This window comes from Oncorhynchus mykiss, chromosome 2 (genome assembly GCF_013265735.2).
Source record: "Oncorhynchus mykiss isolate Arlee chromosome 2, USDA_OmykA_1.1, whole genome shotgun sequence".
Lineage (NCBI taxonomy): Eukaryota > Metazoa > Chordata > Actinopteri > Salmoniformes > Salmonidae > Oncorhynchus > Oncorhynchus mykiss.
Genome location: NC_048566.1, coordinates 60,754,315 through 60,898,493, shown reverse-complemented (window position 1 = coordinate 60,898,493; position 144,179 = coordinate 60,754,315). Strand labels below are relative to the sequence as shown.

At 41.8% G+C, this 144,179-nt stretch overlaps 5 protein-coding genes and 1 long non-coding RNA gene across 18 annotated transcripts in view; 3 read left to right on the top strand and 3 right to left on the bottom strand.

Moving 5' to 3' along the window:
• Nucleotides 1–9,701, top strand: part of zgc:172145 (ferritin, heavy subunit) — a 10,728-nt gene extending 1,027 nt beyond the window's left edge. Inside the window, exons 3-4 of the mRNA XM_021567393.2 lie at nt 1–83; nt 8,666–9,701. The exon at nt 1–83 is cut by the window's left edge and continues 64 nt beyond it. Of these exons, the coding sequence (XP_021423068.1) occupies nt 1–83; nt 8,666–8,968 (386 nt within the window). The 3' untranslated portion in view covers nt 8,969–9,701. The remainder of the gene's footprint in view (nt 84–8,665) is intronic.
• Nucleotides 9,702–15,251: 5,550 nt separating this feature from the next.
• On the top strand, nt 15,252–17,098 carry LOC110493125 (myoblast determination protein 1 homolog 2-like). The gene is made up of 3 exons (XM_021567392.2): nt 15,252–15,836; nt 16,095–16,173; nt 16,374–17,098. Exons 1-3 carry the CDS (start codon nt 15,324–15,326, stop codon nt 16,598–16,600), a joined length of 819 nt encoding a protein of 272 aa, XP_021423067.1. The 5' UTR covers nt 15,252–15,323; the 3' UTR covers nt 16,601–17,098.
• A 5,958-nt stretch (nt 17,099–23,056) lies between these two features.
• On the bottom strand, nt 23,057–25,269 carry LOC118937285. The gene is made up of 2 exons (XR_005034528.1): nt 25,065–25,269; nt 23,057–24,880 (listed from the first exon to the last, which is right to left on the bottom strand). It is a non-coding gene; the product is annotated as an uncharacterized LOC118937285 (long non-coding RNA).
• A 6,779-nt stretch (nt 25,270–32,048) lies between these two features.
• Nucleotides 32,049–47,077, bottom strand: LOC110493059 (troponin T type 3a (skeletal, fast)). Of its 6 annotated transcripts, XM_021567386.2 has the most exons (15): nt 46,897–47,057; nt 44,748–44,787; nt 44,614–44,618; nt 43,809–43,820; nt 43,030–43,194; nt 39,359–39,376; nt 38,429–38,447; nt 37,857–37,896; nt 37,623–37,739; nt 37,250–37,327; nt 37,015–37,128; nt 36,716–36,828; nt 36,357–36,447; nt 35,748–35,788; nt 32,049–32,353 (listed from the first exon to the last, which is right to left on the bottom strand). In XM_021567386.2, exons 2-15 carry the CDS (start codon nt 44,765–44,767, stop codon nt 32,320–32,322), a joined length of 867 nt encoding a protein of 288 aa, XP_021423061.1. In that variant the 5' UTR covers nt 44,768–44,787; nt 46,897–47,057; the 3' UTR covers nt 32,049–32,319. The 6 variants fall into 6 exon arrangements, with proteins under 6 accessions (XP_021423061.1, XP_021423062.1, XP_021423063.1 ...); XM_021567387.2 differs by lacking the exon at nt 43,809–43,820 and having other exon boundaries at nt 46,897–47,076; XM_021567388.2 differs by lacking the exon at nt 39,359–39,376.
• Nucleotides 47,078–47,930: 853 nt separating this feature from the next.
• LOC110493006 (mucin-2) lies at nt 47,931–63,337 on the top strand. 2 transcript variants are annotated; one of them, XM_021567381.2, is made up of 3 exons: nt 47,931–48,234; nt 48,654–48,702; nt 58,292–63,337. In XM_021567381.2, exon 3 carries the CDS (start codon nt 58,307–58,309, stop codon nt 61,826–61,828), a length of 3,522 nt encoding a protein of 1,173 aa, XP_021423056.2. In that variant the 5' UTR covers nt 47,931–48,234; nt 48,654–48,702; nt 58,292–58,306; the 3' UTR covers nt 61,829–63,337. The 2 variants fall into 2 exon arrangements, with proteins under 2 accessions (XP_021423056.2, XP_021423057.2); XM_021567382.2 differs by lacking the exon at nt 48,654–48,702 and having other exon boundaries at nt 47,993–48,234.
• On the bottom strand, nt 51,519–116,779 carry LOC110493043 (non-muscle caldesmon). Of its 7 annotated transcripts, XM_036952224.1 has the most exons (15): nt 116,419–116,779; nt 101,465–101,617; nt 92,006–92,453; nt 91,720–91,871; nt 85,167–85,419; nt 82,945–83,082; nt 78,638–78,679; nt 77,955–77,998; nt 75,554–75,635; nt 71,220–71,357; nt 64,719–64,817; nt 63,665–63,748; nt 63,434–63,545; nt 52,871–52,932; nt 51,519–52,666 (listed from the first exon to the last, which is right to left on the bottom strand). In XM_036952224.1, exons 1-14 carry the CDS (start codon nt 116,475–116,477, stop codon nt 52,910–52,912), a joined length of 1,827 nt encoding a protein of 608 aa, XP_036808119.1. In that variant the 5' UTR covers nt 116,478–116,779; the 3' UTR covers nt 51,519–52,666; nt 52,871–52,909. The 7 variants fall into 7 exon arrangements, with proteins under 7 accessions (XP_036808119.1, XP_036808129.1, XP_036808124.1 ...); XM_036952234.1 differs by lacking the exon at nt 71,220–71,357 and having other exon boundaries at nt 51,519–52,932; XM_036952229.1 differs by lacking the exon at nt 64,719–64,817 and having other exon boundaries at nt 51,519–52,932; nt 116,419–116,778.
• Nucleotides 116,780–144,179: the final 27,400 nt, after the last annotated feature.

The following is a 144,179-nucleotide window of genomic DNA, read 5'->3' as shown; positions in this document are numbered from 1 at the left end:
CTGTGAACGAGCAGGCGAAGGCTGAGGCCATGCTAGACTACCTGTCAGACAGAGGGGGACAGTACTGCAGTAAAGACATCCAGGTAAAGCTGCCCACTCATAGAAATAGAATGAACCTCCAGTACACCCATTATGGCATAGTTGACCCGAATGGAGATGCCCATTCTACATATTCTAATTCTGTGTGCCCACTGCCAGCGGAGAGGGGATGGGCTCCTAACTCTAGGCACTAAAGCAGGGTTTCCACTAGTTTCCCCAGCCACAAAGTCAAAATTATATTGGAAAAAAAATAAGCTTTTTGGTCTCAATTTAAGGTTGGGCATAAGTTTAGCAATGTGGTGAGAGTTGAGGTTAGGGTGGAGAATCAGATTTTAAGAATAAAATGGTAGAAATAGGCAGGGTTTATGACTTTGTGTCTGTGGGAACTAGGGATGACCCTAAAGCAGGGCATGGAAAGGGAAATGGTGATACCTAGTCAGTTGTACAACTGAATGCATTCAACTGAGATGTCTTCCACATTTAACCCAACCCCTCTGAATCATTTTTGAATTTCATCTAGTAGAATTCGCTGCACAATATTGGGGAAGAGAGTCCGCTTCAGATCCATGTGTGTTTGACAGCAACTGGTAATCAGCTGATTTTTGAAGTTCAACATGTAGCCTAGATGTAGTGGGCTCACATGAACTAGCTAGCTAGCTAACTTGGCTGGTTCATTGTTGCCCATGTGAGGAAGTTAGACTAGCAAGACTTTTAGCTAGCTAGCCTAGTATAGGACATTGCTGTGAAGTAGCAGAGAGAACACTATGACTTGGGTGGCTGGACCCTTTGACAATTTTTAGGGCCTTCCTCTGGTCCCGCCTTGTATAGAGGTCCTGGATGACAGTGAGCTCGGCCCCAGTGATGTACTGGGCCGTAGGCACTAGCCTCTGTAGTGCCTTGCGGTCGGATGCCAAGCAGGTGCCATACCAATCGCTGATGCAGCCAGTAAAGATGCTCTCAATGGTGCAGCTGTAGAACTTTTTGAGGATCTGAAGGCCCATGCCAAATATTTTCATGGGGAGTTGTCGTGCCCCCTTCACGACTGTGTTGGCGTGTTTGGACCATGATAGAACGTTAGTGATGTGGACACCAAGGAACTTGCTAAATTAGCTGGTTCATTATTGCCCATGAAAGGAAGTTAGGCTAGCAAGCATTTTAGCCAGCTAGCTTAGTCTAGGACATCAAAAACTACAAGCTTGTGTACTACTGTATGACAGTCATAGACTGTTTTGCCAACATGAATTAGAGATGGATGGCATTCATCTACTCTACAAGTAGGGTCAAAAACATGTTTTTCTAATTGCGCACGCACACAGAAATCAGGACCATGGAGAGCCACATGATATGTATTTAATGTTGATTGGACTGAATTGTTTTTGCTATCTTTTAAGTTTGTTTTCACTGTATTAGACAAAGCATATACGGTATAATCTAGTTGATTTGAGGATGTTTAAGTTGAACTAGTGCTGGAATAGCAGAGGCAGTGCTCCTGTTTCTTTGTGCTGACTTGCTGTGGTTCTAAATCAGTAGTTGCTTAGTAAACTGTCAAACATTAACTTCATTGTGCATGTTGTAAACAATGGGTGAACATTTTTGTTACATACAATATTTGTTTTGTCTACTTCACCGGATGTTGCTTCCGTTTTTGTGATGAATCATAACACCTATGTGAGAATGCTGATCACTGACTACAGCTCCATGTTCAACACCATAGTGCCTTCAAAGCTCATCACTAAGCTAAGGACCCTGGGACTTAACACCTCGCTCTGCAACTGGATTCTGGACTTGCTGACGGGCCGGGCCGCCCCCAGGTGGTAAGGGCAGGCAACAACACATCTGCCACGCTGATAATCAACACGGGGCCCCTCAGGGGTACGTGCTTAGTCCCCTCCTGTACTCCCTGTTCACCCATGACTGCATGGCCAAGCACGACTCCAACACCATCATTAAGTTTGCTGACGACACTACGGTGGTAGACCTGATCACCGACAACGATGAGATAGCCTATAGGGAGGAAGTCAGAGACTTGGCAGTATGGTGCCAGGACAACAACCTCTCCCTCAATGTGATCAAGACAAAGGAAGGATGATCGTGGACTACAGGAAAAGGAGGACCGAGCACGCCCCATTCTCATCAACAGGGCTGTAGTGGAACAGGTTGAGAGCTTCAAGTTCCTTGGTGTCCACATCACCAACAAACTATCATGGTCCAAACACTCCAAGACAGAAGTGAAGAGGGCACTACAATGCCTTTTCCCCCTCAGGAGACTGAAAAGATTTAGCCTGGGTCCTCAGATCCTCAAAAAGTTCTCCAGCTGCACCATCAAGGAGCATCCTGACTGGTTGCATCACTGCCTGGTATGGCAATTGCGCAGCCTCTGACCACAAGACACTACAGAGGGTAGTGCGTAGGGCCCAGTACATCACTGGGGTTAAGTTGCCTGCCATCCAGGACTTCTACACCAGGCGGTGTCAGAGAATGGCCCTAAAAATGGTCAAAGACCCCAGCCGCCCCAGTCATAGACTGTTCTCTCTACTACCGCATTTCAAGCAGTACACAAGTGCTAAGTCTAGGACAAAATGGCTCCTCAACAGTTTTTACCCCCAAGCCATAAGACTCCTGAACAGGTAATCAAATGGCTACCCGGACTATTTACATTGTGTGCCCCACCCCACCCCCCCTTTTACGCTGCTGCTGCTCTGTTTATCATACATGCATAGTCACTATATAACTATAGTAGTATAGTATAGTAACTATACATTCCTGTACATACTACCTCAATTGGCCCGACCAACCAGTGCTCCTGCACATTGGCTAACTGGACTATCTGCATTGTGTCCCACCACCCGCCAGCCTGACTAACCAGTGTCTGTAAGTAGCCTCGCTACTTCTATAGCCTCAATACTGTATATAGCCTCAGTACTGTTATTTGTCACTGTCTTTTTACCATTTTATTTCTTTACTTACCTATTGTTCACCTAATAAATTTTTTGCACTATTGGTTAGAGCCTGTAAGTAAGCATTTCACTGTAAGGTGTATTGTATTGTTGTATTCGGCGAGCGTGACAAATAAACTTTGATTTGATTTGAGATGTTACCCCACTCTTCCACCAAGGCACCTGCAAGTTCCCGGACATTTCTGGGGGGAATGGCCCTAGCCTTCACCCTCCGATCCAACAGGTCCCAGACGTGCTCAATGGGATTGAGATACCGGCTCTTCGCTGGCCATGGCAGAACAGACATTCCTGTCTTGCTGGAAATCACGCACAGAATGAGCAGTATGGCTGGTGGCATTGTCATGCTGGAGGGACATGTCAGGATGAGCCTGCAGAAAGGGTACCACATGAGGGAGAAGGATGTCTTCCCTGTAATGCACAGCGTTGAGATTGCCTGCAATGACAACAAGCTCTGTCTGCTCTGTTCCTGGTGTAACTCGGCAGTGGCTGGTACCATCCTGTACCTGTCCCGCAGGTGTGATGTTCGGTTGTACCAATCCAGTGCAGTTGTTGTTACATGTTTTTTGCCACTGCAAGCACGATCAGCTGTCCGTCCTGTCTCCCTGTAGCGCTGTCTTAGGCGTCTCACAGTAAGGACATTGCAATTTATTGCCCTGGACACATCTGCAGTCCTCATGCCTCCTTGCAGCATGCTTAAGGCACATTCACGCAGATGAGCAGGGACCCTGGGCATCTTTCTTTTGTTTTTTTCAGAGTCAGTAGAAAGGCCTAACTGTGACCTTAATTGCCTACCGTCTGTAAGCTGTTAGTGTCTTAACAACCGTTCCACAGGTGCATGTTCATTAATTGTTTATGGTTCATTGAACAAGCATGGGAAACAGTGTTTAAACCCTTTAAAATGAAGATCTGTAAAGTTATCTGGATTTTTACAAATTATCTTTGAAAGACAGGGTCCTGAAAAAGGAATGTTATTTTGTTGTTGCTGAGTTTATGAACTAGGGCTGAGTTTATGAACTAATTTCTGTGCATACATTTTTTCGTGAATAATCACATTGCTTGAAAGCATTAAAAATACAGAAAATATCCAAAATACATCATATATTGTGCTTCATCAATCTACCTGATTTTGATGACTGTTGGACAAAATGAAGATGTTAATTTTCTTGTAATGCTTTTTGTATAAAAAAAATCTTAATTTACAGCTCAATTTTAGCCAATTCTAAATTTGCGATTAATCATGACAAATCCTGTGATTAACTCAATGTTTTTATCATTTGACAGCCCTAGTATGAACATGATATCACAAATAAGTGTGATACAATTACTGTAGTAACTCTGAGAAAATACATAGATCAGGATCTGCAAGTCCTTACTCTGCACTAATGCTACATGCAACTATACAGTATATTAATGGTATAAAGCATCAGACACACCAAGGATACTGTTCTTAGCAGCTCTGCCGAAAGTGTCTGCAGTCAACTTTTTGTTGTTCACATAGCACAGCTCAACTCCAGAACACAAGTTGGCAGTCCCTTTCTTAAGATATGTTTGGCTTGTGCCTGTTGTAGATAACTACGGTTAGGTAGCTAGCAAGCTCATTTCCAATGTGAACAAATGAGTCATAGTGGGCAAAACAAGCAAGTAGGGGGGGCAGAGCCAACCATGAGCTAGCAAGAGCCTATTGGTGCGTTCTGGCATGTATTTTGCCTGTTTCCTTTAGGGAACGCCTACTCAAGGAATTGCAAGTGTGCAGTAACTCAATTTGCCTGTGCACTACTTCTAAACAACGCCATTTTTGTCAATTTCAGCAAATAGTAAAGTTTACAAAACTTAGTCCACTCTGTTCGTAACATATTCTAGTTTTGGGAACTGAAAACTGTATTGAGAACATTTGCAAGTGTTTTTGCAAGAGAAGGAACGGCCTACTATTGTGCAATGTACCTATCGGCCGTCAGTTTTCTCAGTGTGTCTGACCTCTAACAATTAATGGCACGCTGCCTGTCAAGATTAACGGCAACCTTAACGTAAACTCACTCACTTTTGTACATCGCCTTGGTCCGTACAATTGACCATATTTTTGCGCCCAAAAAACGTAATACTTCCAGATCAACTGTAATATCAATACCAATGTAAAGCACAATTTCTCCCCTTTCCAACAAAATTAATGACGAAACCTTCATGATGTCCATCTTTGCATAATTCAAGAAGGCAATGAGCTCCTTTGCTTCCCACCTGACATTTTTTTTAAAGACCCGAAGGCTACGAAATGATCTTGAAAGAGGGAAATATGTTGTGAAGAAACAGGTTTTTTCACCCGATTTGTCCAACTAATCAACTTTAAAATGTAAATAAAACAGAGTTTATGCAATACCTCTTTGAAGGTTTGTGTCAAATTTGAAGAGGGATTTAGGGCTGCGCTAACGTTAGCCTCACAAGTGAACTGCAGCTGTGCTGGCTTTTGAGTGTCATGATGGCTTGCAGTAATGACGCGCAAAAAAAATGCAATTGGCACCCTAGTCATGAAATATTAGTTTAATATTAGCAATAATTATATTAATTTAGACAAAAAATAATGAATAATGAAGTTGTCTTACACGTGTATATGGTTAAGCATGATTTTAATCTGTGAGAGAAGGGCTACCCCTGATGGAAAGAGGCTGTATGGCACAAAATTAGTTGCAAATGTGATGATCACGATGTAACGTACAGCGTCAGAGGGGTCAGCTTTTTCAAAATCTTTTCTCCAATACTGTTAGTATTACCATGTCAATCAACACTGACTCGAAACGTAGTTCACACCCTGAATTTTGATGCCAACACATCTTTTACAGTCCCATTCGTTTTCATTGCAGTCTCGTTTGAATGTCGCGGTTATGCACATTTGTACGGAGTGGGGTGAGTTTACGTTAATTATTCCTAAAGTCCTTGTGTTGCAACGTAATACCTATAGGATCTGCTACATACCTTTCAGAGATGGTGTTTTGGTTGGTGTTGGGGCTCCTTGGGGCTAGAAATAAGGGGTTGTGAGTGGACTGGACAGGTTAGGGAAATCTGAGGCCAAGGGGGATGGGGGGGTTAAACCCTAACCTTGGGGCTTTGCCTGGGGCTCAGGCCTAATGCCTGCCAGGGTGTACATTTCCCCTGAGTTCCGGAAAATTGGGGAGATTAATGCGCAGGCGGAAGGACAGTGGATTAATTGTGTTTCCAGATGTACGGGGTGACGTTGCCACTTTAGTTTTTCTTTCTGCCTCCTCTAGTTTTACGAGTCATGTAAAATAGAACCTGTGTGGGACTGCTAAGGGGTCCATCATCAGCAATTTGGGACACCTTGTTATCCATTTGATCAGTGAGGGCAAATGATATGTCCTGAACAAGTCTATTTGTCAGTTCTAATACTATTAAGATGTGTATTCAATTCTGCAATAATAGATGACTTTGGTTGAAGTTTGGAAAAAAACTTGTCACTAAGGCCATTTTTGGCCCGCTTTTATTTGTTAATTTTTTTTTACAGTTTGGACAGATTCATTTTCATAAAGATTATAGCTAAAATAGGAGGGATGTAGTGTTTTCAGATTTTAAGAAACAATTAAATTAGGCGACCCGACCAAATTCACATAAAAATGTGAGTTATACAGTTGCTTGCGAAAGTATTCACCCCCCTTGGAATTTTTCCTATTTTTTTGCCTTACAACCTGGAATTAAAATAGATTTTTAGGGGGTTTGTATAATTTGATTTACACAACATGCATACCACTTTAAAGATGCAAAATGTTTTTTTTATTGTGAAACAAACAAGAAATAAGACAAAAAAAACAGAACTTGAGCGTGCATAACTATTCACCCCCCTAAAGTCAATACTTTGCAGATCCACATTTTGCAGCAATTACATCTAGCCACTGGGATGTTTGCCCATTCTTCAAGGCAAAACTGCTCCAGGTCCTTCAAGTTGGTTCTGCTGGTGTACAGCAATCTATAAGTCATACCACAGATTCTCAATTGGATTGAGGTCTGGGATTTGACTAGGCCATTCCAAGACATTTTAAATATTTCCCCTTAAACCCCTCGAGTGTAGCTTTAGCAGTATGCTTAGGGTCATTGTCCTGCTGGAAGGTGAACCTCTGTCACAGTCTAAAATCTCTGGAAGACAAACAGATTTCCCTCAAGAATTTCCCTGTATTTAGCGACATCCATCGTTCCTTCAATTCTGGCCAGTTTCTCAGTTCCTGCTGATGGAAAAACATCCCCCCGCAGCATGATGCTGCCACCACCATGCTTCACTGTGGAGATGGTATTCTCGGGGTGATAAGAGGTGTTGGGTTTGCGCCAGACATGGCGTTTTCCTTGATGGCCAAAAAGCAACATTTTTGTCTCATCTGACCAGAGTACCGTCTTCCTTATGTTTGGGGAGTCTCCCACATACCTTTTGGCGAACACCAAACGTGTTTGCTTATTTTTTTCTTTAAGCAATGTTTTTTTTCTGGCCACTCTTCTGTAAAGCCCAGCTCTGTGGAGTGTACGGCTTAAAGTGGTCCTATGGACAGATACTCCAATCTCCGCTGTGGAGCTTTGCAGCTCCTTCAGGGTTATCTTTGGTCTCTTTGTTGCCTCCCTGATTAATGCCCTCCTTGCCTGGTCCATGAGTTTTGGTGGGCGGCCCTCTCTTGGCAGGTTTGTTGTGTTGCCATATTCTTTCCATTTTTTAATAATGGATTTAATGGTGCTCATGGGATGTTCAAAGTTTCAGATTTTTTTATTTTTGTAACCCAACCCTGATCTGTACTTCTGCACAACTTTGTCCCTGACCTATGTGGAGAGCTCCTTGGTCTTCATGGTGTCGTTTGCTTGGTGGTGCTGCTTGCTTGGTGGTGTTGCAGACTCTGGGGCCTTTCAGAACAGGTGTATATATACTGAGATCATGTGACAGATCATGTGACACTTAGATTGCACACAGGTGGACTTTATTTAACTAATTATTTTTGAAGGTAATTGGTTGCACCAGATCTTATTTAGGGGCTTTATAGCAAAGGAGGTGAATACATATGCACGCACCAATTTTCTTTTTTGTAGATTTCTTTTTAAACAAGTACATTTTTTTCACTTCACCAAATTGGACTATTTTGTGTATGTCCAATATATGAAATCCAAATAAACATAAATTTAAATTACAGGTTGTAATGCAACAAAATAGGAAAAATGCCAAGGGGATTAATACTTTTGCAAGGCACTGTACATCTGTCATTCTCATTAAAAGCAAGCCTGAGAAACAGTAGATCTGTTCAAAGTTCTCTATTTCTATGCTTACCGTTCATAAGTTTAGTTTTTGCATCTTTTACTTTCAGTTTTGTACACCAGCTTCAAACAACTGAAAATACAATATTTGTTGTTATTTAAATATATTTCACAGCGGTTTAGATGGTAAAATTATTATCTACACTGGGCATTGCTTGTTTTGTCACAAACTGAAATTAGGCAAACTATTAGAATTTTAGGAAATGGTGGAATGATTTTAAAGTACTATTACAAGTAAAAAAAAATAGTTATCCTTCAAGTTATCCTTCAATGCGGTCTATGTAACATTTAGGTTATTTAGCAGACGTTTTATCCAGAGTGACTTAGTCAGTGCATTCTAATGGCGGTCTTTGTGTGTGTGTGCTGTCTTTCTCACCCAGAGGCCAGGCTGTGAGGAGGTGTATGCTGTGATCCCAGCCCTGGAGCTGATGCTGGGCCATTGGAAGGAGGAGATGGCCGTGATGGTGGAGCTCAGCCAGTTGTCCAAGGAGCACAGCGACCCGCACTCCGCCAGTGTGATCAAGAGCCGCTTCCTGGGGCCATTGGTGCCCCGTGTCAAACTGCTGGGAGACCTGCTGACCAACGCACGTAGGGTGGGCTGCACCAGCGACCGCTCGGGGGGCTTCGGGGAGTACCTCATCGACCAGCTGCAGGAGGAGTTGACCAACGTCTCCAGTAGATAAATCACTCAGTAGTTTATATTAAAGAAAACTACTTTGCGAGTTCGACTCTCAAAACAAGCCTCTCCTGTCAGTGTTTTATGGCCACCTATATTGTATTATAGCTTGTCTGTAAGGCCAATGTATTGTAGAAGACACTCCCTATTCCTACATAACTTGCTGGCTCCTCAATAGAAATGATTGAAACTGAAAAAACAAGGGGAATAATTTGAGGTGTATGGCTTAGTTACAACTAGGTTTATTCGGAACCAAGCTGTAGCACTTCTTCTTAATTCCTGTTTGCATTTCAAAAATAATGAATACATATATTATGCACTAGATTTGGGCATTTAAAAGGACACAGCCTCATTGTATCATGTTCAGTGCCTTTGGAAATTATTCAGACCCCTTTACTTTTTCAACATTTTGTTAGGTTACAGCCTTATTCTAAAATGTATTAAATCGTTTTTTCCCTCAATCTACACACAATACACGATAATGACAAAGCAAAAAGTTTTTTTTAATGTTTGCTAATTTATTAAAAATAAAAAACAGATATCACATTTACATAAGTATTCAGACCCTTTACTCAGTACTTTGTTTAAGCACATTTGGCAATGATTTCAGCCTCGACTCTTCTTGGGTATGACGCTAAAAGCTTAGCACAGCTATATTTGGGTAGTTTCTCCATTTCTTCTCTGACGATCCTCTCAAGCTCTATCAGGTTGCATGGGGAGCTTTGCTGCACAGCTATTTTCAGTTCTCTCCAGAGATGTTCGATCGGGTTCAAGTCCTGGCTCTGGCTGGGCCACTCAAGGACATTCAGAGACTTGTGCTGAAGCAACTCCTGCATTGTCTTGGCTGATTGCTTAGGGTCACTGTCCTGTTGGAAGGTGAACCTTCACCCCAGTCTGAGGTCCTGAGCACTCTGGAGCAGGTTTTCATGAAGGATTCCTCTGTACTTTGCTCTCTTCATCTTTGCCTAGATCCTGACTAGTCTCCCAGACCCTCTTGCTGAAAAACATCCCCAAAGCATGATGCTGCCACCACCAGGCTTCACAATAGGGATGGTTCCAGGTTTCCTCCAGATGTGACACTTGGCATTCAGGTCAAAGAGTTAAATCTTGGTTTCATCAGACCAGAGAATCTTGTTTCTCTTCTGATCTGAGAGTCTTTAGGTGCCTTTTTGGCAAACTCCAAGCGGGCTGTCATGTGCCTTTTACTGAGGAGTGGCTTCCGTCTGGTCACTCTACCATAAAGGCCTGATTGGTGGAGTGCTGCAGAGATGGTTGTCCTTCTGGAAGGTTCTCCCATCCCCATAGAGGATCTCTAGAGCTCTGTCAGAGTGACCATCGGGTTCTTAGTCACCTCCCTAACCAAAACCCTTATCCTCAGATTTCTCAGTTTGGCCGGGCGGCCAGCTCTAGGAAGAGTCTTGGTGGTTCTAAACGTCTTACATTTAAGAATTATGGAGGCCACTGTGTTATTGGGGACCTTCAATGCTGCAGAAATGTTTTGGTACTCTTCCCCAGATCTGTGCCTCGACACAATCCTGTCCCGGATCTACGGACAATTCCTTCGACGTCATGGTTTGGTTTTTGCTCTGACATGGACGGTCAACCGTGGGACCTCATATAGAAATCATGTCCAATCAGTTGAATTTACCACAGGTGGACTTCAATCAAGTTGTAGAAACATCTCAAGGATGATCAATAGAAACAGGATGCACCTGAGCTCAATTTTGAGTCACATAGCAAAGGGTCTGAATACTTATTTAAAAATATGTTTTTTAGTGGAATAAATTTGAAAACATTTCTAAAAACCTGTGTTCGCTCTGTCATTATGTCGTGTTTTGTGTAGATGCTGAGGAAATATTTGTATTTAATCAATTTTAGAGTAAGGCTGTGAAATGACAAAATGTGGAAAAAGTCAAGGGGTCTGAATTCTTCCCGAAGGCACTGTATGTATTCCATGAGCGAAGTTGAGCCATGTTGTCATAATGTGGTGTTGCATGAATTGAGAGATAACAATGTGACAATCAAAGCTGAAGGCAAAGTACTTGAAATACTGTTCATATCTGGATTGACACACCTCGCTATGTTATATGGCTTATAATGGTATTTTTGTATTCAGTATTTTACAAAGAGGTCACTCTCATAAGAAATTATGGGTTGATGTATAATGGGATATTGTTTGGGATTGGTCTCATCTGTACACTTTATGTTTCTACAAAACCTATTGCCTTTACCTACTATACAGATCAAATATACACTGTCCCTCTTCATCACATACAGTACAATGTTACAACAATATATCTACCTTTCAAAATAAAGTTTTCGATACATTTCTGAACAGTCTCTTTTTCTCTATGGTGTATGATTTAACACTTTCAAGTAATATTTGTGTTCATAGTGACTTCAGTGTCCTGATTTGTCAAAAGATTCTTATTGATTCGCTGATCCTCAACACAGGGGCCCCACAAGGGTGGGTGCTCAGCCCCCTCCAGTACTCCCTGTTCACCCAGGACTGCGTGGCCACGCACAACTCCAACTCGATCATCAAGTTTGTAGACGACACAACAGTAGTAGGCCTGATTACCAATAATGACAAGACAGCATACGGGGAGGAGGTGAGGGCCCTGGGAGAGTGGTGCCAGGAAAATAATCTATCACTCGAAGGAGATGATCGTGGACTTCAGGAAACAGCAGAGGGAGCATTCCCCTATCCACATCGATGTTACCGCAGTGGAGAAGGTGGAAAGCTTCAAGGTCTTCGGTATACACATCACTGACAATCTGAAATTGTTAATCAAGGACGTCAGCCACCTGAGCTGTGGCCTATTCACCCCTCTATCATCCAGAAGGCGAGGTCAGTACAAGTGCATCAAAGCTGGGACCGAGAGACTGAAAAATAGCTTCTATCTTAAGGGCTATCAGACTGTTAAATTACCATCACTAGCCTGGCTTCCACCCGGTTACGCTACCCTGCACCTTAGAGGCTGCTGCCCTATATACATAGACTTGCAATCACTGGCCACTTTAATAATGGAACACGAGTCACTTTAGTAATGTTTGAATAATGTTTACATACTTCTTTACTCATCTCATATGTACAGTTGAAGTCGGAAGTTTACATACACTTAGGTTGGAGTCATTAAAACTCGTTTTTCAACCAATCCATACATTTCTTGTTAATGATCTATAGTTTTGGCAAGTCGGTTAGGAGATCTACTTTGTGCATAATACAAGTAATTTTTCCAACAATTGTTTACAGACAGATTATTTCACTTATAATTCACTGTATCACAACTCCAATGAGTCAGTAGTTTACATACACTAAGTTGACTGTGCCGTTAAACAGCTTGGAAAATTCCAGAAAATGATGTCATGACTTTAGAAGCTTCTGATAGGCTAATTGACATAATTTGAGTCAATTGAAGGTGTACCTGTGGATGTATTTCAAGGCCTACCTTCAAACTCAGTGCCTCTTTGCTTGACATAATGGGAAAATCAAAAGAAATCATCCAAGTCCTCAGAATAAAAATTGTAGACCTCCACAAGTCTGGTTCATCGTTGGGAGCAATTTCCAAATGCCTGAAGGTACCACGTTCATCTGTACAAACAATAGTACGCAAGTAAAAACACCATGGGACCACGCAGCAATCATACCGCTCAGGAAGCAGAAGCGTTCTGTCGCCTAGAGATGTAGTACTTTGTGTGAAAAGTGTAAATCAATCCCAGAACAACAGCAAAGGATCTTGTGAAGATGCTGGAGGAAACAGGTACAAAAGTATCTATATCCACAGTAAAACGAGTCCTATCTCGACATAATCTGAAAGGCTGCTCAGCAAGGAAGAAGCCACTGCTCTAAAACCGCAATGAAAAGCCAGACTCCGGTTTGCAACTTCACTATGGGGACAAATATCGTACTTTTTGGAGAAATGTCCTCTGGTCTGATGAAACAAAAACAGAACTGTTTGGCCACAATGACCATCGTTATGTTTGGAGGAAAAAGGGGGATGCTTGCAATCCGAAGAACACCATCCTAACAGTGAAGCACGGGGGTGGCAGCATCATGTTGTGGTGGTGCTTTGCTGCAGGAGGGACTGGTACTTCACAAAATAGATGGCGTCATGAGGCAGGAAAATTATTATGTGGATATATTGAAGCAACATCTCAAGACATCAGTTAAATCTTGGTCACAAATGGGTCTTGCAAATGGACAATGACCCCAAGCATACTTCCAAAGTTGTTGCAAATTGGCTTAAGGACAACAACGTCAAGGTATTAGAGTGGCCATCACAATGCCCTGACCTCAATCCCATAGAAAATTTGTGGGCAGAACTGAAAAAGTGTGTGCGAGCAAGGAGGCCTACAAACTTGACTCAGTTACACCAGCTCTGTCAGGAGGAACGGGCCAAAATTCACCCAACCTATTGTGGGAAGCTGGTGGTGGAAGGCTACCTGAAACGTTTGACAATTTAAAGGCAATGCTACCAAATAATAATTAAGTGTATGTAAACTTCTGACCCACTGGGAATGTGATGATTGAAATAAAAGCTGAAATAAATAATTCTCTCTCCTATTATTCTGACATTTCACATTCTTAAAATAAATTGGTGATCCTAACTGACCTCAGACAGGGAATTTTTCCTAGGATTATATGTCAGGAATTGTGAAAAACTGAGTTTAAATATATTTGGCTAAAGTGTATGTAAACTCCCGACTTCAACTGAATATACTGTATTCTATTCTACTGTATTTTAGTCAATGCCACTCCAACATTGCTTGATCTAATTGATATATTTTATATGTTTTTATATATTTCTTAATTCTATTATTTTACTTTTAGATGTGTCTGTATTGTTGTGAATCATTTTTAGATACTACTGCACTTTTGGAGCTAGGAACATAAGCATTTCACTACACCCGCAATAACATTTGCTAAATAGGTGTATGTAACCAATACAATTTGATTTGATTTGATATTTGGAGAAGTTTTGCATGGGATGCCAACACTGCTTTAGTCATCTCACTATCGCCATCTAGTGATTCTCACCTATAACATAATATTGTCAGGTTTTCAAGAAGTAGGCGTATAGTGGCCTCATATTCTCCAATAGACCTGTCTAAAAAAATATTCACTTTAGGTAGCAGCAGAATTTACAGCCAAGAGAGCATTTTGTATTTAGAAAAGTACATTGTGTTTAAAACAAACTGGTCTGCCTGATTAATTCTAAAGCAGCATGCACATTGGATAATTAATATATCTGGGGGCTATAGATTAGAATAATAATTTGGTGGATGCTTATATTTGTCCTGTTTCACACCTGAATTAAAAAATATATCTAATATCCCAACTCCCCCTGAGACACCCTTGGATAGTGGGGTCACGACCAGGGTCAGCCATTATCAACAGCAGCCCTGGAGCTATTAGGGTTAAGTCCCTTGCTCAAGGGCACATCAACATATGTATTTATTTATTTTTTGGCTTGGGTATTCGAACTATCAACATTTTGGCTACTTGCCTAATGCTGCAACCGCTATAGGCTAACTGCCACTGCCGAAAGTAATAGTGTGTGCAAGAGAATAAGTGCTGATATCATTAGGCCAACATGTGTTCAGAAACTCTTAGAAACAAGTTGTTGTAACATCCGTTTGAGCAAATAGGCTATAGGGACATTAGAGAAACTTGTGCATAACAGAATGATATATTTAGACAGGTTATGGCTATATGAAAGGGAATAGAATAGAATAGAATTAGCATATTTTATTTATTCAAGAAGGAACTTCTGCAACAGCATAACATTCTAGTAATAGGACTAGATAGAATCATACCAATAATACAACTAAGCACCAAAATATAAAAATGTAATCTGTAAATTATATTTATGAAAAACGAATGAAAAGTGAATTGATTGCTGTGATTTATTTTTCTCTAGTATCAGAGCTTTTCAAAAAATCAGTATGACTGTTTTCAAACGAATAATAGGCCTCGATTTCTATGTTATTATAGGGACAGTTATGAGAAATTGTTCACTAATTAGCGTGAAGTTGTAAACCCCTCCCTATGCACCCATTCCGCGCGATCATTGGCCAATCCAGGGAGCTGTCAGAAATGCAGAGCACGCCCCTAACTCTAACGCCAAGGATAAAAGCTTGTTCGATCCACAGCATCAGCAACAGTTTGCAGGGTGCATTAGGATAGAGGTTGGGGAAAGTTATTAACCACATTCCTACACTAAAACCTAACCATAATTTTAAGGATACTTTTACTTTTTTGCCCAAAGTTTCTGGTAACCTAGAACGTTTGTAACAAATACAGAGCCAGGAGAACAACAGTTACAAAGTTGGTCTTGGCATTTGACACTGAGATAGAGATGGAGTTGTCGGATATTTCGTTCCCTATCACCTCCGCTGATGACTTTTATGACGACCCGTGCTTCAACACCAGCGACATGCATTTTTTCGAAGACATGGACCCCCGGTTAGTCCATGTTGGTCTCCTCAAGCCCGACGACCATCATCATAACGAAGACGAGCACATCAGGGCCCCAAGCGGGCACCACCAAGCCGGTAGGTGCCTCCTCTGGGCATGCAAAGCCTGCAAGAGGAAAACCACCAACACCGACCGGAGGAAGGCTGCTACCATGCGGGAGAGGAGGAGACTGGGCAAGGTCAACGACGCCTTCGAGAACCTGAAGAGATGTACGTCGAACAACCCCAATCAGAGGCTTCCAAAGGTGGAGATCCTGAGAAATGCCATCAGCTACATCGAGTCTCTGCAGTCTCTGCTCAGGGGCCAGGACGGCGAAAACTACTACCCTTCGCTGGAGCACTACAACGGGGACTCTGACGCATCCAGCCCACGGTCCAACTGCTCTGATGGAATGGTGAGTTGGTGCATCTTGACCTCAGTGTCTATGGGCATGTCCACTGGATTTCGATCGTTCTTTATTACATAAAATGTATACATACATTTAGTAGACCTATTCCATTTTATTTGTATATATTATTTTGGATTGAGGTCTATAATATGATATGTTGATTTATAGGTCTTTGGTTTGACATATCATTCCAAAAGTTGACAGAACACAAAATGTGATATTGTATTGCTCGAATTCTTAATAATGTCATCTTTTTTTTTCCAGATGGACTATAATGCCCCGACGTGCACGTCCGCAAGACGAAGCAGCTATGAAAGCTCTTATTTTGCGGAGACTCCAAATGGTAAGTTTCCATTTAGTTTTATATTATTGTGACTTGTTATTGTGACCTTTATTATACGGTTTTAAAATAACGTTTTATTCAGCAGCAGCTCTTCTTCTGTAGCCCAAAGTTCAAGACTCAAGACAGACAGCATTTGACATTTAGACAATGCTACTAGTTCATTGTTGTCTCTGATGTTTTCTTCACCTTTGTTACTACAGCTGATGCCAGAAGCAAAAAGAACGCAGTCATCTCCAGCTTGGATTGTCTATCCAGCATCGTGGAGAGAATCTCAACAGACACGTCCGCGTGCACTATGTTATCAGTTCAGGAGGGTAGCCCCTGCTCTCCCCAAGAGGGATCTATCCTGAGCGAGACAGGGGCAACCGTGCCGTCGCCGACCAAGTGCCCACAGCCCTCCCATGACCCCATCTACCAAGTGCTATGAAAAGACAGTGATAGTAAATGGCTACATTCATGAAAATGAATCCATTCATGTAAATGAAGAAAACAACGAACGGACAGGGTTGCAGAATGTGGCTGTACTATAAGAATATGATGGCAAAGTTGCCTTTCCTTCCTTTAATAGAACGTTTTAAATTCTTTGAAATTCAATCATTGGCATCCCATGGGTCACGTTTTATAAGAAATAATTTACCGATTTATTTATGTACATGTAATCGTATATGAAATATTTGACCACTTTCTTTCCCTTGCCATTTTAATTGTTTATGACAATAGAGGACCATTTTTGTATAGGTCTATGTGTAAATAAGAGGTGAAACGAAAAAAAGGTTTTTAATGTATTTAATGTTGCCTGTTTATATTCAGGTGCGCGTGGTTGGTTTGTTGTGAGAAATGTTTAACTTTATATTTATACATCTTAAAATTTGTGAAAGTCGTTCGATGTTATTATAAATAAATGACTATGGCTATTTATACAAAACATGATTCATCATTTACTCTATTGCTTTGCCAAGATAACTTAATGTGTTTTGCCTGGCATATTTAACCTGAGGAACAAAGATTATAATGACATATTGAAATTCTAAAATATCTTCAAAATGCTGAAGCATATTATACTGTATTAAGCACATTAAATTATAATATTAGGCCTATTGTACATTTGATAATTTCTCGCGATTTATACTGGATCCACATAATTAAAAAAATAATAAATAATTCACATCCATTTGATTGCAAAATAAAAACGAAATAGAGGACACAATAGCATATGATCAGACATAGATTATTTTGTATACTTACTCAATGTCATAGGCCTATCATATGTAACGTCTCAACGCATTAACTATGCTGGAAAGATTATAGTTTCTAAAGTATTCATGTTTCTCCCAAGCAGAAGACAACTGCATTGGAGCAGATTTATTTTAAAAAATCCCTGTCGGCCTATATATTAAGAAACACCTAACTTTACAAGACACACACTACTCCTTTCCACAACAGCAGCAATTACACATTCCAAGGGTACATCTTGAGGTTGGAGTAAAGATCTTTCAGATACAAAGGCCTATCTGGGCTCCCGAGTGGCGCAGAGGTCTAAGGCACTGCATCTCAGTGCTAGAGGCGTCACTACAGACACCACAGGCTTTATCACAACCGGCGGTGATTGGGAGTCCCATAGGGCGGTGCACAATTGGCTCAGCGTCGTCCGCGTTTGGCCAGTGTAGGCGGTCATTGTAAATAATAATTTGTTCTTAACTGACTTGCCTAGCTACATACCAAAACAAATGTAAAAACTGACTGGAACAATTTACCTATAGAAATCAGGGCATTACACAGTGCATTTAACTAATACAAACATCGGCATGTGAAGATGTATATATATATTATAGGTACTTCCTTTTATTAGTTGTATTAGTAGATGTAGCAGTAGTTTTTATTGGTAGGACTAGTAGTAATTGTAAAACTTTGTTTTATGCTGTTAATGTAGGTTTTTATTATTATTGTTGTTATTATTTCAATGTTATTATTTATTGTTATTTTTTATTCGGATACTTGAAAACGAGATGGTGCATCTCAAGAGATTTGATACTGCATAAATAAATACATAAAATGATAGGCTATGGCCTAAATGAAACACATCTAATGACCAAAATTACTTACCAATAAGACATGAACTGTTGCTATAAAATAATCTGTCTAAAACCTTATTTATATAAAAGAGGTTAATTTAAGCGATATTAGGCCTATCAACTCAGGGCTGAATACTTACTAGCGTATGTGCAACTCCAACGGTAGCATGTTTCATTAAAACAACATTGTGTATTGCAGTAACACACCATTTGTAATTATCACAAGGGGTTTCACTTTTGCAATTCACAAAAATAAATAGACAAACACTATATGCCTAGTCTATAGCCTAAAAAAAACTATTTTAACACATGCATGTTTTTCTGTGTCTGACATTTAACTTTACAAATATAAATCAGTCCACAAAGCAAAAACAACATTGGGCCCGATATGGTCTATATTTCTAACACTATAGCCAATTAGGATAAATATAATTTGATGGAAAAGTATTATGAGCTGTGTGAACATAGTTGTTTTTGCCTTGTTGTCTTGTTCAAAAGTGAACGAGAGTAAACATCCTGAACAGAAGTGAAAGGGACAGTGAGTCTCTTTTTTAGCTGACAAGTGTGCAAAGTGAGTTGCTACCAATACTATTATTATTAGTAATTATATTTCTATGAGTACAGTAGATCCACCGTCAGGACCGAAAATATCCCTTGAACATTGAGAGAGAAACAGCGTCATCACGAGTTCACATTGTGTACTGCAGTTGCAGAAGCCCGGAATTTTTGAAGCTACAGAAATGAATTTATTATCGTCTACATTCGTTTTTGTCACATGTATTATATTACAGACACATGAATGCATACTTTTAAATGATATTAGGTGAGCTAAAGATCAAATAAAAATAAGTAAAGCATTTTCTTTAAAGTACATTCCTAAAGAAAATAACGTGCTTTTTACTCCATACATTTTCCCTCACACCCAAAAGTGCTCATTACATTTTGAATGCTTGGCAGGACAGGAAAAGGTTCCAATTCACGCACTTACCACGAGAACAACCCTAGTACTGCCTCTGATATTTACTTTTAATATTTAAGTATATTTTAGCAATTACATTTACTTTGGATTCTTTAGTATATTTGAAACCAAATGCCCTTATATTTTACTCAATTATTACTTTACTGGGTGACTTTCACTTTTACTTCAGTCATTTTCTATTAAGGTATCTTTACTTTTACTCAAGTATGACAATTGGATACTTTTTCCACCACTGCTCAATGGCCAATAAATAGTAACATCAGCAATGCAGGCTTTAAACCATTGGATGTAACGTAATCGAGCATGGGCTGGAAGGTATTGGCTGTCTAAGCCAAGCCCCTTCGACATGTGGCGGTGAGTAGGCACTTGCAGTTGTGTAGAGTAATCTCTACCTAAAAGGTCTGTATTTAAATACAAATTATGTTAAAATCTCTGTTTGTAAGCCAGGCAACACTGAATGCACCACAATGTTGCCCAAACCACAGGGATAGGTTACTGGACCAGGGCAAGGGGTTCACAAACTTTTTCGGCCCACGAACTCATTTTGATATTTGAAAATTCTCGCAACCTCAACCATGTGAAAAAACATATGTAGCCCAATGAACAGCCAATGCTCACTTTTGTATTTGCCGCTATGGCAGTCAGTTGAAAAACATTCTAACAGTTTGTGATTGTCTTCTTAACTCACCATCACATACTTTTAATGTGGCATAATGTATCTTATCTTACCACCACTAATGAGATGGGTGTGCTTGACGCATGTCGGGTAGCTTCTCAACAGTGGTCGACAGTGCGCACCTCACCTCTGCTGTCACATCCAACCTGGATCGATATTTGGTTTTAATGCAGACAAGAGCACTGAATCCAGCTTCACACAGATATGGGTTGGCGAAGGGTACCATGAGTTGTATGGTGCTTTCAAGACAACAGGGAAGTGGTGTAAAGTACTTAAGTAAAGTACTTAAGTCGGTTTTGGGGATATGTGTACTTTAGTTCCCTATTTATAGTTTTTTTTATACTTTTTCTTCGCTACGTTCTTAAGGAAAATAATGTTATTTTTTACTCCATACATTTTCCCCGACACCCAAAAGTATTCGCCACTTTTTGAATGCTTAGCACGACAGGAAACTTGTCAAATTCTCTTATCAAGAGAGAACATCCCTGGTCATCCCGACTGCCTCTGATTTGTTGGACTAACTAAACACAAATGCTTCCTTTGTAAATTATGTCTGAGTGTTGGAGTGTGCCCCTGGCTATCCTTACATTTAAAAAACAAGAAAATTGTGCCATCGGGTTTGCTTAATATAAGGAATGTGAAAATACTTTTACTTTGATACTTAAGTATTTAGCAATGACATTTACTTTTGATACTTAAGTATATGTAAAACAAAATACTTTTAGATTTTTAATCAAGTCATATTTTACTGGGTTACTTTCCCTTTTATTTGAGTAATTTTCTATTAAAATATCTTTATTCCAGTATGACAATGTAATACTTTTTTCACCACTGCAACTGGGAACTAGGAAAAATATGAGGTCAAATCATGACGTCAAGGATCTTCAGATCGGAAAGTCGGAGCTCTAGAAAGAGGCCCGAGTCCCTGAGTTTGAATTCCGAGTTGGATGACTGTTCAAAACGATTTTCCCAGTCGGAGCTTGTTTTTTTCTCTGAGTTCCCAGTTGTCTTGGACGCGACATTAATGCTCAGAGGAAAATGGCAGGATATTCTATGGAACGCCGTTTGGTTCTTAAAGAACGTGGTCAAACGCAATCTTTTTAATGCTACGTGTGTAAAGTAAACAGGTGCATGCGTTAAATTAACTTGTGCACGAGTCAAATAAGCGCGTGCAAATGTGCGTGCAGGCGGTCCAACATGTGCTAAATAAACGGCTACAAGTGGTCCTGCACACGTCAAATTAATGCCAACAGCGGCTAAATATACACATACACAAGCGAATTTAACGCATTCTTTAATATGCTAATTTTACTAGCCAATTTTCCTAGCTCCTCCTTTCAACCAGATTTCACAGTTTGAAGGAATTTCCTTTCCCACTGCATTGCAAGCAGATTATGAACACCTTTACAAGGTAACGGTTTTGTCTTTGAAAATTGTTGTTACTGAATCATAAAGTTTATCAGCTAGTTTACAGAGGAATGATCTGTTTCTCATCACTGGCTATAAAATTCAGCTAACATTAATCCAGCAACAGGATCAGCAGTGCTTAGTGTAATGGATGTGAAACGGCTTGCTTAGTTAGCGGTGCGCGCTAATTAGCGTTTCAATTGGTGATGTCACTTTCTGTGAGACCTTGAAGTAGCGGTTCCCCTTGCTCTGCAAGGGCCGCTGCTTTTGTGGAGAGATGGGTAACGATGCTTCGTGGGTGACTGTTGTTGATGTGTGCAGAGTGTCCCTGGTTCGCGACCGGGTGTGGGCGAGGGGACGGTCTAAAGTTTTACTGTTACATTAGCGCAAGCTAAATCAGATACTTGATAGATAATAACCCCGGCCATATTATATCATATAGTCAGCCTCAAACTGCCCGGTCATACTGCTAGCCGCAGTGAACGGCGCCGTCTTGTGTTTTATTAAAAGCCTTGCTGAAAAAACATGTCAACTATAACAGCCACGGAAACACATTTAACTATGTTAATACTATCAAGGTAAATTACATACTAGCAAGATTGTTGCTTGAATGCAGGGTTAGGCATACATAGATTAGACAACTGAGATGTTCAACATCCTGGTAGTTCTCGATTTTTGGACTATTGTCTTTATTTTGCTTTATCATTGACTAAAGGAAGACAAGCTACCTAAATGTGACTTATCGGCTAGTACTGAAGCAGGCCCAAAACCTTGTATTTAAGCGAAACAACAGCTGAAGGTAGGCAACTTCTACAGCTTGACTGGCTGTCATTTCCATGCTAGCGTTAACCGAGGTAGCTCGCGATTAGCATGAAGACACTGAAAAGCTCACATGAAGCAAATTTGGCTAGTGACAACCTTGTAAAACCCTTGCAAACATCTACATGTCAGCTTTCGAACAGAGTAGACTTTAATGTGCACTTTCACTTCGTTTTTTGAACATTTATATTCCATCAAAGCTTATTAGGGTAAAATAACTTCAGGCATTTTCCCAGTACTATATAGTACTGCTTCAAAAGAATAGGGTTCCCATTCCTTTCGCTTTATTTTCACACAATTGTGTCTTGCAAAGTGAACCATGAAGAAGAGCTTGGAGTGGACAAGGGGGAGGCTGATAAAACAGCAGAGAAGACCTGATTCATCAAGTATCAATTAATTCTGGTGATTCTCACCTGGTTGGCATGCACAACACAAGGTATGCAACATTAAGCCCAATCAAATATACATTGTTTTTAAAACATGTATCCCAATTTACGGTCAAGCAATGTTTGTCAGTTGTGTTAATGTTATGAACTACAAACAATCTATGGTTCTTGGAGTCAATGAATCAATTGAAAGTGACTGCAAATATACATTTTAAAACTGTGCCAATAAAGATGACAAAAAAAAGTAATCTGCTCTTATGGTTAATTTGTCAGACACTTCAATCTGACACTCTTGTCAATCTGACACTCTTGTTAATGCAGCCCTGTCGATATCGATTTTAAAAACTGGAACAACGGATATCGTGTTGCACATAGTAGCAGAAATCTCACTGGAACAACTCCAGTTTGCCTATTGTCCCAACAAATGTCAATTATACATGTTCACATACGTCAGAGTGCATCTTCTTTCATAGCTCTGCTTTCAACGCCATCCTGACCCACAAACCGGTTAGCAGACTCAGGGTTCTGGGTGTAAATCCTGTAATTACATTATCACAAGAATGTGTATCCCCAGAATGGACACGACACTACCATGGCACACCTGATCACCAGTGATCATGAGTACATGAAGGAGCTGTGGGACCTGACATAATGGTGATAGGACAACAGTCTCAGCGTAAGCAAAAAAAAGTCGATGGTGATACTTGACCATTCTCCCATCTACTGTACATGGAGATTATCAGCAGCTTCAAGTTCCTGGGCACCCTGATATCCTTTTCTGCCCTCAGTTACTTTACTCAAAAAGTCCCACTTGTGCTTCTCCACTACCCTCAAACTTGCTGCACCATGACCTATGTACCAACTACGGTTTTTATTGCCATAACACATGTAAATGAAATGTGGTCCATATTTACTGTAAGATTTATTTATGGTAACATTGCACATAGGAAACGTATGATCTCTTGTAACATAGTCCCTTGACATACATGCCTTAACTACTTTGCATAATGCTCAGTTTACCCACTCTACTAAGAAATCATACATTTTTTCAAATATTAAAGCTGCATTATGTATTACTGGGTTCAATTGATTCTGGTTGGTTGTAATGCTTTTGAAAACTTTCACTACACAACTTTTTTTTGCTGACGGACAATCCTTTCGGAAACTTTCATAATATCAATTCTTATAGGACACATCACCAATTAACATTGGCTGCAGTATTCCCAACTTACTAGGTAGTCATGTGATAAACATGTTGGATATTTCCCCTTAAATTAATTATCTTTAAATCAAATTGTATTTGTCACATGCGCCAAATACAACAGGTGTAGGTAGACCTTACAGTGAAATTCTTACTTACAAGCCCTTAACCAACAATGCAGTTTTTTTTAAACGACAAAGAAAGAAAGAAAATAGTTAATATAAACATGTAGGTAGAGATACTAACGTGACTATGCATAGATAGAGTAGCAGCAAATAGTCTGGGTAGGCATTTGATTAGATGTTCAGGAGTCTTATGGCTTGGGGGTAGAATCTGTTTAGAAGCCTCTTGGACCTAGACTTGGCGTGGTAGCAGATAGAACTGTAGCCTGTAGCTGTGGCTCCACTGGCAATCCCAGCCTAGGAATGTTGAAGCCCCCAAAGTGAAAATTAATACCTTCTCCATGGTTAAAGGGTGTGTTCTCCCCTGAAAAAATTGAAGGGGGTGACATTAAAGTCCATAAGTAATGCTTATTGGAGAACACAATACTCTAAGTGAAAGTAGTTTGGGATTTAATTGATCTATTACATTCTTAGGGGGCCTATGGAAGAATAAGGCTATAAACTGCTGTCCCACAGTTGTGAGAGTGAATAAGTGATATTTTACTGATGTGGGCTGTATTACTTCAATGATCATGGTTTTGCATCTAACCTTCCACCTCCAGATGCCAGTCCCTCCAGAAACATGACTCTTCTCTCATTGCTCTTTGACTGGTACCAGGTGGGGAGCACTCTGCTTTGAAGAGAGAAGCTATGTCTGTGGCAAAAATAGTTTTCTCAGCATAGATGGAAACCTCTCTGAAGAGGCTTGAGTGTCTATTCATGGAAGGCAGGAGACCTAGACACTCCAGACCCTCTTTGAATTTATAAAGTCAAAAATGTAAATTTATTTTCCCTGAAGAATTTAACTAAACTTGAGATACCTTAGATATATGGAAACTCACTGCTCAAGAGCATCCCGTATCCTGCTTTCTAAGTAGAACTTTGTGGCTGACTCCACCAGGGCATCCCTCTCCAATGTACGAATGTATCGCACTGGACCCAACATGACCGCTTCCTGTGCCTCGTCAACAGTTTGTGCTAACTGGATCTTAGAATGTTTATTGTACTGTGTTTTGGGAAAAATTAGCAAAACAATAAACTGATTATCACTACCCTTAAAAAAGATTGACTGCCAACAAAAGGAAACCAAATCCACGTGGAAAAGTATTCATGAACTACAACCCAAATTGTTTTCAAACTTGGTGCAAATTAACAGTAACTTAACATCCATCACAGTAAAAAGTACTTACCTTCTCCAACTTCTCTCTGAAGTCATATTCCGCAATTTCTTTCAGTTCTGGCACAGGAGATTGTAGGCCACACACTTGCCTGTATAGCCTCTGAAAAAATGTGTCTCTACAACCCCATGTACTAGACAGACAGCAATCATGCGGCCCACCTGCTTCTTTACACCATCATAGAGTGCTGTCACACAGAAGACAAACAGTAAATAAAGGACACATTACATTCAAAAATTAAATGTCTTACTCAAGTCATATACAGTGGGGAGAACAAGTATTTGATACACTGCCGATTTTGCAGGTTTTCCTAATGACAAAGCATGTAGAGGTCTGTAATTTTTTATCATAGGGACACTTCAACTGTGAGAGACGGAATCTAAAACAAACATCCAGAAAATCACATTGTATGATTTTTAAGTAATTCATGTGCATTTTATTGCATGACATAAGTATTTGATACATCAGAAAAGCAGAACTTAATATTTGGTACGGAAACCTTTGTTTGCAATTACAGAGATCATACGTTTCCTGTAGTTCTTGACCAGGTTTGCACACACTGCAGCAGGGATTTTGGCCCACTCCTCCATACAGACCTTTCGGGGCTGTCGCTGGGCAATACGGACTTTCAGTTTCCTCCAAAGATTTTCTATTGGGTTTAGGTCTGGAGACTGGCTAGGCCACTCCAGGACCTTGAGATGCTTCTTACGGAACCACTCCTTAGTTGCCCTGGCTGTGTGTTTCGGGTCATTGTCATGCTGGAAGACCCAGCCACGACCCATCTTCAATGCTCTTACTGAGGGAAGGAGGTTGTTGGTCAAGATTTAGCGACACATGGCCCCATCCATCCTCCCCTCAATACGGTGCAGTCATCCTATCCCCTTTGCAGAAAAGCATCCCCAAAGAATGATGTTTCCACCTCCATGTTTCACGTTTGGGATGGTGTTCTTGGGGTTGTACTCATCCTTCTACTTCCTCCAAACACGACGAGTGGAGTTTAGACCAAAAAGCTTTATTTTTGTCTCATCAGACCACATGACCTTCTCCCATTCCTCCTCTTGATCATCCAGATGGTCATTGGCAAACTTCAGACGGGCCTGGACATGCGCTGGCTTGAGCATTGGGACCTTGCGTGCGCTGCAGGATTTTAATCCATGATGGCGTAGTGTGTTTGCATGGAGCCCCAGACCGAGGGTGATTGACCATCATCTTGAACTTCTTCCATTTTCTAATAATTGCGCCAACAGTTGTTGCCTTTTCACCAAGCTGCTTGCCTATTGTCCTGTAGCCCATCCCAGCCTTGTGCAGGTCTACAATTTTATCCCCGATGTCCTTACACAGCTCTCTGGTCTTGGCCATTGTGGAGAGGTTGGAGTCTGTTTGATTGAGTGTGTGGACAGGTGTCTTTTATACAGGTAACGAGTTCAAACAGGTGCAGTTAATACAGGTAATGAGTGGAGAACAGGAGGGCTTCTTAAAGAAAAACGAACAGGTCTGTGAGAGCCGGAATTCTTACAGGTTGGTAGGTGATCAAATACTTACTGTATGTCATGCAATAAAATGCACATTAATTACTTAAAAAACATACAATGTGATTTTCGAGATTTTTGTTTTAGATTCCTGCAAAATCGGCAGTGTATCAAATACTTGTTCTCCCCACTGTATATTGCCATAAACAAACGTGTCTTTGTTGGTGTAAAAGTGTAACTCGCCTTGAGAGTTGCAAGAAAGGCATTTTTGCCAAACAGGTCCCTCAAATATTGCAGAGGAATGGATGGCACTCATTAACAGCCTGATAAATTCTCTTGAGGGGTCCACCCTCATCAGCTGCCCCTTTTCCGTCAGCGTCCCTAAAAACCATGTCTATTTTTGCCTCCGTATTAAAGCGGGCTCTCTTAAAGCCTGTCATTGCACAATCATAAACATTGTCCCTCATCACGTTAATTTGGTTGGCATCTCTTTAACTTCAGCAGTGTTTGGAGGTCAACATTAAAAAAAGAAACATTCAAAATAACAAAGCTCAGATACTTCCCACAATTCATCTGTAATAACAAGACATTTAATTATTTACAGGGATGACTTGCTCATTGTCATCACCAACATCAACAGAAGAGTCTGGTGAAGGTGGACGATAAGCCTCAGGGAATGGTGGATGGGAGGCCACAGGAAGTGGTATAGGTGGAGGGGGGCCACAAGAAGTTGTGCAGAAGATGGGGGACCACAGGAATAGGGGCTGCCACAAGTGTAGCCTCGTTTGTAGAAGTAGTCTGTAAAAGGTCATTTAAAGACTTATACATTTCAAAAACATGGAGAAGGCAAAAAAGCTGTCCAACATAATGTGACTGCGTTCTGAAAATAATTAACAGAAAAAAAACACCAGGTTGTATCTGAGAGGGAGACGAGTGGAAGACAGCGTTCAGTACGAACTCAGGGCATTATGAGTACCTCTTCATGCCGTACGGGTTGATCAAATCTAAATCAAATCAAATTTATTTATATAGCCCTTTGTACATCAGCTGATATCTAAAAGTGCTGTACAGAAACCCAGCCTAAAACCCCAAACAGCAAGCAATGCAGCTGTTAAAGCACGTTGGCTAGGAAAAACTCCCTAGAAAGGCAAAACCTAGGAAGAAACCTAGAGAGGAACCAGGCTATGAGGGGTGGCCAGTCGTCATCTGGCTGTGCCGGGTGGAGATTATAACAGAACATGGCCAAGATGTTCAAATGTTCATAAATGACCAGCATGGTCAAATAATAGGTCTGGGACAGGTAGCACATCCGGTGAACAGGTCAGGATTCCATAGCCGCAGGTAGAACAGTTGAAACTGGAGCAAGTTTGCTGGCTGGTCCGCTCCTGGAGTCTGAGGTGCGGGAGGTTCCTCGATGGACATAGAGGGGGTCCCGGCGTACGCCGTTTGCTCCATACTGGATTTGAGGCGTCGGGCAAGGGGCCGTCAGTACCTTGTGGAGTTGGTGGTACTGGAGGAGAGATGCTGGGTTCCGGTGGAGGACGTGTTGGACCCTTCTTCTTCACAAAAAATAAAATTGACGAGGTGGGTGAAGTGTAGGACCGAATGTACCCCTGACGCAGGGATTCGGAGACATATGTTTCCATAGCCGCTGTCGCCACCTGTGACAGGGGATACACGTGACTCCTGGGAAGTGCGGCGTCTACCAGGAGATTTATCCTCCCGTCGATGGGTTGGTAAAAGCTCTGTCGATAAAATTCCCAGCTGCGTCCGAATCGACAAGCTCCTTATGCTGGGAATGCGGGAAAAACTCAGGAAAGTAAACATGCACAAACAGGTGTACAATAGAGGGCTCTGGATGAAAGTGGTGCAGGCTCACCTGGGGCGACGCCAGAGTGCCCTGCCTGCTGCCTCGTCCCCTAGAGGAACCAACCCGGCACCGACCAGCAGTGTGACCTCTGCTGCCACAGATGGTGCATGTGAAGGCCCCTCCTCCGGCCTCCCTAAGCGCAGCACCTCCCAGCTCCATAGGCACCGGAATGGTGGTGCTGGGAGGGGGAATCCACAGAGCCCTCTCTGAATGTCCGATGTTGACCAGCAGGTTATCCAGCCGAATGGACAGGTCCACCAGCTGGTCGAAGGTGAGGGTGGTATCCCTGCAGGCCAACTCCCAACGGACATCCTCGCACAGGCTGCAGCGGTAGTGGTCGATAAGGGCCCTGTCGTTCCATCCCCCACCCAGAAAGTCAACTAAGTCTGTTTTTTTTACATCCATTGTGAATGACAACAGTTCCTTTCTCAACGTGAAAAATCTCTCCAACACTCCCGCTCCACAACCACCAAGCCTCGGTGTCAAATATAACTTCATGCTCTGATCCCATATTCTCCAGATTGTATTGTGAAAAGCGTGCGCGCAGTGGATGTGGTTTGATGTAGTTTACAATCAAAGTTACCTGTTGCAGTATGTCTCAGAGTTCTGTGCTCAGCTCTTTTGTCGCCAGTTGCTCTCAGTGTATCATACAATGCGTCCATATGCCAGAGGAGGACACATTCATAACTAGAGTGCAGAGGCCTGCTCGCCATCCCGCCATAGATATAGCCACGCAGCACACTGAACATCCTTGTGCCGTTTCATGCTCGTGAATCGGGAGACAGAACAATTTGTCTCCGTGAATAGCGTCTCTCTACATGTATAGCCAACCTGGTCTCAGAGCATTTCATATTATTCTGTACGTAAATCTGAGACACTCCATATAGTTTGGATATGTTACGTTTGTTATGGTTAAATAAGACAGATGGTTACTTAAGGCAAAAACGAAAGCGGAGTGGTTGGTCGTGGTGGATGGGTTGGTGTATAACACTAATGTCTAGCAACCCAAAGGTTGCGAGTTAAAAATCATCATACCAAGGGAGTGTCTCATACAGAATAATAGGAAATGCTCAGAGACCAGGTTGCAGCCACAAACAAAAGTCAATGCATGGGCATCTGGGCCCTCACAGCTAATGTCCATTTGGAGAGCATAAGCTGAGGAGTTTAAGATGTTCAGTCAGTTTCCTCTTGATTGCTAGCAATAGCATAAATTATTTGTTTAACAGTGTTATCTGACAAAGGTATTGATGTGAGTTTCTGTGCCTCCCCACACATTGTTTTCACCAAATCAATTGTGGCTGGGAATATCTAAGTCTCTGTAATAGTGTGTGGTTTCATAGCATAGCAGGCCTAGCCATTCATCATGGGAATGATTCAAGTGCAACGGTCCTGTGTGGCCTTTTCCCATTATACAGGAAGCTCTCTGGTTGAATTGTAGCTTTCAGATTTAAAAAATGTTAATTTGGATTTTTAAGGTTAACCTCACAACAATGATTTTGAGATACAAGACGTTTATATATATATATATATATATATATATATATATATATATATCGTTTTATCTTCAGGAGTTAGAAATTCTCCCGTGACCCCATTTTCATATCAGGCAAACCCCACATGAGGTCACAACCCCTAGTTTGGGAACCACTGGCCTACTTAAAAAGAAAATATATAAACATATATTATTTAACCAGGTAGGCCAGTTTAGAACAAGTTCTCATTTACAACTGCAACCTAGCTAAGATAAAGCAAAGCAGTGCGACAAAAACAACAACACAGAGTTACACATAAACAAACGTACAGTCAAATAACAAATTGGAAAATCTATGTACAGTGTCTGCAAATGTAGAACAGTAGGGAGGTAGGCAATAACTCCATTGACACTGGAGTGATAGATGTGCAGATGATGATGTGCAAGTAGAGATACTGGGGTGCAAAAGAGCAAGAGGGTAAGTAATAATATGGGGATGAGGTCGTTGGGTGTGCTATTTACAGATTGGCTGTGTACAGGTACAATGATCGGTAAGCTGCTCTGACAGCTGATGCTTAAAGTTAGAGAGAGAGATATAAGACTCCAGCTTCAGTGATTTTTGCAATTCCTTCCAATCATTGAAATAACACATAACAGAAAATGATGATAATGTCCTTTTCACCATAAGCGGGCGTGCGGAGAAAGCAGAGCAAGGCTGGTGTAAAGGATGGATCAGGCCAAGTAGCGACTGTATGTTAGCAGGATAGTCCATATCTCCAATCATCTTTGCTTTTAGCCATGTTGTGTTTCCATAAGATCTAATTTAGCATGCAAATGAGCTAGAAAAAAAGTGAATAATGAAATGTTTTTATTGTTTTGTGTGACTACATCCCCAGCAAAAAAAATTGCAAAAATAGAGACATTCTAATTGAGCTATGCCAAAGCGGACAACCCCCCCACCCCTGGCTTCAGTTGGGTCATTATAATTCAAAACAATGCATTCTAAAATAAATCACAAACACCTCACACACTCGCCTTTGGTGAGTTTAGGCCATAAAAGCTGTTTGAAAAACTTATGCTGGCATTTCAGCCTGTTCAGGTCGGATGGAATTTTTGGCCCACATCATGACGTCACAATGTGATTAGATTACAATAGACCAATGACTGTTCATCTGAGTAAGGGTGTGTACTCTAGACCATCCTATCAGCTAATTAGGGCTGTTTATTACATCAATATCTTCACATTTGTTTCCTAACGCCCACATGATCAGACTGAACATTACAAGGGCGATAGGAGGCTAAGGAAAATAAATGATACATTTTTTTTTAACTTCTTTTAAAAATAAAATTACAAAGACTGCATGTGCCTTAAAAATATTATGCCATTCTACAAATTGGAAGAACCAACGCTGACGATGAGAAGCAGGTACGGAGAGTTGAACATTTAATTTAGCACAGACATGGAACAGGACAGGAACATCGTCAGAACCGGGTAATACAAAGACATATTAAAGCTGAAGCGGGGAATAGAGCTTGGGAACAGACAGATATAGGGGAGGAAATAACATAAGTGATTGAGTCCAGGTGAGTGCAATGAGTCGCTGATGTGCGTGACGAGGGAAGCAGGTGTGCATAATGATGGTGGCAGGAGTACGTGAGGCTGGGCAGCCTGGCACCCTCGAGTGCCAGGGAGAGAGAGCAGGAGCAGGCGTGGCACAAATGGTGGTCCTAGATATTTTGATAGTGATTTGGTTGTCCTCCGCAACGGAAAAGGTTTGGAACGGCTGTGCTACGCTACTGTAGTGAACCACTTACGTTACTGTCTGTTACACACCAGAACATTTCAGTCTAGGTTACAATCTAACTCAATCTAATTGTGATTACATTTTACATTTTTCCTCAAAATGGGACAGAACACCTCATTTGGATGACTCTGATATTCAGTGTTTGTGATGGAATGGTATGTTGAAGAAACCTTAATTATAATGCAATAATGATTCTGCTCTAACATAGGCATACATCATTCCACAAGCTAATCTTGGTCTATTTTTGCAAACACAACAACATTATGCCTCTTATTAGAGTGGATATAATTATTAATATGAACAAATTGCTTTAAAATTACACTGCAAAAAAATATATATTTTTTGAGGGTTAATTGGTTAATAACAAATCTACAGACAAGGTTGAAGAGTCACACTTTATTTACAAAAATACTGAGAACCAAACAGTCCAGGGAGAGATAGCGTGAGGGATAATTCCTACAACAGCAGCTAATGGCTCCGTTCTACGTCTGTAGACCGTAGCACATCTTTTGTGAATATGCAAACATTAAGACATAGTGTTAGTCATGTCCGAGCCATGATCTTAGCGTAAGTGTGTGTTGTTGTTGCTGCATTATGCTCGTGTCCGGTAGTACGGTGGCAGTCTGGGCTCCAAGCAGCAGAACGGTACCGTTTACTTTCTGCGGACCGTTTTACCCTTCTTGGAGCTGTAAAACGTCACAAAGACAGAGAAACAGAGTGAGACATCCCATGAAGAGACAATCAATGCACATGTTCATCTATAAATAAAGACTTACATTGACTTTAAGTTACTGAATTTACTTCCAAATTACTTTAGATATGGATGCAAATGTGTGAGTTATGCTGTTCTAATGTTAATATTGGTCTAACTAACAATCATCAATCACAAAAGACCACTCAAAACAAGTTGTCATGCTTATCCTTTTCGACGCACCATGCAGCACTTACCATGGAATGGAGGTGATGATGGAATGAATGAAAGCAAAGGAAATATAACATGATTCTCTCACTGACCCGGGTGTTCTATCCCACTGTGCTCGTGAGGATTCATGGAGTATTTTCTGTCCTTATGGAGGAAATGATCTCTTTTCGCATCCTATGGATATCAGGCTAACAGCCGGTCCTTGGTGGCAGTAAAACACATGATAGCTTCGAGAAATTAGAATGGGGCACTGAGAGAGCAAAGAAACTGCAGTCCAAAGCTCAACGTTGAAAGCACACTATTTAGTAATTGGACAGGCATTTCATTGACTTCACAATGAAGAAATGTAAAGTTACCTCAGGATCAGATTTGATGCTTTCATATATTTTCTTTGCTTTTGAAACATTTGACAATGTGACAATACCCACAACGTAAACACATGAATTAAAGAGAACCAGAGTCTTATACAGTACATTTGGAAATTATTCCGATCCCTTGACTATTTCCACATTTTGTTACTTTACAGCCTTATTTGAAAATGTATTAAATACATGTTTTCCTCATCAAGCTACACACAATACCCCATAATGACAAAGCAAAAATCTATACAAAATCTAAAACAGAAATACCTCATTCACATAAGTATTCAGACTCTTTGCTATGAGACTCTAAATTGAGCTCTGGTGCATCCTGTTACCATTGATCATCCTAGAGATGTTTCTACAACTTGAATGGAGTCCACCTGTGGTAAATTCAATTGATTGGACATGATTTGGAAAGGCCCGCACCGGTCTACATAAGGTCCCAAAGTTGACCGTGCATGTCAGAGCAAAAACCAAGCCATGTGGTCGAAGGAATTGTCCGTAGAGCTCCGAGACAGGATTGTGTCGAGTCACAGATCTAGGGAAGGGTACCAATAAATATATATCTGCAGCATTGAAGATCCCCAAGAACAGTGGCCTCCATCATTCTTAAATGGAAGAAGTTTAGAACCACCAAGACTCTTCCTAGAGCTGGCCGCCCGGGCAAACAGAGGAATAGGGGTTAGAAGGGCCTTGGTCAGGGAGGTGACCAAGAACCTGATGGTCTCTTTAACAGAACCCAGAGTTCCTCTGTGGAGATGGGAGAACCTTCCAGAAGGACAACCATCTCTGCAGCACTCCACCAATCAGGCCTTTATGGTAGAGTGGCCAGACTGGAGCCACTACTCAGTAAAAGGTACATGACAGCCCGCTCGGAGTTTGCCAAAAGGCACCTAAAGACTCTCAGATCATGAGTAACAAGATTTTCTGTTCTAATGAAACCAAGATTTAACTATTTGGCCTGAATGTTTCTGGAGGAAACCTGGCACCATCCCTATGGTGAAGCACTGTGGTGGCAGCATCATGCTGTGGGGATGTTTTTCAGCGGCAGGGACTGGGAGACTAGTCAGGATCGAACGGAGAACAGTACAGAGAGATCCTTGATGAAAACTTGCTCTAGAGCACTCAGGACCTCAGACTGGGGTGAAGGTTTATCTTCCAACAGGACAATGACACTAAGCACACAGCCCAGACAATGCAGGAGTGGCTTCGGGACAAGTCTCTGAATGTCCTTGAGTGGCCCAGCCAGAGCCCGGACTTGAACCCGATCGAACATCTCTGGAGAGACCTAAAAGTAGCTGTGCAGCGATGCTCGTCATCCAACCTGACAGAGCTTGAGACAATCTGCAGAGAAGAATGGGAGAAACTCCCAAAATACAAGTGTGCCAAGCTTGTAGCGTCATTAATAAGAATTTGTTCTTAACTGACTTGCCTAGTTAAATAAAGGTAAAATAAAAAAAAATAAAAAAAATACCCAAGAAGACTCGAGTCTGTAATCGCTGCCAGCGGTGCTTCAACCTAGTAAAAAGGGTCTGAGTACTTATGTAAATGCAATATTTCAGTGTTTTATTCTTAATAAAAAACGTGTTTTTTTCTTTGCCATTATGGGATATTGTGTAAACTATTTAATCAATTTTAGAATAAGGCTGTAACCTAACAAAATGGTGAAAAAGTCAAGGGGTCTGAATAGATTTCAAATGCTCTGTATATTCCAAAAAATAAGGTTTGAGACTTACATTACTTACATTACAGCTCAGGAACGTGATGCACGAGAACTTGGCTTTCTTTGTTGAACCTGGTTGTAGGTCTACATCCTTTGTTATTTGGATTGTCAGTGTCTACTGTATATGTGTTTTGCCAAAGGTATAAGAGTTTTATGTCCAAAAGGCCAAGAGTACTAAATAAGTAATGTCATAGCAAATTCAGAATGAATGGCTGGCTATGTTTGCCAATACAGTAACATGAATGTCAATCTTGTTCTATAGCAAACTGGTTTCTTCTGTCAGATAGTGAAGGGAGGAGATTAACTCAATAGCATTTAATCTCATTGGTGGATTCTAAACTGTAATGTTTTCAGCCATAAACTGACATAAACTGTCCTGAACAGTTTTGGCAGAAAGATATAGGGGTGGAAGCTACATTACTTACTGTTTCTGTAACACGTCAATGCGGTTCCTGGGAGTGATGACCTGGAAATGACTAATTTAACAGCGCATTTTACAGGAGACAGACTGACTGACTGACTGCGTGTGTGTGTCAGTATTGACTCCCCAAATTGCCAAGGATAGAGAGTTGAGGGGAGGAGGACATGTTAGAAACGATTAGCCAGACACTACCAATACTGAGTTTCAGTCACTTTCTTTCAGTGGGAATGAAATCCAGACAGAATCACTTACCTGTGAATCACACCATTTCTTCAGAATTGACTAGTGACTGGCTTTTAGCTCAGCAGTTCCCTATGGGTCTATGATTGGGTCTCAATCTATTGTGCTTGCACATAGACACACTCTAATACCTCTGGAATGTTTCGGAATGACATGGTACAGTATGCCATGTGTCATAACCTGTCTGTAACATGGCGTGTTCAACCCGAATGAGTGGAATATATTCAATATTCATTCAGATTTAATTTGGTGTCTTCTCTTGTCTTCTCGACCCACCGTGGAACCGTCTGCTCTGTTTCAGTCGCCTCTGTGTTACGTTTCACATGCAACTTTCTCATTAAGTTTCAGACCATGCACCGCAGTGGCGCGGCAGAGCCCCCCTGAGCTGTGACCACTGTCCAGCTCTACTTACAATTTACTCAGCTCCTCCACTCTCTTACGCAGGGTTGTGACCTGGAGGAGATATCAAAGCAGAGTTGTGTTCATATCTGAGAGGCCGTGTGGCTGAGGCCACCAAGCGGATGGTAAAACTTGGTGGCCCGCTGTCACTCTTGATTTTACTCGGGTAAGACTTGGAATTTTCCAGGGTATCTAAAAAATATATTGTATGTCTGTAAAAACCTAAGGAAAAAACTGATCATGTGGTGACTGAGCTAGACGTTTTTATCAGATCACGGTCAATAACAGTACCGTCCATAATGCCACGGGGGAATGCGGTCGTGTACAAAGGCATATGCTCTAAGAACGGAGCCAGTCATATTATCAGCTGAGCTCTTGATTAGAGTGAGTAAAATTAAAAGATTACGTCATTTAATTTAATGTGTCTTTAAAATATATCATAACTTCAACAGTCCACAATTCTTTCAGATGTGCATATTGCTGTATGTATGTATGTATGTATGTATGTATGTATGTATGTATGTATGTATGTATGTATGTATGTATGTATGTATGTATGGTGGATTCTGGGATAACTTATAGTATATTTCTCTTTTCTTTAACCAGGACATCGGATACATACCTCATACTTCTGCCTCTTCAGCCTCTCGATGTGGTCAAACTTCTCAGACTCCAGTGTCTGCATCCATTCATGCAGCTCCTTTGCCTTCTCCCTAGAGCAGAGCAAGCAAGATGACTCTGTGAGTTCAAACTCTCTGTGGAGATTCCATATTTACACCATGAGGTTGAATACTTGATTCTGATTGGCTGAAGGTTGTTCTTAAAGTGCATTCATTTTAGATAACGAGAGACAGTTGCAAAAGCTATTGTACTTGTACCTGACTTTTCCTGCTGTAGGCCTGATTCTCCTCGCCAAAACAAACCACCACACACACCGTACTGTACATAAAGCCCAAGTCTGTTACTTGAACTGCTTCTTACTTCAGTTTCTCTTCATTCAGATGGTCGATGTTCAGGGCCTTGCGTCTGCCTGCCAGGATCTTCTTCTTCTTCTCTCTCTCAGTTTCCTTCTTCCCACCTCTCTTTGAGTCAGCCTGTTACAAGTGAATGGCAGTGGTTACAAGGGGCAAGTCCATCGGTCACACATGTAAACACACAACTCATCGTTTCGTTTTTCTGTTGTTTTTTCCTTCTGAATTACATGTTGTATACAAGTAAGTGATATTTTTTTCTATTCATAACATTATGGGTCTGTGAAGACTGGCTGGTCGCTAGGTCACCTTCTGCAGATGGCTGCTGTAGTTGGAGCCCATGCTGGACAGGGCAGACTTCTTCTTTGCGTCCTCATCAGCCTTCTTCTTGGCATCTGCCTCCTCCCTCTTCAGCCTCTCCTCCTGTATTAGAGATCACAGCACAGAGTCAGTGTGTTGTAGTTGTCGGTCCCACGTTGACAGAACGCCGATCGTTGAAGAAAGCCCGGAGGGGTCGATGGTGGAACTGGCAGAGGACACAAACCTCACGCCTCGCCGCGCGCTCCTTCTCCTTCTCGCTACGGATCCTGTTCTGCTCGGCCCTCTCAGCCCTACGCTTCTCCTGCAGACGGACACACAGATACACATGGTTGGTTGTATTACCTTTGGTCACCAGTGGGCACTGCAGTGTCTTATCATTTTGTCATGGTTGTATTACCTTTGGTCACCAGTGGGCATTGCAGTGTCTTATCATTTTGTCATGGTTGTATTCACCAGGAACTAAATGTAAGCAAGCAGGAGTGAACTGCCTGAACTTGTCCAATAAGAAAACCTTGATTTTATTTACGACCTTGTATTCATTTTCAAATTTGACCCATGTGTATGCAGAGTGATGTAATTTACTCATTCTTACTCACAATTCTTTCTTTGAGGGCGATGAGCTCTTCCTCCTCCTTCTTTCTGTGCTCAAAGTGAGCATCTATCAGGGCCTGCAGCTCAACAAGATCCTTGTTCTGACGCTTTTTCTGAATGTCCTGTAAGGTTAGGAAGTAGAGCCATGTGTTAAGTACATCTCGTCAACTCTGACATTAGCCCTGGTATTATCCGGCCAGCTGTCTCCAGATGGTCATGATGTGTGCAGGGCTACTTACGTCAAAGTCCACTTTATCGCCATCAGGTATCTTTGGTACCCTGAGAAGTGTCAATATAAAAATACAGTGAATCTATGGGTAGTAAAATAATAAAAAATAAAAAAACGTTTATTTTTTTACGCACGTAATAAAAAATGTATAATGTTAGGGGTAATGCAACACTGTAAGACAGCAGAGAACTGAAATTGAATTTCAGTTATTTAGTTTTATTTTTTTTTACTGTCACTGTTTTGTTTTCTGTTGCTTTTGTTATGTTTTATGTCATCTTGTTTGTAATGAAATATATCTACATGTTTACAAATTGATGTGATGTTGACCTGAAATAAGGACAATGAAATAATAACAAAATATATATCTAAAAAAAAGAAAGAAAAAATCACATTTGGTGCGTTAGGCCTATATAGAATAAGGCAGCTGAAGGTTTTGACTACCACAGTTAAGAATGTAGTATTTTGTTTTATGAGAGATTGAAATGGAAATGGAAATATGAAGGCAGCCATTTCTGTGTAGTAATCATACACATCTAGAAATGTGTACAAACAAATGAGGGGTTACATGAAATGATGACTTACTTGAACTGTGGCTTTTGGGCTGTATATTAAGAAATGAAGAGGAGGACAAGTACATGTTATTGGGTTAGATATGTACAAATCAGCATAAAGCAAATGAGTAATTATCAGGCAAAAAAAGATTCAGGCATTACTTGAATGAATATTTGATTTGTTTCGACATTAAATGGAGAGAAAAAAAATCTGCGGTAGATATCCCCAAAATGCCTGGCTTTCAATTTGAGGTGGTGGATGTTTGTTAGTGCTATGAAAATCAGCAGAGAAATAACCACCAAAAGAATAATCCAAATCTCAGATATGACATAAACAGCTTTGCACACACATTGAAGAATGTGGACATGTGTTATGTGTGCTTGATTTATTTCTAAAGCGTGATCTTATTTTAGAATAATTGACGTCTACTTATATTACAGGAAAATATTCGAATGAAAAATATTACTGCTGAAAGACAAGCAAAGTGTTTAACTTTAAAAGAGAAACGTTCTAACTGTGTCATGTTTATCGTTTGACCCGCACACCATTTTCACAAGCAAGACAACACAGATTTCGTTGTTAGAAGAGCATGTTCTTTCTCTTGTTATGGGTTTGGTACATGCCGTGCTAATCGTGAGTGGGCATAGCAGGGAGGGTTGAACAGTGGGGTCACTGCGCGGTTAAGCAAATGTTAGCATTTCATATTCTTCCATCCTTTTACTTATTTCTTTCCCAAAATACACCATTTAAAAAATTGATTTGATTAACTGATGTGTAGTTTTTCTTTGTCCTACCAGTCAGCCAATTTCACAGTAATTCTAGATCTGACAAACAGTTATGACAGAGCAGACATTCCCCCAATACAGCGAGACCTCAGACCTGGGACATGGACAATATATAGATACGCATTCCTATATACCAACCAGCGTGACACAGATAATTCATCTTTAATCAACATACCTTCCTCTTCAACGACCTCTGCATGCAGCAAGCAATGAAAATGAAAGCAAAATAAACAGCGTTAGCAATGGCAACAAGGGCTGACTAATAAGCCATAGGCTGCATACTCTACCCAAGCTTCGGCATTTGCGTCATCTCATTTTAATATTTCAAATGGAAATGATACTTTTGTTGGGCTAAGCACTACGATTTACTTGTGCGTGACACTTCAGCAGTTTGTGGAAGTACAATAATGAATTTGTAAATGTGTCTCACACAAAAGCGCCTCAAAGTATCGTTCATTTTAAAACTAGAATCCTTAGTCGAAACTAAAACAAAGCGGCACCCTGCCTCTGTTTCGGTAAAAGCTGAGGGATGGCCCTGGAGAAATGTAACCACTCTCAGATTCAGAGACAGCGCTATTGATGCAACGACTGACCATCCATGGTATAACAATGACAGTTTTAACCATGTTTTGAAGCTATACCGTCTCTTTACATGTACATTGTTTACACACATTGGAGTAAAACAAGCGAATATTTTGGGTTCTGATGAGGTACAACAGTCGAACTAAGCTCACGAGGCATTTATGAGTTATATTCTTCAAGAATCAATGGATATACACTGAGTATACAAAAAATAAGGAACACATTTTGACATGTCGTCAAAAGCGTTCCACAGGGATGCTGGCCCATGTTGATTCCAATGCTGGCCCATGTTGATTCCAATGCTTCCCACAGTTGTGTCAAGTTGGCTGGATGTCCTTTGGGTGGTGGACCATTCTTGATATACATGGGAAAGTGGTGAGAGTGAAAAACCCAGCAGCCTTGCAGTTCTTGACACAAACCGGTGCGTCTGGCACCTACTACCATACCCCTTTCAAAGGCACTTAAATATTCTCTCTTGCCCATTCACCCTCTGAATGGCACCATACACAATCCATGTCTCAATTGTCTCAAGGCTTAGAAATCCTTCTTTAACCTGTCTCCTCCCTTTTATCTACACAAATTGAAGTGGATTTAACAAGTGACATCAATAAGAGACCATAGCTTTCACCTGGATTCACCTGGTCAGTCTGTAATGGAAAGAGCAGGTGTTCTTAATGTTTTGTACACTCAGTGTATATAATTAATTTATACCTCCAAAGAATGTAGCAACTAAGGATTCTAACTTTAAGAAGGGACTGTCACAACAAACACATGTTCAGAGTGCATCTACAGTGTAATCAGGATTATGCATTTTCAGGCTCATAGTAGAAGCACAGAGGTATTTTTGCTCCTTTTAGAGTAATGGGAATAAAGAGTGCAGGATATCCACTATATTTTGATACACTGATGTTGACTTATTATAGCTTATAGTTGGAAGTCTAATGCATATATATATATATATATATATATATATATATATATATATATATATATATATATATATATATATAGACAATAATTGTATTCTATATACTCAAAAAATGCTGGGTTGTTTGGTTGATCCAACTGCATGGTTGCAGGCATTTGGTCACTTAGTTTTGCTGTTTTCTTTAAAAAGAGCAAGGTTGGATTGTTGTTTCTGAGTTATTGGTGCTGGGTTATTGAGAGACAATGCCTTCAGAAAGTATTCAAACCCTGTGACTTATTCCACCATTTGTGTTACAGCCTGAATTCAAAATGAATTAACTTGATGTTAATTCAGAAACATTCACTGTCTTCTTGGAAAAACAACTCCATTGTAGATTTGACCTTGTGTTTTAGTTTATTGTCCTGCTGAATTAATCTTCCAGTGTCTGGTGGAAAGCAGACTGAACCAGGTTTTCATCTAGGATTTTGCCTGTGCTTTGCTCCGTTCCGTTTCTTTTTATCCTGAGAAACTCCTCAGTCCTTAACGATTATAAGCATACCCAAAACATGATGCAGCTACAACTATGCTTGAAAATGTGGATAGTGGTACTCGGTAATGGGTTGTATTGGATTTGTCCCAAACAAATAACTTTGCATTCAGGGCAAAAAAGTTAATTGCTTTGCTACATATTTTGCAGTATTAATTTAGTGCAAACTGTATACCTGTTTTGGAAAACATTTATTCTGTACTGGCTTCCTTCTTTTCACTCTGTCAATTAGGTTAGTATTGTGGAGTAACTACAATGTTGTTGATCCATCCTCAGTCTTCTCCTATCACAGCCATTAAACTCTGTAACTATTTTAGTTATCATTGACCTCATGGTGAAATCCCTGAAAGGTTTCCTTCCTCTCCGGCAACTGAAATAGCAAGGACGTCTTTATCTTTGTAGTGGCTGAGTGTATTGATACACCATCGAAAGTATAATTAACCTCTTCACCATGCTCAAAAGGATATCCAATGTCTGCTTTTTTTTTATACCCATTTACCAATAGGTACCCTTCTTTGCAAGCCATTGGAAAACCTCCTTGGTCTTTGTAGTTGAATCTGTGTTTGAAAACCACTGCTTGACTGAGGGACCTTACAGATAATTGTATGTGTGGGGTACAGAGATGAGGTAGTCACTCAAAAATAATGTTAAACACTATTAATGCACACAGAGTGAGTCCATATTATGCGACTTGCAAATTGTTACTCCTGAACTTATTTAGGCTTGCCCTAACAAAGGGGTTGAATACTAATTAACATTTCAGCTTTTCATTTTTTATTACTTTAGAATTGTTTTGAAAAACACAATTACACTTTGAATTATGGGGTATTGTGTCTAGGCCAGTGACAAAAAAATCTCAATTTAGTCCATTTTAAATTCAGGCAGTAACACAACAAAATCTGGAAAAAGTTGAGTGGTGTGTATACTTTCTGAAGGCACTGTATATGACCCAGTGGATCAGAAGTGTTTAGAAGCATACTTCAGTAGGGGCGTGGTTTACAGCTTTTTTTTGCCAACCATGAGAGTAAAAGTAATTCCTGTTAATCTGTTCTGTTGTATAGTTATCACATGTTAAGGTTGAACATTGACATGATGAACAGGAATGAGATTTACTCTCACGGGTGGCCAATAAGAGCTGTCTGAATATTCACGGCCATAATAAGCCACACATCCTGAAAATAATTTAAGGATTACATACAATAAGACACAGCTGCTAGGTCACCCCAGCGTGAAAGTTTTAAAAAAATACCCAACTGATGGTTAAATTAACCCTTGTTTGAATAACCACAACCCAACATGTTGGGTTATTCACGCAACCCAACTGGCTCGGGTCAAAATAACCCATTGTGTGTTCTGTCCAATATTTACCCAGCGCTGGTTCTTAGGTTGTTTTTAATCCAGCATTTTTTGTGTAGCAATGAGGAAGCAATTTGTCCTAGGCCTAAAAGCAGCGGGAACGGAACAGGGAAATGGGCATATTTATTAGCACATTCTAAATGAGAACATATAGCTAATAACATACAACTAATAATACAGTGCATGCATCCATTGTCTTGGCCAGCTATGAAGGGAAGGTACTACATTCAAGTAAATGTAGAACAATAAAGTACACTAGGGATATGTATCCCATTATCGACACTAGCATACCACTTATAATAAAACATGTCCAATGTATTGGATTCTAAGGGGTATGCTACTATGGACATTGGAACACATCCCTAGCTATATTAGTCATAGGTCTGTCTGGCTGTAACAGGTGGAGCGCACTGCTGCATCTCAAAGGATGATAGAATACCCCATGCCAACATACCTTCCGCCTCTGGTTCTGGCTCAGGCTCTGCCTCTGGCTCGGGCTCTGGCTCAGGCTCTGCCTCTGGTTCTGGGGCTGCCTCTGGGGCCACTTCTACCTCTTCCTCTACCACTTCTTCTTCTACTACCTCTTCAACTACCTCTTCAACTACTTCTTCTGCTATGGCTACACAACATGCAGTGAGTAACCAGGGAGAGGAAGGTGAATGGAGAGGTTAATGAATGGAAGCATGAGAAAGATGGTGAGTTATTTAGAACAGAAGAGAGATATGGAGGTTAAAAGAGGAGATGAGTCCATGGGCGTAACCACCGGGTGGCGCTATATGAGGCAGAGAAAATAGCAAGCAGGAGAAAGAGTTCAGGGTTCAATGAATAGATCTATAGAGGCAATATTGGACAATGTGTTGATGTTTCCTACATACAGGGACCTGAAATTGACCTTGCTACTTTTCTACTATACAAACACTTCTGCCAATTACGAAGGTTTGTTTGCCGACGAGGTATCTTCTAATTTGGTATATCTAGTCTGACATGAGCCTGTAGTTTCTTACTCTGTAGATAAATATTTTCCGCAATGACCATATTGTATGTTCAAGTTAAAGTCTGATGAAGTGAGGTGAAGTGGAAGCATTAGCAGTATCCAACATGCTATGAGCTACATGAAGATCGAATGAGTTGAACACACATCCTCAAGCACACTGAGGATCAAGAGCGACACAGCTGACAAATTAGTATAGATGACATGAACATTTTCATTGTCTGCGCGTCATTGTTTTTTACCTTCTCCCTCGCCTCCACGGATATAAACATTAATTTCGGAGAAAGAAAGGAGTAAAACAATAGTGTTACCAAAAGAATCCGTCTGCATCCAATATATCAGTATATAATATAATATTTACTATATATATTATACACTGTAAATATGGGTACAGTAGGGATCAGTTGTATGCATACACAATACAGTCCTCCATAGCTGATCAATTGGCAGTTCACAAAGTGCTGTTAAATCAGGTCTCTCGGGAAGACTTTTGAGCAGACAAAAGATTTCAAGGCCTGATAGTTTAATAGGATTGATTTATAGCCCTCCATAAAGAGGAGATATGCATTTTTACTCAGACAGAATGTGTACAAACTAGGAGGACAGTATAACTGTAAAAGGTCTAGAGAGTTGCAGGGACCTGTTGCTAACAGACGAGTGGATGGATGTGCTCTGACATTTAGAAAATAATTTAAAGGAATGCGTTAATTCATTTAAATGCATCATGCTCAATTTAGTCAATGGCCTGTTATCAACATTGGCCCCTGAAACCATTCATCAATAAGTCATGACTAAGTCATGGCTTTCTCTACATGTTGTGCTACAGAGGGCAGTTTTGAACACAACTTGAAACCTAAGGAGTCCAGCCAGGTTTCTCCATTGTGTTTAACTATTCTACATTGAGGATTGAAATCAGTTAGGCATTGGTTAACAAAACATACAGAATGTTTCAGCATACGATTGAACAATTACCCATTTAAAATGACGATGATCATGGAAAGATACAATAATGATACAGGGCAATAACATAGTAATAATGTAACTTACCCTCGCTGTGAAAGGATAGAAAAAGGATAGAAAAAGATATTGCAAGTTTAGTCAGGCAGTCAAAAACAACTCACCAAAATGAAATCTGGATCAGGTAATCATGAGGATGCAGAAATAATGCTGCAAATACTTACACTTCCTCTGTGTCAGACATGGTGACAGTGGACTTTGCACCTGAGGTACAAGGGAAGAAAGAGAGACACTTTCACTAAGACGCCAAGGAGGCAACACTCAAGTCACTAGCATTATTTATAGCATGGGGTTATGATCGATGCCAGACTGTAAAATGTCTTCTCCCATTACCAGAACCCAACCCTAATGGGGGAACATTTTACCGACATTTTTGAATAATTTGTAGTACAGAAAAATTAGCTGAATTTGTAAAGGGATTGCTTTTGAATCTACCAAGCTCTAAATCTGCATATTTAGGAAAATATACTGAAATTCAACACGCTGCCAATTCTGCTTCTCAGACAATAAACGAGAAGGTACCCATGCAAATATTCATGGCCTTTTTCTTTTTACCTCCCCCCCTCCCTCCCTCCCCCCCCCCCCCCCCCCCCCCCCCCCTTCCCATGTTCCATGAGACCACAGGTCAATGTGAAGGTCAAAATCTAAGGTCTTCAAGTTAACTTAATATCTTGGTCAAATTCCATGCCTCAACATAGGTGCTAGAATACATGCATCTTTAGAAACATGACGATCTAACTCTTTATCAACATTTTAAAGGGATTCGGTCCCTTCTAGACCAATTTAGTGAGCCATGGCTAGCCTTTTGCATCTGATTTAGTTTGTTTTGCAACTTAATGTTATCTTGTCAGACAATGTGTCATTATCTGATAAATCCCCAAAGTTACACATTTTGAACTGATTAGCATGCATTACAAGGATGTTCACAAAACACTTCACCTTTGCATTTGTAAAGCACAACTTCTATAACTGGGCCACCCTAGAGGCATACTCACACATTACAACTATTCCTAAACAGACAGCTGCAAATGTCTTTAAGAAATGGGTCCAGGATCCGATTTCCAAAGCACAGATCAGGTTCTTTCTCTTGGAATAGTGTCAGTAATTCCCATTTAATTTCCTTATGTGGACATCACCCTCTCATAGGCATTTCAGCCACTTTTCCATGATTCCATTATGTCGTATTAACTTGTTAAAGATAAAAAATAAAAACGGGGTCATAGGGAATAATGAAAGAACATGAAACTGTTTGACAATGCGAAAGACTGAAAGTCAAAGGTTGATTCTTGAAATTGCAATCATATTATCATAGCTATAGATTTCTGGGTTGATTTCACAAATCAGGCTATTGCTCAATGGGCCCTGTAACATTAATAGAGTGTCTATGTGTTTAGCCTATAAGTATGGAAGGTTCAACGTGCCACCACGTTCCCCTAGTTTACAGGTCTCCAGAATAACAGAATGTCACACCTTTCTCTCTATTAAACTATCACTGACTTTGCTGTGACGTACAACACGCAAACATTTCTGTCCACTAGATATGTGCCCAGCTATCTGTTAACCACATCACAAAAGACCAGTATAGTGCTAACAAGACTGTTCTCAAATCCTAACATTGAGGTAACATGGATCATATCTCTAAGATTCCCTCATCTTAGCCTCCATTTTGATTTAAACCATTGGATCAGCTCCACAACATAGCTACATGTCTTCGAGGACCATTTTTAAATCCCAGGCTTGCGACAGCCTGTTGGAGCCAGGCCCCACCCCCAGAAACCTTGTAGCACCCAAGTCACTTTTAGCGCTTAATCTAACAAGAACAACAAGAACAGACTTTCACACATATACCAGCATTTCTTGACACAAAATGTTGACACTTCATTTTACATGCCAAGTGGCTTTCAAGAATTATATTCTTGCACAAAGAGACACCCACAATCTTGATCAAGTTAAGCTAGAAGCTTATGTAGAAACCTGTATGTTCCCTTCACCTGTCACTATCCCCTTGGTGGGTCCTTTCACCCTTGACCTCAACATTACTATGGAGCAGCCGACTGCTTTAAAGCCTGAGTGTTCCAACACAGTGGCAGTGGTTTTGCACGTGTGGATTCAGCTGTTCTTGAAAGGAGACAGCTAGGGGGGCCCTGAGCTCTTAATGGTGCACTTGATCTGAAGCTCTTTATCAATCTATCTATCTATCTCACTCACTCACTCACTCACTCACTCACTCACTCACTCACTCACTCACTCACTCTTTCTCTTGTTCCACTCACTCTCTGTTCCTTCCAACCACTCTCACTCTCTCTGTCTTACCTCAGAATAGCGGAAAGAAGAAGTGAGCTCCCTGGTGGCCGAGACTGGCTGTAAGGTTCTGCAGAATTACAACCCTGATTATGTCCTTCTGTTATAGTGACACTTGATCCAAGGAAGGTCCCTATTGGACAAGGAAGCGTCGGAGGCGAGGCCCCAATGGGGATGTCTTGACGTCTTACACCCGGCACTTAATAAGGAAATGGATAAATTGTGGGGTAGGGAGGGAGGCTCAAGTTTGGAGAGGGACAGCCAACGCCCCTGTTGCTATATTTGCCATCACATTAGGCAAGCAAAATTAACCCAAGAGGAACGTCAGTCGAGGCAATCAGATGGTAGACTTGTTCCTTTCCCACAGGAGTGGGAGATCAGATTGATACTGTACATAAACATAATGTATGTCAATGGCCCGGTCAAATGAGGACAGGATCTGTGGACAGTCTGTACTTTTTCAACACTTTACATTATTTGCTGAATCAACTTTCAGGGTCTTCAGCAGCTTTAAAATAGTATTTGGACTGACCAGTGGGTCTAATTCACGCAAATACAAGACACAGCCATAGTAATCTTCCCATTATAGCCTATTTATGAAGTATTCTATAATGGGAAGATTTCTGTGGCTGTATCTTGTATTTGTGTGCATTAGAGTCTCACCAGCGCCCGTATCCACAAAGTGTCTCAGAGTAGGAGAGATGATCTAGGATCAGGTCCCCACCTGTCCATATAATCTTATTTATTATGATATGAAACTGATCCTAGATCAGCACTCATACCCTGAGAGGTTTTGTGGATACGGGCCCAGGGCTCTAAGAACTAACTGACATACTGAGAATGTTTCTCATTTTTCTAGCTTCATTAAGACCCTTACAGATATGCGATATCATGAATTTCCCTCTTTAACTGTGTTATGGGTGCCTGATTGGACTGATTTATTAGGCGGACCATGCTGTGCCCTGGCTGGAGCTGTGATTGGTTAACATTTCGGTCGAATTGGCAGACAAAAGCTTCTTGAGCTGAGCTGGCTCATGCTTTCCTGCAGGGGGCGCCACTCTGAAAGAGTATTTTTCAGAGAGGAGGATCTGGTCTCCGCAGCGAGGGGTGGTGATATCTAAGGTGCTATGGCCACCCCCTGACTGGCTGACGGTCGCAGTTAGCGCGCTGTAACGACGGAGCACATTCTGAGCTTAGGGCTCAGATTTTATTTTTGGACTGCCATGGAGACTGGCCCTTCCATTTGTAGGAAGGGGGTACAGTTGCGCTCAACATGAGCCTTCCGCTCTGACACTCCGGGCTGGGACAAGCAGGCAGCAGCCGGCCGACCCCCAAGCAGCAGTCACACAGGTAAATACACTACAATTTCTTTTCGACAGCTCGTAGTAATGTGTTTATGCTATTGGCTGGGTGGTAGAGCACTGAGACAGGTGTTAGAGCCCCCAGGAGGCTGTACTGTATACTGTAGCCCCATTATGGCTAAAACTATTTGACATGTCTTCAAAGAGCAAAGGGATTTTCGATGCAATGTTAAAGCTTTGTATTTCGGGTGTTGCATTCCAGGAGTCATAACTGGAACGAGATAGCATCATGGTTAAAACAATAATGGTTTATGTTCTGATACTCCTACGCGATACTCCTACACTACTTGCATATGTTAACCTATGAACATACAACACACAGGGTGGTAGAATGTGTATTGTTGAAGTACAAGCTGGTACAGTGTTTTAAGTTGAATCTGTAAATGTTTTTGCTTTTTCAAATGTAAGGGGACTCCCCTGTCCGGGCGTGTTTGTCAGCTGTAGTAAGCATTACCTGGTAAGCTCAATGCTGTTATATTTTTTCTTAGAGCTTTACTGATCATGTGCTCATAAACTAAATGCATGTGCATGTTTTTAGGGGTAGGGGTTGGGAGATTTTTCTTCCCACCTAAGGTGGACACCCAAAAGCCATTGTATGATGCATGGCTATTATTACCCTTTCCTCTTTTGAACTTGCATCTTGGAGGTGCTCCAAAAGCCTAACCTACCAGAGCCTTAAAAGGATGACCTCCTCTCATGTATCAGGAGGCAGGTCCAGTCTCTGTTACTGTAGCAGAGTGGCCCCTTTAAAACATGATCAGAAGTGGCCTACATTTGAGTTTGACTACTAGCAGACGCCTCAAACAGCCATATTCAACTGGTGGACCGCGGTCCGGATCCGGAACATGGACCACGTGTACTGGGCTTTCAACTTAATGCTGCTGAAAGTTGTAGTAGTGGAATGCACACGGTGCAATTTTGAAATTTGGTAGTGCATAATCAGTTTTCCTCTTGTCATGTCATTCACTGACAGACCATAGAGAGCTATTTCTAACATGTCAAAAATATAGAGTTGATCAATTATTAGCCCATGTTAGCTAGGTAGGTAAGTTAGGCTAACCAGCTAGGCTAACCAGCTATCTAAATCTTGTAGTTATCATGGCCATATTATGTGCCCAGGGGCCTCGACATGTCAAGATGTGTAGAATTGCAGGAAATGTGCTTTAAAACTGCACACTTTTCTCTCCGCCCCATGGCAAAATAGGTAGAATTGCAGCAAATGAGCTTTAAAAAACTAGTTAGGGATAGGCGGGACTCAAATGTCTCAACTGGCCAATTGCCAGGGAAAATGCAGAGCGCCAGATTCAAATTAAATACTATAAAATTCAAAATGTCATTAAATCACATATGTAAGATACTCAATTAAAGCTACACTCGTTGTGAATCCAGCCAACATGTCAGACTTTAAAAATGCTTTTCGGCGAAAGCATAAGAAGCTATTATCTGATAGCCTGCACCATCTGCACCAGCAGTAAACAAAGGAGTTAGCATATTTCAACCTTGCAGGCGCTACACAAAACGCTGAAATAAAATATAAAACATGCATTACCTTTGACAAGCTTCTTTTGTTGGCACTCCAATATGTCCCATAAACATCACAAAAGGTCCTTTTGTTCAATTAATTCCGTCCATATATATCCAAAATGTCAAGCGCGCTTAAAAGCGCTTCTAAAGCGCGTTTGATCCAGAAAAAAACTGCTTACAAAAAACGCAACGTCACTACAAAATATTTCAAAAGTTGCCTATAAACTTTGCCAAAATATTTCAAACTACTTTTGTAATACAACTTTAGGTATTTTTAAACATTCAATACAGGAATGAAAACAAACCAGCGCCACTTTTCACATCTTGCGCAACTCACAAAAGTGTACCCAGTTCCTAGTTGGCCTACTTCTTCATTGCACAAAGGAATAACCTCAACCAAATTCCAAAGAATGGTGACATCCAGTGGAAGCGGTAGGAACTGAAAACAGGTTCCTAAGAAATATCCCTTGGCAACAACAAGATTCAAACAGTTTTAGAAACTTCAGAGTGTTTTCTATCAAAATCTATGAATAATATGCATATATTATATTCTTGGCATGAGTAGCAGGAAGTTGAAATTGGGCATGCTATTTATCCAAAAGTGAAAATTCTGACCCCTAGCCCCAAGAATGGCAAACATTTTGTCTATGAACAACGAGAGGGGTGTAAACAGTTTTAACAGTTTGGTGTCACATGGGTTGCGAGCAGTTATTTTTCTCAATACACCAATAATAGACAATATCCATCCGGACCTTTGCCACCTAGGACATTTGTGTGACCGTACCTTCTCAAATAGTAGTTTAGTGTCCCTGGCCTAAATCATACAAACCTACATAAAAAAAAAGATTTAAGTAAAAAGGTATTTGATGTGCCATTATACATGCAATTTCCATTATTAAACAAGACAGAAGGTTGTGAGAGATAAATATGATATCCTGAATTGCTTTTCAATCTAAATACAGCTATCAAGGTCTGAACTTTAAAAGGTTTACAGCCATCAAGGTTTAAAAAAGATACGGGTCAAGATCTTCCAATTATATCATTTGTTTACTGTGCATAAAAAAAACTCTGACCTACTCAAATGGCCATGACCACAAGTGACATCACGGGGGTCAAATGCTCAACATTCACTTTCACTCTCAATCAATACTTGGACCTGTAGGTTGCAGGCCAAGTATGGCTGCCAGTCAGACCTCACACTGTCACAGTAACAGTATCTAACTGCCCAGACCTCATAGTGTCACAGTAATACAGAATATAAAAACATGTAATATACCAGCAACATAGTTTTTTGGTATATTTGATCTTTATTGGTCATTTGTACAGTAAACCCACAGGCACAAGTGTCAGTGTCTTCACACATTACTTTGCCTTGTTGTTATGCACAGTACAGTAATTAGACCAATATATGCTCTTAGGTTCTATCTGATATGCATAAGCAGCCACTCAGGTATTTTCTCGGCCATTGATTTACTGTCCTCGTCGAGTGAAAGTGATGCTCCCTGCCTGTACAGGACATGACTGAGCATCTATAGAAGGGAGCAGGTGATCAGCTGCCCTCCTCTCTACTCTCTGCCTAAAATTAGGCCAAGGAACCTTCCAGTATCAGCTGTGAGGCCTTAATTGCAGGGAGTGTTAAACTTGACTGCCCTCCTTCACTTTCCACTCACTACGCCTCTTTATCCTCTGCAAATGGCAGTTGTCTAGCTGCGTAAAATGTACTGAACAAAATGCTACGAACCAAATACATACATCATCGTATAAAATGCTTTATTTCATGTCAGAAACAAATAGGTTTAAGGTAAAGAAAGTTGTAACACAAAAAAAGCAGTAATCACAATATTGTCACATTAGTAGCATAAGTAAGGATGTGAAAAACCCCAGTGTGCATCACTGGAAACAGAATCATGGTTAAATGGCAGGATGAAATGTTAGTGTGTGTGAAATAAAGTGGAAATAATACGACAGACAAGCAATGTTCTCTTACCAGGTTATCCAGTTACCTCAAAACTATTTGGCATTTCAATGCAGAATTTTATGCATGAAAAAAAAAAAGAGATGAATCGCTTAAAAGCCAGTGTAGCCTAGTGTTTAACACCTTATTCAGGCTGATGTCTGGATAATCTCTGTGCTCAAATAAATGCCAGAAGAAAAACACATTTTTTAAAACATGATATTACAAATAACGGGCTCAGTGACTAAACTTCCCAAACCTGGAAATATGACAAAGAGTTACCATTTAATATTCTAAGCTTGGGTTTTATGTTCCTTTCTGCATAATTTCCAACATACATGTAAATGCATTCACCTAATACTTTTCAATGGCATAAACAAAGAAGAGAAACAACCATTGAGTAAAAAACAAACATTCATACTGTATATACATAAACATATGTGGCATATACTTTTGACAAGAAACCAAATATAGACCGAGTGTACAAAACATTAAGGACACCTTCCTAATATTAATCCCTCTCCACACACACACTTTTGCCCTCAGAACTTTCTCAATTTGTCAGGGCATGGACTCTATAAGGTGTCAAAAGCGTTCCACAGGGATGCTGGCCCATGTTGACTCCAATGCTGCCCACAGTTGTGTCAAGTTGGCTGGATGTCCTTTGGGTGGTGGACCATTCTTGATACACACCAGAAACTGTTGAGCGTGAAAAACACAGGAACGTTGCAGTTCTTGACACTCACCGGTGCGTGAATGGCACACACACAATACATGTCTAAATTGTCTTAAGGCTTAAAAATCCTTCTTTAATGTGTCTCCTCCCCTTAATCTACACCCATGGAAGTGGCTTAAACAAGTGACATCAATAAGGGGTCATAGCTTTCACCTGGATTCATCTGGTCAGTCTATGTCACGGAAACAGCAGATGTTCTGTACATGTCTGGAGATGAAATGGAATTGGGGAGTTCTCATTGCTTTGTACAAACTGAATATACAGACACACAAAACAAAGCAACGGCTAACCATTTTTAAAACATTTCTAAAGTTACCTACTTAAGGTGGTAGGAAAGGTATAAAGGTATGCTACTTCAGGATATCATCACAGGGTTGGCTGACAAGCAAACGGTGTTGTTGAAGTTCATACCGTCTTGAGAAGAAAGTCTTTGCCACCAACACATGTTTTTCAATATTCACCATGGGGTAGGTCTGAAAAAGAAATAAAAAAAGTATTCAGATGTTTGTTTACCAATGGTGTGTCGATTGTGTTTTTGATGGTCAATGAATAGGTCAGCCACTGATCTACACTCTTAGAAAAAAAAGGGTTCCAAAAGGGTTATTTGCAGAGGGACCAGGGTTTGGAAGATGAAGGTTCTTTGGAAGGCAAGGTTCGACATAGAACCCTTCTGAATTTGAATAAGCTTTTAATGTATTTTTCTTTCTTTCCTTAGTGACTTGAGCGTTAGTGTTTACCTCAGTGTTTAAACCTGAACCCTGTAGAGTTTAAAAAAATGTTTTAAACTGTACCTACAATGCCTTCGGAAAGTATTCAGACCCCTTGACTTTTTCCACATTTTGTTACGTTACAGCCTTATTCTAAAATGGATTACATTATTTCCCCCCCTCATCAATCACCACACAATACCCCATAATGACAAAGCAAAAACAGGGTTTTAGAAATGTTTGCTAATTCAATAAAATAAACAGAAATGCCTTATTTACATAAGTATTCAGACTCGAAATTGAGCTCAGGTGCATCCTGTTTCCATTGATCACCCTTTAGATGTTTCTGCAACGTTATTGGAGTCCACCTGTGTTAAATTCAATTGAACGGACATGATTTGGAAAGGCACACACCTGTCTATATAAGGTCCCACAGTTGATAGTGCATGTCAGAGAAAAAAACAAGCCATGAGGTTGAAGGAAATATCCGTAGAGCTCAGAGACAGGGTTGTGTCGAGGCACAGATCTGGGGGAGGGTAACAAAATAAATCTGCAGTATTAAAGGTCCCCAAGAACACAGTGGCCTCCATCATTCTTAATTGGAAGAAGTTTGGAACCACCCAGACTCTTCCTGAGGCCTCCCGAGTGGCACAGTGGTCTAAGGCACTACATCGCAGTGCTAGAGGCGTCACTGCAGATTCGGGTTTGATCCCGGGCTGTGTCGCAGCCGGCCGATATGCAGCATTTACGGTGAATGCAGTCTCCTCTAAAGCGGGAACATTGCCTTTAAATATCAATATGCTGAACTTCCGCAACGCAGATTTAATAGAGCCCTAATTCTGTAAAGAGGTAAATTAACACTCAGTGATGTAAAATAACCCCATGTGTTGTTGTGTTGGAGTGTGATTGTGTTATTTTTACTCTGTGCTGAGTAAAACACTCAAAACCATGCCCATTATTATCATATTTTCCAGCATGCTCTGCAGCAGGTCGATTTTCAGAATTGTTTGCCTAACTATCTGTGTTATTGCATGTACAATTATTGACTGATCTTATACCACATAAAGATAAATAACATAGGTTTTTCTAAACTAATCCAATCTGTTAGTAGCAAGAATTATTGCACTCGTTACTGAGATGGTTGTTCCAGTTTAGATGGTTTAGGTAGTCTCATATATACATTTTCCCTACCCTGGCAGTCATTCTGAAAGCAGGTTGCAAGTGATTAAAAACAACTCTGGTCGATGTCCGCACCCGTGGAAATCGAATTAGCATAATAAAAAAATCCCCATAAAAATCTGTCAGTTTAATAAGCTAGAGATATCGCAATCCACCGCATCCGACTATGTCGCACTTCTGCATCTGCGGTGAAAGGTGACAGAGCTAGAGTGGTGTTTTGTCAGACCATGACAAAACACCACGAGACCCGAAAATGGTTTTTCTCACAAAATCATCTGTAGTTTCCAAACGGTTTGGTCTACAAACTATACTGAACAAAAATATAAACTCAACATGCAAACTATACTGAACAAAAATATAAACGCAACATGCAATAATTTCAAAAATTTTACCGAGTTACATTTCAGTTCAGGAAATCAGTCAATTGAAATAATTTCATTAGGCCCTAATCTATGGATTTCATATGACTGTGCAGGGGCGCAACCATGGGTGGGCCTAGGAGGGCATAGGGTCACCCACTTGGGAGCTAGGTCCACCCACAGGGTAGCCAGGCCCAGCCAATCAGAATGAGTTTTTCCCCATGAAAGGGATTTATTACAGACAGAAATGTTCTTGTTTCTTCAGTTGTCTGGTCTCAGACAGTCCTGCAGGGGAAGAAGCTGGATGTGGAAGTCCTGGGCTGGCGTGGTTACAATTGGCCTGCGTGAGGCCGGTTGGATGGACAGCCAAATTTTCTAAAACAACATTGGAGGTGGCTTATCGTAGAGAAATTAACATTAAAATCTCTGCCAACAGCTCTGGGACATTCCTGCAGTCAGCATGCCAATTGCACTCTTCACTAAAGCTTGAGACATCTGTGGCATTGTGTTGTGTGACAAAACTGCATATTTTAGAGTGGCCTTTTATTGTCCCCAGCAGAAGGTGCACCTGTGTAATGATCATGCTGTTTAATCAGTTCCTTGATATGCCACACCTGTCAGATGGATGGATTATCTTGGCAAAGGAGAAATTCTCACTAACAGAAATGTAAACTCATTTGTGCCAAAAAATTTGACAAATAATTTTTGGGATATTTTATTTCAGCTCATGAAACATGGGACCAACACATTACATATTGCGTTTATATTTTTGTTCAGTATATTATGACCACTCTATGGAACATGATGGTGTTCTCCGTTTTGCTCTATGACTCGGTTTTGCCCACAAGCGTCTTGGGACTTGTCTGAAGTTGGTACAGTTGATCTGCCAACTTCTGTCTGTAGCATCTGAACAGTATGGGCTACACACTACTATGTGCAAAGGTGAGACTCTCACAAACATGTACATGTTGGGTGTTTAGTGCCAAAAACAGGGGGTTAAAAACATGTTTAAAAAATATATAACAAATGTTTCCTGATCTTTTTTACAGTGCCATACGAAAGTATTCACTCCCCTCCGCATTTCTCCTATTTTGTTGCCTTAAAACCTGGAATTAAAATATATATATATTTTTTTATCATTTGATTTGCACAACATGCCTACCATTTTGAAGATGCAAAATGAAAAAAAAATGTGTGAAACAAACAAGAAATAAGCCAAAAAAAACAGAAAACTTGAGCGTGCATAACTATTCACCCCCCCAAAGTCAATACTTTGTAGGGCCACATTTTGCAGAAATAACAACTGCAAGTCTCTTGGGATATGTCGCTATAAGCTTGGCACATCTAGCCACTGGGATTTCTGCCCATTCTTCAAGGCAAAACTGCCCCAACTCCTTCAAGTTGGAAGGGTTCCTGCTGGTGTACAGCAATCTATAAGTCATACCAAAGATTCTCAATTGGATTGAGGTCTGGGCTTTGACGAGGCCATTCCAAAACATTTAAATGTTTCCCCTTAAACCACTCGAGTGTTGCTTTAGCAGTATGCTTAGGATCATTGTCCTGCTGGAAGGTGAACCACCGTCCCAGTCTCAAATCTCTGGAAGACTGAAACGGGTTTCCCCCAATAATTTCCCTGGATATTGGGCGCCATCCATCAATCCTTCAAATCTGAGCAGTTTCCCAGTCCCTGCCGAAGACAAGAATCCCCACAGCATGGTGCTGCCACCACCATGCTTCACTGTGGGCATGCTTTTCTTGGGGTGATGAGAGGTGTTGGGTTTGTGCCAGACATAGCGTTTTTCTTGATTGCCAAAAAGCTCAATTTTAGTCTCATCTGAACAGTGTACCTTCTTCCATATGTTTGGGGAGTCTCCCACATGCCTTTTGGCGAACACCAAACGTGTTTGCTTATTTTTTTCTTTAAGCAATGGCTTTTTTTCTGGCCACTCTTCCGTCAAGCCCAGCTCTGTGGAGTGTACGGCATAAAGTGGTCCTATGGAAAGGTACTCCAATCTCCGCTGTGGAGCTTTGCAGCTCCTTCAGGGTTATCTGTGGTCTCTTTGTTGCCTCTCTGATTAATGCCCTCCTTGCCTGGTCCATGAGTTTTGGTGGGCGGCTCTCTCTTGGCAAGTTTGCTGTGGTGCCATATTCTTTCCATTTTTGAATAATGAATTTAATGGTGCTCTGAGGGATGTTCAAAGTTTCTGATATTTTTTTAGAACCCAACCCTGATCTGTATTACTTTGTCCCTGACCTGTGTGGAGAGCTTCTTGGTCTCCTTGGCCACTTGCTTAGTGGTGTTGCAGACTCTGGGGCCATTCAGAACAGGTGTATATATACTGAGATCATCTGACAGATCATGTGACACTTAGATTGCACACAGGTGGACTTTATTTAATTAATTATGTGACTTCTGAAGGTAATTGGTTGCACCAGATCTTATTTAGGGGCTTCATAGCAAAGGGGGTGGAAACACATGCGCACACTACTTTTCAGTTTTCTTTTCTTTTTTTTTTCTTTTGAAACAAGTTTTGTTTTTCATGTTTTTCATTTCACTTCACCAATTTGGCCTATTGGACTATTTAGGACTATTTTGTGTATGTCCATTACATGAAATCCAAATAAAAATACATTTAAATTACAGGTTGTAATGCAACAAAATAGGAAAAACGCCAAGGGGGTGAATACTTTTGCAAGGCTCAGATATCGCTCAGATATAGGACAAACACTTCAGAACAAACTTCCTTTAGATTTTTTTGGGGGGGGACTATCTTTTGTTTCATGTAGTGAATCTGTTATTCAATGCGTTTGTATGGGCTAATGGCAGTAAGGCCCAATATTTTTGTTCATTAAAAATATTTGTTTTATAACACCACCACTGTGGCCCTCAAAGAAAGGCATTATGGTATGTGTTATGTATTGTAAATACTAATATGGCTGGTGGAACCGTTCAGAGGGTTCTAGGAAGAAGATAAGGGTTCTTGGTAGAACACTTCATAGACGGTTTTAGGAAGGATCTTAAGATAATAAAAGGGTTCTTCATAGAACCATTTATAAAAGGTTCTAGGAAGAACCCATCACAGAGGGTTCTAGGTAGAACCCTAAGCAAAATTAAGAACCCTATATGGTTCTATTTAGCACCTTTTTTTCTAAGTGTGTATACCATGGGTCAAGATGGGGATAGAGAGCAGCTCTAAGGGGCTTTAGAATTTGGGTGTGGAGAGCAGCTCTAAGGATACGTTGAATTTGGGGGTGGAGAGCAGCTCTCAGGATACGTTGAATTTGGGGGTGGAGAGCAGCTCTCAGGATACGTTGAATTTGGGGGTGGAGAGCAACTCTAAGGATACGTTGAATTTGGGGGTGGAGAGCAGCTCTAAGGATACGTTGAATTTGGGGGTGGAGAGCAGCTCTCAGGAGTTGTTGGATTTGCGGGTGGAGAGCAGCTCTAAGGAGATGTTGGATTTGGGGGTGGAGAGCATCTCTAAGGAGGGTTGAATTGATTGTAAACTGCCCCTTTTCTTCTAACACAATACCGTATCATTGATAACCAAAGAAATATTCCTCACACTGTCTTATATTCTTTTCAGGGGGTTAAACTGCTCATGGCTGCCAGTTATAGCAATGTCACTGAACCAGGCCTGCTGTCCCAGCAGTACCCTCCAGCTCTACTGCCCAAGCCTGGCAAGGAAAATGTTAGACTCCAGAAACTACTCAAGAAAACAGAGAAAAAAATCAAGAAAAAAGCTTCCCCTGAAACGGCAAAGACACCGGTCCCTTTCCGCTCAAACCTCTCCCCTGTGAATGAAGCAAGCCCTGACTTGGAACACAGTGATCACTCAACACCTCCTAAAACCCCAGAGGCACCCTTCTACACACAGCACCCCAGATTCGCTCTCAGGCCAGCCTATCGGCATGTGCCATCCCCTTACCCGCAACAACAAGGAGCCACTTTTGGTGGTACAACAAGATTCTCCCCAAAGCCATATGCTGCTCCAGGACCCACCTTCCCCCATCATGTGGCCCCACTCTACACATTTACTCCAACAGCCCCATCACCCATTCCAGGGCCAGTCTCACATGCAGTGGCACCCACAACGCCTGTGCCAACTTCCTCTGTGCCTGAAGTGACAATCACAACTGCTGCTCAAATTGCTCCTCCAGTCCCTGCTCCAGTTGCTCTTGTCAGAGTCACTTCTGCTGCCACACAACCTACTCTGCGACTAGCCCCTGTAGTAATACACCGCAAAAGTCCAAGTCCACGGTTTAAAGCTACCGAAGCTACACTAAAGGCACCCAAACCGATGTTTGATGTCCGTCAAATTCGGGTATATACTGCATCTAAGTCCCCCCTGCATGATTACACTGGAAAGACATTTACTGCAGACACATTACCTCGGAGTAGAACACCCACATCAGACATCAGAAGGGTAATAACACCAACAGCTGAAATCAGAAGGAATGCAACACCGGTATCTGAAGTGAAAAGCAATTTAACTTCGACATCAGAAATCAAAAGAGTTGCAACGTCTAAAATGAATCAAGGTACAACGCCGACATCGGAAATCAAAATAAGTTTAACACCGACAACTGAAGTCAAAAGGAGTGCAACACCTACATCTGGGGTAAAAAGAGGTTTAACGTCCAGACCTGAAATCCAAAGGAGTGCAACGCCTACATCTGAAGTGAAAAGAGCTAAAACGCCAACTCATGACTTTTTAACACCAAGAACTAATTTAGGTCGACCTAAGACACCCTCATATCATGTGTCCCGTGCCAAAACACCTGTTATTGAAATATCAAGACCCAACCCACTTTTATTTGCTGTCTCACCCATTACTATAGATGCACATAGATCTAAAACACCAACACCTGGTTCTAATTCTGCCAATCCATCGTTGTCTAGTTCTCAAAATCTGCCAATGTCTGAGCCTTCAAAATCACCATCAACTAGTCAGGGTGCAAGAACTCCAAATGGGGAAGTGACATCAAAAGAGACTCCTACACCCAAATCACCTCCTGAAAACACTTTAAAACCAGAGGCTCCTCGACAAAAAGCTCTAATAGTTGAGTCTACCAGACCAAAGACCTCTACAGCTTCATTAGGCTATCAAAGACCAAAGACCCCAACAAATATCACACCAACTCCTACAGAACCCTCATATCAAAGACCCAAGACTCTAACCAAAGAAACACTAAAGCCTACAGCACCCTCATATGGGTACCAAAGACCCAATACTCCAACAATTATCACACTAAAGCCTACTGCACCCTCCTATCAAAGACCCAAGACTCCAACAAAAAAAACACTAGAGCCTACAGAAACCTCATATGGGTACCAAAGACCCAAGACTCCAACAAAAAAAACACTAGAGCCTACAGAACCCTCATATGGGTACCAAAGACCCAAGACTCCAACCAAAGACACATCAAAATCTACAGCACCCTCAGATGGGTATCAAAGGCCCAAGACTCCAACCAATGAGACACCAAAGCCTACTGCACCATCATATGGATATCAAATTCCCAAGACACCCTCGAATGAAGAGCCTAAACCAATGACTCCAACAATCGGGTATCAAAGGTCAACAACACCAGTAGTTGGGTATCAAAGACCACAACCACCAGCAGGTTATCAAAGACCAAAGACTCCCATAGCTGGGGTATCATCCATTGGATTTCAAAGGCCCAATACACCAACATATGTGGCCCCTAAATCAACCCATACATATTATGGGTTGACTCCTGCTGCATATGTTGCCCATGGTGGAATCCAACGTGTCTCACCTTCATTCGGCATATCCAGGTCTAAGACGCATGCTCTAGAGGAATCTAAAACCACAACGCAAGGGTTGGAAGCATCTAACATACCTACCCAAGAGTTACTTGTAAAAACACATCCTTTGCCCATGGTGTCCAACCAGGAAGCATCCTCCAAAGAAAAGATCCCTTTAAATGAGGCCATAATATCCACGACTCCAGCAGATAAGCTTCTGCTTCCAATAATTGTTGTTACACAAGCTCAAGATGTCTCAGAACCAAGCGTATCCATAGCTGTAACCAGCAAAATGGCAACTCCTGTTTCAGAAACACCAAAGGTTAAAACTGTGGCCAACACAAGACCATGGGCTAAATCTCAAACACCCGAGGCTAAGAAACCAGAGGTTAAAAACCCAACTTATGGAGTCATCCCAAAACCCAAGACACCCACCACAGAAACCCAACACCCTGTGTCTTCTGCTGCAAACAAAGACGCCAGCAAGACAATACCTCCTGTCTCAAAAACAGAATCTCCTGTGGCTAAAGCCAGGGTACAACAAGAAGAGCTAAAGGAATCACCAGAGCCTAAAACGCCCACCAAAGCAACCTCTGAGTCTAAACCAGCAGGGACAAAGCCGACTACTTCTTCTCCACTTGGAAAGACCTCAGCTCCTGAGAAGCCTTCGGTGGCTGTTCAGTCTCCGGCTAAACAAAAGGATAACCAAGAAGCCCAACCTGAAAAGGCGGTGTCAGCTCCATCCACACCATCAACAGAGAAGGAAGAGGGAAAAGACTCTTTCCCAGCAGCTGCACCCCTTCTTAAAGTGATCCAAAAGCCAAAGGGCATGATGAAGTCTAAACTCAGTGGTTGGTCACGGCTCAAGAAGCATATGGTGGTGGAAGAAGAACCACCTACGTTCCCAGAATCAAATCCTATGAAAGACACCGCAAAGGGAACTGAGCAGGAGGGAGGTGAAGCGAAAAAGGATGAAACGGTGTCATTTAAAGACATGGTGGCAGCCGTAACGGCTGACGATCCTCCCAAGGCAGCAAAGAAGTGGGATTCTCTTCTCTTTGATATGTTCTCCTCCAAAGAGAAGATTATGCAGGTAATTGAAGCTAGCAAAAGTGAGGAGGAGAAAAAAGAGCAGCCAAAGGATGAACCAAAAGAAATTCCATCCTTTGCCCATCGTCTGCCTGTCCTCCTTTTCAGCCCAAAGTTTGATGCCAAAAGGCTAAGAGAGGCTGCATTAAGGCCACTTACAAAAATTTCGACAGTGTTTGAGATGGGTCTCATAGGGCGTAAAAATAAAGATGAGGAACCAAAAGACTTTAACAGAACAGCTAGAGGGTTCACCTGTCCTTAAACCATGTCGCTTTGGACTGGTAAAGATGAAACAGAAGAACATTTTGAAAAATTCTGTTAAATGTTTTGTGTACAGGTGTAGACATAGTAGTCATAATGTACAGGTCCTGTGTAATAGTCTCTCTGCTTGACACAGGGTACAATATTTAAGACGGTCTCTTAGAGAATGTGGTCTGAACTTGACATCTGACTACGTTACGGATGTGTCTGAATGTCTCTGTCTCTGACAGTATGAAAATATTACCTTGAAAATCAGAGCAGAAGGAAAAATATATTTTTGTCTTAAAGGAATTCAGACATCTCGTGAGATTAAAATGTACAAAGATTAAGTAAATCTCAGAGCTTCTTTTTTGTCCACTGTTAAACCATGATAGGAGAATGAATGACTTTAGCAGACCTCCACACATCTTTTTTTCAAAAGTGGTCCTGAGACTGTAGTGTAATGCATTTAGGCACACCACCTACTGAAAACTAGACTGAACAGTATATTGATGCAGGATTTGGTTATCGGAAGAAATCTGACTCCGGGAGATTCAGAGTAATGTAACCAAATAAGGATGAAAAAGGAAGAGAGGATGAAAGTAGAAGGAGTGTATATTTCTCCAAATGTTGCTATTTCCGTACGTTTTTCAAATACACTTTAGATATTCAGGCGAAGTTAGAATGTTTAGAAGTTAGAATGTTTGATGACACTACATATGCTAATGCCAGCTTTGCCATCTTCCTTTTTAGGTGTACAGGTCATTGAGAGTGTTATTTGAGATCTTGGGTTGCTAACTCCTGGGGGATGAGGAAACTATATGAAGGAAGTGTTTGACCTTTGGCATGGATGGATGAGGGGTCAGCGGGAGGCCTTGTGGGATATGGAGGCAAGTGATGATAAATGCGAAGAAAAATGTATACAGTAAGTACTTAGGGCAGATTCCTAATTTGAGATCCACAAATTTCCCAATTGACATCAATGCAGGATTAAGGTGAAAGTTAAATTTAGCATGTTTCACAGAGTTTTCAAATATGCAGCTTTCAAACGAGGTACCCAGAAGAGTCAAGAGCTGAGAGTGACATTTGACCTTAAGGTTCTCTAGGTTCGTCAGCTTGTTATTGATGCTTTACGTTTGTGTTTCATGCATGGACTATATAAAAAGATTAAGAACATTATCTCCTATTGACAGAGTGATGTTCAACCGTTTTGCAATCTGATGTTTATCTGTATAAGTGTACAGTAAATGTTATTTTCTATATATTTTTGATAAAAGAGAAAATTTAAAAAAAAAACTTGAATAGGAAAATGCTGATTTTGGTTTATGTTTGACATAGAAAGTTCACCTTGAACTACAGAATGAAATAGAGAAAATGTATTCTGTAGTGAAGTTAATGGTCACAGCAAGGTCAAGGGCAAAGCTATTGCCCTTTTGGTGTTTGATAAAATAAATATTATTGAATTGTAGCTGGTATTTTGTCTATAATTGTTGGTTTTTATCTGCAGGACCAGCAGAATAAAAAGGTGTTTTTTGCCTAAGAAAATATGAGTTATTATTGGACTACTCATGGTAATTACAGTAATGTTTTAAAGTGTATGATTATTGTATAGACCCAGTCATCGCACCTGCTTTTCCATTGGTGTATTCATCCATATATTCATCATCATCAACAGGAATCTTCGCATACTTGCCATGAGCAGTCATCACAAATTTGTACCTTTTACCAGATGGATTGCCCTGAAAAGCATAGGGACTGATTTAGAACAGAAATCATTTGCCACAGTAAATACACTGAGTTTGTCACAGAATATTCAAATACTGTATGTGTATGTCTGCGAGCGAGTGAGCGTGCTCACCTTTGCCCCTAATCTCCCAGGGGATGTTTCTCCAATGATCTCCCACATGTTCTTTTTCTGCATCACGTCACCAGCTTTTACATCCTGGGGAATGAACAGCACCAAACAGAAACTCAGCTGTATATCAAATGATTTTGTCAGCCATGCAAGACAAGCAATCCTCTTGGCTTTGGTTCTGAACCGCCACAACAGAATTACACCCCAGAAGGGGGCAGCCTTGGATGAAGCTCACTGCACAAACGCTCCTCTGATTCTCCGCATGCCTGTACACAGCTGTACTGCAAACACTTACGTGTGGAAGAGTTCAGAAGGAAACTGAGAGGACAGGGAATGAAAGGGAAAAGAGCAGTTACCTTGAGAAGGGAGGACATGAAGAGAGTTGAAATGAGAAGACTGAGGAAGGAAAGTAAAGGAAGTAGATACACAAATGTTTCACTAATGCTGTATTTTGATGAAAAGGATTCAGTCTCTGTAAAGGGGATGCGACACCCCGTGTGTCATCGTACAACAGTGTCCAACCTTAAGCCACCAATGTAAAGGGGATGCCAGTGCTAGAGAATAGTGACAGGGAAGCCGTTTGTGGTAGTGTATATTCCACAGGTAATCTCTTGTGAGCAGAATACATAAACATAAATGGTACCATAGATCTCTTTATATATCTCTTTATACTATGGGCACTGACAGCTAAGCATTAGTTCCGGTGCTTGGGTTTTTCGTCACAGGTTATTTAGACAAATCATGATTTCGCAGGTGTTGGCATCTTGATTTTCAGAAAGGGAGAGGACATTTGGCCCATAAACTTGTCCGTAACTTGCAGAGAGAGAGGTTGGAGCTCCTTGTTCTGGTTCCATTCCTTGTTCTAGCATCTCTTCATCGCCTCTCTTAACACTTATGGAACCAGAACTTAATCAAGAAGCTGACCAACTAGCTATGCAAGACTTTAGTTCTGGGTTAACCAAGATTACTCAGGTGGAGACTGGTGAAATGCAGAGCCATATACAGTAAATGTATACCCATATATACTGTACATAGCTCTGTTCTGAGATAAACTTACAGCTGGTCTCGGGGGCGAGTTCCTGCTTGTGCCATCTGGGTTCCCCTTCACCCACTGGGTGATCAGGTCTGCCACACCCACCTTCAGACCCTCAGCATTCTGCTGACACACACACAGACATACGTCAACTCAGGCATTCAACAAGACACTTCCATTCATTATGTATTCGATAGTGTCTTGTGACAGTGACATATACATGTAGCTGTCCAGCACACACAATAGGTTTGGTTTTGGGTGGGCAGGCTAACAGCTACTGCTAGATACTATTGAATACCTCTGAGGTACAGGAGAGAGGGGCTGGGGGAAACCACACATTTGTGGTAGAGAGTAAAAATAAACAGCCTTAAGCGCCTCTGATCTCTACCGCCGTGGCTCACAGGGTGTTTGTTATTCCACTCGCCCCGGGTCAAGTTGCCATGCCTTTTCCGGATACCTCAAAGAACCTTGGCCTGCACACGACGAATGAGATGCAGTAATTAAACACATCAGGGAGAGTCAGGGGCTATGGCCTGGGGTGGGAGGACTATAAACAGAGGTGTGAGATCACACCCATACAATAGCATGGAGAGAAGCATTAGGACTGATATATTTAGACATCTGCACAGTGTGAAAATGTATTTTGAAAGCGCTAGCTAGGTATGTCTGTGTCTCTAGTCTGCAGTATAACTCAAGGCAGCTACTGTATGTAAAATAGCATGTTTTGTATCCATAAGCACTGCTGCTAAATTGTTGCCGCCACTCCACTTTATATCTACAGTACCAGTCAAAAGTTTGGACACACCTACTTATTCAAGGGTTTTTCTTTATTTTTACGATTTTCTACAGTGTAGAATAATAGTGAAGATATCACAAGTATGAAATAACACATATGGAATCATGTGGTAACCAAAAAAAGTGTTAAACAAATCAAAATATTTTTTATATTTGAGATTCTTCAAAGTTTGCCTTGATGACAGCTTTGCACACTCTTGGCATTCTCTCAACCAGCTTAGTTAGGAAGTCACCTGGAATTAATTTCAATTACCATGTGTGCCTTGTTAAAAGTTAATTTGGGGAATTTCTTTCCTTCTTAATGTATTTGAGCTGATCAGCTGTGTTGTGACAAGGTAGGTGTGGTATACAGAAGAGAGCTCTATTTGGTAAAATACCAAGTCTATATTATTGCAAGAACTGCTCAAATAAGCAAAGAGAAACAACAGTCTATCAGTACTTTAAAACATGAAGGTCAGTCAATCTGCAACATTTCAAGAACTTTGAAAGTTTCTTCAAGTGCAGTCACAAAACCATCAAGCTCTATGATGAAACTGGCTCTCATGAGGACCGCCACAAGAAAGGAAGACCCAGAGCTACCTCTGCTGTAGAGGATAAGTTCATTAGAGTTACCAGCCACAGAAATTGCAGCCCAAATAAATGCTTCACAGAGTTCATGTCAGAGACACATCTCAACATCAACTGTTCAGAGTAGACTGTGTGAATCAGTCCTTCATGGTATAATTGCTGCAAAAAAACACTACTAAAGGACACCAATAATAAGAAGAGATTTGCTTGGGCCAAGAAACACGAGCAATGGACATTAGAGAGGTGGAAATCTGTCCTTTGGTCTGATGAGTCTTGAGATTTTTGAGATTCGATTTTTTGGTTCCAACCACGGTGCCTTTGTGAGATGAAGAGTAGGTGAATGGATGATCTCCGCATGTGTGTTTCCAAACATGAAGCATGGAGGAGGAGGTGTGATGTGTGGCGGTGCTTTGCTGGTGACACTGTCAGTGATTTATTTAGAATTCAAGGCACACTTAACCAGCATGTATACCACAGCATTCTGCAGTGATACGCCATCCCATCTGATTTGCGCTTAGTGGAACTATAATTTGTTTTTCAAAAGGACAATGACCCAACACTCCTCCAGGCTGTGTCAAGGCTATTTGACCAAGAAGGAGAGTGGTGGAGTGCTGCATCAGATGACATTGCCTCCACAATCGGATAAGTTGGACCGCAGAGTGAAAGAAAAGCAGCCAACAAGTTCTCAGCATATGTGGGAACTCCTTCAAGACTGTTGGAAAAGCATTCCAGGTGAAGCTGGTTGAGAGAATGCCAAGAGTGTGCAAAGCTGTCATCAAGGCAAAGGGTGGCTACTTTGAAGAATCTCAAATATAACAAAAAGTTTGATTTGTTTAACACTTATTTGGTTACTACATAATTCCATATGTGTTATTTCATAGTTTTGATGTCTTTAATATTATTCTACAATGTAGAAATAGTAAAAATAAAGAAAAACCCTTGAATGAGTAGGTTTGTCCAAACGTTTGACTGGTACTAAGTATTCAGACCCCTTGACACCTTGACTTTTTCCACGTTGCATTATAAAATAGATGACCTACGCGGAAGATTAAACTACCAACGGGACATTCAAAACTGTAATATGGCTGAACAACGACACTATCAACATACAGCTGGCTGGTTAAAAGCTGTACTGGCAGGAGAGAACAGCTGGGTCTGGTAAGAAAGGGGCGGCAGACTTTGTTTTTTTGTAAATAACAGCTGGTGCATGATATCTAAGGAAGTCTCGAGCTATTGCTCACCTGAGGAAGAGTATCTCATGATAAGATGTAGACCACACTATCTACCTAGAGTTTTCATCTGTATTTTTCATAGCTGTTTATATACCACCACATACTGAGGCTGGCACAATAAGACAGCATTGAATGAGCTGTATTCCACCATAAGCAAACAAGAAAACGGTCACCCAGAGGCGGAGCTCCTAGTAGCCGGGGACTTTAATGCAGGGAAACTTAAATCCGTTTTTACCAAATTTCTATCAGCATGTTAAATGTGCAACCAGAGGGAATACACCACCTTTTTTCCACACACAGAGAATGCACCACCTTTGTTCCACATACAGAGAATTATACAAAGATCTCCCTCGCCATCGATTTGGCAAATCTGACCATAATTCGATCCTCCTGATTCCTGCTTACAAGCTACAATTAAGCAGGAAGCAACAGTGACTAGATCAATAAAAAAGTGATCAGATGAAGCAGATGTTAAGCTACAGGACTGTTTTGCTAGCACAGATTGGAATATGTTCTGAGATTCCTCCAATGACATTGAGGAGTACACCTCATCAGTCATTGGATTCATCAATAAGTGCATCGATGACATCGTCCCCACAGTGATCATACGTACATACCCCAAACCAAAAGCCATGGATTACAGGCAAAATCCGCACTGAGCTAAAGGCTAGAGCTGCCGCTTTCAAGGAGCGGGACCCGTAAGCTTGTAAAAAATCCCGCTATGCCCTCAGACGAATCATCTAACAGGCAAAGTGTCAATACAGGACTAGGATCAAATCGTACTACACCGGCACTGAAGCTCGTCGGATGTGGCAGGGCTTGCAAACCATTACAGACTACAAAGGGAAGCACTGCAGAGAGCTGCCCAGTGACACAAGCCTACCAGACGAGCTAAACTACTTCTATGCTCGCTTCGAGGCAAATAACACTGAAACATGCATGAGAGCATCAGCTTTTCCGGAAGACTGTGTGATCACGCTCTCCGCAGCCGATGTGAGTAAGACTTTTAAACAGGTCAACATTCACAAGGCCGCGGGGCCAGATGGATTACCAGGACGTATACTGCGAGCATGCGCTGACCAACTGGCAAGTGTCTTCACTGACATTTTCAACCTCTCCCTGTCCAAGTCTGTAATACCAACATGTTTTAAGCAGAACACCAAGGTTAACCTGCCTAAATTACTACCGACCCGTAGCACTCACATCTGTAGCCATGAAGTGCTTAGAAAGGCTGGTCATGGCTTCACATCAATACCATTATCCCAGAAACCCTAGACCCACTCCAATTGGCATACCAGCCCAACAGATCCACAGATGATGCAATCGCTATTGCCCTCCACACTTCCCTTTCCCACCTGGACAAAAGGAACACCTATGTGAGAATGCAATTCATTGTTCAACACCATAGTGCCCTCCAAGCTCATCAATAAGCTAAGGACCCTGGGACTAAACACTTCCCTCTGCAACTGGATCCTGAACTTCCTGAAGGGCCACCCCCAGGTGGTAAGGGTAAGTAACAACACATCCGCCATGCTGATCCTCAACACAGGGGCCCCTCAGTGGTGCGTGCTTAGTCCCTTCCTGTACTCCCTGTTCACTCATGATTGCATGGCCAGGCACGTCTCCAACACCATCATTAAGTTTGCCGATGACACAACAGTGGTAGGCCTGATCACCGACAACGACGAGACAGCCTGTAGGGAGGAGGTCAGAGGCCCGGCCGTGTGGTGCCAGGACAACGACCTCTCCCTCAACGTGATCAAGACAAAGGAGATGATTGTGGACTACAGGAAAAAGAGGACTGAGCATGCCCCCATTCTCATTGACGGGGCTGCAGTGGAGCAGGTTGCGAGCTACAAGTTCCTTGGTGTCCACATCACCAACACACTAACATGGTCCAAGCATACCAAGACGGTCGTGAACAGGGCGCGACAAAACCTAAGGAAAACCTAAGGATTTATCAATGTCCTAACACACCAAGACAGGTGGAAAAGGGCATTACAATACCGCTTCCCCCTCAGGAGACTGAACAAAAATTGGCAAGGGTCCTCAGATCCTCAAAAGGTTCTACAGCTGCACCATTGAGAGCATCCTGACTGATTGCATCACTGCCTGGTATGGCAATTGCTCGGGCCTCTGACCGCAAGGCACTACAGAGGGTAGTGCGAATGGCCCAGTACATCACTGGGGCCAAGCTTCCTGCCATCCAGGGCCTGTATACCAGGTGGTGTCAGAGGAAGGCCCTAAAAAGGATCAAAGACTCCAGCCACCCTAGTCATAGACTCTTCTCTCTGCTACCGCACGGCAAGCGGTACCTGAGCGGCAAGTCTAGGTCCAAGAGGCTTCTAAAAAGCTTATCCCCCCACGCCACAAGACTCCTGAACATCTAATCAAATGGCTACCCAACTTTTTGCATTGCCCCCCACCCCCTCCCGCCTTTTACACCACTGCTACTCTCTGTTATTACCATCTATGCATAGTCACTTTAATAACTCTACCTACATGTACATATTACCTCAATTAACCAGTGCCCCCGGTACCCCCCTGTATATAGTCTCACTATTGTTATTTTACTGCTGCTCTTTAATTACTTGTTACTTATATTTCTTATTCTTATCCATATTTTTTTTAAACTGCATTGTTGTTTAGGGGCTCGTAAGTAAGCATTTCACTGTTTTATTCGGCACATGTGACGAATAAAATTTGATTTGATAACGTAAGAAATAACACACAAATAAATAAAATATTACAAAGTTGCTTAGGAGCTAGAAGCAGAGCTTCCATGACTGTCGGCACAATATGTAAAGTATTAGTCCCATGATTCCTTGAGCTGAAATGAAAATCCCAAAAATGTTCCATGAGCACAAAAAGCTTACTTCTCTCAAATTTTGAACAAAAATTTGTTTACATCCTGTTCGTGAGAACGTATCCTTTGCCAAGATAATCCATCCACTTGACAGGTGTGGCATATCAATGAATACAAATGCATTTCATTGATGGCAATTTGAAATCACAGAGACATTGTGACGAAATCTTGAGGCCCATTGTCGTGCCATGCATCTGCAGTCATCACCTCATGTTTCAGCATGATAATGCACGGCCCGATGTTGCAAGTAGCTGTACACAATTCCTGGAAGCTGTAAATGTCCCAGTTCTTCCACGTCCTGCATACTCACCACACATGCCACCCATTGAGCTTGTTTGGGATGCTCTGGATCAACGTGTATGACAGCAAGTTCCAATTCCCACCAATATCCAGCAACAGCCATTGAAGAAGAGTGGGACAACATTTGACAGGCCACAATCAACAGCCTGATCAACTCTCTGAGAAGAAGTGTCGCGCCGCACAACACAAATGGTGGTTACAGCAGATACAGACTGGTTTTCTGATCCACTCCCATACCTTTCTTTTTTAAGGTATATGTGACCAACAGATGCATATCTGTATTCCCAGCGATGTGAAATCCATAGATTAGGGCCTAATTCATTTATTTTTAAATTATCCAATTTCTTTATATGAACTGTAAATCAGTAAAATCTTTGAAATTGTTGCATGTTGCGTTTAAATTTTTGTTCAGTATATATAATTTTCGGGATGGTTAAACGTTTTCAGTGTAAACTTAAATGACTAACAACAGATATAATGTATGTAGAAAAGATAATGGAGCTATATATTTTTAAATTTGAGGACGAACAATCAGGGGGGTCTCTAGAAGTGTTGGAAAGCACCATTGGCCACACCCACTACAATGCCCCGCACCCTACGCTAACTTTGCCACTGCTGCTGAAAAAAATCCTATGGGAAAGACTGATAAGGGTCTATTTATGTTGGTGGATGTATAATGTCATTAGCGAGGGTGAGAAATAAATTGGCCTTCGACTATATTTGTTCATGTGTACAGTATGTAATGTCAAGTTGGTGTTTCCTTGCCTTGGATGGTGTGCCTTTGGACGGGCTCTGGTTCCAAGCCTCTCCAGCCTCAAACAAGTGCTTCTTGGAGGACACTGCCTCAGGTGACATGGGGATGTCCATCAGGCCCTGTTTGGCTGCCTTGGCCTCCTGGGAGTACTGCACAACATAACAATGTGATATACTTTACATTCCAATTGCATGGAATTTGCATAGAAATAACAGAACTCTAGATCAAAAAGAAAAATATATCAAGCTTGTTCACTGATATTTATCAAGTCTGATTAGGGGGAAATTAGATAGTATAAAAATGAAGCACAGCAAGTAAAAATGAACCACAATATAACATAGTTAGACATGAGTAACATAGGGCTTGATTCAATCTGTATTACTGAAGTTCAGTGTTATAGCATGATTGAAATTTAAAGGCAATGTAACCGCGCAATATACCCGCGAAGACTGCATTCATGGTCAACACTGTATACAGTGCATTTGGAAAGTATTTTTTTATCCAGGTTTAGTTACGTTACAGCCTTATTCTAAAATGTATTAAATTGTTTTTTTCCCCCTCATCAAATTAAGTCAGAGATCTGGCTGGGCCACTCAAGGTCGTTCATAGACTTGTCCCGAAAACACTCCTGCGTTGTCTTGGCTGTGTGCTTAGGGTCGTTATCCTGTTGGAAGGTGAACCTCCTCAGTCTGAGGTCCTGAGCTCTCGGGAGCAGGTTTTCATCACGGACCTTTCTGTACTTTGCTCCGTTCATTTTTCCCTCGATCCTGACTAGTCTCCCAGTCCCTGCCGCTGAAAATCATCCCCACAGCATCATGCTGCCACCACCATGCTTCACCATAGGGGTGGTGCCAGGTTTCCTCCAGACGTGACGCTTTGCATTCAGGCCAAATAGTTCAATCTTGGTTTCATCAGACTGGTGAATCTTGTTTCTCATGGTCTGAGAGTCCTTTAGGTGCCTTTTGGCAAACTCCAAGAGAGCTGTCACATGCCTTTTACTGAGGAGTGGCTTCCGTCTGGCCACTCTACCATAAAGGCCTGATTGGTGGAGCGCTGCAGTGATGGTTGTCCTTCTGGAAGGTTCTCCCATCTCCACAGAGAAACCCTGGGGCTCTGTCAGAGTGACCATCAGGTTCTTCTCCCCCAATTGCTCAGTTTGGCCTGGCGGGCAGCTCTAGGAAGAGTCTTGGTGGTTCCAAACTTCTTCCATTTAAGAATGATGGAGGCCACTGTGTTAATGTGCGTCTCAGTGAGAGGTGTAGGAGTCAGGCACAGGAGAGCAGGGATGTCTGAGAAGTGTGTTTAATCATATAGTCCACCAATACAAAAATGGCACAAAACTACACTCTCGATACTCAGAACTCGTGCAAACGCACAGAGGAACAAACACAGTTCCGACACTTACATACATGTCCGTAACCGTGAAAACAACAAACATCAAAATACAATCGAGCGCAATACATACAAGTCTAATCCCGCACAAACTAAGGCAGGCAATAGTTCCCTATAGGTACCCTATATACACACAGAAATAAACGCAAATGAAACCAGGTGTGAAAAGAATCACAGACAAAACAAACAGAAAAGGAAAAAGGGATCGGTGGCGGCTAGTAAACCGGCGACGCTGAGCGCCGCCCGAACAGGGTAGAGGAGTTACCCTCGGTAGAAGTCGTGACAGCCACTGTATTTTTGGAGACCCTCAATGCTGCAGAAATGTTTTGGTACCCTTCCACAGGTCTGTGCCTCGACACAATCCTGTCTCTGAGCTCTGCGGACAATTCTTTCAACTTCATTGATTGATTGTTGCTCTGACATGCACTATCAACGCTGGGACCTTATATAGACAGGTATGTGCCTTTCCAAATCATGTCCAATCAATCAAACCCGAATCTGCAGTGACGCCTCTAGCACTGCGATGTAGTGCCTTAGACCACTGTGCCACTCGGGAGGCCTCAGGAAGAGTCTGGGTGGTTCCAAACTTCTTCCAATTAAGAATGATGGAGGCCACTGTGTTCTTGGGGACCTTTAATACTGCAGATTTATTTTGTTACCCTCCCCCAGATCTGTGCCTCGACACAACCCTGTCTCTGAGCTCTACGGATATTTCCTTCAACCTCATGGCTTGTTTTTTTCTCTGACATGCACTATCAACTGTGGGACCTTATATAGACAGGTGTGTGCCTTTCCAAATCATGTCCGTTCAATTGAATTTACCACAGGTGGACTCCAATCAAGTTGAGGAAACATCTCAAGGATGATCAATGGAAACAGGATGCACCTGAGCTCAATTTCGAATCTCATAGCAAAGGGTCTGAATACTTATGTAAATAAGGTATTTCTGTTTTAAATGTTTTATGTGTTTTTTTCGCTATGGAGTATTGTGTGTAGATTGATGAGGGATTTTTTTTAATAAGGCTGTAACGTAACTAAAAAAATCTAGGGGTCTGAATACTTTCCAAATAAACTGTATCTCGTCTTTAGAAAAAGGTTAAAAGGCATGGTAGTAATCGGATGATGCAATAGTGGCTTGTGAAATATTGCCCTCACGGGAAAAGAGTAAGAGGGCCCCTAACACTTATTCACTCACACACACACTCTACTCGAGTAGAAGTCGGAATTTACATGCACTTAGGTTGGAGTCATTAAAACTCGTTTTTCAAACACTTCACAGATGTCTTGTTAATTATCAATCTATAGTTTTGGCAAGTCGGTTAGGACATCTACTTTGTGCATCACACAAGTAATTTTCCAACAATTGTTTACAGACAGATTATTTCACTTATAATTCACTGTATCACAATTCCAGTGGGTCAGAAGATTACATACACTAAATTGACTGTGCCTTTAAACAGCTCGGAACATTCTAGAAAATGATGTCATGGCTTCTGATAGGCTAATTGACGTCATTTGAGTGAATTGGAGGTGTACCTGTGGATGTATTTCAAGGCCTACCTTCAAACTCAGTGCTTCTTTGCTTGACATCATGGGAAAATCTAAAGAAATTAGCCAAGACCTCAGCCAAGATCCTTGAGGAAACAGGTACAAAAGTATCTATATCTACAGTAAAACGAGTTCTATATCGACATAACCTGAAAGGCCGCTCAGCAAGGAAGAAGCCACTGCTCCAATACTGCCATAAAAAAAGCCAGATTACGGTTTGCAACTGCACTATGGGACAATAATCTTACTTTTTGCAGAAATGTCCTCTGGTCTGATGAAACAAAAATAGAACTGTTTGGCCATAATGACCATCGTTATGTTTGGAGGAAAAAGGGGGATGCTTGCAAGCTGAAGAACACCATCCCAACCATGAAGCACGGGGTGGCAGCATCATGTTGTGGGGGTGCTTTGACGCAGGAGGGACTGGTGCACTTCACAAAATAGATGGCATCATGAGGCAGGAAAATTATGTGGATATAGTGAAGAAACATCTCAAGACATCAGTCAGGAAGTTAAAGCTTGGTCGCAAATGGGTCTTCCGAATGAATAATGACCACAAGCATACTTCCAAAGCTGTGGCAAAATGGCTTAAGGACAGCAAATTCAAGGTAACGGAGTGGCCATCACAAAGCCCTGACCTCAATCCTATGGAACATTTGTGGGCAGAACTTAAAAAGTGTGCACAAGCAAGGAGGCCTCCAAACCTGACTCAGTTACACCAGCTCTGTCAGGATGAATGGGCCAAAATTCACCCAACTTATTGTGGGAAGCTTGTGGAAGGCTACCCAAAATGTTTGACCTAAGTTAAACAATTTAATGGCAATGCTACCAAATACTAATTGAGTGTATGTAGACTTTTGACCCACTGGAAGTGTGATGAAAGAAATAAAAGCTGAAATAAATAAATCTCTCTTCTACTATTCTGACATTTCACATTCTTAAAATAAAGTGGTGATCCTAACAGACCTAAGACAAATAATTTTTATTAGGATTAAATGTCAGGAGTTGTGAAAAACTGAGTTTACATGTATTTGGCTAAGGTGTATGTAAACTTCTGACTTCAACCGTACTTATAGTATGACTCCGGCACCACAGAGATGAGAAAGCAAGCTAAGCCTATCCTCAAGTGCCCATCAATCCTCTCCCATATTATGGAGTAGAGGTGGTTTGACGGACTGTGAGGCCGGGGCTGAGGTTTAACTACAGTATATACAGTAACTTTGTGTGTGTGAGACTGACGCAGCGCGTCACCTTTAGAGAGGAAGAGAAGGGGACAGAGAAGTCTGGCTGAATAGTCACCAGATGAAAGCATTCATCACACAGCCTTCATCAATGGGGCCTCTGTCTGTCGGGAGGAAGGGAGAGAGAGAGGGAAGAAGGGGGGAGCTACCAGGTGGGAGCTAACCTCAATGGCGTGGGTGTACTGCTCCAGCCTGTCATCGATCTTGGCGAGGAGAACAGGGGGCTGTGTCTTCTTGAAGCTGTTGCTGTATCCAAAACAAAGACACTCGGTCAGTGAAAATGTTTGTGGGAAGAAAATAATACATTTTAAAGATCTCATCTGACTGGCTATAGGCCCGCAAGTGAACGGGGATCATCCTTCCCCTCCCCGAGTGAAATATCCATTTTCCACATTGTTATGATACACCCCCCTTGGTAAAATGAGCCACTTGAATCTACACTGCCATTAGAGAGTGGGTGGGATTTTGTGACCTCTTACAGCTTCTGTCAAGACTGTCTTTCAGGCCCAGTATGAAGCTTGCTCACTGACCGCAGTGGGACCCAGTGCAAAGGCCCCCTTCACACGCACACACACACGCACACACACATCCAGACACACACACGCTGCCAGTTGCCTAAACCCCACTACACAAGAGTCCTAATCTCAGACATATACACTAAACAGGAAAACAAACCGTGTGGGACAAATCTGATACTGACCCTATTTCCTGCATTTCAACATGGCCTCAAAACCGTTTATTTTTTAAAAGAGAGCTCCCATGAAAGGCATGTGTGAGTCATTAGCCTGATATGGCTGGTTAGTTTGAGGATTACATAGCTTCTTCACAGGCATGGTAGGATTATTTGAACTTCATAAACGTGCACAGAACACAAATCTTTATTTGGAGGGTGTTTTGTTCTGCAAAGACGTTGAAATGGGGTTTTCTGAATGATGTCATGTTTTCTGCATGAGTCGAGGCTGTTAAAAGTGAAGGGGTGAAGAAAGCTGTCTGTCAACTGTATTCTTCTCCGGAAAGATTTGATTCGGTCTTACAGTGTTTTTACACACATCAACAAGGGAGTGGAACACCCACATCAAAGGACTAACACACAGTGATCCTTCCCTCTGTCCTAAAAAAACCTGCCTAGACTTAAACATTATGTCACACTCAATTCCTGAGATCTCAAACCTGCACCTGGAAGATAAAGTTTACGGTGTCCAATAAAAAACATATTTTGACCAATGGGTAAACATTTTTATTTAAAACATGTTAATTGTGTAGATAATCCTCTAAGGAAGCCAATGGTCTAACCTCATGACTCTATCATAATCCGCTCTTAAGTTATTGGAGTTTTTAACCTTGTAGGATGGCCAATGTTAATGTGACAGTCAATGGAGGCCAGAGGGAAAAAGTGGGCAAAAATAAGGAAAATTGCACTGCATCACTTCAGCTAGGCAGGTTGCTGTGCGAGAATGAACTAACTGACAGGCTCACCTTCCCGTTGAACTCGTCATATTTCTTCTTGAATCCGCAGGATGTAAAACAATGTAGAGGTGAGATAGATATCGATTTTGAGACATTACATGTAGTATTTTCATATTTTAGTATACGCTTTTCATATTAATGCAAAATGCCTGTTCTTTTTCCGAAGACTTCTCACAAAAGCAAGCTTATCACTGTGAAATGTAAACAGAGCACTGAGCTCTGAGCAAGCTTTTTTATTTTCAAAGCCTTTTACATTTAATTCAGCTCGTGTTATGTTAATCTCCCTTTGAAGATGACCACCACAACATGTAAAATCCTCAATGTTGCTGCGAGAAAGCTGCACCACTCTGTCAACAGAGCTCAGTGCTTATTATGGGATGTATTAGGTTAAGAAATCCTACTTTTTTTGGATAAACTGTTAATGAAATGTTCGAGAAAGAACTCCACTGAACGATTCAGAATATGAATAATCGTGTATGTCTTAGTAAAGTGTATTTTAGAACATAAGGAAGTTAAATTTCCTCACCACAGCGCATTCTGGGCAATGTGGGTGCACACCCTATAAAGTTATTACACCCTATTTTCAGTCACAGTATTAATATTAATTAAACTCTGGCCTGGTCTCTTCTACTCTAGCTGCTGAGAGCTCTTTACCACTGATTACTTACTGCAGTCAGACTGCATGGAGCCGTCCCACAGTTCAGAGCTATAGCTCACCAGCCACCAGAGAGAACCCAGCAAGCCCAGGCTCCAGCCCTCACATCTGGTCAGACTTAACCAAGCCATAAATCATCCAGGCTGACAAAGGTGATGCACTGAGAGAGATTTGGAGGTCACCACTGGCCCTCTTTGTCTATGTTTACATTTACACACCAGCCATTTAGCCAGCATAGCTGCTGTTCTGCCTCAGATAGCAGCTCTCCATCCAGGCATCTGCCGAGGGGCCCAGTAGTACTTTGGTCAACCTCAAGATACAACGAAGCATTAGTGAGGGAAGGTATTTGAGAGTACAAGTGGAACAACCGGGGCTGTGGAATTTGTTTGTTTGCTTCGTGTTACTCATTGTGAAAAAGCCTTGTATACTTGTATGATGTTCACCTTTTCTTTAGGGACCGGTTCAAGGATTCTGTTCTTTCTGTGATCTGAAAAACATGAGGGTGATGTTAAAGGTTATTGTTTTGCGATTAGAATATAACAGTTGAAGTGCTCCGTGACTTCTGGAATTGTCAGACCGGGATTATCATGGTCAGTTTGATGATAATCACAGCCCTGTATTTGGCCTGACGCAGCAAATATCTCTTCCAAGTCAAACAGAGAAATCTTCTGCTGGTCTTTCTCAACCGTTTCCATCCGCCTGTATCGGTCAGTTTGTATCATCAAAGACAGATTTAAGCTAACTCTGCCTCAGTCCACGGTTTACTGCAGGCATAATTATAATGCAATCAGGGTGTGGGAAGACTTCCATCTCGAAACCCATTACTTATCTTGAATCTGTGTATTTAATGCATTACAGACGGAATCATAGTAAAGAAAATGTGTTTGGGATTACAAGTCTTAGGCAAGTCGTTATCAAAATACGAATACATTTGTATCAGAGGAGTTCTAGTTTGAGCCAGGGTCATAATGTCCTGTCCTCTACCATTGCTTGCCAAAGAGGTCATACTTCAACGTATCCAGCACCAAGCTCTGGTTCTTCCCACACAAAAGGTTCCCTTATGTTACTGTTCACTGTTCAGCCCTGGACCTGAATCAAAGAGCACAGCATGTTGACACCAACTCACCAATAATGTATTTTCTGCTGTCAAACTCTCATCATTCTCTCTCTGAAATTACACACACAAGCAGATGGATGCTCATGACTGCACTAAGGATGTAGGCAAGGGCACCAACATAGCAACCCTGTACCCAGAGAGGAAAGTCAGCTTAGAAACAGAAGGCAGGAAGTAAAAGTTATAGTAGCTAGCTGAACTTGCCTTTTTGTAGAAGGTGACAGAGTTTTTCTTCATTAGTGTTAATACAAGAAGTGAATTCATGAGAAATAAATAGATGCATCTTTAATAATAATAACAGTAATAATGTAATGTAATGAGCCAGGCTTGTAAATCAAGATCTGAGTGGATTTCAATCCCTGTGTGATCTGACAAGTCTAATCAACTGACAACAAACAAGAACATTTTATACTACACAACGCTTCACAACATGCCATGCCGTGCAAACGTCTGAATCCAAACAAATGAACCCATGGAAACACTATGTACAATACTGACAACTACCTGTATTACTTAATACCCTACTTTTTAAGCAGAGCAAGGTGGAAGGAGTTAAGGACAATACCACAGATCAGTGTAAACACAGGCTGTCACAGCTACCATTTGGACTTGGGCTGAAAGACAATGACATACAGTTGAAGTCGGAAGTTTACAACCACCTTAGTCAAATACATTTAAATTCAGTTTTTCATAATTAATGACATTTAATCCTAGTAAATATTCCCTGTTTTAGGCCAGTTAGGATCACCACTTTGTTTTAGGAATGTGAAATGTCAGAATAATAGAAGAGAGAAGGATTTATTTCAGCTTTTATTTCTATCATCACATTCGCAGTGGGTCAGAAGTTTACATACACTCAATTAGTATTTGGTAGCATTGCCATTAAATTGTTTAACTTGGGCCAAATGTTTCGGGTAGCCTTCCACAAGCTTCCCACAATACATTGGGTGAGGTTTGCCCCATTCCTCCCGACAGAGCTGGTGTAACTGAGTCAGGTTTGTAGGCCTTCTTGCTCGCACACGCTTTTTCAGTTCTGCCCACACATTTTCTATAGGGTTGAGGTCAGGACTTTGTGATGGCCACTCCAAAACCTTGATTTTGTTGTCCTTAAGCCATTTTGCCACAACTTTGGATGTACTCTTGGGGTCATTGTCCATTTGGAAGACCCATTTGCGACCAAGCTTTAACTTCCTGACTGATATCTTGAGATGTTGCTTCAATATATCCACATCATTTTCCTGACTCATGATGCCATCAATTTTGTGAAGTGCACCAGTCCCTCCTGCAGCAAAGCATGGCTTCATGGTTGGGATGGTGATATTCGGCTTGCAAGCCTCCCCCTTTTTCCTATAAACATAACAATGATCATTATGGCCAAACAGTTATATTTTTGTTTCATCAGACCAGAGGACATTTCTCCAAAAAGTATGATCTTTGTCCCCATGTGCAGTTGCAAACCGTGGTCTGGCTTTTTTATGGCAGTTTTGGAGCAGTGTCTTCTTCCTTGCTGAGTGGCCTTTCAGGTTATGTTAATATAGGACTCATTTTACTGTGGATATAGATACTTTTGTATCTGTTTCCTCCAGCATCTTCACAAGATCCTTTGCTGTTGTTCTGGAATTGATTTGCACTTTTTGCACAAAAGTACATTAATCTCTAGGAGACAGAATGCGTCTCCTTCCTGAGCGGTATGACGGCTGCGTGGTCCCATCGTGTTTATACTTAAGTACTATTGTTTGTACAGATGAACGTGGTACCTTCAGGCGTTTGTAAATTGCTCCCAAGGATGAACCAGACTTGTGGAAGTCTACCATTTCCTTTCTGAGGTCTTGGCTGATTTCTTTTGATTTTCTGATGATTTCAAGCAAAGAGGCACTGAGTGTGAAGGTAGGCCTTGAAATACATCCACACTTACACCAATTGACTCACACCTACACCAATTGACTCAAATTATGTCAATTAGCCTATCAGAAGCTTCTAAAGCCATGACATAATTTTCTGGAATTTTCCAAGCTGTTTAAAGGCACAGTGAACTTAGTGTACATAAACTTCTGACCCACTGGAATTGTGATACAGGGAATTATAAGTTAAGTAATCTGTCTGTAAATATTTGTTGGAAACATTTATTGTGTCATGCACAAGGTAGATGACCTAACCGACTTGCCAAAACTATAGTCTGTTAACAAGAAATTTGTGGAGTGATTGAAAAATTAGTTTTAATGTCTCCAACCTTAGTGTATGTAAAATTCCAACTTCACCTGTATTATGGTCTCTGACTTTTCAGTCAGTGGTGGTATCCAATTTGTACATAAAGGCATGCTGTCAGAGCTAACTAAAAGTTGCACACGTCTCACACACGTCTCAGCAAACCCATAGATGAATGTGTGTGACCTGCTGCACTACATGTGCTGTGGAAAATGCTGACATTCATAAAACTCCCATGCAACTTACGTGATTGAAACTAACAAAATGGCTGTAAAGATGGTATAAAGTGAGATTTGAGTTATTTTTTGTTGTTGTAGGAAAACAATATAGAAATACAGTGGGGCAAAAAAGTATTTAGTCAGCCGCCAATTGTGCAAGTTCTCCCACTTAAAACGATGAGAGAGGCCTGTAATTTTCATCATAGGTACACTTCAACTATGACAGACAAAATGAGAAAAAAAATCCAGAAAATCACATTGTAGGATTTTTAATGAATTTATTTGCAAATTGTGGTGGAAAATAAGTATTTGGTCAATAACAAAAGTTTATCTCAATACTTTGTTATATACCCTTTGTTCGCAATGACAGAGGTCAAACATTTTCTGTAAGTCTTCACAAGGTTTTCACACACTGTTGCTGGTATTTTGGCCCATTCGTCCATGCAGATCTCCTCTAGAGCAGTGATGTTTTGTGGCTGTTAATGGGCAACACAGACTTTCAACTCCCTCCAAAGATTTTCTATGGGGTTGAGATCTGGAGACTGGCAAGGCCACTCCAGGACCTTGAAATGCTTCTTATGAAGCCACTCCTTCATTGCCCGGGCGGTGTGTTTAGGATCATTGTCATGATGAAAGACGCAGCCACGTTTCATCTTCAATGCCCTTGCTGATGGAAGGAGGTTTTCACTCAAAATCTCACGATACATGGCCCCATTCATTCTTTCCTTTACACGGATCAGACATCCTGGTCCCTTTGCAGAAAAACAGCCCCAAAGCATGATGTATCCACCCCCATGCTTCACAGTAGATATGGTGTTCTTTGGATGCAACTCAGCATTCTTTGTCCTCCAAACACGACGAGTTGAGTTTTTACCAAAAAGTTATATTTTGGTTTCATCTGACCATATGACATTCTCCCAATCCTCTTCTGGATCATCCAAATGCTCTCTAGCAAACTTCAGACGGGCCTGGACATGTACTGGCTTAAGCAGGGGGACACGTCTGGCACTGCAGGATTTGAGTCCCTGGCGGCGTAGTGTGTTACTGATGGTAGGCTTTGTTACTTTGGTCCCAGCTCTCTGCAGGTCATTCACTAGGTCCCACCGTGTGGTTCTGGGATTTTTGCTCACTGTTCTTGTGATCATTTTGACCCCACATGGTGAGATCTTGCGTGGAGCCCCAGATCGAGGGAGATTATCAGTGGTCTTGTATGTCTTCCATTTCCTAATAATTGCTCCCACAGTTGATTTCTTCAAACCAAGCTGCTTACCTATTGCAGATTCAGTCTTCCCAGCCTGGTGCAGGTCTACAATTTTGTTTCTGGTGTCCTTTGACAGCTCTTTTGTCTTGGCCATAGTCGAGTTTGGAGTGTGAGTGTTTGAGGTTGTGGACAGGTGTCTTTTATACTGATAACAAGTTCAAACAGGTGCCATTAATACAGGTAACGAGTGGAGGACAGAGGAGCCTCTTAAAGAAGAAGTTACAGGTCTGTGAGAGCCAGAAATCTTGCTTGTTTGTAGGTGACCAAATTATTATTTTCCACCATAATTTGCAAATAAATTCATAAAAAATCCTACAATGTGATTTTCTGGATTTTTTTCTCATTTTGTCTGTCATAGTTGAAGTGTACATATGATGAAAATTACAGGCCTCTCTCATCTTTTTAAGTGGGAGAACTTGCACAATTGGTGGCTGACTAAATACCTTTTTGCCCCACTGTATAGAGCACTTTATTTTATACAGAAAACCAAAGGTATCATTATCATTATCCATGATCTCAAAACTCACTGCCATATCATCACAAGAATGGTGCTTGTCATATAAGACCATGGGCAATAATTACAAACCTGAGGTATATAAAGATGTATAGATGAATGGAACAGAAACGTTAGCTACCTTGTAGATGGAGCCTTTAGGATTGAGCGGGCTAAACAACTCATCTCCGTCCACACTGGAGGTACTGAGGCTCTTCATCCTCTCTGCTGCCTCCATCCTCCTCCTCTCTATGTCCTCCTTCATCCTCCTCTTTTCTTCCTGTACAGGAAGACACACAATGGATATTTTTGGTGAACGTCAGGAACCGAATCACATCGGTGAAAGAGTGGTTCATTTGCCTCACTGATTCGCAGGCTGCTAGTACAGCTTCTTGAGCTCCAGACAACAATTATCTGCAGATAACTTAGAAAAACATTACCTGGAGGATATTTCCACTGCAGGAACAACAGGTAATGTAGAGAGCCTCATTCAGGTCCATGCTAATTTTTGCAGTGCATAATTTAATAATTTGGTAATCTAAAAGTTCTTTTGAACCAACTGTTAGGCTTTACATTAGAAATGTGCTATTTTTTTCATGTGTCAATTTTTAAAGGGCAACTAACTCTAAAAAACAACTTCTCATTTAGAAATCAGCCAATGTGGCATCGATATGAGTCAGAAACATTTATCATACTGTCAAAATTGACTGCAAAGTATAAATAGGATAATTTTGGTAATTAAATGTAACACAAAACAACATTTTGTGAGACTTGTGGTCGTGACTGCATCACAACATAAATTAAGGTTTGGTTTGTTTCAATCCTGGCCACAAGCTCTCAGCGGGCAGCATGCAAGTAATCATCAATTCTGAGTGCAGCTGCACGTGACCCAATTGTACATTTGGGTTGACTTTAGATTTCCCTAACAGCTTCACATTTCACAGCTTCACATGATTTAAAAACCTCACACCAACTCGAATAATGTGGTGTATTATGTATTAAACCACCCAGACACATCAAAAACACAGTCGTCCTTCTGAACTGAGCTGCAGGACAGGTCTAAAACTGCACAGGGATGTCACCATGTCTCCATTGCTAATTGTTGACAAAGGAGAGTGATGTAGTGCTGCATCAGATGACCTGGCCTCCACAATCACCCAACATTAACCCAATTGAGATAGTTTTAGATGAGTTTGACTGCAGAGTGAAGGAAAAGCAGCCAACAAGTGCTCAGCATATATATGTGAACCCCTTCAAGACTGTTGGAAAAACATTCCTCATGGAGCTGGTTGAGAGAATGCCAAGAGTGTGGAAAGCTGTCATCCAGGTAAAGGGTGGCTACTTTGAAGAATCTCAAATATAAAATATATTTTGATTTGTTTAACACTTTTTTGCTTACTACATGATTCCACAGAAGTTATTTCATAGTGTTGATGTCTTCACTATTATTCTGCAATATAGAAAATAGTACAAAGGAAGAAAAACCCTGGAATGAGCAGGTGTGTCCAAACCTTTGACTATATAAAAAAAAAAAAACTTGATAAAATATTGAATTTGGCCTTTACTAATATAGCCCAGAGAAACGCATTAAATAACAAATAAAAAAATGGCAAAAACGACAGTCAACAAAATAAATCATAAAAAACAGGTGTTTGTCCTAAATCTAGGAGATATACAGTGCATTCGGGAAGAATTCTGACCCCTTGACTTTTTCCACATTTTGTTACGTTACATCCTTATTCTAAAATGAATGAAATTGTTTTATTTTTCCTCATCAACAAACACGCTATACCCCATAACGACAAAGCAAAAACAGGTTTTCAGAAATTTTTGCACATTTCTAAAATAATTAAAAACTGAAATATCACATTTACATAAGTATTCAGACCCTTTATTCAGTACTTTTGTTGAAGCACCTTTGGCAGTGATTACAGCCATGAGCCTTCTTGGGTATGACGCTACAAGCTTGGCACACCTGTGTTTGGGGATCCAAATGGAAGAACCATTGGGATCCAAATGAACGGCTCTTTAAACCGAGTCAAATGTTCTGGCTTCCCGAAAAAACTCGGAATACCCATCCTTATATACATTTACGTGGTAAAAAAATAATAATACTGTAGGTGGTTAAACTGACCGTGGTCGCGGTGAAAAAAGTCACTCTCCCTATACTTTCAATGCATTTTTCCAGAAAAGGTGAGTAAACTCCCCCAAAAAAGGTGGGTAAACTGTGCTTACTTAGGCTTACCCTGCACTACACCACCGGCTGATGTGTAAGATATTGAGTTTCATCTCTTTCTGTTTGTGTTTCTTAATGCCATAGGCTGCACACTAATGTATGTACTGTACACTGCAGTTGACCATCACCTCCTCCTTGGCCAGGCGCTGCTGCTCCTCCTCCCTGCTCCTGCGCTCCTCCCCCTCCCTGACCTGGCGTCTCTCCTCCCTCCTCCTCTTCAGCTCCTCCAGATCCTGCTCGGCCTCAGCCTGCTTGTGTCTGAGCTGCTCAAGCTCCTGGTTCTCCTTCTCTGCTTGGCTACGCCGGATCTTCACCAGCTTGGCCTCTAAGATGGCCTCCGCCTCCTCCTCAGCCTCGACCCCTGCCACTTGTACCACAGCCCTGGGAGAGATGGAGAGAGAGATTGAAGGACGGATGGAGGGAAAAAGGAGCATACATAGAGGGGCAGGATTTCAAGAAATGTCTCTGTTTCCTAATGGTTTAGAATGTGTAACATCTAGGAGTCACTTCGGGGGGGAATTCCGACCTGACGTTGTTACGTGTAAAGGGAACGTAATTACCTTTTTATGCACTTTTCTCTCTACACGTATTCTGACCTGACCCGCTATTCATTTGGGGTGAAAATCAAAGAAATTAAAGTGTGGCGGAGATGTGTCAACCGATACGCTGCATTCTGACCTTGACTTAATTCCCTCATAATTCCACCACCGATGAAACGATGAATAACATCGAGCAACCTGTCGGTTCCAAGTGGAGCAACATCCACTTTCTTTTCCCCCATAGAAATAACACCATTATCCATGCACTGTAATTTACAAATTGATAAGGGCTATTGAAAGCAGCTAGGTAAATTAGTAAGCCGTTTGGATAAGAGGGATTCTAAATATAAATGACAATTGTTTTAGATCTATTTTACTTTGTGATTTCTAAAGACAAATGTGAAACAAGTCATATTACAGCAAACTGAAGCACATCAACATAGCACCTTTTCCACTGTGAAGTTTATTAAATGCTGGCCTTGTAACTTTGGATGAAATTTGGAGACCCAAGCTATATGCTTCTGTAGCCATATATATATATATATATATATATATATATATATATATATATATATATATATATATATATATATATATATATATACATATATATATATATGAAAAAAACTGAAGTATAACATTTACATAAGTATTCAGACCCTTCATTCAAATGAAATGAAATCAAATGTTTTTAGTCAGATATGCAGAATACAGCAGGTATTTTTTACCATGAAATGTTTACTTACACGCCCTTAACCAACAAGGCAGTTTTAAGAAAATATTTAGAATATAAACTAAAGTAAAAAATAAATGAAAAATAACACAATAAAATACACTGCTCAAAAAAATAAAGGGAACACTAAAAAAACACATCCTAGATCTGAATGAATGAAATATTCTTATTAAATACTTTTTTCTTTACATAGTTGAATGTGCTGACAACAAAATCACACAAAAATTATCAATGGAAATCAAATTTAACAACCTATGGAGGTCTGGATTTGGAGTCACACTCAAAATTAAAGTGGAAAACCACACTACAGGCTGATCCAACTTTGATGTCATGTCCTTAATTAAAACAAGTCAAAATGAGGCTCAGTAGTGTGTGTGGCCTCCACGTGCCTGTATGACCTCCCTACAACGCCTGGGCATGCTCCTGATGAGGTGGTGGATGGTCTCCTGAGGGATCTCCTCCCAGACCTTGACTAAAGCATCCGCCAACTCCTGGACAGTCTGTGGTGCAACGTGGCGTTGGTGGATGGAGCGAGACATGATGTCCCAGATGTGCTCAATTGGAATCAGGTCTGGGGAACGGGCGGGCCAGTCCATAGCAGCAATGCCTTCCTCTTGCAGGAACTGCTGACACACTCCAGCCACATGAGGTCTAGCATTGTCTTGCATTTGGAGGAACCCAGGGCCAACCGCACCAGCATATGGTCTCACAAGGGTCTGAGGATCTCATTTCGGTACCTAATGGCAGTCAGGCTACCTCTGGCGAGCACATGGAGGGCTGTGCGGCCCCCCAAAGAAATGCCACCCCACACCATGACTGACCCACCGCCAAACCGGCCATACTGGAGGATGTTGCAGGCAGCAGAACGTTCTCCACGGCGTCTCCAGACTGTCACGTCTGTCTGTCACATGTGCTCAGTGTGAACCTGCTTTCATCTGTGAAGAGCACAGGGCGCCAGTGGCGAATTTGCCAATCTTGGTGTTCTCTGGCAAATTAAAAATGTCCTGCACGGTGTTGGGCTGTAAGCACAACCCCCACCTGTGGATGTCGGGCCCTCATACCACCCTCATGGAGGGTTCTGACCGTTTGAGCAGACACATGCACATTTGTGGCCTGCTGGAGGTCATTTTGCAGTGCTCTGGCAGTGCTCCTCCTGCTACTCCTTGCACAAAGGCGGAGGTAGCGGTCCTGCTGCTGGGTTGTTGCCCTCCTACGGCCTCCTCCACGTCTCCTGATGTACTGGCCTGTCTCCTGGTAGCGCCTCCATGCTCTGGACACTACGCTGACAGACACAGCAAACCTTCTTGCCACAGCTCGCATTGATGTCCCATCCTGGATGAGCTGCACTACCTGAGCCACTTGTGTGGGTTGTAGACTCCGTCTCATGCTACCACTAGAGTGAAAGCACCGCCAGCATTCAAAAGTGACCAAAACATCAGCCAGGAAGCATAGGAACTGAGAAGTGGTCTGTGGTCCCCACCTGCAGAACCACTCCTTTATTGGGGGTGTCTTGCTAATTGCCTATAATTTCCACCTGTTGTCTATTCCATTTGCACAACAGCATGTTCAATTTATTGTCAATCAGTGTTGCTTCCTAAGTGGACAGTTTGATTTCACAGAAGTGTGATTGACTTGGAGTTACATTGTGTTGTTTAAGTGTTCCATTTATTTTTTTGAGCAGTGTAACAATAATGAGACTACGGAGGTTTACATACACTTAGGTTGGAGTCAATTAAACTTGTTTTTCAAACACTCCACAAATTTCTTGTTAACAAACTATAGTTTTGGCAAGTTGGTTGGGGACATCTACTTTGTGCATGACACAAGTAATTTTTTCCAACAATTGTTTACAGACAGATTATTTCACTTATAATTCACTGTAACAGTGGGTCAAAAGTTTACATAAACTAAGTTGACTGTGTCCCTAAAAAGTTTTTGAAAATTCCAGACAAATATGCAATGACTTTAGAAGCTTCTGATAGGCTAATTTACATAATTTGAGTCAATTGGAGGTGTACCTGTGGATTTATTTCAAGGCCTACCTTCAAACCCAGTGCCACTTTGCTTGACATCATGGGAAAGTCAAAAGAAATCAGCCAAGACCTCAGAAAAAAATGGTAGACCTACACAAGTCTGGTTCATCCTTGGGAGCAATTTCCAAATGCCCGAAGATACCACATTCCAAATCATTTCAGTCTCCTGAGGGGGAAAGGCTTTGTCGTGCCCTCTTCACAACTTTCTTGGTGTGTTTGGACCATTATAGTTTGCTGGTGATGTGGACACCAGGACCTTGAAACTGTCGACCCGCTCCACTGCAGCCCCGTCGATAGGAATAGGGGCGTGTTCGGCCCTCCTTTTCCTGTAGACCACGATCATCTTCTTTGTCTTGCTCACGTTGAGGGAGAGGTTGTTGTCCTGACACCACACTGCCAGGTCTCTGACATCCACCCTACAGGCTATCTCATTGTTGTCAGTCAGCAAACTTAACCGATGGTGTTGGAGTCGTGCTTGGCCACACAGTCGTGGGTGAACAAAATTATTCAGCCCCCTTAAGTTAATACTTTGAAGCGCCACCTTTTGCTGCGATTACAGCTGTAAGTCGCTTGGGGTATGTCTCTATCAGTTTTGCACATCGAGAGTCTGAAATTTTTTCCCATTTCTCCTTGCAAAACAGCTCGAGCTCAGTGAGGTTGGATGGAGAGCATTTGTGAACAGCAGTTTTCAGTTCTTTCCACAGATTCTCGATTGGATTCAGGTCTGGACTTTGACTTGGCCATTCTAACACCTGGATATGTTTATTTTTGAACCATTCCATTGTAGATTTTGCTTTATGTTTTGGATCATTGTCTTGTTGGAAGACAAATCTCCGTCCCAGTCTCAGGTCTTTTGCAGACTCCATCAGGTTTTCTTCCAGAATGGTCCTGTATTTGGCTCCATCCATCTTCCCATCAATTTTAACCATCTTCCCTGTCCCTGCTGAAGAAAAGCAGGCCCAAACCATGATGCTGCCACCACCATGTTTGACAGTGGGGATGGTGTGTTCAGGGTGATGAGCTGTGTTGCTTTTACGCCAAACATAACGTCTTGCATTGTTGCCAAAAAGTTCAATTTTGGTTTCATCTGACCAGAGCACCTTCTTCCACATTTTTGGTGTGTCTCCCAGGTGGCTTGTGGCAAACTTTAAATGACACTTTTTATGGATATCTTTAAGAAATGGCTTTCTTCTTGCCACTCTTCCATAAAGGCCAGATTTGTGCAATATACGACTGATTGTTGTCCTATGGACAGAGTCTCCCACCTCAGCTGTAGATCTCTGCAGTTCATCCAGAGTGATCATGGGCCTCTTGGCTGCATCTCTGATCAGTCTTCTCCTTGTATAAGCTGAAAGTTTAGAGGGACGGCCAGGTCTTGGTAGATTTGCAGTGGTCTGATACTCCTTCCATTTCAATATTATCGCTTGCACAGTGCTCCTTGGGATGTTTAAAGCTTGGGAAATCTTTTTGTATCCAAATCCGGCTTTAAACTTCTTCACAACAGTATCTCGGACATGCCTGGTGTGTTCCTTGTTCTTCATGATGCTCTCTGCGCTTTTAACGGACTTCTGAGACTATCACAGTGCAGGTGCATTTATACGGAGACTTGATTATACACAGGTGGATTGTATTTATCATCATTAGTCATTTAGGTCAACATTGGATCATTCAGAGATCATCACTGAACTTCTGGAGAGAGTTTGCTACACTGAAAGTAAAGGGGCTGAATAATTTTGCACGCCCAATTTTTCAGATTTTGATTTGTTAAAAAAGTTTGAAATATCCAATAAATGTCGTTCCACTTCATGATCGTGTCCCACTTGTTGTTGATTCTTCACAAAAAAATACAGTTTTATATCTTTATGTTTGAAGCCTGAAATGTGGCAAAAGGTCGCAATGTTCAATGGGGCCGAATATTTTCGCAAGGCACTGTATTTCCAGGTCTCTCCAGAGATGTTTGATCGGATTCAAGTCCAATCTCTGGCTGGGCCACTCAAGGACATTCAGAGACTTGTCCCGAAGTCACTCCTGTATTGTCTTGGCTGTGTGCTTAGGGTCGTTGTCCAGTTGGAAGGTGAACCTTCGCTACAGTCTCATGTCGTGAGCACTCTGGAGCAGGTTTTCATCAAGAATCTGTCTGTACTTTGCTCCGTTCATCTTTCCCTCAATCCTGACTAGTCTCCCAGTACCTGCCACTGAAAAACATCCCCACAGCATTATGCTGCCACCACCATGCTTCACCATAGGGATGGTGCCAGGTTTCCTCCAGACGTGGAGCTTGGCATTCAGGTCAGACTTGAGAATCTTGTTTCTCATGGTCTGAGAGTCCTTTAGGTGCCTTTTGGCCAACTCCAAGTGGGCTGTCATGTGCGTTTTACTGACTATACCATAAAGGCCTGATTGATGGAGTGCTGCAGAGATGGTTGGTTCTTCAGGAAGGCTCTCCCATCTCCACAGAGGAGCTCTGGAGTTCTGTCAGAGTGACCATCGGGTTCTTGGTCAACTCCCTGACCAAGGCCCTTCTCCCCCAATTGCTCAGTTTGGCCGGGCGGCCAGCTCGAGCAATTGTCTTGGTGGTTCCAAACTTCTTCCATTTAAGAATGATGGAGGCCACTATGTTCTTGGGGCCTCCATCCCCAGATCTGTGCCTCGACACAATCCTGTCTAGGAGTTTCATGGACAATTCCTTGAACCTTTTGCTTTGACATGCACTGTCAACTATGGGACCATATACAGACAGGTGTGTGCCTTTCCAAACCATGTCCAATCAATTGAATTTACCACTTGTGGACTCCAATTAAGTTGTAGAAACATATCAAGGATGATCAATGTAAAAGGGATGCACCTTAGCTCAATTTAGAGTTTCAAAGTAAAGGGTCTGAATAATTATGTAAATAAGGTATTCCTGTGTTTTTTTCCCGCTTTGTCATTACTGGGTATTGTGTGTAGATTGATGAATAAAACGTTGTATTTCATTCATTTTTGAATAAGGCTGTAACGTAACAAAATGTAGAAAAGGGGAAGGGGTCTAAATACTTTCCAAATGCCCTGTATACAAGATCGGTATTTTTAAATCTACCAATTGATGCTGAAAATTATACGAATATGTGTGCATTTACATGGCTTTCTTTTATTGATCCCTAATATTCTGAACCGTTTTTCTCCATATATTCTATTGAGTCTGCTGAGTGAAAACCAAACATGCAGTGTCCGTTACGCACCTGCATAAGGTACAGTAAGCGCATAGGAAAGGCGACGTTCCCTATATCTGTATCTGTCCCAATGTGAATTGCCATGTGATTTTCTTGCCATGTAATTGAATGTGGAAACAGATCTAGTGATACATATCCATATACCATAATACACCCTGATTTACCTGGGAGCTCTTAATTTGGTTTTGGCCATATATGAAGTCATTTCCTCCCCAACGGTGTCTCCGTTGGTGTTAGCATGCTTTGCCTCCGTCTGCAGGACGACTTGGGATGTGTAGGAGACCTTCACATCTTTTCTCTTCTCCTTCAACTGGAACTGGGAAGAACATTAAACATTTACATGGTTGACTACTTCAAGGACAGACATTTTTGAATAATCATATTCTAATTTGTAAATGTTCTTAATTAATCACATATTAGCATATAATTACAAATAATGCACAAGAATACCATCTCCTTAGCATCTGGTCTTTGGTCCTCCTCTCTCTTCTTGAGCACCCTCATCTTCTCCTGCCTCTGTTTCGCTCCCTCCTCTTCTCTCTCCCTCTCCTTTTGCACCCTCTCTTCTCTCACCACCTCCTCTCGCTCCCTCCTTTTCCTCTCACTTTCCTTTCTTACCAACTTCTTCTCTTCCTCATCCTCCGCTTCTGCCTTGTGTTGTCTCTGCAGACGAGAGGTGGATGTGGTGGGAGTGGCTGAGGCAGAGAGGGTATGTGGTGTGGGGGCCTTTGCGGCACCGTTCAGGGGCCTCTGGTCCTGCTCCTCTGGGGCCTGACTGAGCTCCTCCATGCGCTGGGCCTGCTGCCGGCGTCTCTCCAACCGCTGGGTCCAGTCACTGAAGCCCTCGTCCTCCTCCATAGAAGGAGAGCTGCTGCTAGGCTTCAGATCACTCTCATACCTGGGACACAAAGAGGAGAGATAAAAACGATCTTAGTGCCACAAAGTTTTTGGGAACTCAACCAAGAATAGCTAATGATGTTCATCTGAATGGTGACCTAACCTTTTATAAGTCCGTTGGTAGGCAATGGACGAAAAAAGGATGTTAGTGCTACGAATGTTTTGGGAAACTCACCCCTGGTCTGAGAGGGAAGTAGATTTAGCTTGACACAGTTTATAACATGAAAGGCCTCTGAAGGGCGGCAGGTAGCCTAGTGGTTAGAGCATTGGTGTAATAACCAGAACGGTTGCAAGAACGGAATCCCCGAGCTGACAAGGTAAAAATCTGTCATTCTGCCCCTGAACAAGGCAGTTAACCCACTGTTCCCAGGCTGTCATTGAAAAATGTAATTTGTTCTTAACTGACTTGCCTAGTAAAATAAATATATATAAATATATATAGGTGCAAGGATTGCCTAACTGAGCCTGAAAACATTGTAATCATTTACAACCCTCGACAATGTCAGGAAGCCCTTAAAGAATGTGGCAAGGAAGAACAAATCTGGATAAAACTAACCATTATGGCTATAATGTTCAATTTCCTTTGAATAAGTGCCTGTAAAAATCCAATCATTAAGGTAATAGGACTACTTATTACAATCCTTTTAAAGCTAAACTGAGTCAGATGGTGGAGAGAGGACTACAGCTTTGTAATATGACCACCAGTCAGATGTTTTGGTTGGCGTGAAACATCCCAAAGTGCCAAATGTGTTCTGTAGTATGTGGCAAACATGGCTTCTACAGTAAAGGCTAAACATGTCAACTACAATGTCAGTGAGAGCGTCCGTGGCCCACACACAGCTTACAAAGCTGTCTCCCAGCGGCCTAGCGAATGCTGGGGATGGATAGCAGGATGAGAGGTGTAAATGAGGACTGGAGCTGCTGAGCCCATCAATTAACACCAACAGGACCAGATCAAACACACAATGCAGGAAAACAGCTGGAACAGCCCTCTGTTAGACTCTGGTGTTATTCCTCCTCTACAGCCGGTGCCACAGGCTAACATATGTATGCGTGTATATGTGGTGTGGTGTGTTTTTATTTCCACCCACACCTCATCACTCCTATCCCAACCCAAGTGTGTGTGTGTGTGTGGTGAATCCCCCCACCACACACACACACTCACACTTGGGTTGGGAGAGGAGTGATGACAATAACTGAGATTGCTACAGCTGAACACTGAATCAGCCCTGGGTTATTTTAGTACAGAGGCTAATCTTAATGGTGATACCAGGGGATAGAGAGTCAAACAGACAAGGGGCCTATGAGGACAACAGGCCCTGCGGGGACCCAGAGACAACACAGCTGGACAAATGAACTGGCACCTGGGAGTCGAGAGCCGCTACCTTCCGTCAACCGACATTAAATTAAGTGATTTCTGTAATGAGCGCTTAAGAGCCAGTGTAAACAAGGGCTTAGACTAACTGCAGGGAGAGAGGAGGAGCCCAATGTGAGGGCCATGGTAGGCAATCATGTGGGGGCCATGGTGGATGGGCAGTGGGTGGGGAGCCTAAATGGTGATAAAATGGGTTAGGCTGTGAATTTTACCGTCATCTCCTCTTTGACAACCAATTGACAGGGCAAGAACGCTATGCAATCAGTATAAATGTACATATCAGCATTTTATTGTGTGAGCTATTCATTTGTTTCAAAGTATTGAAATGGTGGAAAAGCTCAAAAATCCAGATGTCCTACATTTTTGAAGATCCATTTTTTTTAAGTACACAAGGGAGCACTGTCCTCGTGTTCCCCCAGGTTGCTCAATATTGACATGGCTGTGGTCCAGACGCAACAGAAGATATGTTAACTACCCTTTCATCACCACCCAGCCATTTTGTCCTCACCACAACACCTGCTGAATAAACACTGGGTTTTTTCTTATGTTAGTTACAAAAAGACAGCAGTCACCTCACAATATCTACCTCTAGAGTCTAGACTAACAATGTGTTGATTTTTTTTCTTATAACGTTACTGCTGTCACTGCACGATACTTGCCTCTAGACCAATACTGTGTTGCTTTTCATACAACACGACCACAGGACATTTAGTAGTTATATTTAATTGTGTAAACTTCACAGGGGTCTCCCCAGGTTAGTCCAAACATCTGCATCTGGCTGAACGACTCCATGAACCTTCTATCAATTACCAGAAAGAGTGATTAACAGATTAGCAGCGCACCTCTTTCTCCCTATCCCTCTCCCTACATCTTTATTCTCTCTATCCCCCATTCATTAAAACAGCCCTGTAATGAAAGTCTGTTTCATCTTCGTAGGAGCTGGCAGAATGGAATGCTCCCACCAGACATTCCAATGTTGATTAAACAGGCTAGCTACTAAAGTAAATTGATGTTTCCAGATGGCAGGTTATATATATTATCAGAAATAATGGGCAGTAATTGTGGTGGTGTGATTTTTCAGGTGTTTAGTCATGTAGATGTTGTTTAGATGTTATGAAGTGGTTCATTCTGGCACCAAAGACACTGCCCTATAAAGGCTACAGGCACCGGTTGGAGAGGAATGTTTATGCAATGGCTCTGACATGTCATGATACTCTGAATACAACGAGAAAGGAAGCAGGTCTGAATCTGGGCTGGTAATTACGTTGTTGAGAGAGCAGCATGCGAGTGTCAACGACACAGAGATTGAATAACAGCAAACCCCAAACCAATCTTGACAGTTGTCTTGAAGTTTGATCTCTCTGAACTATTATGACCCTTGGGGACAAAGAGGACATTTACATGCTGACCAGACCGCACGCGTGATGTGCACGAGCGTTGAAAAATAAATGCACACATACATGTTATTCAATCATTGCACCCACACTGCTCACGCACGTCTGCGTAGCCAGGCGCTAAAATAGAACTTAGTTCTATTTGTGACGTTCGACAAGTCCTGTCTCTCCCATCTCCTCATTGGTTTTTAGGAGCATATGTTAATTTATTTTTTATTTAAGTCAGTTAAGAAAAATATATTATTTGCCATGACGGCGTAGGAACAGTGGTTTAACTGCCTTGTTCAGGGGCAGAACAAAAATATTTGTACCTTGTCAGCTCAGGAATTTGATCCAGCAACCTTTCGGTTACTGGTCCAATGCTCAAAACAATAGGCTACCTGCCGCCCCGAATATACCCACGTGTCATCTCCTCATTGGTTTTTAGGAGCATATACCCACGTGGGTGATTGAAAGATGAACTGTGGGCCACACTCCAGTCTAGTACGTTGAGGTAATGCACCTTAAATTTGGTTGCCAACCGCCATATAAAGACCAAAGAAGAAGAAGAAGCCTGAAGGAGGAGTGATTACTAGAAAACTAACATTTACCCTTTTATCTGTGGATTAATTGTCGGAGTAGAGGACCTTGTGCATTTCAAGTAAAATAACGTCCCAATGTTTATATCACAGGACAAATTAGCTAGCAACAGCAAGCAAACTAGCTAAATTGCCATAAATGTTTAATGCTTTTTGACCTATCCCCAAATTAATATAGTTGGTTCAGAGTTTTTGATATTTCAACCTACGTGTCCTGATCGCGTCTGGTGTGGGGGGACAAATCAACATGCACGTGATGGCGTGTGTGCGGTCCGGTTAAGGTTACTTGTGTAACCCTGGTTCTCTGATATTATGAGTGAGATACTGTATCTCACATTGGGATTCGCCAGAATCTCTAACTAGCTCCAAGAACCAATAATACACGTTTGTCGGAGACAGACAGATCAAGTGGTGAATGAGGGAGCCCCTCCCCTCATACTAAAGAGCCACTCTCCCACACTGTGTTCCTTCCCAAGCATGCAAAACTTCTTCACACTCTTGCAAGTAGGAGAATATGGTGAAATATCTCACTCATACATCAAAGAACCAGGGTTACACAAGTACCTCACAGTGGGATATGGCCAACTCCTGTATAGCACATACTCTACTAATCCAGGCAGTCTCACAAAATAAACCCTCAGAGGCCCCGACACTGAGGGCAGTATGTGCCAATGAAGGTGCAGTTATGTCCAGTCGGTAGAACCTCATAAAAGTATAAGTGGATGCCAAACAAGCCACATCACAAATCTCCTTTAATCTTCTTGAACAATGCCCAAGAGATAGCCATACCTCTGTTGGAGTGAGCCCTCAGGCCCTCCTGTAGCTGCTATTATTGGCCAATATAATAGTTTCCACAATCCAATGTGACAACCGTTGACGAGAGAGGGGCCTCCCCTTGCAGGGAGTTGCCCAGAACACAAGGGTTGGTCGCTCTTGGCATTGCTCTTGTTCTATCCACGTAAATGCGCAGTGCGCATACTGGACACAAACGGAGGAGCCGCTCCTCTTCTGTAGAAGGGAAAGTCAGCAGGTGGAAAGCCACAAGCTAGAAAGTGAGGCAATTGTAATTGCCGCTGACCTTAGGTAAAAAGACGAAGTTGGGCAACAAGGTTAAATCCCAGGGCAAACTGTAGTCACGAATGTTGAACTGACAGTGCATGTAGTTCAGTCACTTGCATTGCAGACCTAATCGACCATTAAAGCGGTCTTAAAGGAGACATATTTCTCCACACTTTCCAGAGGTAAAAAGGCCGCTGTGAAATAGCTTCAAGCTCAAAAGACAAATTCAAAACGGGACTAAAAGCTTGGGAACTGGACATAAGCAACATACCCCCTTCATGAAACGACATAACAAGGGGTGTTTTCCCACCTTGTCCTGGTTTAAGCCTATATGACAGGCCAGGATAGTGGCTGGAAAGACAGCCTTCCCCCAGTTTCAAAGGTCCTGCAGGAAGCATAAAACCTCAGTTAGAGAGCACAGGGAAAGGGGGAACCTAGTCAGTTGTACATCTGAATGCATTCAACAGAAATGTGTCTTTCACATTTAACCCAAACCCTCTGAATCAGAGAACTGCGGGGGGCTGCCTTAATCGACATTAGCAACTAACTGCCTTGCTCAGAACGACAGATTTTTACCTTGTCAGTTCAGGGATTCGATCCAGCAACCTTTCAGTTACTGGCCCAAAGCTCCTACCCACCAGGTTAGGAACGATCTGTTTTTTGGTCACACCATTTGTTTCCATACAGTGAGGGAACAGAAGGAGCCCTAGCACTCTGGATAGTCTCAATGACTCTGAGAGGCAAACCTGTCACATCCAGATTTAACCTCTCATGGGCCAAGCCCAGAGGGATATGGCATCCGGTTAAGGGGGGAAACTCTCTCTGATCACTTAGGTCAGCAGATCCCTGCATAACGGGAGTTGCCAAGGTTTACCATACAGCAGAAGAATGTTCTCCACTATCCAGAGCTTGCCTTGCCATCGAGGGGCTACCAAGATGAGAGATAAGCCTTCTACCTTCACTCCGGCTATACGTATGACCCAGTACATCGCTCCCTGCCATCCAGGACCTCTATACCAGACTGTGTCAGAGGAAAGCCCTAACAATTGTCAAAACTCCAGCCACCCAAGTCATAGACGGTTCTCTCTGCTACTACACGGCAAGGAGTACCGATGCACCAAGTCCGAAACCAACAAGACACTGAATAGCTTCTACCCCCAAGCCATGAGAATACTAAGTACCAAATAGCTACCCGGACTATCTGCATTGACCCTTTTAACACTAATTATTTTGACTCCTCACATAGGGTGCTGCTACTGTTTATTTAGCACACTCACAAGACTATATATACACACCATATACACACTCACTCACATACCCTGCATTGTCACTCCTGCACAAAACCCACACACATTCACGTACACTACATATGCACACACACACATGCACACTCACACACACACACTTTTACACTCATCATTTGTTGCTGCTACTCTGTTTTTTATTTAACTCATGTTATTTTTTTATCCTGATGCCTAGTTACTTTACCCTACCTTCATGAACGTATCTACCTCAAATAGTTCATACCTCTGGTACGGATACTCCCTGTATATAGCTCCATTCTTGTGTATTTTATTTTATTCCTCGTGCTACTTTGTTATTTGTTGTATTTTTAATCTCTGCATCATTGGGAAGGATTCGTAAGAATGCATTTCACGGCAAAGTCTACACCAGTTGTATTCGGCGCATGTGACAAATAACATTTGATTTGATTTATTTGGTTAGAGTAAATGTCATTCCTGTTCATCATGTTAAGCTTAAATACTACAAATTCAATTTTGACTTATTTTTTCCCCCACATTAGCTAGTTAACACAAAGTTAGCCAAAGGAAGCTAGCACTATGTTGATTTTGCGACAAACAAATGCATGGCTTTCGACCTATAAGCAGTAAAGCTAGGGAGGTCTATCTAGTCAACGTGGCACGGTAGTGGGTTGAGCTAAATGAGAGACCTCGCTAGTAATTCTTCCCTTCCAGGTAGAAAAGCTAGTCGGTAGGATAGCCAAGTCTTCGCAGCTAGTGTGATGCTAGCTATCTCAGGACAAAAAGGAAGAAGAATAGACCAAGCTAATTCCAGGGGTGTAAAGTGCTTAAGTAATAATTATTTAAAGCACTACTTAAGTAGTTTTTTGGGGTATCTGTACTTTACTATTTATATGTTTGACAACTTTTACTCCACTATATTCCTGAAGAAAATGATATACTTTTTACTCCATACATTTTCACTGACACCGAAAAGTACTTGTTACACTTTGAATGCTTAGCAGGACAGGAAAATTGTCCAATCCACAAACTTATCAAGAGAACATCTCTGGTCATCCCTACTGCCTCTGATCTGGTGGACTCACTAAACACATATGCTTTGTTTGTAAATTATGTCTGAGTGTTAGAGTGTTCCCCTGGCTATCTGTAAATTAAAAAAAACATGAAAATCATGCTGTCTGGTTTGCTTAAGGAATTTTAAATGATTTATACTTTAACTTTTGATAATTAAGTATATTTTAGCAATAACATTTACTTTTGATACTTAAGTATTTTTAAAACCAAATAATTTTAGACTTTTACTCAAGTAGTGTTTTACCGGGTGACTTTAACTTTTACTTGAGTCATTTTCTATTAAGATATATATTTTTTACTCAAGTATGACAATTGGGTACTTTTCCCACCATGGGCTAATACTTACGGAAGCAAAAACTTTCCTTTCGGTAAAGTCACCCACCACAAAAGACGGAAAAACCTGCGTTCGGCGGCTTAACCTCAACGGCAAACCTGTTAACAGTTAAACAGGAAAACAGATCAAGTAATGCTGAGGAGAGCTAGAGTAGAACTCTTCTGTGAGGAAGAGAGGGGAGAATGATCAGAGGGCGGGAGAGTGGCTCTTTAGTAAGAGGGGAGGGGCTCCCTCATTCGCCACTCAATGCACCTTTATTTAACCAGGCAAGTCAGTTATGAACTGATTCTTATTTTCAATGACGACCTAGGAACTATCTGTGGGTGGGTTAACTGCCTGTTCAGGGGCAGAACAACAGATTACTTACCTTGTCAGCTCGGGGGTTTGAACTTGCAGCCTTTCGGTTACTAGTCCAACGCGCTAACCACTAGGCTACCCTGCCGCCCCAGTTCTTCGAGCTACTTAGAGATTCTTGTGAATGCCAGAGTAAAATATCCAAATTCATAACTGAAAGAGAACAGTGAGCGCTTGAAAAGGTTTTGACATTTTCGAATGCCTGTTTTATGATCAAGCAACAATTACACGTCAAGTCATTCACTAAACCAAATCAAATCAAATTGTATTTCTCACATGCGGCGAATACAACAGGTGTAGTAGACCTTACAGTGAAATGCTTACTTACAAGCTCTTAACCAACAATGCTTTAAGAAGTTAAGAAGAAAAACGTTTTAAGTAAAAACATTGATGAAAAAAAAATACATATTATAGAAACAAAAAGTTACAAATAATTAAACAGCAGCTGTAAAATAACAATAGCAATAGCGAGGCTACATACAGGGGGTACTAGCACAGAGTCAATGTGTGGGGGCACCGGTTAGTCGAGGTAATTGAGGTAATATGTTAACATAGGTAGAGTTAAAATAACCTGGTTTAGAAAGGTTCAGAAACGTGGAGCCATTGACATGATCAGCTGTTTTACTCTCTCTTCTCCCCACTTGAAGAAGGTGTTGGAGAGACAGTCTGTTATTAAATCTGTGAGATTAAAAGTGGCAGTTATCATAAGGGCCATGACATAGTAGTCATTTTTCAAGACACTTTGTAGTTAACATTCTTCTGAGATGCTGTAATGGGAAGGCAGCTGTGTGTTCTTCTTCACCCGGAGAGATTGAAGGAATGAGTGCGGGAGAGAGAGAGAGAGAAAAGAGAGAGAATGAACAAGTAGGGGAGAGAGAGAGTTAGAGAGAGGGAGGAAGAGCGACTGGGGTAGAGAGAGGAGAGAGAGAGAGGGATTAAGAGGAGATGCGGAGATTAATGGCTTTTCCCAAAGGAAATATTTATTTGTTGTAACCACGCATCCTCAGGATTGTGGAGCAGATCCATAAACAACTGAATGTATGGCAAGCAGGGGGAACTAACCGTCCCAGTAGCACTCCCATGATATGATAGACTGAGGCATCCACAGCTGGGAAGTCTGACAAACACCCCTTAATATAAATAATTGCATCAGTACAATCCAAAACATACTGTAATAGAGACACTGTAGTTTAGATTTGAGAGATGGGACATGACTGAGCGGGTGAATGTGTAATGTTTGGGACAGGAAATGAGTAATCTCAAATGACTGATCTACTATAGGTTCAATAACTCCATTATCATCTTGGATGAGTCAAAGTAAAGTACACTCTTAGAAAAAAAGAGTTCCAAAAGAGTTCCTCGGTTGTCGCTATAGGAGAACCCTTTTTGGCTCCAGGTTCGTGTAGAACCCTCTGTGGAAAGGGTTCTACATGGAACACAAAAGGGTTCTACCTGGAACCAAAAGCGTTCTACCTGGAATCAAATAGAGTTCTTCAAATGGTTCTTTTATGGGTACTGCTAAGGAACCCTTTAAGGTTCTAGAGAGCACCTTTTTTTCCTAAGACTGTATTTGCGTACTTACAGGCCGTCCTCAGCCAGGACCACATTGTCTAGTGAAAGTCCTCCAGGGTCCGAGGTGCTGCTGCTGCCCATACTGCGGAAGGACTCCCGGGCCCTCCGCCGACGCTCTCGCTCCACCTCCTCTGCATCCTCAACGCTCCTTTGGGTGGTGATTCTGTGGAGAGCCGGAGAGATGCGTTGTTTAAAGCTATAGTCTGAGATTTGAAAAACAACTAAATGGGTCCTTGCCACTTGTTTCGGTATACTTCTGAGATATGGGACTAGGGAACAAATGTAATAAATAATGGAAATGACCATTGAACAGCTTTCAAAATCACAGACTGTAGCTTTAGAACCTAAATAAGGAACTGTTTTTAGCCTGTCTGTCTTTGAGCGTTATATTTATAGCTGACATGGATTCTCTGAGTCATCATCCTGGGCTCGGCCTGGGCTCTCCAAAGAAGATGTTTTTAAAACAATGCCTAAGCCCTCCGCTAAGCCCAGCATTCAGCTCGCCACGGATGAGATTCTCTCACCCACCACAGCATCCCCCTCACCAGTAAACATGCACACACATGTGGCTGTCCTTTTGTTTGCATTTTACTCCAGCAACATACTTATCACAACAGTCTATTCCCCTTTCTCCACGGCAGAACAAACCAAACTCCCCATGGGACGCAAAAAGGGTTTAAAGTTCACCCTCGCTGATTTAGACATTTAGACATTTAGACATTGCCTGGAAGTGCATGCCATCTATTTTTCTGTAATTATGATGAGCAGATACTACAGCACGTATGGACGTGTCTGCTGTGCTGTATGTCTCTGTTGTGTAGCGAAGGGACCATGGTATTAGCCTCAGGGTGAATACACACACACGCAAACACACACACACACACAAACATACATTTGTATTTGCCTGAGGGTGAATGCAGGAGGACTGGTGGTTAATAGGTTCCATCTGTGTGTCAGGGTGTCAGATGACAGCACGCACAACCATTTGGCTTCTGGATCAATTAAGGCAGGCTCAGGTCACTAATAGGGCCCTAATGTGTCCCAGACCCCAGGTCCTGTGTGTGTGTGTGTGTGTGTGTGCGTGTGTGTGTGTGTGTGTGTGTGTGTGTGTGTGTGTGTGTGTGTGTGTGTGTGTGTGTGTGTGTGTGTGTGTGTGTGTGTGTGTGTGTGTGTGTGTGTGTGTGTGTGTGTGTGTGTGTGTTGTTACCACCACCTGAGACCTTCAACCCATCTGTTTCAGTGACTCTCCATTTTACAACACCCCCAATAAAGAGCCATGTAGGTGGGATGGTCTGTAAAATCAGCCCCCCACCACCCATTAGTAATTTTCAGTTACAAGCAATAGCATCAGCTTCATTCCCTCATTCCCCTCTTCTCCCTTTGCCTCCAGGCACGTTCTTTCTTTCCTTTTTTCCATTCGCGTAGCAGTTATGGTCAGCATGAATAGGTAGGAGAGAGAGAGGCTAGGGGAGAATGACATGACCAAGTGCCCAAAACCACTGAGTTGTGAATCGGGAAGCTATTTCAAGATTTCACAAAGGCGATTTCAAAGTATAGCACATTTGACACATCAGTTATGAGGTAAAATATAATTTGTGTGAGTTTGTCTCCAATTCTTTTTGGACACAACCATTGTGGAGACAAGGACGCAAGCACAGCCAGTTGGTATGGTAGTAGTGGACGTTTCAGGACCTCTGACTTAACTTTTATAACCTCTTATTATTTTTCCTTTAATCAGCATTATGGGATTATCTCATTCTTGGCACAAGTCAAATGTCTGACTCAGATGATGATGTAATTCATCTTTTGGTGTCTGGATTATAGATGGCCTTTCTTTCTTTGTCATCCTCTTTCAGTCACTGAATCTGTTCTCATTTAAACCTAATCTAAGTGACCCATTTTCTCACTCCATCTTTTAGATCTGTAACCGATCTGTAATAGCTTTATTTCCATGAACTCACTCTCACAGTAGTGAGAAAAGACACTCCAAAGAATATGGTTTACAGAATCTGGTTTACATTGGGGCTTATGTTGCCTTTCCTGACAATTGTATCAATGTCTAAGCTCGACTTCCTCTGAATAACGTTCAAAAGCAACAGCCGCAGGGCCAAGGAGCCAGACTCCGACAGTGAGACTGTTGAGGGAATGTTTTTGGGGCGGTTTTTGCCCCTTTGTAAATTCACACCAGAGCAAGCCTGAGCATGCCACTCCTGTCGCCACACAAAACTGAAGATAAACAGGCAAATGCCTCTCCAGAGCAGATGGGTCAGTGTTGTGTGTTACAGGTGAGTGTGATTAGCGGGAGTTCCTGGAGTGGGAACGGTTTCAGTATGATATGTTAGATTAATGAATAAAGAGACACGAATGTCATGTTCAAAAGCCATGTTCAAGTATTGTACAAGTCCCTACATGCAGAGTCTGGATAACAGAACAGCTAGCTGATTACCTATCAACTATATCCCTTAACATCATCCTTTTCAATAGAAAGTGCAAACGTAACAACACAACATTATGTTCTTAACCTCTCTAGGGTAGGGGGCAGCATTCAAAATTTTGGATGAAAAGCATGCCCAAATTAAACGGCCTGCTACTCGGACCCAGAAGATATGATATGCATATAACTGGTAGATTTGCATAGAAAACACTCTATGCAAATCTACTCTATTCCAAAACTGTTACATTTGTGTCTGTGAGTATAACAGAACTGATATAGCAGGCGAAAACCTGAGAAAAATCCATTCAGGAAGTAGTTTTCTTTTTGGTTTTGTAGTTTTCTATTCAATGCCATTACAGTATCCATGTGCAGTTCCTATGCCTTCCACTAGATGTCAACAGTCTTTAGAAATCGTTTCAGGCTTGTATTCTTATGAATGAGGGAGTAAGACCAGTCTGAACGAGTGGAACCTAACGTGACGCAGTGTTTTTTCAGGCGCATGTGCATTTCTTGTTTACCTTTTATATTGACAACGTTATTGTCTGGTTGAAATATTATCATTTAGGCTAAAAAACAACATGAGGATTGAATATAAACATCGTTTGACATGTTTCTATGAACTTTACGGATACAATTTGTTTTTTTTTGTCAGATTTTTTTGACTGAGTTTGAGCCTGTACTGAAGAAAACGCGCTAACAAAACTGAGGTTTTTGGATATAAAGAGACTTCATCAGAACAAAAGGAACATTTATTGAGTAAATTAATGTCTTCTGATTGCCACCATATGAAGATCATCAAAGGTAAGGGATTAATTTTATCTCTATTTTATCTCTATTTCTGAGTTTTGTAACGCTTCTGCTTGGCTGGTTACTGTTTGAAATAATTTGTTCTGGGCTAGCTATGTTCTGGGCTAGGTATGCGTTCACCGAAAAGCATTTTATAAATATGACACTGTGATTGGTTTAACAAGAAGTTAATCTTTAAACGAACACAGGTTAATCTTTAAAATATATCATCGATAATATATCAACCGGGACTGTAGCTTTTTCAATAGGAGTGGGAGAGACAATGGCTGCCCCACTCTGTTGGGCAAGCAAAACTCTGCGAACACCCAGCTATCCACTGACACAATGTGATCTTTCTCCCTCATATTTCAAAATAAAAGCCTGAAACTAGGTCTAAAGACTGTTGACACCTTGAGGAAGCCATAGGAAAATTAATCTGGTTGATATCCCTTTAAATTGAGGCAAGGCATCCAATGGTACAGAGAGCTTTCAGGAAAAACAGCACTTCCTTGTTGGATTTTCCTCAGGTTTTCGCCTGCAATATCAGTTATGTTAGACACCCAGACAAGATTTTGACAGTTTTGGAAACTTTAGAGTGTTTTCTATCCTAATCTGACAATTATATGCATATTCTAGTTTCTGGGCCTGAGAAATAGGCTGTTTCAATTGGGTACGTTTTTTAGCCAAAAACAAAAATCCTGACCCCTACACTCAAGAAGATATCCTAGCTTCTGGATATGCATATAGCTTCTGGACCTGAGCAACAGGCCGTTTACTTTGGGCATGCTTTTCATCCGGATGTCAAAATACTGCCCCCTACCCTAGAGAAGTTAATCTCCTGCACCGCAGCCTCGTGTTTGGATAGCAGTCGTCCAGCAGTTGTCGTAGAGGCTCACAGACTGCTGACAGGGTTGGCATGAACTAGATAGTTTGCAAAGCTGATAAGATGCTGCTCTCCTTTTGCATCAGTCGGGTTTGGCATAACGAGGATCACTCTTACTTTCTCTTTGTCCGGCTGCAGGCCTTTGGCTGAGAGGATGTGGCAATAGAAGTGTCTTTCACTTTGAATTATAGTTTCTAGAAGGCCAAGGCGCACCTTAACTGGTCAGTGTCACGGATCCCCCCGGTACTGATCATCATTCTGTTCACCAGATCCGGAGGTCTACGTCACTGGCTTTCTAGGGTTTACTGATCAGGATTCATTATCATCAATCCTGGACTGTCATGTCTGATTACACACACCTGGTTCCCATTTCCCCTGATTAGTATGTTATATATGTTCCCTCTCTTCCCTCTGTCTTTGTCGGTTATTGTTCCCATGTCCATTGTTGATGTGAGTACCTATGAGTTGGTGAAGCTGTTATGCTGCATGCTTTATATATTTTGTATTACGGGTATCGTCCCGTATCGTTCAACAAGGTTTACCCTCGCTCTTTTGTTTGGGTACAGCCCAGTGTTTTGTATACGTGTTTGTTTTGGGTATATTAAAAAACCCAATTGTTTATTCCTGCGCCTGTCTCCAAATCCTTTATACCAGCGTGACAGTCGGCAGTGCTCCATCAGTGCTAGAAGCTTGACAACTTCGTTGCATTCTGCTTGTTTGTTGTGCCACTGTAGCCTACAATCAGGATATCATCAGCGACTGGTAAAATGGCTTTGAGCCAGTAACTTGTGCTGCTTGCGTTGATATACCTCAGGCACCACGGAGACAACAAACAGGAGCTTGAGCCAGCGTTTCCGACTCCAAGGGGTCGAGAAGGTATTCATGAAGCTACTTTCTTCATCCAACTTGCATTGCAGGAATGCATTTCGGTGTGTCCAGTTTGATGTCAAGTTAGGAGTGCACTAGGGTTCTGTAATTCGTATTTACAATGACGGCCTGCCAGGGAACAGTGGGTTAACTGTCTTGTTAGATGTAGAACAACAGATTTTTATCTTGTCAGCTCAGGGATTTGATCCAGGAACCTTTTGCTTACTGGCTCAACACTCTAACCACTAGGCTACTTGCCACCCCTATATCTATATTAATATTGTTGATAGAATTGTATCAAATGCTAATTTTAAGCTAATGACACAGTTGTTGTGCTTCACTACCGAATGAGGCCTTTGAAGAACTGCAGTCTGTCTTTGGTATTGTCCAGACTCAACTCTGTCAGATGAAATTGCTTTAAATTAGTTTGAAGCTAGGTTAAACACTATGGTGGAAAATTAAGTGGTGGTCTGTGAATGTTTTGACCCCTAGTTGCGCCACACTTTCCCAAACCATCTTGCTGTTCATTGTGTAAATTTATGTTTTTTAAACTGTATTGCTTTGTTTTTTATGTTGTAAATGTGTATGCAACTTTGTGTACAGTGTATGCAACATTTGTGGTCAGGTCTCTCTTGTAAAAGAGATTGTTAATCTCAATGAGACTAACCTTGGAAAATAAAGGTAAAACATTTTTTTTTTAACTTTTGGAGATTGATTGTTTACTGCCACGGCGATGGAATAGGAGATCTCTTTGCCTTCAGTCAACGAGGTAAGTGGTGATGCTAGCTAGCCAGCTAACAACAAGGTGATCACTATGCTGTAATGTATTAGACAACGGTGTTTCTTTGACTATGGAATGTAACTAAGCTTATACTGTACTTAGCTACAAAAATAACAAGTGCGTGGCTTTCGAGCCACTTCTGATCCCATGTTTTAGTATGATATGTTAGAAGAATTCATTAAAACGGCATGAATGTCAAGTTCAATAGTCATGTTCAAGTATTGTACAAGTCCCTACATGCAGGGTCTGGATAACAGAACAGCTAGTTGATTACCTATTAACTAGACCCCGTAACAGGAACTGCCAGAGGGCTTTAACTCCTCCTGGAGCATAGGCCACCAACAACCTTAACCCACAGAGATTCATGCCATTACAGCATCTGCTGGGTTTCAGACTTTAGGTTCAGAGATGGGGAAGTTTGGCGATCTAAAACTAACCTAACAGCAGCCAGGGGATCACAAGCAATTACAATGTTTCATGATAATGTATTTGGTTGGCAAAGTACAGGCCGAAATATTGGCAGCCTGAGTCTTTTTCCCTCTGGAAGTTAAGGACATGATCTACCCCAACAATAAAGCTTTCAGGTGCACTGAGGGTGTTGGAATGATGATGTGGCAAAAAATGTGAACCCCTCTGGTAATTCATTCCCTAATTTCTGACTCCCATGTTAGGTTTGACACCTGGCTGTTAAAGAACCAGACTGGCCACCCAGAGACCACAGAGATCAGAAGAGGACAGGAACATATATTCCGGCTGTTGTGTAGAATTTGTACATAAAACACACTGTTTGCTTGACCGTTGTAAGTAGTAAAGTAATACTTGACTACAGATGCATTAGGTAACAAAGTAAGCATTTCACAAACAAAGTCGTTATTAGCGTAAATTAGAAAGGTTAATAGCACATGTTTAACAAAACAAGTTATGTTGTTTACTTGCTGAATTATTAAATAATAACATATCCTGATAAAAGACAGACAGACACTGAGGAGGGGGTGCTGGGAAACCTTTCCATGATGATCTCATGGTTGTCATGAAACAAGTTAGAACAGTTACTTTGTGGAGGCCATTACATCAGCTAGTCACAATATCATGTTGTTGACGATACTGAAGAGATTAATTTTCCAAGAAGTGGTTGAACAAGTTACGAAATGAGAGGAGCACAGCTAATTTACTACATCTGGGAACCCAGATGACTCTGTGGTGCGCAACGCAAAAAAGGCAAGCAGGTCCGAGCACCGCAAATCCATTAGGGGTGCAAAAAGACAATACAGACTCAAACTTGAATTGATGTTCGACAACTCAGACTCGCGTTACATGTGGCAAGGTCAACAGACTATCATAGACTACAAAGGAAAATCCAGCTGTGAGGTGCCCACCGAAGCCTCCCTCCCAGACGAGCTTAACACATTCTATGCTAGCTTCGAGGCAGAAAATAACAATCCATCCAGGGAGACTCTCGCTGCACTGGACAACCAGGTGTTTTCGCTCTCCAAGGCTGATGTGAGGAAAACTCTCAAAAGCCGCTGGCCCAGTTGGCATCCCTGGTTGTGTCCTCAGAGTGTGTGCTGACTAGCTGGCGGGCGTCTTCTTTGCGGTCATCTTCTTGAACATATTCAACCTGTCCCTGTCCCAGGCTGTAGTCCCCACCTGCTTTAAGGAGACCACCATCATCCCGGTGTCCAAGAAAAACAAGGTTACATGCCCAAATGACTAGTGCCCCGTCGCGCTCACCTCGGTCATCATGAAGTGCTTTGAGAGGCTGGTCATGGCCCACATTGATGCCAGGATGCCAGCCACACTAGACTCACTCCAATCCTACCTCTCCAGAAAATCCACGGAATATGCCATTTCCATCGCTATTCACACGGCTTTTAACACATCTGGACAAGAGGAAAACTTATGTGAGAATGCTGTTCATTGACTGCTGTTCAGCATTCAACACTTTTGTTCCCTCCAAGCTTGACACCAAGCTTAGAGCCCTGGGTCTGGACACCACCCTCTGCAATTGGACCCTAGACTCCCTGACGGGCAGACCATAGGCCGTGAGAAATGGCAACAACACCTCCTCCACACTGACTATTAACATCAGAGCCCCCCAGGGGTGTGTCCTCAGTCCTCTGCTGTACTCATGTACCCATGTCTGCGTGCCTTTGCATGACCCCAACTCCATCATCAAGTTTTCTGATGACATCACGGTTGTAGGCATGATAACCAAACAACGAGTCAGCCTACAGGGAGGAGGTAAATTTACTGGCATACTGGTGTCAGTTGATTGTTGACTTCAGGAAGCAGAGGAGGGAACATGCCCCGATCCATATCAATAGGACTGTAGTAGAGAGAGTTACGAGTTTCAAGTTCCTTGGCAACCACATCACCAAGGACTTGTCATGAACCAACAACACCACCACTCTTGTCAAGAGGGTGCAACAGTGTCTCTACTTCCTAAGGCGGCTGAAGAAATTCTGCATGCCACCCCGGGGCAGCATAAACAAGGACCCCACACACCCCAGCCACAAGCTGTTCTCTCCCTTATCGTCGGACAAACGGTGACGGAGCATGAGGTCTCAACCAAGAGGCTGAGAGACAGTTCCTATCTACAAGCCATAAGACTACTGAACACTTGAAATGGACCTGCTCTGATTCTCCTCACCTTAGCACACATCACAACTGTTGCTACCAGACTCTTATTATACTGCTCAATTGATACATTTGCCCCCATCCCCCCTTCCCCAATATTCATGTAAATATTGTATTTTAAATTGTGTGTTCCTGTATAATACTTATGCTCAAATATTTATTCTATTATAATGTAATTTACTTTGTTCGTATTCTTATTTGGTCAAAAGTTTGGACGGACCTACTCATTCAATGGTTTTTCTTTATTTTTTTTTACTATTTTCTACATTGTATCAACATCAAAACAATGCAATAACACATATGGAATCATGTAATAACCAAAAAAAAGTGTTAATGAATTTGAGACATTAAGTTGTGCTGTGACAAGTTAGGGGTGGTGTACAGAAGATAGCTCTATTTGGTAAAAGACCAAGTCCATATGATGGCAAGAACAGCTCAAATAAGCAAAGAGAAACAACAGTCCATCATTACTTTAAGACATGAAGGTCAGTCAATCAGGGAACAATTCAAGAACTTTGAAAGTTTCTTCAAGTGCAGTCACAAAAACCATCAAGCGCTGTGATGTAATTGACTCTCATGAGGACCGCCACAGGAAAGAAAGACCAAGAGTTACCTCTGCTGCAGAGGATAAGTTCAGTAGAGTTACCAGCCTCAGAAATTACAGTCCAAATAAATGCTTTACAGAGTTCAAGTAAAAGACACATCTCAAGATCAACTGTTCAGAGACTGTGTGAATCAGGCCTTCATGGTTGAATTGCGGCAAAGAAACCACTACTACAGGACACCAATAAGAAGAAGAGACTTGCTTGGGCCAAGAAACACGAGCAATGGATATTTGACCGGCGGAAATCTGTCCTTTGGTCTGATGAGTCCAAAATGTGAGATTTTTGGTTCCAACTGCCGTGTCTTTGTGAGAGACGCAGAGTAGATGAAAGGATGATCTTCGCATGTGTGGTTCCCACCATGAAGCCTGGAGGAGGAGGTGTGATGGTGTGGGAGTGCTTTTCTGGTGACACTGTCTATGAATATTTAGAATTCAAGGCACACAACCAGCATGGCTACCACAGAATCCTGCAGCGATAGGCCATCCCATTTGGTTTGCACTTAGTGGGACTATCATTTGTTTTCAGCAGGACAATGAACAAACACACCTACAGGCTCTGGTAAGGGCTATTTTACCAAGAAGGGGAGTGATGGAGTGCTGCATCAGATGACCTTGGCTCTATAATTACCAGGCCTCAACACAATTAAGATGGTTTGGGATGAGTTGGACTGCAGAGTGAAGGAAAAACAGCTAACAAGTGCGCAGCATATGTTGGAACTCCTTCAAGACTGTTGGAAAAACATTCCAGGTGACTACCTCATTACAGATGACTACCTCATTCCAGGTGACTACTGTGGTAGACTACTGGATGTAGTCATATATATACAGGTCGTCTATAATGTCAACTATAATCTATGCTAGGTAAAGCCCCGCCTTATCTCAGCTCACTGGTCACCATAGTAACACCCACCCGCAGCATGCGCTCCAGCAGGTATATTGCACTGGTCAACGAATTGCAAAAACCCCTGAAGCTGGGGCCTTTATATATCCCTCTCTAACTTTAAGCATCAGCTGTCAGAGCAGCTTACCGATCACTGTACCTGTACACAGCCAATCTGTAAATAGCACACCCAACTACCTCATCCCCATATTATTACTTACCCTCTTGCTCTTTTGCACCCCAGTATCTCTACTTGCACGTCATCCTCTGCACTTCTATCACTCCGGTGTTAATGCTAAATTGTAATTATTTTGCCTCTATGGCCTATTTATTGCCTACCTCCCTACTCTTCTACATTTGCACACACTGTACATAGCTTTTTCTATTTTTCTTTTCTATTGTGTTATTGACTGTAAGTTTTTTTTAATGTGTAACTCTGTTGTTGTTTCTGCCGCACTGCTTTGTTTTTATCTTGGCCAGGTGGCAGTTGTAAATGAGAACTTGTTCTCAACGGGCCTACCTGGTTAAATAAAGGTGAAATATATATGTTTTTATAAAGTTTGTTGAGAGAATGCAAAGCTGTCTTTATGGCAAAGGGTGTCTACTTTGAAGAATCTAAAATATATTTTCATTTGTTTAATACTTTTTTGGTTACTATATGAATCCATATGTGCTATTTCAAAGTGTTGATGTCTTCACTATTATTCTACAATGTGGTGAGGTGTGTCCAAACTTTTGACTGGAACTGTATATGCGCACGTAATTTCTCAACTGCATGGAATACCATGATAAAGCTGTCCAATGAGCAGCTCTGGTGAAACTATTTGCGTATCATCTTATCTTCCGTGTGGGATTAGATAGTTGATGTATCTATCAGAGGAGGCGCCCTCACTCTCTCTGTCTCTCTCTCACTTCATTCAAAACAGACCAACATGCCTTTCTTGACCCATTCAAATGAATGTTACAACATGAGATAAAACGTGTTTAGAGGCCTCATCTGGTACCTCAAAGAGCGGCATGTCAATTCCGACAAAAACAAACAGAACAAAAATGGAAACAATCTCAGAAAAATCTCTATGACACAAGCGCAGCTAGCCAAGCTACACTTATGTCAAGTGATTTTTCTGAGAGGGCAGTTTCATTGCTTAGTGTAAGTGCTTTTTTTTTAAACCAATAATAAGACTAAACTTTGAGTTTGTTTGACTTCTAACATCAATATCTCTTTCTCACTTGATAGTAAATCTGAGACAACATAACATTTAGACAAGATGATGAGGGTTCATGAACAAACTGAAAACCATACTTTCATTGCGGGGGTGAAAATCTGTAAAAAAAAAATAAAAAATACAAAACTTCAACAACACTTCCAAAAGACTACAAGGGTTTGGCATTGTCAGACACCTTCTAATGATGGGATGGGACTCACTTGATAGTATATCTGAGGCAACAGAGCCTTTAGACAAGCGGATGAGAGGTTTGGCATAATCAGACACTTTCTAAGGAAGGGATGGGATGGAGGAGTGTCTGTCTGAAGCTGATGTCATCCATCTCTCTCCACTCTCCCAGAGTGGCACCATCTGCACTGAGGATTAGCCCAACTGCTTCTTGGGACACAGCTCTGATGCACTCACTGGCCTGGCTGTAGTGTTTATAACTGTTCCCTAAACACATTGGTTGAAGAGCATTCTACTCCCCTCCTAACGGTTCCCTCACTCAGTGGTGTAAAGTACACAAGTAAAATACTTAAAGTACTACTTAAGTCATTTTTTGGGAGAGTATATCTATTTTACTTTATTATTTATATTTTTGACAACTTTTACTTTTTTCTCCACTACATTCCTAAAGAAAATATGTACTTTTTACTCCCAGAAATTGTCCCCTACACCCAAAAGCACTACATTTCAAATGCTCAGGCAGGACAGCAATATGTTCCAATTTATGCACCTATCAATATAATGCATTGTCATCCCTACTGCCTCTGAGTATGGGAATGTGTCTCTGTCTGGCATCTGGTTTGCTTAAAATATGGAATTTGATGTATAGCATTTACTTTTACTTTTTACTTTTACTCAAGTATGACAATTGTGTACTTTTTCCACCACTGCCCTCACTTTTAAAAGTTAATGTTCTGTTAACTCATACCCAAATAATGTTGCTGACTCATCTTATACTCACATTTGTGGTCAAAGCATAAATTGGAGAAAAAAACACTTCAAAAAACCCCACCTCAAACTTTTCTCAAACAGACCGTTTAGAAAATGCTTGCTATTCACTCATAGAATATGATGTCATACATCTGAAGAGGATGAGCTGGCCAATCAGCGGGTCTAATGAACGGTATACGCCCACACTATGCTGTTGTTGGGTTACGCCCACACCATTACAACTTGGAAAATCTTATTTTTAACATAATTAACACTTTTCGGAAGGAGAACCATTTCACTCATATTGCATGTAATTATAGGTCATATTTCATAGTAATCTGGGAACACTGGACGGTTAATTTAAGCGATATCCCACTGGACACAAACTAGCTGAACCAACGTTGTTTCCATATGATTTCAACAAAAACTAACATTTTATGACATTGAATCAACTGAATGGATTCGCAGAATGTCATCAATGTAAAGGCATTTTGGGAACTTTAAACCTAAATGCAATGACATGTTTCAAATGTTTGATTTCATGTTGAATTCACATTAGTTGACAACTCGATCAAATGTAAATTAAAACTTGAACTGACATCTGTGCCCAGTGGCACCTCCCCTCATACATTTTGTAGAATTATGTCTACACTCATCTTATACTCACATTTGTGGTCAAAGCATAAATTGGAGAAAAAAACACTTCAAAAAACCCCACCTCAAACTTTTCTCAAACAGACCATTTAGAAAATGCTTGCTATTCACTCATAGAACATGATGTCATACATCTGAAGGGGATGAGCTGGCCAATCAGCGGGTCTAATGAACGGTATACGCCCACACTAAAAAAAACATCCTAACTCAGAAATGGCAACATCAGAGTAAACAAGAAGGCTAGTAAAAGGTATCACACACACACACACACACAGCCATAATCAGGTTCATCAAAAAGCTGTGGGACGACACCAGTTTGAAACATGTTATCATTGGATGTTAATCACATCTTTAACACCGTGCCTAAAGATAAACAGCCTTCTCATTGGCATGTCAAAGCAACTTGCAGAGCATTTCAAAGGGACAAGTGTGTGAGAGACAAGTGTGCAAGAAAAGATAGTTTTTGGCAGCCCTGAAAAAATACCCACAAAAATGTATCTTGTATTCCACACCCTCGGAGCAGCCTAAAGCCTCGACTCTCAGCTGTTTGACAAACCACACCTGCTCTGCTCCACCTGAAATCCTCAAGCCTGCCTCTCCTCTCCCATTGACAAAACTGGAAAACTCTGATTACACAATCAAAACAAAAGGATTGTATTTTCATTGAAGACTGAATGCAGCACTCATTCACTTCTTTCACGTATTCTTTTGTTGATCATAATGGTTGAAGTGTCTTAAGGTCCCTTTCCCAAACAGTATTCTGTGTTCCTTCAAACTGGGAAGCAAATAAGACTGTTCGTTAATGGGACTGTATTGGTTCTCTTTAGATGGAATCAATGTTATTTTCATGTCTCATGTTATGTCCATATACAGTCATTTAGCAGATGCTCTTATGCAGAATTGTTTCGTACTGGTCCACCGTGGGAATCAAACTACAACCCTGGCGTTGCAAGTGCCATGCTCTACCTCTCTTCATTTTGAGAGTTTACAGAGCACCTACACTGTTCTTTCACTACCTGCTTTCTCCCATAGAGCAACGCTGGAGGAATGAAAAAAAGAAGGAAAAAGACCTAACATGCCACCACCCATAAGCAGCCTCTTTCACAATCGCGCTGCCCATGTCACCCGTCACTTCTGACACAGGTCACTGACTGAATTTCCCTCAGCTACAGTCAGAAGAGAAAGCCTTGGGCACCTCTCTCATAATCTTTCTCTTTATCTCTCTTTTCTTCCCTCTCTCTGTCCCTCTCTCTCTCTCTCTACTTATCTCTCTTCCACCACCCTCCAAGCCTCCTAAATGAACAACAAACAACCCAGTCAGGAGGGCTGATGAAAAGGTCTGTCTCTGGTGACAGAGTGGCGCTCTGCTTCAGTGCCTGTCCAGGTTGTGTCAACGGTGATAAGACCCGGGGCAATGGTCATTGAATAACCCCTCCTGTAATCAGAGCAGCAGGAGAAAGCCCAGGGCCTGTATTTATAAAGCGTCTCAGAATAAGAGTGCTGATTTAGGATCAGGTCCCCCCTCTTAGTCATTATGATTTAAAAGACACGTGATTTAAAAGGCAAAACTGATCCTTGATCAGCACTCCTACTCGGAGACGCTTTGTGTATGCTGCTGTGTGGTCTGATCTCTGATCTCTGACCCACATCTACAGTAGAGTACACTGATCCTTCCCTCTGGTGCCCAATCAGACAAACATGTTTACTAAGGAGAGGCTAGCCAGAACTGGGGATATATGGACACATGGTTTGACATATGGATGATATTATGCAGTATATCAAACAGTTCAGTGTATTTTTTGTGTAAAATATGGATTTTATACAAATTAATGCAGCAGTTTTCCTCAGCCAAGAAAGGGTGTTCTGAGTTAAATGAGGACAGGTTCTGACTCACGTCCATATGTGGAACACCAACACCAGCTGTAATTGAAGACCATTCCTAGATTAGTATACAGCATTTTGTCTTGAATTCTCCAGCTGCTTCGTGTGTTTGAGTTGTGTGCTGTTTAGGCCACACAGTACCTGTGCCTCAGTCACAGTAACTATTAACCTGATTGCTGCCTTGTGTCCACAAAACAAAGAGCTTGAGAAAGGGGCTGGAGCTACAACTCAATTTACTCTAGCATGCTGCCTGTAAAAAATAATATAGCACTATGACTCAATTTACGAGAGTCTAGCATACCTTTTCTTTATCATTTTCTCTAGCTCTTCCCTTCTGATAAACAGCATGCTTAACTCTCTTTCTCTATTCAATCTATTTGTACTCCAAAAACGGTATTAATATTTTTACTCACTTCAAGAGGTTCTGCAAACCTTGCTTGCTGGTGTTTCTTCTCGGGATTGCACGTGACATGTCTCCTTTCTCCTCTTCTTCCCCTTTTAATCAGATAAAATATGTGACAGTGTAGCTCCTCTTCTTCCTCAGAATAACCTCTCTGTATCTTCCAGTCCTGAGCCCAATGGCCAGCGTGGATGTTTCTATAAGACAGATTTATGTACTCCTTTTCCACTCATTCACTCTCGGACACACACACACACACAGACACAGAAACACACACACAGGGATTCCTGTTCTCTTAGATCCTGTCCCCTGCGCAGCCTGTTGAAAATGTGAGGAGCGTTCAGAGCAGCACTCTCTTTCCTCTCACAGAGACAGGCTTTAGTCACTGCCCACCTCCCCTCCTCCTCCTCTCCCTCTTTCCCACATGTGGTTCTCATTGAGTGCTCAGAACGTGGCCCAACATCTTTTTACCTCCCTTCTGCAGGGTCATGTGGCTTTCCCTGGGGGAGGTGTAAAACGATAACCCAGACTTCTCTAATCCAGACCCCTAACACCCCCCTGTCTCTCTGTCTGTTGCCCAGCCTATGCACTCGCCAGATCTCAAGTTTCACTCAGATTAGATCAGATTAAGAAAAACAATAAAGATATAACTGTTTGGACACAAACAGCACTTAATGGTCCTGGAATTACTAATAATCAATAGCAATATTGAGTATGTTCTGTTTTATTTGCCAATCATAAAGTAGTAAAAACACTGTGATTGAACACATTGTGTTTATCACATGACAAATATACGTATATATAAGTCATGTGGAATTTGGAGAAGGCCTACTGGGCGCACCATGTCATTTCAATGTGGAAATTTGGGTAATATTTGGTTGAGACGTTGATCAGTGGGATTTCATCCTTTATGCACACAAGTTTGTGGAATTCCCACTGTTTCATCACTATGCTTTCAGCCATCTAAAAGCACAGCCAAATTCCAATTTGAAAAACGATGTCAGATTTTTGGGGTTAGGGCTCGATTCAATCCGAAATGTAAAAGGTCATTTCCGATTGAGACGGTAAATGCAGCATTTACCGTGGATGCAGTCTCTCTGCAAATCCGGGAACATTGCCTTTAAATTTCAATCGAGCTATAGCGCTGATCTTTGGTGGTACGAGCCCTTAGTTGTCATCTAAATGTGTTATCACAACACTTTAAACCATTTAAAAGCACAACAGATTTCAAATGGGAATACAATGTCAGATATTGTGTATTAATACAACAACTTCATGTATTATCAATGTGCTTCATCTAACAGCACAACCAAACGACCTGGATGGCAGTTGAGATTACATTCAAAGTAAATAGTGCAAGTGATCAAAGCTGTTCGAGATTCTGCACAGATTACTATAGCAATGTGAAGACCTCCACAGATTTACCCACCTTTTGCATGTTATCTTGAAAATGCACACGTTCTATGATTACATATAGTTACAATATCCTCAAAATGTGGCCATGGTTGTGTTTCTCATTCAAAGGTTGAATAACTACTGTTACAAAGGGTTCCCCTATGGGCCAAATAATCATTTTGGAACCCTTTTTTTCTAAGAGCGTACATACAAAAAGTGCTGTAATTTTTAAATGGTTCTCCTGATATGGATGACCCCTGAAATTAAACCTGACCCTAAAGATGATTAAAGCTGATTAAAAGACCCTCAAATGAAAGCTGACAGTCTGCACACAGAATCATTGTATTATTTCAAATTGAATGTGCTGGAGTACAGAACCATTTACTGTTTACTGTAGTGCAACAGTGATATTGAATTGTGTGTCATTGTCAATGCAACCAAACTCTACACACAAGTACATTTTAATATTGTTGTATGGTGGTATCTTGCATTTTCTGTTGTGGATATGTAGTAGTGTAGCGGTGTTATATGATGCATTGTTTAATCTTTTTTGTTTTGCGTGTAATGGAAGTGCCTTGGTGTGTTCGGACCCCAGGAAGAGTAGCTGCCGCCTTGGCAGCAGCTATGGGGATCCCGAATAAATACAAAATATCAACATTTGAAGGAGATGTATCTTTTGTGCAACAGACTTAGTCTGGCTTGAATTCCAGTTTGTCTACAAATGAATAATTGATATGTTGAATTGCATAAAGGCATAGGGTTTCAAGCTTTGGTTGATTTCAAATGTAATCTTCAAGTGAATCATTAACATGTTGGGTTCACGTCTCCATCTCAACCAAATGTCTAAATGAAAGAATGAGATTAAATCTAATCAAATCATACTTTAAATGCACTTTAAATGAAGGTTGTTTTGATGTTGGCCTATTCTTTAATATAGATTTTGGCTTGATGTGAATCCAATATTTTATTTTATCTTTATTTAACTAGGCAAGTCAGTTAAGAACAAATTCTTATTTTCAATGACGGCCAGGAACAGGCCTTTATGCCTTGTCTATTTTTAAATTGAACCCTTCAGAAAAAACACTGTTCAGAAAGTATACCCGTTGACATAATCCACATTTTGTTGTGTGACAGCCTGTATTCAAAATGGATCAAATATTTTTTTAAGTTCTCACCATGTACACACAAAGTGGTTTTTGTTGTTGTTGTTGAAATTTGGTCCTGCTTTAAATGGCATTCAGCTTATGAAGGCTTCATAAACCGTCTATAACAGTATATCATGCATTGTAAAGAGCTTTTAAGAGACATTGCTGTGTGACATAACCGCAATTGTCAAATGTGACATAACCCACAAAATAAAATATGACATACATGCTATGTAAAGGGTGGCATAAGCACTGCTTAATAAAGGCATTATGAATCATATTCAATTGAGGCTTCACAGAGCATTTATAACACTGTCATTTCTTACTGGTTTATCACACTTTCTTCACACTTTTTTAACAACAAAATTGGATATCTAATTAGCATCCCAGAGTCGCCTCTTCACTGTTCATGTTGAGACTGGTGATTTGCGGGTACTATTTAATGAAGATGCCTGTTGAGGACTTGTGAGGTGTTTGTTTCTCAAACTAGACACTCCAATGTACTTGTCCTCTTGCTCAGTTGCGCACTGTAATCGAACCCATAAATGCTGATGCTCCAGATACTCAACTAGTCTAAAGAAGGCCAATTTTCTTGCTTCTTTAATCAGAACAACAGTTTTCAGCTGTGCTAACATAATTGCAAAAGGGTTTCCTGACGATCAATTAGCCTTTTAAAATGATAAACTTGGATTAGCTAACACAACATGCCATTGGATAATGGGCCACTGTACGCCTATGTAGATATTCCAAAAAACATCTGCCGTTTCCAGCTACAATAGTCATTTACAACATTAACAATGTCTACACTGTATTTCTGATCAATTTGATGTTATTTTAATGGACAAGAAATGTGCTTTTCTTTCAAAAACAAGGACGTTTCTAAGTGACTCCAAACCTTTGAACGGTAGTGTAATTGCATTGCTGGACTATTTGAAACTTTACAAATAAAAGGAAATGTATGATTTAAACATGTCTTTAATGTTTATTTGTTTCAGCTGCTAGTGATAATTCCCTAATGGTTAATACGTTTGTGTTTACATCATTACGCCTTTATGTATGTGTTCTGAATGAGCAAAGGTGTCTGACTTTATAGTAAGCACAGCGTAATATGTTACAAGGTATTTATGTATGTGTTCTGAATGAGCAAAGGTGTCTGACTTTTTAGTAAGCACAGCGTAATATGTTACAAGGTATTTATGTATGTGTTCTGAATGAGCAAAGGGTTCTGACTTTAAATTAAATACAGCGTCATGCCATATAGAGTCTCACTTCAAACTAAGTATTGCAGGACAACCAATTTGACAGAGGTTGAAGACGTTTGACAAGAATAATGGGCAAATATTATACAATCCACATGTGAAAGCATTCAGCTGTAATAACTGCCAAGTAATGTATGTAAATTAGATATACATTTGATACATTTTCAATGCATTTGAAAACATGTTTTCACTCTGTCATTATGGGGTATTGTGTGAGAAAAAAAAGAGTATTTTATCCATTTTGATTTCAGGCTGTAACACAACACAATGTGCAATAAACATTGCTGATTCAATCAGTTTGTGCACTGGGGGTGACTGACTACCTTGGCAAAGTGTGTCCCTTTGGTGGTCCCATAGTCCCTTTCCAGCCTATGGGGACTTGTGAGGTGTCTGGAGAGTGACAAGTTCAGTGGGACTTGGTGCCAGTGAGACCATGCAGCAGATGCATGACAAAGTTCAGTTTTCTTGGAAAACTTTAAGGGGATATTCTGAACCTGCAACAACAGGTCATCGTGGGAGTCTCCTGTGTGTTCAGTTTGACAAAGAACAAGCTTTCTTGTGAGCAGACAAACGGTAGCATAGCGCCGATCATACATTTATTCAAACATAATAACATCATTTATAGCTTCTATATCCAACGTTTGGGGTGTTGATGAGAAAATGCCCCGCCACCATCCCTACTAAAACACACACAGACACACACATCCACAGTGCCGACAACATAGTTACCATGGCAAAGCGTCACACCAATCACGCCTTCGAGTGCTGCTGGGTCTTTCTCGGTGACACGTCAGACAAAGAGAGTACTCAGCGTGTCAAAGCCTGCCATAGATTGGCCGTCCCTCCATCCCACCCCACTTGTCAGAAGAAGCTGCTCACACAGCAGGGGAGCAGTGGTGGACAAGTAAGACAGCCCAAGCCAAATGAAAGACCCGGCTTTATGGCACACTCACTGGCCTGAACACTGCTCATCTCCAGACTTGGGTTCAAATACTATTTCAAATTATTTCAAATACTTAAATCTGTGCTTGATTAAGCATGCCTGGATAAATAAACCAATGGAATAGTCCCAAAACATTCAACCCAGCCCATCTGGCACGCTAGAGAAAAGGCTCAAAGTACTTGAACGATTTCAAATAGTCTGGTCGTATCCCAGACACACAGAACAAACGGTCCGATAAGTCTAAGACACTGGTCCAGCTAGATCTGCTCGTCTGACCAGCTTTCCCCCCCTAATTTGTACATAGGCTATTGTGCTAATAGTTTCCATTACAACAGCATAATTGCAGAATAATTATACAGTAGTGCAAGGAAGTCACTACTCAGTCTTTGCTGCAAAATGTGAAAATATAACAGTAATGGCACCCGAAGTGAAGGAAGTTAAAACATTAAAACAAATTCAATACAACAGAAAAAAGATTACATTACACTTTTTTTAACAATGGAATAATATTGTGCATTATTCTTTTGCAAAATGTTATATTTAACACACTCTCAAGTTTCAGCAAGTTGTCTGTAGTATTTGATCCAGAGTACAGTGGATCATTTATCCGAGAGTAGGCATAACGCCAGCCAACTCTACAGTATGATACCACCTGCGTGGTTGATCCACAGCTGCAGGGCCGGGGTCTGACACACATGTGCACACGCACGCACGCACGCACGCACGCACGCACGCACGCACACACACACACACACACTCACACACACAGGGTTATGGGTTAGTTAGGAGTATGGGATACAAGTTTGAGGTGCGGTTTTTGAAGTGTTTTTTTTCTTCCAATTTATGCTTTGGCCACAAATATGAGTATAGGGCGAGAGAACATCATTATTTGGGTTTGAGTTAACAGAATTGTATCTTTACAAATTGAAATTTTCACTCAGCAGTTAATTAAAGTAACTTTCAGAGAACTTCTAAGAATATTATTTAAAAACATATACATGTCCCTTATTGTGTCTGTAATACCAACATGTTTCAAGCAGACCGCCATAATCCCAGTACCCAAGAACACTAAGGCATCCTGAATAAATGACTACAGACCTGTAGCACTCACGTCCGTAGCCATGAAGTGCTTTGAAAGGCTGGTAATGGCTCACATCAACATCATTTTCCCAGAAACCCTAGACACACTCCAATTTGCATACCACCCAAACAGATCCACAGAAGATGCCATCTCCATACAAAAGGAACCCCTACGTAAGAATGCTATTCATTGACTACAGCTCAGCATTCAACACCATAGTACCCTCAAAGCACATCACTAAGCTAAGGATCCTGGGACTAAACACCTCCCTCTGCAACTGGATCCTGGACTTACTGACAGGCCGCCCCCAGGTGTTGAGGGTATGTAGCAACAGATTTGCCACGCTGATCCTCAACACTGGAGCTCCCCAGGGGTGCGTGCTCAGTCCCCTCCTGTACTCCCTGTTCACCCACGACTGCGTGGCCAGGCACGACTCCAACACCATCATTAAGTTTGCAGACGACACAACAATGGTAGGCTGGATCACCGTCAACGACGAGACAGCCTATAGGGAGGAGGTCAGAGGCTTGGCCGGGTGGTGCCAGAATAACAACCTATCCCTCAATGTAACCAATAATAAGGAGATGATTGTGGACTACAGGACAGGAGGACCGAGAACGCCCCCATTCTCATCGACGGGGCTATAGTGGAGCAGGTCTAGAACTTCAAGTTCCTTGGTGTCCACATCACCAACAAACTAGAATGGTCCAAACACACCAAGACAGTTGTGAAGAGGGCACAACAAAACCTATTCCCCCTCAGGAAACTAAAAAGATTTGGCATGGGTCCTCAGATCCTCAAAAGGTTCTACAGCTGCAACATTGAGCGCATCACTGCCTGGTACGGAAACTGCTCGGCCTCCTACCGCAATGCACCACAGAGGGTAGTGCGTACGGCCCAGTACATCACTGGGGCAAAGCTGCCTGCCATCCACGGCCTCAACACCAGGCGGTGTCTGAGGGAGGCCCTAAAAATTGTCATAGACCCCACCCACCCCAGTCATAGACTCTTCTCTCTACTACTGCATGGCAAGCAGTACCGGAGCGCCAAGTCTAGGACCAAAAGGCTTCTCAATGGCTTTTACCCCTAAGCCATAAGACTCCTGAACAGGTCATCAAAAGGTCACCAAATGTTTATCATCTATACATAGTCACTTGAACTATACATTCATGTACATACAACCTCAATTAGCCCGACTAACTGGTGCCCCCACACATTGGCTACCCGGACTATCTGCGTTGTGTCCTGCCACCAACTACCCTCCAACCGCTCTTTTATGCTACTGCTACTCTCTGTTTATCATATAGTCATAGTCACTTTAACCTTACCTACATATATATACTACCTCAATTAACCAGACTAACCTGTGCCTGTATATAGCCTCGCTACTGTTATAGCCTCACTACTGTTATTTTTCACTGTCTTTTTACTGTTGTTTTTATTTCTTTACTTATGTATTATTTACCTAATACCTATTTTTACTTAAAAATTGCACTGTTGGTTAGGACTTGTAAGTAAGCATTTCACTGTAAGGTCTAAACTTGTTGTATTCGGCGCACGTGACAAATACACTTTAATTTGATTTTAAATGATTTGGATGCTACAAACAAAAGTTGGCACATCAATTTCAGAGGAGTGGGGTGTGTAGAGCAAAACGGAGACCACCATCGCGAGATTCTCATCTTTCCGTAGGGTGGTCATATTAGTTTAGTAGGCCAAACCGCTAGGACACTACAGCCGATTTTCAGGATCTAATGGTCTGACAAACACAGCTGTAGCTCCATGCAAAAAACTGATATCTCTAGTTAAACTGACAGATTTTTTTTTTTTACATTTAATTATATTGACGCACCGGTTTAACAGACTCTAGGGGGATGATTATTAATGCATAATCAAATTAATTTCCCTATATGTGTCCTATCTGTGTTTGGAGTTAAAAAAAGATAACCCAAAATAAGCTAGCAGTGTTATTTAAAATCACATGGAATTTTTTTCAGGAAAGTTATTAAAAAAACATCCAAAATAACCTTTACAATCCGCTCTCAGAGTGTTACGCAAACGTTCAACATTAATCATAACAAAACTTCCATAACATAATGTTCTCAGAACGTTCTTTAACTACTTTAAGGTAACTTAAAAATAATTTCTGTTCCCAGAGCATTAATAAAACCTCACAGGAAAACATTCAAGGAACTGGAGTAAAACATTATCAAAACTTCCCTTCAGCCAAAAAAAGTTCCCAGAACCGTCTGGAATGCTCATATTTGTTCTAAGAATGTTTTAGCGGTAAGGAAACGTAGTTCTCCATTCTCTGAAACAATATGAAACCAAAAACACATATTCCCACAACTTCCAAGTAACCAAATGTGCAAGCTGGGAAGTACCATCCTTCCCTTTCCCTCAGTCCCTCACACTGCCTCTCATTCTATCTAAGAGAAAGGAAAGGTTGTGTTTATAAGGGACCAGGAGAACTAAATCCTCAAATCTCAGGAGCTGAGTGCTGACCTGTGACCTGGAATGTGTTTCCCTCTCCTCCCTCAAATATCCAAGCTCTACTCATCACCTCCCTCCCTCCCACTCATTATAGATCCTCTCTGCCTCCCCCATGCTGACTCCACAGGCATGCAGCTATATGACTCCTCCAGCTCAGAGGAAAGGAGATAACCAAGAACAAATAGCTCTCCTGAGGGATGAGCTTTATACATGGCTTTAGTCAAGTTTTCACACAAATCCACAAAGAAAGGAAAGAATGAGCTATGAGCTGTTTTGATACAAAGCATTCTTATACAAGTTGTAGTATTTTAGATTCAGATGTGTTTCCTAAGAAATTGCAGACTATTTTACCTGAGGTACAGGTACATTAAAACAGGTCCAGGAAGCTAAGGGTTGTTTGGCAGGCATGGTTTGGCACACATTTCTTGTTCAAGTGATCAAAAGTAGGTGGCAATGAGGTCAATTGAGGTTTAGAAAGGGGTAAGATGAAACTTGAAGATAACAAAGGAGATTAACATATGCTCGTTGGGTAGGCTCAGAGAAATCCACACACTTACACATACAGTACCTCACTGACACTCCAACACATTCACAAACACACACCTACTGTACACCAAATACGCTCACACACACACAAAACACACACACCCATGCTTATTGACGCCTCACATATGCACGCGCACACATAGACCCAATTTACATACGCTGCTGCTACTCTGTATATTATATATCCTGATTCTCTAGTCTGTCACGACTCCAACCGAAGGTGGCTCCCCTTCCTGTTTGGGTGGCGCTCGGCGGTCGTCGTCACCGGCCTACTAGCTGCCACTGATCCTTTTTTTTCCCCTTGTCTGTTTATTAGTTACACCTGTGTTTAGTTAGGTTTATTGGTAGGGCTTTATTATCCAGCCGGCCCGCCTACTGGGTGTGCGGGATTATTCTCTGTGTACATCTGTGCACGACTGTCGGTCACGGTTGTCCGTGTATGTGTGTATTTTCTGGACTGTTTAGTTCCCCGTGTTTTGGGGCATTTGTTTGGGTTGGCGTCGGTTTCACCTGTGTGGTGAATTAAAAGTAACGCTACCCTGAACTCTCTGTCTCCTGCGTCTGACTTCTTCCTCCACTACACCCCGGGCATTACATAGTCACTTTTACCCTTACCCACATGTGCATACTTAATTACCTCAACTACCTTGTACCCCTGCACATTGACTCAATACCGGTACTCCTTGTATATTGCCTCGTTATTGTTTTTATTGTGTTACTATTTCCTTTGTTATTTAGCAAATATTTGTCTTACTTTTTTAACTCTGCGCTGTTGGGAATGGGCTCGTAAGTAAGCATTTCACTGTAAATTATACTGTGAATGTAATCTCTGCGAACGCGGTAACCTTGCCTATAAAATCTGCATTGTCGACATCTGGCCTAAATTGTTGAATCCCGGCCTAAATCACTTTCCAGTATGGCTCAGACAGTGATTTAGGGCCTAACCAAATCCCTATTTGCTCATCTTATGCACAGGTCTGTCCTACTATACAGGTGAGGAAGCTCTAATAGTACAAGTGACTCCCACTCATACTTGCATGAGATTGTTTCTCCAAGAACGTGATAACAGTCTAAGAACTGGAGAAATGATGAGGTGTGACAAGGTAGAAGAGATACAGTACTCCCTGCGATAGTTTTGTTGATTTGTGGAGGGGTTTGAGACAACATTTTTAATAACAACTCAATAACCTCTAAAGTACCATGAAAATGATTTGGGTACCTTCGAAAAGCCAGTATTTTCAAGAAGAAAAATCAATCTCTTTAATCACTCCCTCCCCCTGAGAACGTCTGACTATTATAATCAGTGCAGTGGCAACATGAAAAATAATGAATGGGCAGAATTGGAGTGAATTTATGAGTTGAGCATTGAACCCCTAAAAATGAATGCTTGAGGTAAATAGAAACTGAGGCTGAGCATATGTCATAATGAATTTTAAAACTGAACTTTCCCATATCAATCATGTAAGAATATTTTGGGGATAGTGGGTTTTTGCAAGTGAAAGATCCATGAGAGAAAAGTATAACCGGGGATAAGGGCCACAAATACGCATGCACATATACAGACACACACACAGACCCCTCTGGCCTCAGGGGCCAATTCTAACACCTTGGCAGAAAAGAGAGGGAGAATCAACCATGTCAGGACCCCTGAACACAAACATTACAGTAACTGAACATGAACTCATTCCCCGTCTTTTCTGAATTTTCCAGAATGCCCTGGGCTATAACACTTCTGTAGCACTGGAATCTCCCGAGACACTCACAAAACCAAGTGAGGAATACATTTCAAAGGGGAAATGTCCTAACCCTCTGAGTTTCTCTCAGTTGAAATCTGCACATATCCATCTTACATTTGGACACAGTGTCGATTTAATTACAAATATCCATGTGACATGTTTCGAAACCTTTCTTTACATTTTTCTTTTGTGGAAACATGAGCATATCTGTACATAAACTGGAAGGGTTCAAACCGCAGATGCACTAATCTAATCACCTCTTCAATTAAATGCTGGTTTCCCTGTAGAAACGCAATCTCTTTATTACAGCATCCATGCAGGCAGCCAGGACCTCACACAGTGGAGTTTACTACTTGACAAGATAGAGTACTGTCCTGGCAGGTAAACCTCTCATCTGATGGGCTTAATACAACTTCCCAATATAAAGGTGTAAGCCCGAGCCATATATTGTATATCAATTGGGTTGAGGTGTTCGTCGAGTGAATTCTATCATTACAGGGTAGTGTTTTGTGTTCACCCACTGCTCAATAAGAGAGATGAAGGAGACTCTGAGGAGCAGAGAGGCGAAAGAGATTTCTACTTTTCAATTCACATTACATTCTTGCCTTACCTTTCATTGTGGCTGGCAACGGGACATTCTTGGTCCGCAGCTCAAATTGACTGTAAATATCACAGAAGCCACTAGCCAGTCAGCTCAAAGTACTTAACAATCCAAGCAACTTTTCTTCTAAAACCTATTACACTCTTGAATAATGCAACAATACACAAGTGGGTTTATTTTACACATTAAATTAGCTGGCAATACACAGCTAACGTCTACTAAGCAGCTAGCTAACAAACTAAAAAGAACAGGACAAGCCGCACACTCTAGGATGTCCAATGCAATAATTTGTTGTCCGGCTAGCTAACTAACAAAATGCTTCATGATCAAGAACGGTTAACATATCAATATTGAACATTTACTCCTCACATACAAATATACAAGTAATGATATAATACAGTGTCATTCATGTTATAATATTGCTATTTATTTTAACTAGTTAAGAACAAATTCTTATTTACAATGAAGGCATACTCCAGTCAAACCCAGATGACACTGGGCCAATTGTGCACCACCCTATGGGACTCCTAATCATGGCCAGATGTCATGCAGCCTGGATTTTAACCAGGGACTGCAGAGATGCCTCTTGCACAGAGATGCAGTGCCTTAGACTGCTGCACCACGTGGGAGCCCTAAGGCTACACAGCTAGGTAATGTTAGCAAGCAAGCTAGCTAAACAAAATGATTTATGCATCCTCACATAAACGTGCTTGCTGTAAATAAATGCGTATGTTTATCTGAACCATTGCTAGACAGGAGCTCTCAGGCTTACACTAGCTTCCGTATTACCCATAGAATGAACCAGGCTTCTTTTTTAAATCAATTTCATGGAAGTCATTATATGAGGTAAAAGCTAAATGAGACTGAAAAAGTTAATAATTCCCTGGGGAGTTGCTTCTTTTTTTCCTTCTTTTTTTGCCTGACTCCTCTGAAACAAGAAGCAACTCCCCAGGGAATTATTCACTTTTTATTTAACTAGGCAAGTCAGCTAAGAAGTATAGTTGATTACTATAGCGCCCCCCTGGGGCCAATCAGTGTAGTTTTGTTCATGCTGGATCTCTATGGCAAGACGCATCATTCACCCTAGTTGGTCAAAATTGGTAAAAGTGAAAGCCACCCAGCAAAATACATTAACATTATAGTCAACAAACTGAAACTAATGCTTTAGTAAATCCAAAGAAACATCCTCTCACTGTGTTTATTGTCAGCAAACTTAAAATGTATAAATATTCGTATAAACATAACAAGATTCAACAACTGAGGCATAAACCGAACAAGTTCCACAGGCATGTGACTAACAGAAATTGAATAATGTGTCCCTGAAGAAAGGGGGGGTTAAAATCAAAAGTCAGTATCTGGTGTGGCCACCAGCTGTGTTAGGTACTGCAGTGGATCTCTTCCTCGTGGACTGCACCAGATTTGCTAGTTCTTGCTGTGAGATGTTACCCCACTCTTCCACCAAGGCACCTGCAAGTTCCCAGACATTTCTGGGGGGATTTAAAAAAAAAACTTTATTTAACTAGGCAAGTCAGCTAAGAACAAACTGTTATTTCCAATGATGGCTTAGGAACAGTGGGTTAACTGCCTTGTTCAGAACAACAGATTTGTACTTTGTCAGCTTGTGGATTTGAACTGGCAACCTTCAAGTTACTAGTCCAACACTCTACCCACTAGGCTACCTAGCCCTCACCCTCCAATCCACTCAATGGGATTGAGATCCGGGCTCTTCGCTGGCCATGGCAGAACACTGACATTCCTGTCCTGCAGGAAATCATGCAGAGAACAAGCAGTACAGCTGATGGTATTGTCATGCTGGAGGGTCATGTCAGGATGAGCCTGCAGGAAGTGTACCACATGAGGGAGGAGGATGTCTTCGCTGTAACGCACAGCGTTGAGATTGCCTGCAATGACAACAAGCTCAGTCCGATGATGCTGGGACACACCGCCCAAGGCCATGACGAACCCTACACCTCCAAATCGATCCGGATCCAGAGTACAGGCCTCGGTGTAACGCTTCCTTCCTTCGACAATAAACGCAAATCCAACCATCACCCCTGGTGAGACACAACCGCGACTCTGCAGTGAAGAGCACTTTTTGCCAGTCCAGTCTGGTCCAGTGATGATGGGTTTGTGTCCATAAGCGACGTTGTTGCCGGTGATGTCTGGTGAGAACCTGCCTTACATCAGGCCTACAAGCCCTCAGTCCAGCCTCTCTCAGCCTATTGCAGACAGTCTGAGCACTGTCAATGCAGGTGTAGAAGCACCTGCATTAACTTTGATGACTGATCTTTCCTCTAAAAAGCAGCTCTCAATGTCCCTCATTGTCCCTAAAGAATACAGTCTGTCTCTAAACACTTAGATCCTAATCGGTTGTCACCTTCACCAACAAAAGCGTGTTTCCCTACATCCCTTCCACAAAACGTGTAAAATGGTAACACCACAATCATGTCTTTCCAGGAGATTTGCAGTACCAGCAAATCTTCTGCAAGAGGTCCAAACAGTTGGTGATTAAGGCCTACAAGCTCTACACCCCTTCTGGCAGTCTTATCTAGCACCGCACTGTACTGCAGACTGGATGAGACCATTCGCCACAAGCACTCTGCTTCCACAGTCCACCATGCCAAACACCATTGCCAGTGTACCAAAGCCAGATAAAGGACCATAAAATAAATATGGATATTTTCAATCAATATTTTAAATGTGTCTGCTTTTATGGATTCACAGAATATATTTATATAAACTACATAGGGCTCTGTAGCATCAAATGGATGGTAGACATTCAGGTATATCCAACAAATGTTTATTTGTCAAAATCTAAAATACAGGGAGTGTAAATATTTAATGCCAAATGAAAAAGGGAACTGGGCATTCAATAAGAATGATACAGTTGAAGTTGGAAGTTTACATACACTTAGGTTGGAGTCATTAAAACTCGTTTTTCAACCAGGACATCTACTTTGTGCATGACAAAATACATTTTTCCAACAATTGTTTACAGATGTCACTTCCTGACCTTAGTTCCTTTTTTATGTATCTATTTTAGTTTGGTTGGGGTGGGCATTCTATGTTTTGTTCTGTGTGTTAGATTTCTATGTGTTTGGCCTGGTATGGTTCCCAATCAGAGGCAGCTGTCAATCATTGTCTCTGATTGAGAACCATACTTAGGCAGCCTGTTTTCCCACTATGGGTTGTGGGTAGTTGTTTTCTGTTTTGTGTGCATTGCACTTTGCAGAACTGTTCGTTTGTCATGTTTTGTTCAAGTATTCGTATTTATTAAAGTATTATGAATACTTACCACGCTGCACCTTGGTCCTCTTCTCCTTCTCCTGATGACAATCGTTACAGAACTACACACCAAGAAAGGATCAAGCAGCGTGGTAATGAGAGGCAGCGATATCTGGAGAAATGGACATGGGAGGAAATATTGGACAGCAAGGGACCCTGGGCAAAAGCTGGGGAATATCGCCACCCCAAAGAAGAACTGGAGGCAGCTAAAGCTGAGCGGCGGCGATATGAGGTAAGGCAGCGCAACAGGCACGAGAGGCACACGGGGAGATTGGCAGAGTCAGGCGATAGACCTGAGACAACTCCCTGTGCTTACCTGGAGAGGCGTAGTACTGGTCAGGCACCGTGTATTGCGGTGAAGCGCACGGTGTCACCAGTGCGCGCTCATAGCCCGGAGCGCTATAGGCCAGCCCCCCGCAAGTGCCATGCGAGAGTGGGCATCCAGCCAGTGCGTGTTGTGCCAGCTCAGCGTGCTGTGTCTCCGGGGCGCTGGGAGGGTGCAGTTCGCCCTATGCCTGCGCTCCGCCCATGCCGGGCGAATGTGGGCATTGAGCCTAAGGAAGAGGTGCCAGTGGTATGCACCAGATTACCAGTGCTCCCCCACAGCTCGATTAAACCTGTGCCTGCACTCTGGAGGGTCCAGGATAAAGCGGTCATCCAGCCTGGAGAGTGGTTCCAAGTCTGCGCACCAGAGCTCCAGTGCACCCCCACAGCCCGGTCCATCCGGTGCCTCCTCCACCCACCAGGCCTCCTGTAGGTCTCCCCAGCCTGGGGGGTCTTGTGGCAGCCCCACGCACCAGGCTGTCTCTCCGTCTCCTCCCTCCAGGTTCTCCCACCAGTCCGGAGCCGCCCGTCTGTCCGGAGCTGCAAGATCCGCCCGTCAGTTAGGAGCTGCCAGAGCCACCCGCCTGTCCGGCGCATCCAGAGTCTCCCGCCTGTCTGGCGCTTGTTGATGAAGTCAATTGCAGCGGTCGGGTAGTAGAACTTGTAATGAGCTCCGCTTGATAGTGTGATCCTGAGCTCGGGTGGGAAGAAGAGTCCAAACTTGACTCCCTGACAGATGTGCAGAATCCGCTTTGAGCTACCAAACGCCACTCGTTTCTTGGCCACGGAGGCAGTGACGTCTGGGAAAATGGACAGTATCTTGCCTCTGTACAGTAAGGGTGATGCTTCTCCAGCAGGATCTGGTCCCAGACGTGGAAGTAATGCGCTCTAGTGACGAAAGGCCATGGGGGGGTCACCCTCTCTGGGTCTAGCTTGCCCTCTGAGTCTAGCTCACCCTCTCTGGGTCTAAAAGGGGGTTTTCTTCAAGGTTAAACATGTCCTGCAAAAGTTGGAGGAAAAAGTATACCTTCAGCAATGCCCACCAGGCGTATGTTGTGGCGTCTATGACGTCCTTCAAGGTCCTTGCATTTATATATATATTTTTTTTTGTGTGAATTTTACCCCTTTTTCTCCCCAATTTCATGGTATCCAATTGTTTTAGTAGCTACTATCTTGTTTCATCGCTACCACTCCCGTACAGGCTCGGGAGAGACGAAGGATGAAAGTCATGCGTCCTCCGGTACACAACCCAACCAAGCCACACTGCTTCTTAACACAGCGCGCATCCAACCCGGAAGCCAGCCGCACCAATGTGTCAGAGGAAACACCGTGCATCTGGCAACCTTGGTTGGCGTTCACTGCGCCCGGCCCGCCACAGGAGTCACTGGTGCGCGATGAGACAAGGATTTCCCTACCGGCCAAACCCTCCCTAACCCGGACGACGCTAGGCCAATTGTGCGTCACCCCACGGACCTCCCGGTCGCAGCCGGTTACAACAGAGCCTGGGCGCGAACCCAGAGTCTCTAATGGCACCTTAACCACTGGGCCACCCAGGAGGCCTTGCATTTTTCTTTTAAGCGCTTTAACCTCTTTAGGGGGTGTGGGGCGCTACCGACCTACCTGGCCAACATCCGGTGAAATTGCAGAGCGCCAAATTCAAAAACAGAAATACTCATAATAACATTTTTAATTTTTAAGTGTTATACATCGGTTTAAATATTAACTTCTTGTTAATCCAGATTTCAAAAAGGCTTTACGGTGAAAGCATACCATGCGATTATCTGAGGACAGCGCCCAGCTAACAAAACATTACAAACAGCTACCAGCCAAGTAGAGGAGTAACAAAAGTCAGAAATAGCGATAAAATGAATCACTTACCTTTGATGTTCTTCATATGGTTGCACTCACAAGACTCCCAGTTACCTAATAAATGTTTGTTTTGTTTGATAAAGTCCCTCTTTATATCCGTTTTGTTGGCACGTTTTGTTCAGTAATCCAATGGCTCCAAGTCGGTCAAAACAGGCAGACAAAAAATCCCAAAAGTATCAATAAAGTTTGTAGAAACATGACAAACGATGTTTATAATCAATCCTCATGCTGTTTTTAGTCATAATAATCAATAATATTTCAACTGGACAATAGCTTCGTCAATATAAAAGAAAAACAAGAACTGTGCGCTCTCGGTTCGTGCGCAGTGAACAGCTCTGGGACACTGCAGGATCCACTCATTCAGAGTGGTCTTACGTTCTCATTTTTCAGAATACAAGCCTGAAGCAATTTCTAAAGACTGTTGACATCTAGTGGAAGGCATAGGAAGTGCAATCCGAGTCTTAAGTCATTGGATACTGTATAGGCAGTCAATGGAAAACTACATTCATAAAAAATCCCACTTCATGGATGGATTTTTCTCGGGTTTTTGCCTGCCATATCAGTTCTGTTATACTCACAGACATTATTTTAACAGTTATGGAAACGTTAGAGTGTTTTCAATCCAATCCTACCAATCCTACCTATATGCATATCCTAGCTTCTGTGCCTGAGTAACAGGCAGTTTACTTTGGGCACGCTTTTCATCCAGAGGTGAAAAGAGTGTCCCCTACCCTAGTGAGGTTAACAACAGATGAGAGCAAATTCACTGGGACCTGAAAGGAGGTTAAGTCATCACTGTAAGACACATTTGAGCACTCTAGTTCAAGTATGGTAGTGCCCTGTTTAGTCACTGTTGCCTGTAGTGCAGCTAGAGATGATTTTAGTTCTTCTTTAATTAAGGACATTTCTGAGAGTTATGGAGAGAGTGTAAATTTTCATGTGAAGTTTATCATATATGTCTCCTTTGAGGCCATTCAAAGCTTCTGTGCACTTCCTCAAACTAAGGGCAGTGTCCTGGCAATCGCTGTCCTCCTCCCGCCCTGGCAAGTGGATTGACGGGGTTGCTCGCCCAAGCAAGACTGGGGCTTTAATGGGGCCTCCTTTTAAAATGTTTAATTTAACCTTTATTTAACTATTTAATGGGGCCTCCTTTGGGGCGTCTCTTTTAGAGTGAGTGTCTCTTTTATTGGCCATTTCTGGGAAGAGACAGATTATGTTTCGGAAATTAAGCTCAGCAATAGAAGTTAAGTTGTAGACTAGAGAGGTTTTAAATTACAGAAATATGATTTGCGGCTGTGCTAGCTTGCTGACGAAAGTTTGGTAACTGAATGCGGGCGTCTTATGTCAAGTCGTGTTTACACTGACTATATCCTTATTTTCACTGTTAAGAAGAGAAACGAGATGAAAAACCTTGCTTTGGCTATTCTGACGACCAAGGAAACCGAAACTGTGTCAGGAGCAGACAAATATGCCCGCCTCTCCACTTGGTAAATCGTTCAGGAAAAACCAAGGCTTTGCTGCGGCCTACTTTAGCAATCATCCATTCAGCAATTCACTAACATTATTACGGTTTGGAAGAGCAACAAGATATGAAACAATGTCAACAATACTTACTAAGGCGAAATTAATTAAACAATAAATGAAACTGTTCTTTAAATTAAACAAAGTTTGTCACAACTTGGCGGAGTTGCAGGAAACGTGAGTTACGTAATTCGTGCCCCCAGAAATCCCCGTAATAAAAGTGTTTAACATATTTTTTTAATGACCACCTTGTCTCTGTACCCCACACATACAATTATCTGTAATGTCCCTCAGTCGAGCAGTGAATTTCAAACACAGATTCAACGACAAAGACCAGGGAAGTTTTCCAATTGATTCTGTATAAAAAAGCGGACATTGAATATCCCTTTGAGCATAGTGAAGTACTTACACAAGTACTTACACTTTGGATGGTGTATCAATACACTCAGTCACTACAAAGATACAGACAAACTTCCTAACTCAGTTGCCTGAGAGGAAGCTGACCAAATTATTCAATATTTTACTTTTGAGTTAACCAATATTAGACTGCTGTAAGAAGTGACAGCAATTTGCTTTGGTTTTGGTAGAAAAGTCACTACCAAGAAACGGACATGGTCACTCAAAACATTTATAAAGTATTTATAAAGTATAACTAGCCCACGCAAAAATACTTAGTCATGATTAGTAAATGGTTTAAAAGGACCGACATTAAACATCTTATGATCTTATGAATCGTTATTAAATAGTTAAAAAGTTGTTTATAAGTATGTGAATAATTAAGTTATTAACATTTACAAATGTGTAAGTCATGATTAATACACAATGAATAAACTACTTACTAATCCATTATAAATGCTTTATTGATGGAGTTATTACCATTTTTGTTTGAGACATTTGACAACCACATCCCTAACTGTACTTACTCAAACAGGGGTAGAGTAGAGGGCCAGGGGACAGGACAGTTTTGAAACACAGATAACTTACATCTCTCCCCTATTGAATGGCATAATAAACATACAGTAAGTAAGTGTTGCTCGCTGAACTACGTTCAAGACCCTTCAAAATGTTAAACGTGACACAATTAACACTCTGGCCATGGAAGCACGATTACAGTATATTAGATGCAAGATGGAATTGAATGAGAAACACATCTTCATCAATCCAGTTCACATTCACATGCACACGCGTGTGCGTGTGCATGTGAATGTGCGTGTGCGTGTGCAGTGACACTGATATTCAAGCTGCCAAGTCAAGGGGGAAGCAGAAACTACATCTTAGCTTACAATAGGTTACAATCTGCACAAAATGAAAACATATGGGGACTTAGACTCAACACGAATAGAGAGAAAAACATAATGAGATTTTGGTCGGTCACTAAATCCAACAGCACTCTCTTAACTTTTACAATGACCTCAGCGGGGTGGACACATAATGACCATAAATGACTTTACCACATGGGTCACTTATTAGGCCCTGCATTTGCTACCTTTATGAGACCAATTGGGGAGCAATATTTCATGGCATTGTGACATTAGACGAGCCAGGGTCAGGACGGTGTGGTTGATTATACTATTACAATAATATTATGTCCATAATGACCATAATATTAGGACAATAGTGAAATACCAGAAAACCCCCGCAGTAACAGCCCAAAAATATTGATGAAGAATTACATTTTTCCCTAGTAACTGTGCAGAACTCTTGATAAAAACATTTCAAAAGATGGATTGCTCTTTGATCTGTGATACATGTTGCACCTTGTTTATTTATATAAGTCATTTGGATGAACGTGCCTCTCTGAATTAAAACCTATGGTCAAGAGTCTGTTTTGCTCGATCAGCTGTTTAATAGCAGTTAAGTCAGAGTCACCACGAGGCTGCACAGCTTCAGTCATTTGTGCCAGCTAATGTAGTAGTCAGCTACTCAAACAAGCTGACGTTAAACAGAGCAAACATGCCCCCTACAGACCTTTCCCAGGACTGGTTTAGTGAGGTGAATAACTGTAGTAAAACTATGGGAAACACTGGGATACTATGGTGTGGTCGGGGGGGAATTAGCCACAGCAAACAAAATTGAAATCTCATATCTCTTGTTTTTGAGTTAACATGAATAATGATTGTCTGTGACTGAAACGCTGTATTTGTGGTTAGTTAGTTAGTACAAGTACATATAGTACCAGTCAAAAGTTTGGACACACCTACTAATTCAAGGGTTTTTCTACATTGTAGAATAATAGTGAAGACATTACAACTATGAGATAACAAACGTGGAATCATGTAGTAACCATAAAAGTGTTAAACAAATCAACATATATTTTATATTTCTGATTATTCAAAGTATCTACCCTTTGCCTTGACAGCTTTGCACAAAAACGAAACAGTCCTGTAAGGTGCAGAAAACACTAAACAGAAAACAATCACCCACCACTAAAATGGGGAAAACAGGCTACCTAAGTATTATTCTCAATCAGAGACAACGATCGACAGCTGCCTCTGATTCAGAACCATACCAGGCCAAACACAGAAATACAACATAGAAAAAAGAACATAGACTACCCACCCCAAACTCACGCCCTGACCAAACGAACACAAAGACAAAATAAAGGAACTAAGGTCAGAAAGAAAGTTTGAGTGTTAGTTGCAGCTCGCTCCAGTCAGTTGCAACAAACTGAAAAGAAGAGCGACCCAGGGATGTGTGTGCTTTGGGGACCTTTAACAGAATGTGACTGGCAGAACGGGTGTTGTACGTGGAGGATGAGGGCTGCAGTAGATAACTCAGATAGGGTGGAGTTAGGCCTATTTTTTATGGATTCCTATTAGCTGGTGCCTAGGCACCACTCTTGACCAGGGCCCGTAGGACTCTTGTCAAAAGTACTGCACTATATAGGGGACAGGGTGCCATTTGGAACCCAACCGCTAGCCTTTCAAACAGAGCAGCAGCCCGACTTTATCGGGACCTGGACCATTCCACAGGCCAAAGGTAAGGGCTCAACATCCAAACAGTCCTGACAGGAAGAGCCTGGTCTCAGCTGGGTTACTCTGGGCCATTAGAGCAGTCTGCCTGCAGTATGACCTCATATCCCTGCTATGAGCCGCCAGGGTCCTAGGGGCACTGTGACCTGCTTCATTTGCCTACTTTCCGCACAACCAGAAAATTACTCAATTGGTAATACAGTTGTAGTTAACATTCATCATTGGTGGTAATGGTTGACCCATAAAGGTCTCTGATAGAGACTCTGGTTAGGGGTATAGTGTAACCCTTCATATACTGTATGTCACGCCCTGACCACAGTTTGCTTTGTATGTTTCTATGTTGTGTTTGGTCAGGGTGTGATCTGAGTGGGCATTCTATGTTGGATGTCTAGTTTGTCTGTTTCTGTGTTTGGCCTGATATGGTTCTCAATCAGAGGCAGGTGTTAGTCATTGTCTCTGATTGGGTACCATATTTAGGTAGCCTGTTTTGTCATTGTGGGTTGTGGGTGATTGTCTAAGTTAGTTGCTTGTGTCAGCACAGTTCTTATAGCTTCACGGTTGTGATTCGTTTTGTATAGTTTGTGCAAGTGTTCTCTGTTTAATAAATTCACGATGAACAGATACCACGCTGCATTTTGGTCCTCCGATCCTTCCAACTACTCCTCCTCAGATAAGGAGGACGATGATCGTGACACTGTAACTGTGGGCTTGGTACAGCAGTAGAGGGGTTAAAACAGTGACTGAGTGTCAGAGGGTATCATTGGATGATCATAAATAAAAGAAAAGGCCATATTGGCCATGTCGACCATTGCTATCATAAAGACATTTCAGTTCTCTCTGAATAAAGGTCAAGAAAACAGACACACGTTCAACCCAGAATCTCTGCCAACTTTACTGTACAAGCTGGCAATAGTGTCTGTTTTTGTCTTTGCTTCTGTCAGAAGCATATTCAGATCAGTGAAATTACAATCATGATGAGGAAAACAAAGGGGACTTGTTTCCATATGTTCACTTGATTCTGTATATCTGGTCTACATGTGTGTTGATGAAGAAGGGATTGGTCTAGATTCCCCTCATGCATTTTATTGTGTTATATTTTAGTCATTAAGCAGAGCAACTTACAGTAGTACATGCATTTTTGTACTGGTCCCCCATAGGAATTGAACCCACAACCCTGGTGTTGTAAGTGCCATGCTCTACCAACTGAAACACATTGAACCAAAAAACAGGGATTATTTTAAAGGCTGCTATTGCACCTACAGTAATAAATGCAATCTTGTGAATGCTCGCTCTGTTTCTACGGCTGACTGACCTGGGTTTGAAATAAGCCAGAACACAGAGTCATGACATCACTGACAAAATATCAACAAATGCTTGGCTGCAGACTGGATATGCCAGTAAGGGCGATATTTTTCATCTATAAGTGTAATTTCTTATTTCTGGATGCAATCTGTCATACATCCAAGTCGTAACATTAAAAAGGAACTTAACTATCTGAATAACAACCAGGCCGGCATTGAAAATAAGAATTAGTTCTTAACCGATAAAGCTAAAATAAACAGCCCTCCACTCAATGTCTCCTTTTGCCGCTCTCAAATAATAACAAAAACATCCTTTATTTAGGGGTGGAAACAGAGGATCAGCAGCCAAATGATGATCAACAAACAGTGCCTTGTGAAAGTATTCGGCCCCCTTGAACTTTGCGACCTTTTGCCACATTTCAGGCTTCAAACATAAAGATATAAAACTGTATTTTTTTGTGAAGAATCAACAACAAGTGGGACACAATCATGAAGTGGAAAGACATTTATTGGATATTTCACATTTTTTTAACAAATCAAAAACTGAAAAATTGGCCGTGCAAAATTATTCAGCCCCCTTAAGTTAATACTTTGTAGCGCCACCTTTTGCTGCGATTACAGCTGTAAGTCGCTTGGGGTATGTTTCTATTAGTTTTGCACATCGAGAGACTGACATTGTTTCCCATTCCTCCTTGCAAAACAGCTCGAGCTCAGTGAGGTTGGATGGAGAGCATTTGTGAACAGCAGTTTTCAGTTCTTTCCACAGATTCTCGATTGGATTCAGGTCTTCAGGTATTTTTGAACCATTCCATTGTAGATTTTCCTTTATGTTTTGGATTATTGTCTTGTTGGAAGACACATCTCCGTCCCAGTCTCAGGTCTTTTGCAGACTCCATCAGGTTTTCTTCCAGAATGGTCCTGTATTTGGCTCCATCCATCTTCCCATCAATTTTAACCATCTTCCCTGTCCCTGCTGAAGAAAAGCAGGCCCAAACCATGATGCTGTCACCACCATGTTTGACAGTGGGGATGGTGTGTTCAGGGTGATGAGCTGTGTTACTTTTACGCCAAACATAACGTTGTGCATTGTTGCCAAAAAGTTCAATATTGGTTTCATCTGACCAGAGCACCTTCTTCCACATTTTTGGTGTGTCTCCCAGGTGGCTTGTGGCAAACTTTAAACAACACTTTTTATGGATATCTTTAAGAAATGGCTTTCTTCTTGCCACTCTTTCATAAAGGCCAGATTTGTGCAATATACGAATGATTGTTGTCCTATGGACAGAGTCTCTCACCTCAGCTGTAGATCTCTGCAGTTCATCCAGAGTGATCATGGTTCTCTTGGCTGAATCTCTGATCAGTCTTCTCCTTGTATGAGCTGAAAGTTTAGAGGGACGGCCAGGTCTTGGTAGATTTGCAGTGGTCTGATACTCCTTCCATTTCAATATTATCGCTTGCACAGTGCTCCTTGGGATGTTTAAAGCTTGGGAAATCTTTTTGTATCCAAATCCGGCTTTAAACTTCTTCACAGCAGTATCTCGGACCTGCCTGGTGTGTTCCTTTTTCTTCATGATGCTCTCTGCGCTTTTGACGGACCTCTGAGACTATCACAGTGCAGGTGCATTTATACAGAGACTTGATTACACACAGGTGGATTGTATTTATCATCATTAGTCATTTAGGTCAACATTGGATCATTCAGAGATCCCCCCGAACTTCTGGAGAGAGTTTGCTGCACTGAAAGTAAAGGGGCTGAATAATTTTACACGCCCAATTTTTCCGTTTTTGATTTGTTAAAAAAGTTTGAAATATCCAATAAATGTCGTTCCACTTCATGATTGTGTCCCACTTGTTGTTGATTCTTCACAAAAAAATACAGTTTTATATCTTTATGTTTGAAGCCTGAAATGTGGCAAAAGGTCACAAAGTTCAAGGGGGCCGAATACTTTCGCAAGGCACTGTAACTATGTTAAGGAACATGCCTACTAGAGTTGAACCAAGGCCAAATGAAACCATGACTAAATGTAATTTCAACAGTTGATAACTCCACTAGAAATTATTTTGGGATTGTTTTCATTCAATACGGTTTTCAGTGCATTTATCTAAAGCCATCCCTTTAAATTTGGTGTACCTTTAATTTCAAATTTTCTCAAAAGACTCACTAGGACATGGATGGGAAACTTTGATGGGGGTGGGTGACAAACCTTGCAAGCAAAATATTTTAGCGACCGCCTTTGTGACAGCAAAGAGAAAAACTTAACTCAGCAAAAAAAGAAACGGCCCTTTTCAGGACCCTGTCTTTCAAAGATAATTTGTAAAACTCCAAATAACTTCACAGATCTCCATTGTAAAGGGTTTAAACACGGTTTCCCATGCTTGTTCAATGAACCATAAACAATTAATGAACATGCACCTGTGGAACAGTCATTAAGACACTAACAGCTTACAGACGGTAGGCAATTAAAGTCACAGTTATGAGAACTTAGGACACTAAAGAGGCCTTTCTACTGACTCTGAAAAACACCAAAACAACGATGCCCAGGGTCATCTGCGTGAACGTGTCTTAGGCATGCTGCAAGGAGGCATGAGGACTGCAGATGTGGCCAGGGCAATAAATTGCAATGTCCATACTGTGAGATGCCTAAGACAGCGCTACAGGGAGACAGGACAGACAGCTGATCGTCCTCGCAGTGGCATACCACGTGTAACAGCACCTGCACAGGATCGGTACATCCAAACATCACACCTGCGGGACAGGTACAGGATGGCATCAACAAATGTTACACCAGGAATGCACAATCCCTCCATCAGTGCTCAGACTGTCTGCAATAGGCTGAGAGAGGCTGGACTGAGGGCTTGTAGGCCTGCCTGTTACAAGGCAGGTCTTCACCAGATAGGTGACGTCGCCTATGGGCACATAGACCAGACATGTTGACGAAGAGACTGACTCCAAGGCCATTGAATTTCTGAATCTTTTGAGCTCTATGGACTTTATCCAAAATGTTCTTGGTCCACCATAACCACGGCCAAACTCTGGACCTGGTTATTGCCAAGGGGATTTCTATAGACATATCCTCTATTGTTGATGTTGTTTTATTTAATCACCACTGTGTATATTTTATTACCTTGTTGCCAATAGTGCAGGGTAATACTGAACACATTATTAAGAAACGCCATCTTACCTCTGATGTTGCTACAGATTTGACTGAACAATACTCCATTACCTATTCTGCCATCCCTTTGCAAAGATTGAATTGATAATGTTCATAGCAAATTAAGTGAAACCACATGGCATAGCTCCAGTAAAGTAGAAAAAGGCCACATCCAAATAGAGAGCCCCTTGGATAAGTGAGGGAAGACCCCATGAAATGGACAAAATTCAATGGCAACTTCTTGCCGAACCATATACACAATCGCAAACACCACTCAAATGGACCACAGTTTATCCAAACCATATGGCAAGTGGAACATGTCAATTGCCAAGTGTCACACCCCAAAAAAGAACTCGGGATGGCTGGGCAGTGATAGTGGTTCCTCTCTATCGCTTGATGCGGTTGATTTCAGCCATCAAGTCAGCGTCCATCAGTCAATAAGATATCATTCTGACACCAAACTGATACATCCTGACACCAAGCCCACTTTGTCCAACACGTTTAGAAGACAACTATCACATATTTCAGAGCAGGCCCAAAATTCACAGCACCTTCTGTTTTAACCATAATAAAAACCTAAAACACATAGTTACATTCTAGCTGTGGGTCCAGGTCTGACATGATGTGTAGGCCAAGCTGAGTTGACCCTGAATCCCGAGTTTCAGCTCGATAGATCATTCGGAGCCCGAGCAGCAACCTTAATTAGTGCTGAAAATTCATTTTTTCCGGGCGTCACTTTTTTCGGGCGTTGCTAAAGGTCCCTGAATGAGTTATCGGACAGAAACTTTAGGGCCTGTCTCTACGGGCCGAGGCGGTTTCAATCCACCTGGTCTTGTGATTCTGGGACTTTTCTAAATGTCGTCATTTTCGCAATGATCAAAATTAATTGAAGTCAACGGAAATGGACAAGTCTGTTTCTCGGCCTGAGAACCTTCTAGTGCCACATCACTCACTGTGCACTATCGACTTAAGCTCTAGAACATGTATATACAGTTTCAGAGCTCTAGGTCTGACAGTTCTTTGATAGTTCGAACGCAGGCAACTATTGCAGGCTCTGTGTGTAACGGTTTTCTTTAGACGAAGGAGAGTCGGACCAAAATGCAGCGTTGTGATGATTCATGTTTGTTTAATAAAGGAAAACCTATACATGAATATACTACAAAATAATGAAATGTGAAAACCTAAACAGTCCTATCTGGTGCAAACACAGAGACAGGAACAATCACCCACAAACACACAGTGAAACCCAGGCTACCTAAATATGGTTCCCAATCAGAGACAATGACTAGCACCTGCCTCTGAATGAGAACCATATCAGGCCAGACATAGAAATAGAAAAACAAGACATCCAACATAGAATGCCCACCCAGCTCACATCCTGACCAACACTAAAACAAGGAAAACACACACGAACGATGGTCAGAACGTGACAGTACCCCCACTCCAAGGTGCGGACTCCGAACGCACAACCTAAACCTATAGGGGAGGGTGTGGGTGGGCGTCTGTCCGAGGTGGCGGCTCTGGCGCTGGACGTGGACCCCGCTCCATAATTGTCTTAGTCCACCTCCTTAGCGTCCCTAGATAGGCGACCCTCGCCGCCGACCTTGGCCTAGTAGTCCTCACCAAGGGCCCCACTGGACTGAGGGGCAGCTCGGGACTGAGGTAGCTCGGGACTGAGGGGTAGCTCGGGACTGAGGGGTAGCTCGGTACTGAGGGGTAGCTTGGGACAGAGAGGAAGCTCAGCACTGAGAGGAAGCTCAGCACTAAGAGGAAGCTCAGGCAGGTTGTTGGCTCTGGCAGATCCTGGCTGGCTGGCAGTTCTGGCAGATCCTGGCTGACTGGCAGTTCTGGCAGATCCTGGCTGACTGGCAGTTCTGGCAGATCCTGGCTGACTGGCAGTTCTGGCAGATCCTGGCTGACTGGCAGCTCTGGCTGCTCCATGCAGACTGGCAGCTCTGGCTGCTCCATGCTGATTGGCTGCTCTGGCTGCTCCATGCTGACTGGCTGTTCCATGCTGACTGGCGACTCTGGCTGCTCCATGCTGACTGGCGACTCTGGCTGCTCCATGCTGACTGGCGGCTCTGGCTGCTCCATGCTGACTGGCGGCTCTGGCTGCTCCATGCTGACTGGCGGCTCTGGCTGCTCCATGCT

Bases quoted from the DNA above. Each gene is read 5' to 3' on its own strand.
- LOC110493125 (XM_021567392.2), top strand. From the start codon at position 15,324: ATGGAGTTGTCGGATATTTCGTTCCCTATCACCTCCGCTGATGACTTT. The intron at 15,837-16,094 runs GTGAGTTGGTGC...TTTTTTTTCCAG, and splicing joins CCAACTGCTCTGATGGAATG to ATGGACTATAATGCCCCGAC. The intron at 16,174-16,373 runs GTAAGTTTCCAT...TTGTTACTACAG, and splicing joins TTTTGCGGAGACTCCAAATG to CTGATGCCAGAAGCAAAAAG.
- LOC110493059 (XM_021567386.2), bottom strand. From the start codon at position 44,767: ATGTCTGACACAGAGGAAGT. The intron at 37,740-37,856 runs GTAAGTAGCCCT...CTAACCTTACAG, and splicing joins GCGATAAAGTGGACTTTGAC to GACATTCAGAAAAAGCGTCA. The intron at 35,789-36,356 runs GTATGTATCCGA...TATCTCCTCCAG, and splicing joins TGAAGAGGCAGAAGTATGAG to GTCACAACCCTGCGTAAGAG.
- LOC110493006 (XM_021567381.2), top strand. From the start codon at position 58,307: ATGGCTGCCAGTTATAGCAATGTCACTGAACCAGGCCTGCTGTCCCAG.
- LOC110493043 (XM_036952224.1), bottom strand. From the start codon at position 116,477: ATGTCACGTGCAATCCCGAGAAGAAACACCAGCAAGCAAGGTTTGCAG. The intron at 92,454-101,464 runs GTAAGTACGCAA...TTTGTGTCCCAG, and splicing joins GTCCTGGCTGAGGACGGCCT to GTATGAGAGTGATCTGAAGC. The intron at 64,818-71,219 runs GCAAGGAAACAC...GTGTGTCAGCAG, and splicing joins CCAAAGGCACACCATCCAAG to AATGCTGAGGGTCTGAAGGT.